The following is a 105,320-nucleotide window of genomic DNA, read 5'->3' as shown; positions in this document are numbered from 1 at the left end:
AGTATATTTTCTGAGAATGATGCTAAACTTTACAGAAGGGGCTGCAGGAAAGATGTAATTGTTTTGGGTGTAGTAAAGGGATATTTTGTATATCTTGGGGAAAGGAGATGTTGCATTCTCTTTTAGATGTGTTGGGGAGAAAACCTTAATTGTATGTGATTCCTTTTTCTATAGATAGAGGAAGGATAAGACACCCAGTTAGCTAAGGTATGCAGTAGCAATAAAGGCAGAAGGCTGGTGGAGATCTCATCAATGCCATCAAGAAATTTCCTTAGTTTCTGAGAATGAGCTTGTGGCTAGAGAATGAGCACCATCTTGTGTGTCTAGGGTGGAGGAACGGGGTAAGGGAGGGGATCTCAAATCTTCTCAGGGGGCATCCTAATGAGATAAATGATGCTTGCATGGGTGGCCAAGGAGGGACAATCTCTCCATGCCAAGAGAGAATCAGCAGAGGCCAAGCTAGATCTAGATGGGCTGCATTTCCCCTTCTGGGATGCAGTATGTTTCTTTCTTTGCATGTATGTCTAATGACTTTTTCCTGGTCTGTATATTATTTCCCTGGTCTGTATAACATACATCTATATATTCAGTTTTTCCTTCTTAATAATCAATGAGGGGGGGGACCCAAAATACTGATGATCTGCAGTGTGGGGAGACAGCTGGGAAAAGGGAAAGAGGGAGAGGATGGTAAACTGAGGCCCTCAGTCCCAATGGCAATGACAGTCAAAAATGAAAGGTAACAAAGCATGGAGGTGTGGCAGATCTCCCCTTTCTGCCCTCCCCTTGTTGTCTTTGCTTCCTCATCTTCCTACTCCACCATCCCTCTTTCATTTGAGGCCTTGAACTTCTCCTCACATTCTTCTCATAATATTCTAGATAATAGCAGTCCAATCATTTTATGCAGTACCTGATGTTTAATTAAAATCCACAGCAAACCCCATTACTGCTGTTAAGAATTGGTCCAGAGCTTCATTATCAGCCTGACCTCCCTTATCAGGAATGATGTATTCCACAAGCCCCTTGGCCTCTACTCCCCTCAGGACCAGAATTTGCAGATTGTGTTTATATATTCCAAAGTTCAGTGTTCTCTGATTTAAGTAGTTTGTGAAGTATCAGTCTTTGATGCAATCCTTGATCCAGAAGTCTAGTAATCATTCCCCATACTGTGTGTGTGATGGACTGTAGTGGCAGATGAGATCCCAAAGTGGTTTTACATCACAAATGTGATTATATTTGTAAACTGAACCTGTGCTCTGGCCCCTTCCAGTGGACCCCAAGATCAGGGCACTTCCCATGATACATGTGCTCTGGGGCCTTGCTAAAGGGCATCCACAACCAGAGTCTCTCAGTTGATCCCTTAGTCCCCATGGTATTAGGGAAGGGGAGGAACATTCTCCCACAAAGGATTGGCCACTGAACCAAAAGGACCTATCCATTTAGAAGGCTTAAAAAGTGAAACCTCCTTTCTCTTCCCCCTCCCCACTTGAACTTGTCTCTTGTGATTGCTCTGGCTCTTTCAGACTTTCGACAGGAAGGGGAGAGGGGATCTCTCCTTTTAACTTCCTTCCCAGCAGCAGCTATAGTGATTATATGCAGGTGGCAGTGGGTATATGTGCTTGCCTGAGACCAAATCTTCAGTCCTTAGTTGCTTTTTTTAAATTTTGTTTTGTGTTTCTTTCCATGAACACAGATGATGGAACAGCAATCATGAGATGGATGGGGACCGCCTCATGAATTCAGGTGGTATAAGCATGTAATGGAATACTGTTGTGCTATAAGAAATGATGAGCAGGCAGACTTCAGAAAAACCTGGAAAGACTTCTATGGACTGATGCTGAGTGAAGTGAGCAGAACCAGGAGAACATTGTACACACTAACAGCAACATTGTGCAATGATCAACTATGACAGACTTTGTGCTTCTCAGCAATACAATGATCTAAGACAATTCCAAAAGACTCATGATGGAAAATGCTATCCAAATCCAGAGAAAGAACTATGGAGTCTAAAAGCAAATTGAAACATACTATTTTTACTTTTTGTTTTTTCTTTCTCATAGTTTTTCCCTTTTGTTCTGATTCTTCTTTTACAGTATGACTAATGTGGAGATATATTTAATATGATTGTACACATATAACCTGTAGCAGATTGCTTGCTGTCTTGGGGTGGAGAGTGGAGAGGGAGAAAGGGAGATAACCTTGAAACTCACAATCTTATAAAATTGAATGTTGAAAACTATCCTTACATGTAATTGGGGAAAAAAAATACTATTAAGTGGGGAACAAAAAGAAAAAAAATCATACCACCTTAGAAGAACCAAAAATTTATACATACCCAGAATTAGTTCTGAGAGCAGCAGCAAGAAAGGCTTGAAGATTGGGATAGTGCCTCCTCCACCCCAGGAGCAGAGCCCTACTTTAACACAGAGTTAAGAGTCAAGAAATAGGGTGGAAAACTGAGCAAACAACACAAAAAATGAACATAAAAAGTTACTATGATGACAGGGAAAATCAAAACACAAACTCAAGAAGACAACAAAGTCAAAGCTGCTACAGCCAAATCATCAAAGAAAAATGTGAATTGGTCTTAGGCCCAAAAAGAATTCCTAGAAGTGATCAAAAAGGATTTTAAGACTCAAATAAGAGAAGCAGAGGAAAAATTGGGAAAATAAATGAGAGCTATGCAAGAAAATAATGAAAAAGGAGTCAATAGCTTGGGAAAAGAGGCACAAAAAATTACTGAAGGAAATAACATCTTAAAAAACAGAATAGGCCAAATGGTAAAAGAGGCACAAAAAATTCACCGAGGAGAACTCCTAAAAAAGCAAAATTGGTCAAACGGTAAAATATTTTTTTTTAATCACTGAAGAAAAGAATTTCTTAAAAAGTGTTGGTTTCCCACCCCCCCAGCCAAAAAAAATTGGCCGAATGGAAAAGGAGGTACAAAAGCTTAAAGAAAAAAAATAATTCCTTAAAAATTAGAATTGGATAATTGGGAGCTGAAGACTCTATGAGACATCAATTCACAATAAAAAAAAATCAGAAAGATGAAAAAATAGAAGATAAGGTGAAATATCTAATCGATTAAAAACCAATAAAACAAGGGACAACTAGGTGGCACAATGGATAGAGCACTGGCCCTGGAGTCAGGAGGACCTGAGTTCAAATCCAGCCTCAGACACATAACACTTACTAGCTGTGTGATTGTAGGCAAGTCACTTAACCCCATTGCCTAGCCAAAAAAAAAAAAAAAAAAAACAATAAAACAGATAAGCCATTATTTAATATGATTTTTTTTTTAGGCAATTGGGGTTCCGTGACTTCACCAGGATCACACAGCTAATAAGTGTCAAGTGTTTGGTCTGAGGCCAGATTTGAACTCAGGTCCTCCTGACTTCAGGGCCAGTGCTCCATCCACTGCGCCACCTAGCTGCCCCTTTAATATGATTTTAAAAAGAGAAGCAAAGCAAATCACTAGTATCAAAAATGAAAAGGGCAAATACACCACTAATGAAGATGAAATTAAAGCAAATATTAGGAGTTATTTTGCCCAATTATGTGCCAATAAGTTTAACAATTTAAGTGAAATGGAAGAATACTTGCAAAAATATAAAGTGCCCAGATTAACAAAAGAAGAAATAGAATATCTAAATAAACCTATTTTAGAAAAAGGAATCGACCAGGACATAAATGAACATCCTAAGAAAAAAGCAACAGAACTTTCAAGGTGGTATGATCTAGGGGAAGGTGTCTACTAAGATTGTGTGCTTCTCAGCAATGCAATGATCTGAGACAATTCCAAAAGAGTCATGATGGAAAATGCTATTCAAATCCAGAGAAAGAACTATGGAGTCTGAAAGCAGATTGAAGCATACCATTTTTACTTTTTGTTTTTTCTTTCTCATGGCTTTTCCCTTTTGTTCTGATTCTTCTTTTACAACATGACTAATGTGGAAATATATTTAATATGGCTGTACATGTATAGCTTGTATCAAATTGCTTGTTGTCTTGGGGAGGGGAGTAGGGAGGCCTGTGTTCTGGTCTGTGAGGACCACAAGCACTCTTTTCTGCCGTGGAACTGTAATGAGGGTCCCTGCTCCACTGTGGCAGCAAGCTCTGGTGTGCTAGTGCTCCTTCTTACCCTGGGACTGCCACCCAGCACTGCAACCCAGCTCTGAATATGGGCAAAGCCACAGAGTCTTGCCTCAGTGCTAGCAAAGAGACTCCTGTAATCTCCTTCTGATCAGTTACTCAATCCCTGTACTGTCTGTGGGCTGAGAGCTCCAGAAGCAGCTGCTCCCACTGCTGATTCAGTGACTCCCAAAGCCTGTTCCTGGTTTGCTGGAGTCCAATCTGTGCTGGCACAACCTGCACTGACTGTGCTCCACTTTCACCCAAGTGTGATAGACCTTTCCTGCTAAAGTTCTAAGTTATCTTTGGCTAGAAAACTATTTCACCCTACCCTTTTGTGGGTTCTGCTGCTCCAGAAATTATTTTATGGCATTATTTAAAAGTGTTTGGAAGGATTTTGGTGAGAGCTCAGGGAAGGAGCTGCCTTTTCTCTGCCATCTTGGCTCTGCACCCTGCCCTCAACCTCTATTTAAGGAGAAAACTTGGCTCAGACATCTCATTTCTCACCTGGCTGCACTACTTTGGAGCTTCTCTGACTGACTTCACCATGCCCTGGAAATTCATTTTTGGGATAACCTCATTGTCCTATAAGATTTTATCAGCCTTCGTACTCCATCTCATCACTACCCTTTGCTTCTCTGATTTAAGAGGTGTGGCCATGAACTCCAAATCTCCATTTAAGGAGAGAGCTCAATTCAGACAGTTCATTTCTCACCTAGCTTCAGTACCTTGGTTCTTCTCTAACTTTTCCATCACATTCTTGTGTCAGGTACCTTCCCTGGATACCCTAACCTGCTTTCTGCTCCCTTCTATATTATATTGGAAGCTTTTTGATGGCAGGGCCTTTTTTGTTATTTGTATCACCAGCACTTAGCACAGTATTTGGCATACAGTAGGCAGTTAATAGATGTTTATTAGTTATCGATTTAATTTTTATTGCATTATGATTGGTAAAATTGCATTTAACATTTCTTCTTTTTAGCACTTGTGAGGTTTTATGCCTTAATAGTCAATTTTGTGAAGGTGTCATTCATAGATGAGTAATAAGTATACTCCTTTCTATTCCCATTCATTATTCTCTAGGCCTATCATATCTAACAGTTCTAAATGTCTCTCAAGTCCTTCATTTCTTTTTTGGTCACTTTTTGGTTAAAATTATAAAAGTCTGAGAAGTCAATTCTAGGTTTTACTATTTCTTCCTGCAACTCGATTAATTTATGCAATAGGAGTAATCCATCCTCACTCAAATGCTAAAGTGATTTTCTTTTCTTTTTTTTTTTTTTGCTTTATTTTGGTGAGGTAATCGGGGTTAAGTGACTTGCCCAGGGTCACACAGCTAGTAAGTGTCAAGTGTCTGAGTCCAGATTTGAACTCAGGTCCTCTGGATTTCAAAGCCAGAGCTCTATCGATTACACCACCTCATTGCTCCTTAAAGTAATTTTCTTAAAGTTCAAGTCTGACCATGTCACCCCGCTGCTCAATAAACTTCAGTGGCTCCCTATTACTTCCTGGATCAAATATAAAATGTTCTAGCATTTTAAACCAATCATAGCCTTGCTATGGATAGCTCTGGACTTGAGGGGGTGGGGGAGTATCAGGAAATTCTGAGTTCAAATCCCACCTAAGACCCAGCTATCTGTGTGACTTGGACCAAGTCACTTAACTCTCTGTGACTATTTCTTCATCTGTAATGTGGGCATAATAATAGCACCTCCTTCCCAGGGTTGTTGTGATGTCTATAAAGCAGTTTGCTGACCTTAAAGCACTATACAAATATGATTATTTTTTACATGTTGTTTCCTCCATTAGTATTTAAGCTCCTTTAAGGCTATATTTTTGCTTTTATTTATAACTAGAGTACTTAGCACAGTGTCTGGTACATAGTAAGCAATTAATAAATGCTTGTTGACTAAGAGTATTCAACTATATGATCTCTATGGTCCTTTCCAATTCTAAATCTTATAAACCTATGATCTTATTAGAACAGATGCCATGTGGAGATGCTGAAAGGTAAATAATTTCCTGAGAAATAAATTAGGTCTCACACAGGTGATAAATATTGGCCCCATCTAACAAATAAAACTTATCATAACAACTGTTCCGTGAATACAATTAAGATAGACCCATCAGAACATTCATCAGGAAATCTTAGGGAGACACTTAAAATTTGAATAAAATAATTACTAAGATTCCTTCTCAGTGGACAGCTAGGTGGCACAGTGGATAGAGTGCCAGGCCTAGAGTTGGAAGGACTCATTTTCCTTAGTTCAAATCTGACCTCACACACTTACAAGCTGTGTGACCCTGGGCAAGTTACTTAACCCTGTTTATCTCAGTTCCTCATATGTAAAATGATCTGGAGAAGGAAATGGCAAACCACTGTAGTATCTTTGCCAAGAAAACTCCAAATGGCATAACAAAGAGTCAGATGTGACTGAAAAATGGCTGGCCAAGATTCTTTCTAGTTCTAACAACCTATGAGCCATGGAGAGTATCTACTACATAGGACCAGAAAAGAAATTGGTAATCTGGGATGGACTAAGATAGGTCTCAAAGTGAAGAAGCTGAGGCTTCTTCTACAAAATATCTGGCAATAAAAACATGGATAAGATACTCATCAGACCAGATAATTTCTGAAGTTCCTTTCAATGCTATAGAATTGTCTTTATTATGTTCTTTTCTCTTTTAGTTTCATAGGGAGAAGGACTGGACCTCCTGTGTAGGATTCCTCTACTAGTGCAGATCTATAACTTCTCTGCAGCAGATAATCTTAGAGTTGCCTAGAGCTCTGAAAGGTTAAATGCCTTATCTGGCGTCACACTAGTATCAGAGGCAGGACTTGAACTCAGATCTCCCTGGCTTCAAGGTTGATTCTCTATCTGCTATGCCACTGTGTCTCTCTAAAAGATGTTTTTTTAATAAAGCACTCTCCTCCCTCCCTCAATTTTCCCATGTTGACTCTGGGAGCAAAAAAAAAGGAATATCACAGTTGGGGGAGGAGGAATCATCTGAATGAGCACTGGTTCGGAAGAGTAATGTTAAAACATCACCAGCCTGGCATGGCAATAGTAAGAATCAAAAAAGCAGGGATCATAGCAGTCAATTGAGTACTGGGCCTGGGATCAGAAAAACCTGAGTTAAAATGTGACCTCAGACACTGTATGACCCTGGGCAAGTCACTTTATTTGCCTCCGTTTTCTCATATGTAAAATGGGGATAATAACAGCATCTACCTCCCAGGGTTGTTGTGAGGATCAAATGAGATAAATGTAAAGTGCTTAGCACAATGCCTGGCATATAGTAAGTGCTATAAATACTAGTTCTTATGCTATTAGTAGTAATAATAATATTTCTATGTCCTAGCCAGGGAATTGTAGCAAAAGAAAGGAAGCCAAAGAGACAAGGCTGAGAACAAGCAAAGTCAGTGGCTAACTTCAATAGCAAGGGCTCCAAATAGCTCTTTTTCTTCTTTAGTGGTGGATATAGCAGGAAACCACTAACTTCAATAAACCCAATGATTAAATTCTTTTCAATCACTTTGATTGGAAGGGTTTCTATATCTACCATTTTAATTAAATTGCTCTCTCAAAAGTAATCATTGATTTCTCTAGTGGCCAAACCCAATGACCTTTTTTCTGTCTTCATCTTCCTTGGGTCTCATCACAGCTTTTGGCACTGGCCACCCCCAATTGTTTCCTCCATTAGTATTTAAGCTCCTTTAAGGCTATGTTTTTGCTTTTATTTATAACTAAAGTACTTAGCACAGTGTCTGGTACATAGTAAGCAATTAATAAATTCTTTCTTCTTTGGTTTTAGAGACAGTACTGTCTTGGTCCTTCTCGTACCTCCCCTATAGCTTCTTCTCTCTTTCCCAGGATGCTTATCTTCCCAACTCCTAAACGTGGATTTGCCTCTAATTTTCCTGACTAGTCCTTTATTCGTCTCTCTGCAATTATGTCAAAATATGTTAAAATCTGATTTGTTCCCAAAGTTTCAGCTACTACCTCCATCTATGCTTATAACTTCTATCTGCATAGCCAGTCCTGCCTCCAGAAGAGACTCTTTCCTCTGAACTCAAGACTCACTTTCCCAAATGCTTTTAGGATATATGGGTGTTGCAGCAGCACGTGAAACTCAGCATGTCCAACAAAGTATATCATCTTTCCCCAAAATCTATTCCTTTTGACTTGGCTACTTCTATCTACAGCTAACCATTCATCTAGTCTCTTATGTTTGCAACTTTGGTGTTCTTGCTTTCTTTTTCTTCACTTTCTATATATAGTTACCAAGCTCTGATTCTATCTCTGTCAAGTGGTGGAATTTCATAGCTAACTCCATCTTGCTATTCTCACTGCCACCACCACCCTTAGAATAGACCCCCAAGACCAACTGCCTGGACTAATGGTTCTCAAGGTATAGTCAGGAGACCCTAGGTAGCCCCCAACACTCTTTCAAGAGATCCATAAGGTCAAAACTATTCTTATAATAATACTAAGACATTTTCATTTTTTAATACAGTGAGTATTGATAGGTCTAATTGACATATACAAAAGTTCTTTGGGGTCCTCAATAATTTTTAAGAGTATAAACAGGTTCTAAGATCAAAAACTTTGAGAACTGCCCCAGTCTGTTGTAATAGCCTCCAGTCTCATTCTTACTCTCTTCCCTGCCTCCAATGCCATCTTTCATATGGCTGCCAGACTGATATTCTTTATACAGTATGTGGATCCATTGGTGTTACTCCTCTGTGCAAAACAATGCGTTGATCCCAAACTACCTAACAAGTACTGCTTAAACTCCTTTGGCTAGCCTTCTAGGCCTTCCATAATCTGGCAACACCCCTGCTTTTTCAGGGTTGGTTCATATTACTTTTGTCTTTGTACCTTACACTCCAGCCAAAGGAATATACTCTAGGTTCCTCAAACACATGCTTCACTTTCTGTTTCTGTGCCTTTGCTAATGATGTTCCCTATGTCTGAAAATCCCTTCCTCCCCAACCTCCTGCTTTTTACCTGTTGAATTCCTATGAATTCATTAAAGCCCTTCCTCCAGTAAGCCTTTCCTATTTCCTCATCAGTCATAACCTTCTTCCTCCAATATTCTATCATGATTTGTTGGCAGGTTACACACAATGATGATCTTACAATTGTGTTGACATAATATTGCCCTACTGGACTCCTTGAAGAGACAGACTGTGCCTTAACTAAGCTTTGTATATCCTCCAGGGCCTAATGCCATAATAATTAACATTTGTTTACTGAGCAAATACGTGGGTAAGGTAGCCAGCACCTTCTTGACCTACGCACATCTCAGAGGGGAGTCTAGTCCCTTTCCCCTTATGTCTCAGCCCTTGTTGCCGAAACCAGGCCTAGACCAGCTTCAGCCTCTTCAGTGAAGAGGAAGGGAACAGAAGGGAAATTCAGTACTTTGTACAAACTAATTAAATGTTTGATGGAGTTAAGGAATAGGCAGCTGGTGAGGAATAGGGATCAGGAATGGGCAAGTCTAATGTTTACCAAAGGCCAGTTGTAGTGATGGTAGGGAAGTCAAATGTAGAGGAAGTAGAAGACATCTCAGGAGCTCTTCATTTGGGTATCCCGTTTGGGTATGGTCCAGAAACCAACATCCTGAACTAATACTGATACTAATGTCTATCTAACATTCTACACATCCTACATCCATTTTTCTTTTCCAAAGCTACTGGAGGAAGAGATGGAGAAGCCACCTATGGTTCCTTATTTCCTGCCATGGTGCTTGAGCTGCATTACAACCTTTTAACAGCATTATTCATTCCTGTTGAAAATCAGTAGAAGTGAGTAGCAATGAATGTATATGATAGGTCTTTGTTATAAAATTGATCCAACATCTCCTGAAAGATACCCTCTTGATCAGCTGTTTCAATTATACATTGGGAAAGATGCCTCTGTATCCCTGTAACAGTCACCAGTTACTATGATGAGTCTCTTCCTTTGCAATGGTGGGGGGGGGTGTGCGCCACTCCTGGAAGAAACAGGATTACTCTCACCTGCTAACACAGGGTGACTCATTCAACAAATACTGAACACTTACCTAAGATGATAGGATTTAGAGCTAGAAGGGGACTTAGAGATAATCTAGTCCAGTGGTTCTTAAATTTTTTGGTCTTGGGACCCTTTAATAGTACTAAAAAATTATTGAGAACCCTTCAAAAATTTTTGTGTGGGTTACATCTATCAATATTTACTATATTATAAATTTAAAATCTTGGTATTAGATCAAAAATAGTTTTGACCTTATGGACCTCCTGAAAGGGTCTCTGGGAAGTTCCCAGATTACATTATGAGACCCAATGATCTAGTCCAGGGGTGGGGAACCTGAGGACTCAAGGTCACATGTAGCCCTCTAGGTCCTCAAGTGTGGCCCTTTGACTGAATCCAAACTTCACAGAACAAATCCCCTTAATAAACAGATTTTTTCTGTTAAGTTAGACTCAGTCAAAAGGCCACACCCAAGGACCTAGAAGCCCACATGTGGCCTAGAGGCTGCAGGTTCCCCACCCCTGATATAGTCTAACCCTCTAACCTGTAAATTAAATTTGACTAAACCACAAGTCTTCTAGGTAAATTGATTGGTTTAATTCATTAGGCAGAGCTGGTATTCAAATTCAAATGTAGTCCTCTCCCATTACACTTCATTGGTTTTGAACAGGGCCCTGAAGGCTGGGTAGGATCTTTATAAGTGGGCACTGGGGGAGCAATTTTTTTAATTCAATAAACATTTATTAAGTGCCTACTACGTACCAGGCACTGCACTAAGGAAGAATGGCATGCACAAAGACATAGGGGTTAAAAGTGTGAGGAATGCTAACAGTTTGGTTACCACAGAATTGATAAGAAAACAGGACAGGGGGAGATTAGGTTATTGATTACATAAATATGTAAACAAGATAAGGGAGTACATCAGGCAATGTCCCTGAAAGTATCTTGTTTGTCCAGGCTTTCCGGCTCTCCCCTCCTTTTATCTTACTTTCCTGCTGAACCAACCACAGCTTGTTTCGCACCTTTTTGCAACCTTGTTGCTGGGGAAAAGTTTCTACACTTAGACTGTGAGCTCTGAAACCCAGCCAATGGGAAGAGGAGTGGTTCCATGTTAGAGTCTACATAAATGGGCTTTGAGCTGCACTCCCTCGCACACCCTGGCTGGAGACATATTGAGCAATGCTGGGTGTGTCCTTTCTCATGAGAAAGCAATAAAACTCCTTTTTGCCTTTCTTAAGAAAAAGTCTCTGATTTGATTATTTTGGGTAGGTCACAAATACCTCACACAGTTATGGGGATTCATCTGGAATTCCCCTTTTTAGGACAGATCTCCCCATATCAATCCCAGGGCAGGCGCCCACCAGTGAATTTCTGGTGGCCTGAGGATTCAGTGTCTGTGAGATTCGCTTCCTGATTAGGACCTGAAAAGAGACGATCTGGAGAGGCAAAAACAAAAAGTAACAGACTCCACCACGCCAGCAAAGGAACCATTGAAGCCACCAAGAAAGTGAAACTGAAGTGGTCACCTAAGTTTGTGCGCACAGAACCGGATAAGCAAGACCCATGAGTCCTTTGTGCACTTAAGCAGTTAGAGTCCATAAGATAGACAAGGCCAAGACCCGTGAGCCCTGGGTGACCAGTTCCCCAGAGCCTAAGCAGTCAGAGTCTGTAAGGCGGCTGTGGGAACAAAGACTTGCTCGGCACCTGAGCGGTTAGAGTAAGGCTGCCAGTGAGCCCCCCCCCCCCCCCCCCAAAGTGGTTCAAGTTTGTAAGGCACAGGGTTGGGCAGAAAGGGAAGCTCTAAGCAGTTAGAGTCCGTAACAGTGGTCCCACATTTTTCAGATGGACTAAGCGGTTCGAGTCTGTAAGGCATGGGGAAAACGAATTCTAAAGCTCAGGGTGGCAGAGATCAGGATCCTTTACCAAATATTCTGGAAGATAGACCCTTAAGAGCTAGGTTTAGCGATTGGGATGAATTACTGAAAATATAGGGAATGGATTGAGTAATTAAGTGCACTATCAAAACATAAAAGGACAAGAAAATATAAACAGGATTTGTTTCATGACTTTGTTTCTGTCTGTCGTGTGTCTGTGCGAGTGAGTGTCTGTGTAATCTGAAACCCTCTAAGATATAAAAATACAGCCAGCAAGAGTAGCTTCTAAGAGCTGCAGCTGGATTTTTTGCTTGAAAACTGTTTTCTCTTTATCTCCCCTCTCCCTCCCTCCTTGATTACAACACCCTTAGAGGAGAGAGTAGATGAGAGAAAGTATTTAGGTTATATGATTGGAAAAAGCCAGTTGAGGAGGGTAAGAGAAGTGTCAGGTCAGACTTAGAAAGAAATAAGATATGTGCAGTTTTAAAGGAACTTTAATCAAAATCCATCAGAAGGCAAGGCAAGAAAGTTTAAGCATGTAGGCATGAGAGAAGTATAGGTAGAAAGAAAAGCATAATAAGTTGAGAAGGTATGGGGAAGTGGTGTTTTAAGTAGAAAGATGGAAAAATGAAAATTTTTTTAGCTTAATTTGAAAAGCAATAAAGTGATAGAGGGTTATGCCCTATTCAAATTGCTGAAACCTGAGATTTTCAAGAGGGTGGCTCCATCTGATAAACCTCTAAGAAGCAGAGGGGACTTTTTCTTAGTTCCCTTAAGGAAAAAGGAAAGAAAAGGAGAATTTAGAGCAGGAATTGTCACCACATGTCTTTTTAAGGGAATATATAAATTTGTGGAAAATATTTCCTTTTAAAGGGCCAAGAGCATTGGATTTAAAACAAAAATGTTTTTAAATGTTTATCATTAGTGATTCTAAATTCAGATCTGATTGGATTTAAGTTTACTGTTCTATAAAAAAATAATAATGGATGAGATGTGGCATTATTAGTTAATGTTAAAAGTTGAAAGTGTAATAAAAGCGATCATTTCTATATGTGATAATATGGAAATTCAATTGATGTTATCTGAAGTTTATTGTTTAAGTTATTACTGTATTTTTAAATTGTATTGTATTTCTAAAACTCTTAGATTGTAAAATTTGAGGGACCATTATGAGGTAGAAATGGTGTTAAGGTAACTCTTGACCTGCAATGGGTCTTTTAGTGATAAAGATGAGATAATTTGAAACTGTTAAATACCTAGTGAGGTATATTTGATTATAAGACTAAGATAGCAGCTTTTTGTTTAAAATCTTGACTACTATAAAAATATATGATGGTTTAAAGTTACAATTTCAACATATTAATGATGAGATGAATGATGCTCTGTGCAAACTGATTTAGGAGTGCATTCAAGTAAACTGATAATAGGTTGTTTCAAAGTTTATCACAACTGTGAAAATAATTCTATAATGTATGCCCTGTGGTACAAACATATTTTATTGTGAAAAACTTATTGATATGTATTGATTTGGAATTAATGAAATAGTCTCTTATAAATCAAGGCCTCAATTAGAAAATTTTTTAAAAAAAATTAACCCAGGCCTTCTTTAGGCTAAAGACTGGGTTTCTTGAGGGTGGGCCATATGGGCTAGGCTCTTAAGGCGGGGAGTGGCAAACCTGGAAAACCTAGGCCCCCACATCCATCAAATTCCTTGATTAGGAATGGCATTGAGGTTGAATAGGGAATCTGGATGTAACCCGAGGCTATCAGACCAGTAAAAGACAATGATGGGCTAGCATAGATAATAGGGAAAAAAAAAAAGCCAGTCTATACGGGTGGGAGTGACCCCTGGAGGCTGTTGGACCTAGTGAAAGGGTTCAAAAAGAAAGAAAGATTTTTATTGGGTCTGTTTTAGGTTTTTAATATGCTGCTTACTTGTTTCTGAATTTTCTTATATGATGTAATCTGGTAAGCAATTGTATTAGTTGCTGGAAAGGCAATTTCTTTTATAATCTAGAATGTTGTTAAATTAATTGTGCCTTCAGAGAAAAGAGAAAAAGGAATGAATTGGGGCTGTTGGGGCATTCTATATGGTCCTGTTTTGTAACATTTCCTTTTAAGTACTGTAATTTAAGAAATGAGAACTTCCAAGTTTTGTCTATGTTTAAAGGGAAGTTTTAGCTGGGATTATCTGGCTTTCACTTATGAAGTTTAAAATTGTTAACTAAGCCATTTGGAGTTATTGTTAAGTCAAGCACTGGTAAAAATATTTTGTGTGTGCATGTGAAAAGAAATCTGGTAATTATGCAAAAAAAAGAGAGATTTTGTAAAATCTCATAATTCTTATAGGCACCTTTTAACTAGAGAATTTAGGTAATTAGGAATTTTATGGTAAGAATTTTATGGTAATTAGGAAATTGTAAGCTGTTTTTAAGAAAGGGAGATACTTTTATGAAGAAAAAAGTTTTGATAAAATCTTTGATATTCTTTTAAAGGGCCTACTAAATTTCTATTTGAAAGAAAATTATGTCCAAACCTACTATGAACTTAGATTTTCATTCCTGGGTTTGTTGTGTCCTTGGACTGGACTTAACTGGGTGCTTTTAGAGAAACAGTCTCAATGGAAGCAGCATCAGAGATCTAGGGCTAGTGATTAATACTAAAGCATATAAGCTGTAAGTAGAAAAAGATCTTACTGTTTTGATCTGAATTCATTCCATGGCCTAGCAAGAATTAAAATTACTGTTTGAACTTATCATATGTATAGGATTCAAGTCCTGAAAGTGTCTCATTCTTTCAGATTAAGAATGGTTGGAAAGGAATAAATAAGCTTGAGAAACAGAGAGGCAAATTTATTTAGAATAGCAACTTATGATCTTCATGGAAACTTTGTTTTACTCAGGACATTATTAGGAATCAGAACATGTGTAGGAAGTTATGCAAACTACTCAGAGCTCACTTTGGAGATGTTCCCAAATTAAACTATATTCCCACCTGAAAATACTGATAAGGGGAATTTGCTATCTAAGACCTTGGGGACTGTTAATGAACTGTTGTTCTGAGTCTAACTCCAGGTATGGTTAACAAGGAACTGATTGAGCTACTGACCCATGATGTCAGCAACCTGCAAAGAGGTTTGTGAGCTGCATCTATGAGCTGCAAGAGGGTGTTCTCATGGGAAGGTTAGGAGAACTACTTTTCTGCATTGCTGAGGTAGGATTCTCCTGACTCAATTTCCCCACTATGACACCTGGCAGACTTTAAGCCTGGCTCAATGCAGTTGGTCATATATATATATATAACTTCTGCCTGGAGTTGAGTTGACTCTAGGGAAGCATTGTTCCCTTACTTTAGTTATGTTCTTTCATGGCAAATTCCTACAATCATAAGTTTGTTAGCATAAATATCGAATCTATTAAAAAATAGATTGATGCGGGAACATCTGAGGCTATAGGAAGATGTAAGTATAAGATTGAGTTATTTGGCCTAGAACTTCAGAAATAAGTATTCAGTCTTGACATCTGTTACTAGTATATTCCTATTACTGTTACTAGTATATATAGTATAAGTTAGGATCCTTTAATTTTTCATAATGGTTATGATAAGGTCTGGAGGTTTGGAGGTGCTGGGATTCTAGGGTCACAGCACAAGGGTTCCTCCTGAAGAAGGTCAGCCCAGGTCTTTCAGCCAGGGGGGAAGTTTGTTGGAGATAAACCATATAGGGCAGGTGATGCCTATAAGGACAAGCAGGCAGGAGAAAGTCTCACCATTTAAATGGGGGCCAGGGTGGATCTTACATACACTAAAGTAACTTTGAGTGACCAGAGGAGGAGCTGGGAAAAGGGTCTAGGAGAGAATTCTGACTGGAATGTCTGAGAGATTGAATAGACAATGGGAATAGATAATGAAGGGTACTGGAAGGAAAAAGTTTGAAAGGCCTCTGAATAAGATCAAAAGGTGGGGCTAGGGCTTTCAAAGGAAGATTAGAAGTTGGAGCCCATGGAAGGACGGGAGCCAGATTCCTTCTGGGCAAGGGGCAAGAGTCTCGGCTTGGACCCATACCCCATCATTAGGGGATAATTAGACCAGGAGATTGTGGAAGTAGGATACTATTCTGTTACTTAGTTAATACTTAGTTAATGTTAAAGTTGTCTCAGTTTATTACAGATTAATGTTAAAAGAGGAATAGCTTGTGACTTATCTTGTAAATGCGTTGAAAGAGGCATCCATTTTAATTAAGGATTATTTATTTGCACATGACCAGAAGTTGGGACTGTTTTAGTATTTGATATGTAATGGTTTTAAATTAACTACTATATATTGGAGTGTTATTAATTCATTAGTGGAATCTCATCCTCCTGATGGGGAATATGAATAGGAACGAATAATGAACTAATGCAAGGTATGGAACTAGAAGAGTGTAAGGCTAGGTTCTAATTTTTCTACTTTGAGTTTCTTAAAATATGACAGTTGGCCAAGGTTCCAATTTTGACCTTGTAATAGTGGAGACATGGGGGTTGAGTTAACTTTCATTATTTGCCCTGGTTATTGGCAAGATAATTTAAAATTGTGTTAAGATCAATCTTGTAGGAGAGAGAGGACATAAGAAGGAGGATCTCTGCAGGAGGAGAGTCTGCTAGACACTGTTTGAATGGCATTTGGACCAGAGGACTTCACTAGATGATGTCCAGAATGTCAGACAGCTGTATGAGAAGAGACTTCTGAAGCTTCAAATGGACAATTTATTGTTACTTTTGGGTCTCTGTATCAGTACTTAATAAGGGGACTGCCCCCTTTTTAATCTGTCAATGCATCGTTCACTTTCTCCCATATTAAGTCCCCAAAATCCCTTAATGAAATGTTGCGCAGTAGCACAGCCCCAGATAGAACCATCACTAAGGCATTGCAAGGTTTAATCACTTTAGCTGAGGAGTTGGCAGAGAACTCTGAGACAGATAATTAATTAAAGGGATGGTTAGAATATTAACTGCTGTAGGATGTTGTATAGTTCCATGCAATAAGGGACTAGTACAATGATTGATAATCTCACTAAAGATTATGCCAGTAGGACCCACAGTGGGAGTTCAGAGGGCAGACTCCGCAATATAAGGATGATGATTGAAAGTACCAATGAGACTTTCCCCAGTGATGGAGAATTCGAAATCATGTTAAGGAGTTTAGAGGCTAAGGAAATTGGGAAGGTGTGGGAACCAAATCCTTATTTAAAAAAAATGGGGGATTTGTCAGGAACGCTAACAGTTTGGTTCCCACAGAATTGATAAGAAAACAGGACAGGGGGAGATTGGGTTATTGATTACACAATATATATAAACAAGATAAGGGAATACATCAGGAAATGTCCCTGAAAGTATCTTATTTGTCCAGGCTTTCTGGCTCTCCCCTCCTTTTATCTTAACTTTCCTGCTGAACCAACAGCTCTTTGTTTTGCACCTTTCTGCAACCTTGTTGCTGGGAAAAACTTTCCGTGCTTAGACTGTGAGCTCTGAAGCCCAGCCAATGGGAAGAGGAGCTACTGGTTGGGTAGGGGGTTCCGAGTTAGGGTCTACATAAACTGGCTTTGAACTGCACTCCCTTGCGAGCCCTGGCTAGAGCCATCTTGAGCTATGCTAGGTGTGTCCTTTCTCACGAGAAAGCAATAAAACTCTTTTTTGCCTTCCTTAAGAAAAAGTCTCTGACTTGATTATTTTTTGGGGGGGGTCACAAACACCCCCCACAAAAGTCTGTGTTCATGCAATGAGGATTAGGTCAGTTTGGTTGGAATGAAGGGTTTCAGTGGGGCGTTAAGATAGGTGCCACCTATTTGCTGAGGGCCCTGGATGCCAGGCTTAAGAAGTTGTTTCTGAAATGTACTAGGATGTCATTGATGGTTTCCAGCCTGGGAACACAGAGGCCATTTTAAGAAGGAAGCTTTGAGCAGGAGGAAGATGAGAAAGACTCCCACGGTCACCTAAGGCGATGGCCCTTGCCAGGCATCCATCACTGCCCCAGCGGACCTCAGCTTAAACAAGCTTCCTGGGGCCCTTCCGTCTCGGCCCATGGACCAAAGGCTTCCGATCCAGTTAACCCAGAAGAACACACAGAAGTGAAGTCTGGAGAGACGAGTAAACAGTTGAGTCGGACCCCAAGGGTGGCCCTCTGCGACCGAGGCCTGGAAGCAGCAACTCGGTGGGGGAGAGACACAGAGACCACCCCTCTCCCCCTCTTCAGTCAAGGCAGCAGCCACACTCAGAGTTCCTAAGGCCCACCCCCACCCATCTGTCAAAGACCAGGAAACTGAGGCGTAAAGGCTGTTCCCCGCCCCGCCGGCCTGGTGCCGCTCCTGGGAGGCAGGTCGATGATGCAACAGGAAGTAGCGCCCATGGAGCCCGCTCCCGCCCGGAGCCGCTTCTAGGCTGCTGGGATGACGCCTGTTTTGGTGGTTCGGCCCCGCGTACCTTCCTTTCTGGAGGGCCTGGCGGCAGCTCGGAGGAATGGCCCTGTGCTTGAGACTCCGTCCTCCCCAACTCTTAGTAGCTGGGTGACCCGGAACAAGCGGCTTCTCCCAGGATTGAGCTTCCTCTTCTGTAAAATGGGGACAGTAATAGTGGTGCAAAAAGACTGAGGGGCTCACCTGCCGCTGCCCGCGGTGCTTGGGAGTGGCCATGCTCCCACCCCCGCCTGGCCTCCCTGTCCCAGCACGTGTCCTACTTGGGAATTTGTTTGACTGCCTATGCCTAGTTGTTATAAAGGCTTTTCCTTTCTGTTAGGAAGAAGCCCTAAGGGGTAGGGCTTTAAAAAAAAAAAATGAGAACAGAAGGAAGGCCCAAAGGAGTCACAAATAAGTAGGACTACTTTGAAAGTTAATTTGGACAATTTGTTACGTACTTAAAAAGAAAAAGCAAGTTCTACATAATATTCAGTTTCATATACAATCCCCTCCCCCTGTTCTACGATGTATATAGAAACACTTATTTGATATTTGATGAGTTCAGAATTTTTAAAAATTTAAATGAGAACATTGCTTTTTAAAATAAGGAGAAGGATGCCACTCATTCTGTGGGATTAGCATGATGTATGTTTGAAACTGCAGAAATACCTGCTCCCCCTTTTTATTAACTTCTATGAAAAAGGTATATTGTCAACACGAAGAAAGTGAGAATAAATTGGCCTTGCATTCTAGGCAATTAGAGGAAAAGGTAAATGAACTTGTGATCTTTAAATCATGTCTCAAAGAAAGAGGACCATTTAAAGGGTTTGTGGATTAACCAAGTGCAAAAGTCAAAGTTAAGGGAGGCCTGGACTACCCGCCTTCAGAGGGAAAGCATGCTCTGGGACCCAAGGATTTCTCTGGAGAATTCCTTAAGCCTAGAAGAAATTAGTACTATAAAACAGGAAAATAGAAATGGGGGTAATCATGAATGAGAAGTAGGGTAGGTAGTAAAAGAACTTCAAGTTTCCCTTGTTACTACTCAACCTCCGCCCTACTACAGTATTTCCAGGACTTCTAGGGAAAGTCAGAGGCTGGACAGGTGTTCAAGGAATTTGGGTGACTACAAGAGAAAATTAAACAGTCAGCTTATGAATTCTCAGAACAGTATTGAATAAGGATGCGGTTTAATGGGGGTGATTTAGAGTATTTATCAGCTTGCAAAATTGTATCTACTAGGAGGGTTTGCAGAACATTCTCTCTTGCAAAATCATTTTAATCTGGAGGCTTTTGTTCCTTTTCAGATATATGAAAGTGGAAGTTCTGTCTGTGGGGCCTATAAAGATACCAGTTCCCTGATAGAAGACAGAAAGGAAGGAGGTGACAATTTTAAATAGAAGGGATTGGTGGATTGGATTTAAACCTATCTCCAATGAACTTTGACCACCAAACCGCTACACTGACTTGGGCAGATCAATTGTGCAATTTGAAATTTGAGGAGACTGGGGACAACTCCACCAGCTCCTCCAGCAAAAAGGTTGTCCACACAAATAAGCATCTGGGGATGGTGAGAGGAGGCATGATGCCTGTCACCTTCTTAGCTGGGCAGAAAGAAGGTGATCACACTTTTTCTGTAAGAAGCTCTGGATAAGGTAATTTTTTTATTCTGGAGCTAATTTCTTAATGTATAAATCTTTATCTCCCATCTATGGATAGAAATCTATACTTTATCTTAAGTGTAGTTGATCCCATTAATTTGTAACTATATATTAAGTCAACTGTACTTTAAAAAGCACATTTTGTGATTTCTGGATAGAAAATTTTAAAAGAGTTTATCATTTCAGCTCTAATATCCAGGCAACACTACAAACAGAACATTGTAGATGAGTTGTAATATTCTCTGTAGTAGCTTGGAACGCTTTTGATGTCCCTTTAAACCTTATTTTTTTTGTTGTTTTTGTTTTTTAAGTAAAAAGCAGTGCTACAGAGTAGATCTGGTACACTTTACATATATTCAGTTACCTAAACAAATGTAGATTTACCTTTTATTTGAACACTCTGTATTGGAGCTAATGGATCACATGCCTTCCTTTTAAAGTGTGTTTTTAGCTATGGGTTTGTACCACCTAACAGCCATTTTGGTATTATTGTTCATAACATTTCAATATATGATGGAATTTTTTTTAAAAAAAGAAGCTTTGGGTATGGCTTTTAAAACATGATGTGGATAAAAAGATAATTGATGGTTAGCCTATGGGAGTGTAATGAAATTTTATTGGGACATCTGAGACCAGGGTAGTAAGGGTCCTTCTGTCCCATCAAAATTTAGAGCATTCCTGAAAGCCTCTGTTCTATCTGGTTGCTTCTCCACCCCATATAGTGTTCTCAAGTCTTTGTACCTAGATTTGAGGAATTGTTAGAATTTCACCTTTTGGGTGAAAGTACTTTTAAAGTGCTACAAAGAGGGAAATTATGATATTTTGGGACCTGAAAGTACCTAGAATCTAGGTCCTAGATCTTCTAAAAACATCCCAGTAAAACTCTAAAAAATGCACCATAGCAGTAAGCTCCTCCAAGTAATAATCCAGGATTGTAGAAGACTGCAGTAAACCTGCGGAAGCTCTGAGTGGAGACAAGCCAGGAAACAAACCACGAATGCAGAGTGCACAAACAGCATAGACTCAGTACAGGAGACAGACAGGGCCATGCCAGCACCTAGGCAGCACTGAGGTAGGCCAGCCAGAGCCACAAGCAAAGTAGTGCTCCAGAAGAGCTATGCCCAGATCCAGGCAGGCCCAAGCAGTGACACAACCAGGCTCAGTCAGCCTAGAAGCCAGGCAACCAGCCCAACGCACTGCCCCCCTCCCCTAGAAGTCTAAGCCAAGCCACCATAGGAGACAGGTTAGTGCAGGGGTAGGGAACCTGCGGCCTTGAAGCCACCCGTGACCTTCTAGATCCTTAAGTGCAGCCTTTTGACTGAATCCAAATTTTACAGAACAAATTCTTTTATAAAGGATCTAGAAGGCAACAGGTTCCCTAACCCTGGGTTAGTGCCTCATTGTAGTACTCAGGGCCAGACAGTGCAGCAAAAAGGCAGCACAGCACCCAGGCAACCCACTCCCAGGCCACAGCAGGAGAAAGAGCCAGGACAGTATCTTGGAAACAAATCAATTATTTAAATATATAAGAAAAAAATCAAACAAGTTCTTAATGAACTCCCGAAGAAAGAAAATCCCACAACCAGATGGATTTTCAAATTAATTCTTTCAAATATTCAAAGAACAATTAATTCCTATATTACATAAACTGCAAAAGTGGAAAAGGGATCCTTTCAAACTCTTTCTATGATACAAAAATGGTCTGGATACCTAAACCAGGGAGAGACAAAGACAACCATAGGCCAATCGTCCCTAATGAATACTGTTGAAAATGTTAAATAAAATGTTAGCAAAGTGACTACAATATGAAACAACATTAAAAAGATTATATATTATACCCAGGTTGAATTTATATTAGGACTGCAGAATTGTTTCAATATAAGGAAAATTATAAATGTAATAACCCATATTAGTAACAAAAATTGTAAAAACCACAATTATGTCAATAGATGCTGAAAAAACTAGAAAAAATTCAACACACCTACCTATTAAAAAACACTTTAAAGAATTGACTTTTCCTTAAGATGGTAAGTATAATCTCTCTAAATCCAAGAGCCAGCATTGTACGTAATGGGAATACACTAGAGGTCTTTCCAGTAAGTTCAGCAGGGCAAGGAAGTCCATTTATTTACTTAGAAATGCTAACTATAGCAGTAGGACAAGAAAAAGAAACTAAAGGAATAAATATAGGCCAAATGGAAATGATTGCTTTGTGTAGATCATATGATGAACCTGAAGGAGTAAACTAAAAATTAATTAAAACAATAACTTCAGCAACTCTAAAGGACATAAAATAAATCCACACAAATCATCAGAATTTCTGAATATTAACTCCACCCTCTGCAAGCAGGAAAAGACAAAGAGCCATTCCATTCAAAATAACTATAGAATATGTAAAAGACATAGGCCATAATCAAGGTAAAGGAATAAGGTGAGATCCCTTTGTCTCTTCAGGATGGCCTGAAGACTACAGAGTGAAGGGCCCTTCATCTGGGAACCAATTTACTAAGGAGAGGTTGCAGTGCTGTATCTGATCTCTGAGGCACATCCACACATTCGTCATCCAAGAAGAGCAAGTAAGGAAGAATGATTCATCTTGATGGGCATACCAACGTAGAAGAAGTGAATATGGACAAGGCTGAAGAAAGAAAGGGGCTCCTTTTCTCCTCTGAATGAAGTGCAGGGAGTGGGCCAGATTGCTGATCTGGCATCTACTCCCATTTCCCAACCCCTTCTTCTAACAGGGATTATGTGACCTCTGAGCCACTTTCAACCTTTAGGACTGTGCCTTATATCTAGTAGGGGCTACCCACATATCCAGATCCACCATGATCACCTGGTGGCCCTAGGAAGTAGGCAGACTCTATCAGTAAGCTCCTGCAGGAAAAGAGCACCTTCATACTCACTGGAGGCTTCAAGGAGAAGTATCAACGGGATATAGTCTATGGAACTCAAAAAGGGGTCCCTCATTGTCCCCCCCCTCCACGGGAGAAGGGGATCAAAGTCTGCTAGAGATGGGAAAATAATGCTTCTAGACCTCAAACTATTATAAGGAAGCAGACATCAAAACTATCTGATGTTAGTTATAAAATTGAGAAGTATATAATGGAACAGAATTATAAGTCTTCCCTAAACTAAATTCTAATTCTCCTAAACAGGAGAGAATTAGAAACAATGAAACTCAATAACCCATTGTCCAATAAACCAGAAACCATTAAAAAGGTGCTTCCAATTTGGAAAAAAAAAAAAAACCTAACAGGAAAACTGGATAGCAGTCTGGCTGAAATTAGGTTTAGAACAGCACCTTACCCCATTCTAAATGGACACAAAATTTTAATATTAAAGATCATACCATTAAAAAAAAATTAGAAGAGAAACAGATTAAACATCTCTCATAGCTATGCATAGGGGGTGCATTCTTAACTAAACAAGGGACAGGGCCATTACAAAAGACAAAGTAGATAACTCCGATTAAATGAAACTGAAAACCTTCTGCAAAAATAATATTAATGCAACTAGGATAAGAAGGGAAGTGGTAAATCAAATAGAAAAAAATCTTTGCATCAAATCTCTGATTAGTATTTGATGTCCAAGATATATAAATAAACAATAAACAGACAGACAGATCAAGTGGTCAAAGGTTATTGAAACAGTTCTCAAAAGTACTGCTAACTGTAAACAACCATGTGAAAGAACACTACAAATCACTAATAGCAAGAGAAGAAAAAAGATGTGTATGGGAAGATAAGAACATTAATGCATTGTTGGTGGAGCTATGAATCTGTAGCACCATTAGAAAGCAATTTGGAATGATGCAAATACAGTGATTAAAATGTATATACCCTTTAACAGAGAGATTCCAATATACCCCTATACCCCTAGGAGGCATTGATAAGGAGAAAGTACCTATATTCACCAAAATATTTGTTACAGTACTATAAGTGATAGCCAAGAATTAGAAACAAAGTAAATTCTCACTGATCAGGGAATGGCTAAATCAATTGTGGTACATGAATATAACAGAATCTTATTGTGAAGTAAGCAAACACAAATGTAATATATACAGAGTACCATGGAAAGATCTGCATGTACTGATGCAAAGTGAAGAGAGCAGAGCAAAGAAAATACATACAATGATTTCAACAATGTAAATAGAATGAGTACACCCCGCCCATCAAAACTGAATGTTGCAAAATAAAAAAAAAATTAAAATTAAAAAAACAAGCATGACCACATGACTCAAAAGAACAGATCTGAGAAGACACTCTTCCCAACCTCCCTTCTGGAGGTCAGAGATCCACAAGTGTTACATAGTGTACATGTTTTTTTCAGACTTTTTAAATGTATTGATCAGTTGCATTATTTACTCTTCTTTTTCTGTCTTTAAAAATATATTATTTGTTAAATGGGATGGCTCTCTGTGAGGAGTAATTGGGAATGATACCATGGAAAACTTTGAATTATATAAAAAATAAAAGACAACAATAAAAACTTATTTAAAATAAATTAAAAACAATGTATGAGTCTATCTACCAAGACATAAACAGAAACTACACAAATATAACATACAAATACAAAACACTGTTTACAGAAATAAAGACCTATCTACATAATTGAAGAAATATTAATTCTCTTAGGCATACTGTGCCAATATAATAAAAATGAAAATAGTACCCAAATTAATTTATTCAGTGTTATACTAATCAAACTACCAAAAGATTACTTTAGAGAGCTAGAAAGAATAACAGTGGAATTCATTTGGTTGATCAGTGAGAAAAATTAGGTACACAACATATAAAACCAAATAAACACAGTAGCATAGTGTTCAGTAAACCCAATGACTCCACAGGGTAAGGCCTCATTATTATTATAATAAAAATTGATGGGGAAACTGGAAAACAGTCTAGCAGAACTTAGGTATAAATGCATATCTCATGTCATATACCAAGATAATATCTGAATGACTTCATGACTTAGATATAAAAGGCACCATCATAAACATATTAAAAGAGTAAGGAAATTACCTTCCACTACCATGAATAGGAGAAGTTCAAGACCAACAAGATATAGAAGATCCAAGAAAATAAAATAGACAATTTTGATTACATAAAGTTTGAAAGATTTTGAACAAACAAAACTAAAATTGTAAGTAAAACAGATGGCTGGGGGAACATCTTTGCAGGAAGCTTCTTTGATAAAAAGTCTCATATCCAAAATATATAAGTAACTGGTTCAAATATATAAGAACAAGAGCCATACCTCCATAGATAAATGGTCAAAGTAAACAAACAGTAAGTTCTCAAGAGGAGATTCTAAGCTATTGACAAAAATGAAAAAAAAATGCTACAAATCATTAATAATTATAGAGAAGTACAAGTTAACGCAATTCTGCGGTTCTACTTCACTCCAACCATGGCAACGATATGGAATACAATATGGAACATTGTATAATGGAAAATAATGTAAAATGACAATTGTTGGAAGGACTATAAGAAAACCAGCATACTAATGCATTGCTGGTGGGGCTGTGAATTGGTCTAGCCATTAGAGAATACAATTTAGAATTATACCTCAAAAGTCACTAAATTGTGCAAACTCTTTGAACCATCAACACCACTACTAGGCTTATTCCCTAAGGAGATCAAAGAAATTAGAAAAGGACCCATATAGGCAAAAATATCTACAACAGGCCTTTTTGTTATAGCAAAGAACTAGAAAGTGAGGGTATGCCCATCAACTGAGTAATGTCTGAACATTATGGTATATGAATACAATAAAATATCAGTATGTTGTAAGATATGATGGAGATGGTTTCAGAGAAACCTGAGAATACTAGTATGAACTGATGTAGAGTGAAGTGAACAGAAACTAACAATGTGAAGAAAAACAACTTTGAAACACTTAAGAATTCTTATCAATGAAATAACCAACTAAAATTCCAGAAGACTGATGATGAAGTATGCCCACCTCCTGAAAATGTTATAGAACTAGACACACATTTGCAGACATAGTCAATGTGGGGATTTGTTTATTGATTATGCATATTTGTTACAAGGGTTCTGTGGTGGGGATGGAGCACTTGGGATAGGAGAAAGGAAGAAAGAAAAGAAGGAAGGAAGGAAGGGAGGCAGAGAGGCAGGGAAGGAGGGAGGGAGGAAAGAAAGGAGGGAAGGAATGAAGAAAAAAGAAAGGGAAAGAAAGAAGCAAAGAGGATCTTTTTACAAACTGTGTCTCTGATAAGGGCCTCATTTCTAAAATATATAGAGAACTAAGTCAAATTTATAAGAGTACAAGTCATTCCCCAATTGATAAATGGTCAAAGGATATGAACAGGCAGTTCTCAGATGAAGTAATCAAAGCCATCTATATCATATGAAAAAATGCTCTAAATCGCTATTGATTAGAGAAATGCAAATCGAAACAACTCTGAGGTACCGCATCCCACCTATGAAATTGGCCCACATGATGAAACATGAAAATGATAAATGTTGGAGAAGATGTGGGAAAATTAGAACTCTAATGCATTGTTGGTGGAGTTGTAAAATGATCCAACCATTTTGTAGAGCAATTTGGAACTATGCCCAAAGGGCTATAATAAACATGTGCATACCCTTTGACCCAGCAATAGCAATTCTAGGGCTGTATCCAAAAGAGATCATAAAAATGGGAAAAGGACCCACATGTAGAAAAATACAACAGCTCTTTCTGTGGTGGCAAAGAATTGGAAATTGAAGGGATACCTATTAATTGGGGAATGGCTGAATAAGTTGTGACATATGAATGTAATGGAATATTGTGCTACAAGAAATGAGCAAGTGGACTTCAGAGAAACATGGAAAGACGTGTATAGACTGATGCCGGGTGAAATGAGCAGAACCAGAAGAACATTGTACACAGTAACAGCCACCTTGTATGATGACTAACTTTGATAGACTTAGCTCTTCTCAGCAATGCAAGGATCTAAGACATCTCTCCAAAAGTCTCCAGAAGTCCAAAAATGGAAAATGCTCTTCACATCCAGAGAAAGAACTATGGAGTTTGAATGCAGATCGAAGCACACTATTTGCTCTTTTTTTTCTTCTGTTTTATTTTTTTCTTTCTTGTGGTTCCTCCTATTGGTTGTAATTCTTCTTTACAATATGACTAATGTGAAAGTATGTTTAATAGGAATGTATATGTAGAGCCTATATCAGATTGCACACCATCTTGGGGAGGGAAGGAAGGAGGGAGGGAGGGAGGGAGGGGGGGAAAATTTAAAACTCAAAAGCTTATGTAAGTGAATGTTGAAAACAAAAATAAATTAATTTTAAAAATTGTTTAAAAAATCCTCTTCACAAAATAAAGATGAAAATACCTTCTTCATTAAAAAAAAAAAAGATCACCACAATTTAAAAAAAAATTTTTTTTTTAAAAGATGGAATGCCAGAATCACAAACAGGAAAGCTGTGAAAGTTACATACTTATTTTTTTTTAAAAAGCTCTACATAATAGAGATTCAAAGTTTCAAATACAATCTTTTTTCTGTTCTACAATGAATCTGGGAATGTTCATTTTATTTGGTGCTGATACAAAAAGTTTTAAAATAAAGTGCTGTAGAACTTCAATTATCATTTCTATGCAGATGACTTCCTGTCCTGAACACTCTTATTAGTCTGAGGTGTTCAGCATAGTTTTACTGAGTGAATCAAAATGAAAAGCACACTCAATTTGGAATAAGAGGATCAATTTGAATTCCAGCTCTACTCTGTATTACTTGTGTGACCTTAAACCTTTCTGGGCTTGTTTCATTATCAGTAAAATTGGAGGGTTGAACTGGATCAGGGGTTCTTAAACTATTATGGACCCCTTTGTCAGTTTAGTGAAGCCTATGGACTCCTCAGAATAATGTCTTTACATGCATAAAATAAAATACATAAGATTACAAAAGAAATAAATTATATTAAAATAGTTATCAAAATATTAAAAGAAAGCAAGTTCACAGACCCCTCAAGTAGGTGATTTCTGAGGTCTATTCCAACTCTAGTTGCTATATTCTCCAATTGCTTCTGCTTGGCCCTTCCAACTTCGCTTCAGGTTCCACTGTTTACTTATCTTTCTGACTTCCTTATTTATGTATGTGATATCTCTATCACTTACCCATTGTCTCATGTTTGAAACCTTAGTGCTGGCTTTTATCACTCACCTCTCATATCTAATCTGGTAAAAATTCATGTCCATTCCATATCTGCAACCTCTTTTGCATCAATCCTGGTAGAGATGGGCCAAATGCTGTTATTTTAGATGAAATATTGGAATGAAATACTCTTAGGTCATTGAACAATTAACTAAAGGGGTTTACATAGATATAGCACAGAAAGGATATCAGCAAGAATACAGTGGCACTTAGCTTCAACTCTGGTGGATACAGCTTCTGAGTCTGATCACTATAGTAGGTGACCAGGAAGCCACATCAATACAGCCAGAGGGTACCAAGAAGCTGTGTCAAAGGAGGCAGGAGCCAATGAGGTCTCAGGGACAACTTTGTCACCTTTTAGGGAAAATTAATCCATATTAGGGGTTCAAGAGAGGCATGGGCCTAACTTATGTATGGGGGTGCAGGGTAGGGGAAGAGGAAGCCTGGTAGATATTAGTCCTATCACACAATCCCTTTTCTCCATTCCCACAGGGGTCCTCATTACCAACTCCCAGGCCCACTTTATTGACCTAATAGTCTTCCAGCTTCTAATACCTCTCCCTGCTTCATACCAATGCCAGAATAATTTTCCTGAGGCACAGGAAAGCATGATACCTTTGCTCAACACCCTTCCAAGGTGTCTGACCTGCACATTTAAATTTCTTTGCCTGGCATTTAAAACCCTGCCCATTCTTGTATTACTTGCACTTTCCAGCCTTATCTCATCCATATACTCTACTTTCCATACTAGACTACTTCCTTCCTCCTTAACAGAATCCATGCTCTCCTGCCCGAGTTCTTTCTCATGGACACTTTTTATTCCCTAGAATCTTTCTCCTCCCCCCATCCCCACCACTAACTGAATTCAACCCTTTACCTTTCCCCATCCCCAGACTTCACATACTAATGCATACTAATTATGCATTTATGTGTAATTATATGTACCACATTAGACTGAAGGATCCTTTGAGACAAGGACCTGGTCATATCTAAATTTTCTGTCTTCCCCAGCTTTACCCAGTGTTCTATGAATAAATACAAATGGGATTTCATAAATGCTTTTTGAATTGAAAACAACTCCCTAGGGCTTTTTAAAGTCACCCAATAGAATTCCCACTAAGTAGAGAATGAAATAGTAGTTACAAGCAGTATTTGTATTTTATAAGAAAAGCTATTTAACATAAATTAGTCTACAGTTATCTAAGGACATTTAAGCTCCAAAAGGTTAAGAAATCTGCTCATAGTCAGTCACACTGCTAGTCAGATCAGGGGTTGAAGCCTAGGTCTCCAGACCCAGTGCTTTCCCCACTGCACTCTCTCTGTTTAGAAGCAGCCATGGTATAGAGGATAGAAAGCTGGCAGGGAGCCAGGACACCCTGGTTCAAGTCCTGCCTCTGACATATAGTGTGTGTCACTACAAGTCACCTCAAATCTCAGTGTTCTAGACAAGATGGGATGGACCTGCATTCCTGCCAGGAGCTCCCACTACCAACCAATGAAATCACAGGTCTAGTCTCTATCATATCTCCCACATGCAGAACTTGGTGTTGGGCCTTGGGGGAATATAATAGATTGTGAGGGATTGTCTGATATTGGCTACGTGCCACGTGTGAGTTGTGGTAAGATGGGGCAGGGACAAGATATCAGGAAGTAACCAGAGCTCACGCTCCCGAGGCAGGGGGCTGTGCCATGTGGAGCTGTGGTGAACTGGGGCAGGAACAGGATATGGGGAAGTAACCGGAGCATGTGCTCCTGAGGCAGGGGGCTGTGCCACGTGGGAGTAGGACGGCAGAGAACGAGCTTCCTTTGTCACGTCCTCTCCCTAGGTGCAGCGCTAACCCCAGACGTCTCCTTCCGGTATCTGGGCCTAGCTTCCTTTGTCACGTCCTCTCCCTTGCTGCAGCGCTAACCCCAGACGTCCCCTTCCGGTATCTGACCCTACAATCGATCACTAGTAGGCGGGCTGAGGAGGAGGGGCTAGGAAGGTATATAAGGGGCGGTAGGGATCGGAGCTCTCTCTCTTGCTCCTGCTCTTGATTTCCTGCTTGGTCTTGCTGTGATGGTCTCTGAATAAAGTCCGAGTGCTTGCACCTCCTGATCGGCTCGTCTCTGTGTTTATCCGGGTAGGCTCCGAGGACTGGTGAGTATGACCCTGGCAGCCTGCTCCTGTTAGGAGGAGAGTGCACGGCGCGACCGGCACAATAGATAATTAAGACAAAGTCCCAGGCCCTGAAGAGCATAAAGCAACTCAAAGTTGCCAAGGAGATCAGTAAATACAAAAAGCTACTGTGGGAAACCCCTAATCACAAATGGGGAGAACTCATGAATTTTAATAAGCCTTTGGGAGGGAAGGATTATTCAGCTGCACTAAGTAGCCCCAGATGGCAACCTCTAGGCCTCAACTCCTGGTGTGCAGCAAATTACAGTGAGTGGGAAGGCATTCCAAAGGCACCTGGGTAAAAACAATAGAACTGAGAGGCACCAGCTTTTATGTCATTTTCAAATGATGAGAGCGTGTGTGGGGCCTCTGGTCACCAGAGCTGCTTCCTCTGAAAGCCACCACTGAAGTTCCTCAGCTTCAATCAGTCATATAATGTGGTGTACACAAATCAGACTCTGCCTGTAAAAAGGTGTAGAAATGTATGGTTAAGTCTATCAGGGGTTTGCACAGTGATTCAGCCTCCATTTTCAGGGAAGGTTCATATTTCAGTTGAGTCAGGTGGTTGATGCAGTCCACCCCACACACTGAAAAAGGACATAAATCAGACAGGTTACTTCTTGTATAGCTATAAGTCATGATAAGTCATGGTAAGCCATGAAGTGACAACTTTTTCACAGGGTTTCTCTCCAATGTGAACTCTCTGATGCTGAATGAGGGATATTCTGTGACAGAAAAATTTCCTACATTCTTTACACTCGTAAGGTTTCTCTCCAGTATGAATTCTCTGATGTGTGAGAAGATGAGAGCTCTGACGGAAGGCCTTCCCACATTCATTGCATTTATAAGGTTTCTCGCCTGTATGAATCCTCTGGTGTCGGATAAAGCAAGAGTGCACACTGAAGGATTTTCCACACTGATTACATACATATGGCTTTTCTCCAGTATGTACCCTCTGATGCCGAATAAATTCTGATCGTCTACGGAAGGCTTTCTCACATTCACTGCACTCATAGGGCTTCTCTCCAGTATGAATTCTCTGGTGCTGAATGAGGGATGCACGAGCACTGAAGTCTTTTCCACATACATTACACTGAAAGGGTTTCTCACCATTGTGAGTTCTCTGATGGAAAAGAAGCTGACAGTCCTGACGGAAAGATTTCCCACATTCATTACATAAATAGGGTTTCTCTCCATTATGTGTTCTCTCATGTTTAATAAGGGTTGATAACTGGCTAAAGGTTTGTCCACATTCATTACATTTAAATGGTTTCTCTCCAGTATGAATTCTATGATGCAGAATAAGAGATGAGCTCTGACTAAAGGCTTTGCCACATTCATTACATTCATAGGGTTTCTCTCCAGTATGGATTCTGTAATGCAGAATAAGGGATGAACAGGTAGTAAAGGCTTTCCCACACTCATTACACTCATAGGGTTTCTCACCAGTGTGAATTCTCTGGTGTCGAATAAAAACTGAATGCTGACGGAAGGCTTTCCCACATTCTGTACACTCATAGGGTTTCTCTCCAGTGTGAATTCTCTGGTGTGTGCTAAGGTTAGAAAGCTGGCTAAAGGTCTGCCCACACTCATTACACTCATAGGGTTTCTCACCAGTATGAATTCTGTGATGAAGATTCAGGGCTGAGCTTTGACGGAAGGTTTTTCCACATTCATTACACTCATAGGGTTTCTCTCCATAGTTAATTTGATGATGTCCAGATTGGGTTGCACTTTGCCTGAAACTCTTCTGATATGCATTACGTTTATAAAATTTCTTTTCCACTTGGCCCTTCATTTGGTCTGAATCCTCTTTGAGGCTTTGGCTCATTTTATCACATGGCTGAGTCTTCCTTCCAGAAGGAATTCTTTGATGTCCAACAGGGTTTGACTCCTTTCTGAAGCTTTTTTGAAATTCATTACATTCTTGATGTCTCTCCCTTGTGGGGAACTTCTGGTGGATCACTGTCACTGGCTTGAAACCCCTTTTCTGTGAAAAAAGTTTTCTCAGTCCTTCTGTTAGGTATTCCTGATTTTCCTTTGATTTGTCTTTATTTTCACAGGCTTCTCCACACTTGAATTTCTGGGGAAGATGCCCTGTAAATCTTTCCAAAGCAGTTGCTTGTAATTCCATCTCCTGAGGAATTTTCTGCTTTTGCGACAACCTCTCATTCTCAGGCCTGGTCTCAAAATCTGTAACAATGAATTTAAAGTATATATGTTACCTGCCCTTCATCCTGGCAGAAAAGAAATTATAGGGGTAGGAATGAGACAAATCTAATCTCCAAGGACACTTGGTGCTGAAAGATTTCAATGCTAGCTACACAGTCTCAGTAGAGGATGGAAGGGAGAAATAAAATGAAGAAAATGATAACAAACACCAGGGTTGGGTGAAGCTGGAGAATAAGAGCTCAAAGAAGAAGGGGAAAACATAACAAAGCGAACCAAAGGGCTAAAAGATAACAAACCATGATTAGCAATATCAGAGAGGTGAACTAAGAATAAGAGAAAAGGAACTCTTGGGAACCATGGGCAGAATGATTGAGAAGGTAATGAGCTAAAGGAAGAGTATTTAGAGAGTTGCATTACTAGTACATTGTTGATGGAGCTATAAATCAGGACAACCATTTTGGAAAGCAATCTGGAATCATACAAATAAAGTGACTAAAATGCCCATAACTTTAGACCTAGAGTTTCCATTGCCAAAATATTTATAGAAGCACATTTCTGTGATAGCAAAGAATTACAAAGTAGATACCCATTGATTGGGGAACAGATAAACAAACTAGTATGTAAACACAATGTGATATTACTGTGCTGTAAGAAATGATGAATGTGATGAATATGGAGAAGCATGGAAAGATCTACATGAACTGATGCATAGTAAAGTGAGTAGAGACATGAAAACAATACACACAATGACTACAGCCATGCAAATGGAAACAACCATCACACACAAAAAAATCAAAAGTGAATGTTGTAAAGATATAAAGAACAAGCAGAGCTTGAAAGAAGAGATATGAGAAGAAACTCCCACAAATGTTGAACATATTTTCAGAATTTTTTGATGTACTGATCAGTTACGCTGATTTTTTTCCTCTTTTTCTTTTTTGTCTTAAAAAATACTACTTGTTTTATAAGATAGCTCTCTGGGATAGAAAATTTTACACTTATCTGGCATGCATGTGACTGTCCTTGAGACAGATTATGAAGGACAAGCCAAGAAACTGATAGAATTAGTGGAAAACTAATAGAATTAATAGAAAACTAATAGAATTAATGGAGAACTCATTAATGGGAAAGATACTGGGAGAAAACTATGGTGATATTAAAAAAACACATCAATTAAAACTTATTTTTTTAAAAGTGAATGATGTCAAATATAAAGAGTTTGTATAGGGGCAGCCAGGTGGTACAGTGGATAGATCACCAGCCCTGGAGTCAGCAGGACCTGAGTTCAAATCTGATCTCAGACCAGACATTTGACACTTACTAGCTGTGTCACCCTGGGCAAGTCACTTAACCCCAATTGCCTTGCCAAAAAAAAAAAAAAAGAGAGAGATGAGAAAATACTGCCATTCCTCCCCTTTGTAGAAGGGGAAGATGCACACATGTTATACATTGCACATATTTTTAGACTTTTTCAACATACTGATCACTTATACTGATTTTTTTTGCTCGTTTTTGTCATACATATGTATATATTTAAATATGTGAAACTATATGTTATATGGGGATGCTGAGGGGAATTATAGTCATAAAAAAACCAAAAGTTTGAGAGCCAGTTGGCTAGAGTAACAGTTAAAACATCATTAGAAGTTTCCAGGAATTGCTAGAGGTAGAAATTCTATACTTAAACAAAACCAAACAGCAAACACACTGTCTCACTAAGTCAGGAAGGATGAGATGAAAATGTAAAGGAAGGCTGGGTCAGCTGCCAAATTCAGACAACTGGGCATAAGAAGGGCCTTTGGTTACCTAAGAATTCTTTTTTGCCCAGACCTGTGACTTTATCAGTTGTTACAACAAATCCCATGGTGTGGAACCTTCCTTCACAGGTGCAGATCAGCTACTCTTCTGTAATGTTTTAGTGACTTGCCCTTACTCACACCCAGGATGTGTCAGAGGCTAAACTTGAACCCAGATTTTCCTGACTCTAAGGCTATATCTATCTATTTACCTACCTATTATGCCACATTTCTTCCTCAGCCTAAGAATAATAGCCCACAATTCTCTAGCACGTTAAGGTTTGCAAAGTATTTTCCTCCCCATAATCCTGTGAGGTAGGCAGTGTAAATATTGTTAGACCCATTTTGCAGATGAGGAAACTGAAGCTCTGACAGATTGAATAATTTGCCTGTGGTCACACAGACAGTAAATGTGGAAGAGAAGATTTAAACCCAAGTCTCCTAACTTGATCAAAACCCTTATGGGAACAAGAGTACAGGAAATACCTGGCCTCCAGTATTTGTTCAGCAACTCCAAAGGTCTTTAGGCAATTGTGAAGAGAGGCTTGAACAACAGTTGAGACAGACAAGACCAGGGCCTAAGTCCCTATTCTACCCCCAATAGTTGTGTGACCCTGGCCAAGGCACTGAATAAATGAATGAACAAACAATGGTTTATGAAGTACCTACTATGTACCAGGCACAGGGCTGGGCCCTGGGGATACCAATGGGAAATCCTCTGAGAGTCAGTTTCTTTCATCAGCAAAATGAAGAAGCTGGACCAGATGGTTGCTAAGATCCTTTCTTATGCTAAAGCTCTGATTCTAAGTCATCCTGAGGGAAACATAAGGTCATAGTAATCAAAAAGTTATTATACAGGGGTGTCATTTTTGACTCAAGTATCAAGTTCTAAAATCAGTGATTAAAGCAAAAATTACCTACAGTCAAAAGTGGCTTGCCTTAAGAACCTTCAATTGCCCATAAAGCACAGGAGGTATGGAAGCCAGTAAATTGGATCTGTAACTTCAGTTAAAGGATTAGTTCTAAAGCCAGGTTGGATGCAGTGGGCATGAAGCAGGCTGAGCATAAGCCACGGTTGAATGAGATGCCACTATCTCCTGCTTGTGGTCTGCCCTTTACTTTCTCCTCTGGTACAGGCTCTACACCACTGTCCCCTCTCCCTGCCCCTCAGGGAAGCAGATTCACATCTCAGGCTCACTCTGGGACATATGATTATTGAGTTATTATTTTTCTTTCTTTCTTTTTTTTTTGCCAAATAGGTCTAGTTTAATTTGAGTAAAATTAATGGTGTACTCCCTTGTGCCAAATCTTCAGTGAGAAACACAAAGTCAAAAGCCAAAGGTGAGGAATGATAGGATAACCCCAGGATCCTAGGCACTAAAGCTGGAAGAGATCTGAAAGTACATCTAGTCCAACCCCTTCATTTTAAAGATTAGGAAACTGAGGCCCAGTGAGGTCAAATTACTTGTCCTACAAACTCACACAGATAGTGTTTTTGTGGTGACAAGAATTCAGAATAAGAAAGCAGTGGGTGAGATAGACCAGAGCTGTAAGTATTTTTGGACATTTAAGAATTTAGCACAATAAGCCTCAACAGAGGTTTTTCAACAGAGATCTTCAGACAAAGTTTTCTGTGAAGATTCTCAGACAAAGCTCTCAAAAGGTCACTGGGGTTGACTGAGGGCAGTGTTGGTTATCTGGGTGGTCATTACTAAAAAGCCACTCACCACTGGGAGGCCAAGATATAATCTGATACCACCACCTTATGAAGGCCTAGTAAGCCTAACAGCTCACACAGACTGAGCACTTTAAGATTTATATAGCCCTTTTCCCACAATTCTATGAGGGGTTGTATTATTATTTATTTATTATTTATAATCCCATTTATTATTTATTTGTGCACATTATTTATTACGTATTTATTATCCCCATTTTGGATTATGGAGAAACTAAGGATCAGGGGGGCTAAGTGACTTAAGGGTCATGTAGCTTGCAAGTATCAGAGTCAAACATAGCAGTCAGTACCTCCAAGACCAATGCAGGCCAAGGATCAGATGCCAGAGCTAAAACAGAGCCACAACATAGCTATCTAACAAAGGAGGTAGGTCTGTTAAAAGTGGGAAGCCCACAGAGGATGGCATGGAGGGTGCAGATAACATAATTCAAGTCAACATTTATTAAGCACCTGCCTTTCAGCACATTAGGCAAGACTGTAAGTTACAGAGAAGGTGTGTATCTGCATTGGTGAAGGCAACTGTTCATTCAGAGGTTCCCTGTATCAATGAAATCATAGGTCCAGGTCTTATTTCTATCCCTATGCACTTCGGTACAAAAAAAAAAAAATTAAACTGTCTCTGGCCCTAATGAGTTTATATTATCCTGGGGGACACAGCAGGTATACAAGTGCCCCTGAACTCTCACCTAATCTCAGTTCCTGTAAAATGAAGGTGTTAGCCAAGATGGCCTCTAAGGTTGCTCCCAACTCTAAATCCTTTAATCCTATGACTCTTTGAATTGATATCATGTCCTCCAAGGAGCCTGCCCTGCATATACTTCCTATGCTCTGAATACTCTGAAGGTTTTACCCCCTCAGCCTCTATGGACATAGGCAGGGCTGGTGTGGCTTCATACGCTGCCTTTACTTGTTCCTGGAAGAGTTCATTTTTCCTATTCTACTTCCCCAAACAGAGTGACCACCTTTAAGGAAGAAACTGCCTCTTCTTATTACAGTAAATCTGACTCAACAATCATGCCTAATGTCCGAGTAAGCACATAAAAGATGCTCAGTAAAGAAAAGCCTGTTCAATGACCGAATGAAGGAAAGATTCTCACACACTCACCTGAACAATTTCCTTTCAAGGAAACTTTCTCCTGTGTGTGCACAACCCATGGCTCTTCCCCTCGCTCGAGTTGGGAGATCACATCAGGTTTAGATACTGGAAATCCTGCTCATAGGGAAGGAAATGGTGTTTGGTAGTTTGTCCTGAATACAAAGAGATGCCCCCAGCTTAGACCCAGACCTTGTATCTCTAAGAGAACAGGTAGGGGAGAGGCTATGAACAGAAGGCAAGGCTGTAGGAATATGCTGCATGTCCTCAAAGGACTATACTTCAATGTGGGAAGCCTCAGAGAACAAAGGAAGGAAGGGAAGGGAAGTCAGGGCACAGAAAACAAAAAGTTCATGTGTTTTCTTCCTACTAAGAGGATGGGAAATTCCTACCTCTAGGTACATTCAATTCAACAGGCATTTATTAAGTTCCTTCTATGTGTTAAGAACTATGCTAGGTGCTGAAGATACAGACAAAAACAAGAAGCCCCTGACCTCAGGGAGCTTATGATCTATGGCAGTGGAGAGCATGTACATAGAAAGATACACATAACATATACACAAGGCAGATATGAAGGCATGAGGATGGGCAGAGGGAGGCCTTAGCAACTGGGGAGGATCAGAATTAGCATCCTGCAAGAAGTGGTACCTAAGCTGAGCCCTGGAGCTAGGGATGGATTCCATAATATTGAGGCCAGAAGAGAATGAATGTATTCTAGCCATGGAGAACAGACTACGCAAAGGTACAGAGATGGAATGTCAGGTACAGGAAACTGACCAACAGACCACTTTGCCTGGAAAGCCAAGTAACCTGCAATAAACCTAGAGGACCAGGCTGAAGCCAGACTGTGAAATGCTTTAAATGCCAAAGACAGGCACTCATATTTTATCCTGGGGTAATAGGGAGCCTCTGGAGCACAGCAGTGACAGGATCACATAGCTGTTTTAAAAACAATTTGGAAGCTGTATGGAGGATGGATTAGAGAGGAGGAGGCTGGAAGGAGACCAATTAGGAAGGCAAGTAATGGAGACCTGAACTAGGAGGCTGTGGTGTGAAAGGAGAAAAGAAGAAAAATGCAAAAGATCAAGTGAAGGCTGAATCTTCAATCCCATCAGCATTTTTTAAGCACCTACTGTACCGGGTACTGTGCTAGGTCTAAGGAGACAAAGATCAAAATTAAAGTCTTTGTCCTCAAGGAGCTTATATAGTACTGTCAGGGTTTTTTGTAGCTTCTAGACACACAACTTCAGAGAGTTATGTGGTGCCAGAAGCAAATGAGAGTGGTCTTTTGTGTCCCATGACAACATCTAAGAGAGGCAGGCTGCAGGAAGGCTAGGAAGAGGGTAAGGAAGAAGAGGAATAATAATAGTATCTGATGTTTATATAATAATATCTGACCTTATCTACTCACACAGGTATTGAGAATGAGAGGCAGGATTTGAACCTAGGTCTTCTAACTACACTATGTCCCACTGCTTCCTAGAGCCTCAAAAGGACTAGGTGAGCAGTACCCAAGCTGTCTTCAGAGCAGGAAATGGGAAGAGGGGTCATGGTGCTGAAAGGCAGATGGGCAAAGGGCTTCCCAGAGACTCAGGGCAGCAAGACTTGGTACTGACTGGATATGAGGGATAAGAAAGTGGGGCAGCTAGGTGGTGCAGTGGATAGATCACCGACCCTGGATTCAAGAGGACCTGAGTTCATATCCAGCCTCACACACATAGCTGTGTGACCCTGGGTAAGCACTTAACCCCATTACCTAGCCAAAAAAAAAAGAGGGATAAGGAAAAGGGAAGAGTCAGGGATGACTCCAAGGTTGTAAACCTAAGTGACTGGATAGATGGCGGTGCCTTCAACATTTCCAGCGGATACCAAGAAGAATTCTGGGACTGAGGTTTCCTCCAGGGAACCTGAAGAAGATGAAATTATAATTCTGGGGATCATTAAAGAATTGCCCATTTTCAGCTCTAAGCAGACTAGGCCTGTGGAATGGGAAAAAAGAACAAAAATATCCTATGTTTGAGTCTCAACAGGACTAGAGATTTCTGATTCCTGAACCTTTCAAACAAACACAAATGGCCCATCAGCCCCCATTGCTATTTACCAAACAGGAGGCGAAGAATCTTAGAAATGAGCCAGAGGATAGAACTTACCCAATGAGACCACGTTCTCATAATTCTCCAGCATCACATCCCTGTACAGGCTCTTCTGAGCAGGCTCCAGACAGTTCCACTCCCCTCGGGTGAGGTAAACAGCCACATCCTCAAATATTATTAATGCCTGAAATAGTATGTTCCTGCTGCAGCCCCAGCACAGTCCTACTTCTCTGGCCAACGGGAAGAGGGTGGGAAGGGAAGTGGCAAAACTGAGTGCGTGAACCCATCGAGGTATATTTAAAAAGGTGGATGGCGTCCACTTTATGCATGTTTCTGCCAAGCTGGAACGAATAGAGTGTGAATCTATTTCTCAGCAGAGAGCGGGGGTTGATGGGGTGAGGATAGTCACACTTTGGGCGGGGACAGGACTTTCAAAAATACTTTCCAAATCCCCAAAGAGGCAAAATCCCTCATCCTAACTACAATGACTTAAAAAAGAGGCCCTCGGACCTCAAACTTCAAACCTCAGACTTCAAACTCCGTAACTGTATGGGTAAAAGGGGTGTGTGTATATACTGGGGACAGCCTAGACATCTGGGATACAGGCCATAGTATTTATCATTCCCAGACCTGGTATAGCCTCCAAGAAAAGCGTATTTGAGCTCAGGTTCCTGAAGGGGAAAGAAACCAACAGAGAAACTCCTGGACAAGGAATGAAATCAAGGCCACGCTGGGTCTGAAACAATTAAAAGACTGCTTACCTGTGGCCTGGCTGACAGGTATTTAGCTTCCATTGTCAGTTTTCCTAGCCTTCCTGTGGTATAACTGTTAGGAACCTAAGAAGATTTAGAGGAAAAAAAGAACTTTAAGGAGACCAGCACAGATCCCAAATTTCCAGCCTCATTCATTCCTCAACATGAAAAGTCTTCTCCTCACTGCCTATACCACTTTATCAGTTCTTTCTAAATCAATTCTTAACACTTGATGCCTCCAGAAAGCTTTCTTCAACCACCCTGCTCCCATCCATGAGCCAGAACATCTTCAGATGCTTCAAAAAATGCTCACAGCCCCACAAAGATAGTCATGGAACCCAGGCAGGCTGGCTGTTCTTAAGGCAGAAAGGGCAATATTAGGCAGTTGGGAAGCCCCATCTCTACCTCATAGGATCCTAAACTTCCTTCAAAATTATCTTGAGTGCCGTGTTCTACAGGAAATCTATTCTGATCCCCAGTTGATAATGTTCTCTCTTGCAAATCACTTTACCTATATATTTGTATTTAATTTTCTGCATACATACTATTCTCCCCAATAAAATGAATTCATTGAAAGCAAGACTGTTTCATTTTTCTCTGCACTCCCTGTGCCTGGAATGGTGACTGGCAGAGAGTAGGTGCTTGATGAATACTTCTTGTGTTGAATCCATTAGCAGGCTCAGGTCTCCCTATCGCAAGCCTGTGAAGGCTTGCTCCTAATGCACTGGTCTTTCAAAACTCACTACAGAAGTGAATGTCAACAGCAAAAGTCCTTTCCCAGAGTGTAACCAGTAACAATTTTCCAGGGCCAGTGGTTGGGAAACAATGGACTACAAAGCTCTAAACTCCCTCTCACCTCAGTAATCTTATGAGTCCACAATTCCAAGGACAGACTCATGGTGCTGGGGGGCCCTAGGTTCTACTGCCAGCTCAAAAACTAACTCACCGTGTGACCATAAAAAAGGCACTGCCCCTCTCTGGACTTCAGTTTCCCATCTGTAAAGTAACCAAATAATCAATCAATAATCAACAAAATAATTTGTAAAGTCCCATACAGCTCTGATACTCTATGACTATCTACAGTTTCGAGGCCTGTATTTGTTAGAAGGCTAGTGTAATAATAACCATAGAATCACAGAACAAGAAGAAAACTTGGCAGGGTGAATCTAGTTCAACTCATACTGGAATAAAAGCTTCCTCTACAATATAGGAGGCACTGTGGTACATATGGGAGTCAGAGCCCAGGATGGGGAGGTGGAGTACCTGGATTGGAATCTCCCTTCTGCTACTCAATAACTGTATGACCTTAGGCAAAGCACTTGACCTCTCTGGGGCTCACTTTCCTCATATGTGGATGACCTCCATGGCATCTAACACACCTTCCTATAATCCCTAAGTGGTCATCAGTCTCCATCTGATCTCACTGCTGTATGAACTTGGTCAAATCATTTAGCCTCCAACTTCTTTGTCTGTAAAATGAGGGGTTCTAGCCCAAGGTCTGTGATCCTATGACATCTACTAATGAACTGCATCCCTCTGAGGGCAGTCTTCTCCATTTGGGAAGAGATGTAATTGTTAGAAAGTTCCTCCTTCTATTAAACTGAAATCTGCCTCTCTGTAAGTCTGATTGTTTCTGTTTCAGTACTCTGGGATTAAGCAGAATAAGTCTAATTTCCTACATTACAGTAATTAAAACAATAAGTGACAAACTCACATTTATATAATTCTGTACATAGACAAGAATCATAGAGGATGAGAAATATGGGTGGGGTGTGATATGTGTCAGTAAAGGGTAAATCTATGATAGATGAGATCCATTAAAATATCACAGTATATAGCACTTTAAGACTTATAATAGTCTGAGCAAGTGATAATGAGGACCTGTATCAGAGGATAGAGAAAGGAATGGATAATAGATGTTGTGAAGATGGCTGATAGAATTTGACAATTAAATGGATGTGAGGGAAAAATACTAAAGATAACCTTAATGTTTTGAACATAGGAGATTGGGTAAATAAATGGTAGTATCCCAGACAGAAATAATCAGAAGAACAAGTTTAAGGATAAAAAAATAGGTTTGAGTTTGATAGAGCATGGTAAAGGGTGCCTGTGGCAAGACAGTGACCCTAGGAGAGCCAGTAGCTCTCAGCAGCTAACATCCAGAAAGGAGATAAAACGGGAAAGACATGGATCTGTCATTACACAATTCACTGGAGATCTTAACAAGGACCTTAGCACCAGAGGTGCTGCCCTTCCAGATATATGCCATTGCCCATCCCTTACTTACATGTCTATTTTTCCCACCGATAGTGTATTTGAAAGAATTTGCCTTCAGATTTACAGGGGAAGTGTTTCATCAATACTTTTCTAATTATGTTGTTTCAATAAATGCCTTTGCCTTGAACTAATTATGTTCCCTCCATGATTAAACATATCAATACGGGCTCATAAGCTATGACTTTTGAGCGGATATGGCCCCAAAGAACCAGAAACTGATGACAGTTAGCCTTGTCAGAAGGGATCTCTTTAGGAATTGGGGGTGCCTCCTGCCTGCTACGACACCACGGAACTTTGGGCTTTCACAACCCATTCTACGTCATTTATCATGTAAAGTTTCGCATTACAATTACCTGTGAGTGTCTCTTATCCCCCAACTAAGAGAGCCTGGAAAGTGAGATCTAAGCTTTGTATCTGCAGCACTCTGCTGCTGTCCTTTAGAGTTGGCATTCTCTCTCCACTTCGTCATCTTGGAACCCCCAAATTCCTTTCAAAGTTCAGCTCAAGAGCCATGGCTAATAAGCCTCTCTTGGTTCCCGAGCTGTTAGTGACCCCAAACACAGAGGTTTTGTGTTTTGTGACTGCCCTTTGCCTTTCTTTGTATTCCTAGCGCTTAGCACAGCGCCTGGCACATAGTAGGCGCTTAATACATTTTAATTCACTGTGTCTGTAAGCACTGACATGTATATTATTACTAAAAACAAGCTTGCCTTATTGCTCGAGGGTCGATGTTTGGCAGGATCTCCGGCCCCTGCCGGCTCTCAAGTGGGGACTCGGCTAGAGCTCGGCTGGGGCTCAGCACGCGATGGAGGCTGGGGAAGGATCGGCTGGGGCTCCGCGAGGAATCCGCGGGCACCCTCTCCCAGCCGGCGGCGCGGTCCGATCGCAGCATCACCGTGAGGGGCGGGACGGGGCGGGGCGGGGCGGGGCGCGCGTGCCCGAGAGTCGGCGCGCGCGCGGGAGGGCGGATGCCGCGCCAGGCCCAGCCCGCCCCAGCTCCTCTAGAGTTAGAGCCGCTCTCTGCTGGGGCCGCCCCGGCGCCCAAAGCCCCACCTCGGGGCCCGCCCCCCTGCCGGCACGCCGGGCCAAATCTGGCCGCCAGGGACCAACCCGCCCTTCCTTCCCGAGGGTAGGGCGGAGGAATCCCAGGCGCGTGCGCAGAGGTCCCCCGGGGCGCTCACTCTCGCTCACCTCACCAGGCCTGGGCCACCGCCGACTCACCCGGCACTGCAGAAACGCCCCCCGCGAGACAGAAACCTCTGACCGGAAGCGAGGGTCTCGGTGCCTTCTCAGGCCGGGAGGGTGCGCGCGACCGCTCTAGGCGGAGGGGAGGATTCGACATCTCGGTGGCCCGCCTCTGCCCCACCTCCAGTTTCAACGTCCAATGTGAGACTTTCCGAAGCTTTTTGTTTTCATCTTCCTGTTATGTACCCGTGTTTCCGTATTCTCTGCTGGGCTGTTTAAGAAATTGAGGTTGGTTGATTTTTTTTAGGTAGTTCCCCCTGTTCCTGCTTATGAAAACCGATTCTCTGTATATATGTCTCCTCCAAGGAGCTTGTCCCCTCAAATGATTTTCTGTCACAACCCACCTCAGCCTCTCTTTCTCTCTTTATCCATTGGCTCCTTTCCTGGTGCCTTCAAACATGCCCATCTCTCTTCCATCCTTAAAAAAAACCAAAACCTTCATTTGCTCCTGCCATCCCCTTCAAGCTCTCCCCACCCCCATCCCCCTTTCATAGCCAAACTTAATTAAAGGGTTGTCTCATTACAACCCGAGGAGTCACCGAATCCACTGTCTTCATTACCTTGCAATCTGATTTCAGACCTCATTACTCTGGCTTAAACGGGTCTGGCGAAAGCTATCAGTGATCTTTTCAATGCTAAATCATAAGATTATAGATTTAGATCTGAGATCAGATCAGAGATCATCTAGTCTAACCCTGTTATTTTACAGAGAAGGAAATCCCACCCAGGGTGATACAGCTAATTAGTGTCTGAGAAAAGTCCTGAAACCAGTCAGGTCTTTCTAATTCCAAGTCCTACACAAGACTCTGCTATTACTGCCTTTTTATCTTCCAATCAGTTCCCATCTTTCTTGACCTCTCTGCACCTTTTCATACAGTCAACCAGACCTCTTCCAGGATACTCTCTCCTTTGGTCTTTCCTTGTTCCCCTCCTACCTGTTGACTGCTTCTTTTTAGGCTTTTTTGTTTGCCATAAATAATATCCCCTGCCCACTAAATGTGGGTGTTTTCCTAGGAGGAGGATGATGGGGTCTCTCTCCATTTCTCTGTCGTTTCTCCTTGGTGGTGTCATCAGTTCATTTACCATCTCTATGCAGATGACTGTTCAATTTATATATCCAGCAGTATTCTCCTGAACTCTAAGTGTCATATCAATAATTTCATGCTGGACAATTCCACCTAGCTGTCCCATCAGTACCTCAAACTTGACATGTCCAAAATGAAATTCATCTTTCACCCTAAATCCACCCTTCTTCCACACATCTCCATTTATGTAAAAAATCCTACCATCCTCCTAGAGAAGGACTAGCAATTTTTAACTCTAAAGCAGATTAAGGCTTCTGACTGAGACCCTCTTATCTTTAGTGACTAGGAAGTTGAGATTTAAAATGAGAGAGGAAAAAAAAACAAAACTTAGAGCCTCAGAGCCAGTCAAAAGAATTTTAAATGTACTAGACTGGTCTCTATCCTGTGGCTGACCAGAGCCAAACAAAGCAGGTCAGAGACAGGAGAGTCAGGAATCAAACAGCAGTTTAATTAATTCTGAAGTGAGGAAAACAGGTTTGCAAACCAAAGTCTCCCCCTAAATAGGAGGACTTGACTTGCTGGTGTAAGGGTAGGACTCATAAGCCTGAAAACCACAAAAAGGCAGAACCCAACACTGTCATCCTTAGGTCTTGAGTAAACAGTTCCCACAGCAGGCACACAAGTACAGGCATTTTGGGGACAATACAGGTGTTCTTGAGTCTCGTAGCAACAGTTCTTAAATCATTACAGTCATTGCATAAGGGTCTTTGAGCTTTGTGATTGTTCAGTGGGGTACATAACCAGACCTAGCATGGCAGGAACAGGAGTGCAGCATTCGGTTCACTTAGCAGTTAGTTACACAAGCAAAGATATCAGGAGGTGTGATTGATCACTTTCTCCTACAGCATGTAGGCTGCTTCTGGCTCTCAGGTCCTTGGGAAAAGGGGAGAACATCTGGTGCTGGTCAAAGGAATACATTTTGCCAGAGGATGAGATCATCCAAGGGGTGAGCACAATAGATTGTTGTTAACTGAAGCTCAGGGCACAGCCTGGGCCTTAGCTCTGGAAAAACAGGGTGTCTCCTAATATTTAGACAAGCCTTAATGCACCAGTAATCTGGGTCTGTTCTGAGTCTGGAAGAATTAGCTACCTGGCGTGAGGACCCCTTTGAAAGAAGGTAGAACCCTTTGACCTGGCAATAGCACTTCTAGGACTGTTCTCCAAAGAGATCATAAAAATGGGAACAGGACCCACATGTACAAAAATATTTATAGTAGCCTTTTTTTTGTGCTGGCAAAGAATTGGAAATTGAGGGGATGCCCATCCATTGGGGAATGGCTGAACAAGTTGTGGTATATGAATGTAATGGAATACTAGTGTGTTATAAGAAATGATAAACAGGCAGACTTCAGAAAAACCTGGAAAGACTTGTATGGACTGACGCTGAGTGAAGTGAGCAGAACCAGGCGAATGTTGTACACAGTAACAGGCACGCTGTGTAATGACTAATGTTGATAAACTTAGCCCTTCTCAGCAATGCAAGGATCTAAGGCATCTCCAAAGGTCTCATCATGGAAAATGCTATCCACATCCAAAAAAAGAACTATGGAGTTTGAAGGCAGACTGAAGCATACTATTTGCTATTTTTTTCTTCTGTTTTGTTTCCTCCTTCTGGTGGTTTCTCCTATTGGTTCTAATTCTTCCTTACAACATCACTAATGTGAAAATATGTTTAATAGGAATGTATATGTATAGCCTATATCAGATTGCTTGCCGTCTTGGGAAGGGAGGGGGAGGAGGGGGAGAAAAATTTAAAACTCAAAAGCTTATGGAAGTGATTGTTGATAAATCAAAATAAATTAATAAAAAAAAAAAGAAAGAAAGAAGGTAGAGCCATTATAACCAAGACTGAGAACTGAGGGACACTTGCTGTGGGAGGAAAAGAAACAACTGTAGAGGTATTTTTCTCCTAGTGTAAGGTCCCCTGCCTTTCTAAGAGAGCTAGAGTAAAAAGTCCCTGGACTTTAAACTGCAATTGAGAATGTGGAGTCCATTCTTCATTTTATAGCAAGGAGATAGCACCTCCATCAAGGAGTCCATCTGAAAATTGAATTAAGGCAAAGTTGTCCATTACTTTATGACCAGTAGAGATGCAGCTGTTAGTGACCAGCAGAGAACAGGGAGGAGCAACCAGTTGAGAACAGCATGGAGCAAGGCTCACAAGAAATCACCTGCCATACCCACATGTCTGCAGGGACTACAAAACTGGCAGAAAAACTGCATGCCCCTCAAGACAATCAGGGACTGGGATCCACTACAGCAGATAGCTTGGCCTCCCCACAGTGGAGGTGTTAACTACCCCTGCATACATGTGTTAAGAGCTGTATGTATGGGGGCAGCTAGGTGGTACAGTGGATAGAGCCTTGGAGTCAGGAGGACCTGAGTTCAAATCCAGCCTCAGACACTTGACACTTACTAGCTGTGTGACCCTGGGCAAGTCACTTAACCCCAGTTACCTCACCAAAAAGCAAAAAAAAAAAAAGAACTGTATGTATGTGTACATGTATATAATATATACACACACTGCACATAATTTATTATAGTTTTATGTGTATACGTATATGTATATATAAAATTGCATGTGTACATGTATATACACATGTATGTGCAGTCCAGGTTTCTAGGGGAAGTGCTTTATTAGTTCTCTGACTGCTATTTTATTATGGGTTTGAATGAATTATGTCATCTAACTGACTCGATAGAGTAAACACATGGATAAAAGCTCATAAGTTATGGTGTTTTGTTGTTTTTTATCAGATGTGTACCCATGGAGTACCCTGAACTTAGGATAACCCTTTGTGTAGGATATACCGTGTGAATTGGTGACACATCAACATTCCATCTCCCCCCTTCTTGTATTTACTTGTTAAATACTGCATCAGTGATATAGGATTTTGCAGCTCACAGATATTCATGATAAAGATTGGAATGTGGGCTATGTGGGTGTCAAACACTGACCTTGTGTCCTTAGCCAACCTTTTATGCTTGCTCAAATTAATTTCCATGCAGTCAGAGAGGATCTTGGAACTAATTGACCATTAGATAATGATCTGTAAATGAGGACTTTGATTATCTCTTCCAAGGGGCCAAAAAGGGAAAGCCTATTATTAGCCTGGAGACACTGCCTGGTTTTTGTTTTTCTGTTTGTTTTTGTTTTGTTAGTGAGGCATTACGACTTAGAATCAGCACCAGGTGCTTTGCCACACAAAGGAGCTTCATGGTATTCAAAACCTCTTCTTCAGTTGGAACTTCCACTAGAGAGGGATTGACTTCAACCTGAGGTAAATAGTCAATGGCTTCAGCACTGATTGATGATGGTCTGTTGAGAACACTATGGAAGTATTCAGCCCATTTTTCTAGGACCATGTCCTTATGACTAATCAATGTGGCTCCATCAGCACTGAGTAGTTGAGATGCACCATAGGTATTTGGCCCGTAAAAACCTTCAGGGCATCATAAAAATGCTTTGGATTGTTACTATCAGCATAAAACTGAATTTCATCTGCCTTCTCACTGATCTAAGAATCCTGCATCTCTCTAAGCTTCACTTGCACTTCACTTTTGATAGAGTTAAATGCTGCCTTCTTAGAAATGGATGAACCATGCTGCTGGTAAATCCAGTAGAGTTCTCATTTTTCATTTAGCAGCTTCTGAATTTCCCCATCATTTTCCTCAAACCAGTCTTGATGTTTACAAGTGTTCTGACCCAGATGAGCAAATGCAGTGCTGTACACCAAATCTCTGTAAGCTGCTCTCTCCTTTTCTGCTCCACTGTTGCCAACTGTGTGTTGGCTCAACTTTCCCTCCAAGTTAGTAACAAACTGTTCCCTCTCAGAGAAGAGCTCTAATCTGTTGACATTAATTCTTCTGGTAGTCATTTTGCCTTGGGGCCCTCCACTTTTGTTCAATGCAAATTTTTAGCTTGGAGAGCATAAGTCTAAGATCAGTCCAGCACTCTGCACCAAGGGTCATTCTCATGTCCTGTGTTTCTCTTCTCCTTACAATCACATAGTCTTTTAAATGCCAATGTTTGCTGTGAGGGTGCATCCATGAAGTTTGAAATTCTTCAAAAATTCTTTGACATTTAAAGTTGAAGTTTTTCAACTTGAGAAGGCTACAAGCCAAGACCAAAGTGGAGGGAGTGCTGGTGCACAATTTTCTGTTTGCAGATGATTGGGAGCTCAGTGCAGCCTCTGAAGATGAGATACAACAAAGTATGATTGATTCTCTGCTACTTGTGCTAATTTTGGCCTAACAAATAACACCAAGGTGTTATAATGGAGCACCAAGGTGCTCCATCAGCCAGCACCATACAATTCATACATGGAATTATTGGTTACTGCAAATGGAGAAGTTTTGACTGCTGTGGATAAGTTCACTTACCTTGGCAGTGCACTTTCCAGGGATGTATACACTGATAATGAAGTTGATGTACACATTACCAAAAGAAGCTCAGTGTTTGGGAGGCTCGGAAGGAAAGTGTGGGAGACAAGAGGTATAGATTGACTACCAAACTGACAGCCTACAGAGCCGTTGTGCTGGCCTCACTGTTGTATGCTTGTGAAATCTGGACAATATACCAGCACCACGCCAGGAAACTGATTCGTTTTCATTTGAATTGTCTTAGAAAGATTCTGAAGATCATCTGGCTGGATAAGATACCAGACACTGAGGTCCTTTCTTGAACTAAACTGCCAACCATTCAAACTGTACTTTAGAGAGTGCAACTCCATTGGGCTGGCCACAGAAGAATGCCAAATACGCTTGCCAAAAAGACTATTTTATGGAAAACACACAGGGCAGGTGCTCACATGGTAATCAGAAGAAGTGATACAAGCACACTCTTATGGTCTCTCTTAAGAACTTTGGAATTGATTGTTTGACATGGGAAACACTGGCACAGGACCGCCCAGCATGGTGTGCCTTCATCAGAGAAGGTGCTGTACTCTATGAGCAAAGCAGAATTGAAGCAGCTCAAAAGAAAAGTGAGATGCACAAATTTGGAGAAGCCATGTCAAATGTTCACATGGACTATTTATGCCTAGCCTGTGGTAGAACATTCTGAGCTTGTATTGGTCTGATCAGCCACAGTCGGATACACTGTAACTTGATTCTAACATAGTGATATCCTTTTTGTCCTCTTCAAGAACAAAGGACAATAACCAAGTGTGTGTGCAAGAAGCCTCTTTGCTGCATCTATAATACTACCAAATTGGGACAGTTTTGCTCTCTCTTTCCAGCTGTGTCTGACAGCTAAAGGTCCTGTTCACAGTCTACACAGTGTGGGCACCATAAACTGAGTGGGGTGTCTGTCAGGCAGTAAGGGCCAGAGTAATCACTGTCAGAATAGTCTCAGGGAGCTACAGAGCAAAGATTATATGTCCAGTACCTACATGAGTAACATTCAGCTGAGATCTTCAGGACCCACAGAGGAATGTGCCCAAGATGCCACAAACCAGCAGGTAACATCAGCTGCACAGGAATCACCGTGAGATCAGTAGGGACCAGGGGAGCCCATCAGAGCTATTAGCTCAACAGAGACCCACACCATCAGATACAGGGTCTAGTGAGAGCAGCACAATGACATCACCAGAAGACATCGGTGGTATTGCAGCATCAGAGGATGTTGCCCTTACACATGTATTCTTTGTGTGTAGGTCCCTTGGGTGTGTTACTCTTGTGTATATTTGCAAGAGAGTATACTCTAGATTTGTGAGGGGAGTGTCCTATTACAAATCTTACTATTTTATTTCATTAGATGCCTTTGCTTTGAAATAACTGCATCCTCAAGCCAACTAGGCAAAAAGTGAACGCTTCAGTGGAGACTAATGAGCCTTCATTTTAAATGGGTGTAGAACTACAGAGTTCGCTAAAACCATGTTTTAGACTGTTCTTGGGGTCCCACATGTGAGAGGAGGGTGTCTCAGGTACAACATACACCTGTCATGCTCCATGTCTGGAATGCATTCCTTCCTCAACTTAGTCTCTTGGAATTCTTATCTTCCTTCAGTATTCAGCTCAGGTCCTACCTCCTCTGTGAAATGTTCCCTGGTCCCTCCATTATTAGTACTCTCTCCCACCTCCAATTGCTCTTTACTTACAAATGAATTTAAAAAAGTATTTATTAGGCACTTACTATGGCAAGGGAGAAAGGCTAAAGACACAAATAGAAAAAAAAAATGGGTCTGTCTCTGTTCCTTCAGAGTACACTCTAAATGGGGAAGACAACACGAGGGGAACAACAGTGGGGAATTCTGCCTCTGTGTGGATGGAAAGGCCCTCTGTACCTAAAGATATAAAAGAAGGGTGGGTAACAATGCTCAGGCGTCATTAGAATATACCATCAAGTCAGACTGACAGTGTCCATGTATCTGAATGGTAATGTCAGGAAAGATAATAAAGCCTGGAGGACTTGAGGATGCCTTGGCAAATCAGTTCAACTCTACACTCTAATTCTTTGGCCCTTTGTCCTATTACCAATCATGCCTTGCCAAGCTCCAACCTTGGACTACTCCTACATCTGTCACTTTCAATCTTGTTCACATGCTGCTGAATGGGACTGATGAAAGTCATGGTGATAACTGACAGCACTACAAATGTGTTATATTCTAACATACTGAAACTCTAAATTTTAAAAAATTAATATTAAATAAAAAATTTTAAAAATCTAAAAGTTAAAAATAGAAAAGGCTCTTCTAGGTAGAGTAGCTTGTAATCAAGTTCAAGAAAGAACTCATTAAGATCCTTCAAATTAAATCAATATATACTTTTAATACCCAATGACTTCAATACAAAGGCAGAAACATGGGAGAACATCAAAAATACATCAGAAAATGTGGCTCTAAATTGTGAAATGAAAGAGGTTTGCAGAGTACACACAAGTTTCACATCTATATATCATGAATACTTTCTTTGAGAAGTGTCCAAGAGGTGCTGGACCTGGCAAGCACCAAATATCATAAAAAATTAAACTAACCATATCTTAAATATGTATATTACTACCGGGAAAAAAAAAGACAAATAAATATCAGCAACTGCTGACCAATGTGCCTCCTTTAAAATCTTTGTGAGAATAATTTACAAATATATCAAAGGCATTTTGATAAAAGGTAAGAAGGCAATAGACAGGCAAATGGTACTCTAAAGCAGACCACATCTTTGTAGTCACATAACCATAAAGTGTAGAGAATGCAAAATCCCACTGTTTATTTTGTGTTGACTATACATCATTCTACTTCATAAGGCAAAATGCCATCATCTCAAAGGGCCCCCTTCTACAAGGTGCCTCCCATGCATATGTCAACAAGTCAAGTCACTTCTCTGTTACTGTGCAGGGCACCCAAGCTCACAACAATGGTGTCACCCTCAATTCTTCACTCGCTCTACATGTCCAATCTATTGCCAGTCTTGTCATTTCTGCTTTCACATCTCTCATATAGTTATCCCTTCCACATCATGACTTTCCCCATCATGGTTTTGGCATAAGAAATTAAGTGGGAATTTTTTGAGAGTTTTGCAGAAGCTGCAGATAATATACAAAGGCCAACAGAAGATACAGAGCCTATGATCAAATACTTAACCCAAATTTTATAATGAGGTACTGTAAACACCCTATAAAAGAAAAAATTCAGACTTCTTCTCTGGTATGGAGGGGCAAAAAATTTTAAGCAGATTTTCCAGATCGTGGGGCCAGTGTGCTCTTAACCCCCAGGCTGTGAAAGGGATAACTGTATGTACCTTTCTCTTTTCTGACATAACCACCACTTGGGTACAGGTTCTCATCAACTCTCTTGGACAATTGCAATAGCCATCTGGCTGGTCTCCCTGGCCCACATCTCTTTCCACATGAGTCCCTCTTCCACTCAGCTGCCAAAGTGATCTTCCTAAATAGGTCCGACCATGCCACTGCCCTGTGAAATAAACTCCAGCTGCTCTCTCATACCTTCAGGATCAAATATAAAATCCTATTTGGCTTTTAAAGCCCTTTACAGTATGACTTATGATCCAGTTAACATTGGCCTTCCCGTTCCTCACATCGGCCACTGCCACTCCATCTCCCAACTTTTGTGCCTTTTCACTGGTTGTTTCCTATGCCTGGAATGTTCTCCCTCCTCATCTCCACCTCCCAGCTTCTTTCAAGTCTCACCTCAAATCCTAACATTGCAAGAAGCCTTTTCCAGTCCCCCTCAATGCTAGTGGCTTTCCTCTGAGACTGTCTCCAGTTTACTCTGTCGATAGCTTGTATGTACATAGTTGTTTGCATGTTGTCTCCCCCATCAGAACACGAGCAGAGGGACTATTTCTGCCTTTCTTTGTATCCCAGGCACTTAGCACAGTGCCTGGCACAAAATAAATGCCTGTTGACTTGACTTGGAAGAGGGTTTATCAATAGATAGTAATATTCTCTAGATGCTCCTCCTTGTCCATGACACCATGTGGATCATTTAAAAACCTAGAATACTTGGGCAGCTAGGTGGTGGTGCAGTGGATAGAGCACCGGCCCTGAAGTCAGGAGGACCCGAGTTCAACCTCAGACCAAACACGTGACACTTACTAGCTGTGTTACCCTGGGCAAGTCACTTAACCCCAATTGCCTAAAAAAAAAAAACCCAGAATACTGAAGAGCCTCCTTAATGAGGTCCATGATAATTCAAGAGTTTGACTAAACTATCCACACAAGAAAGACCGAATGGGAGAAGAATCTAGACTATGATATGTAGCTAGATAGCTAATGTATAGAGATGCTCCATTAACTTGGATAGAAAATGTTCATGGACAATGAACTGCACCAATAACTTAACAGGGGAAAGAGAGCAGCCTCCACTGCATTTGATAAACTGAGCAATGTGTTTTAACAACCACAAATTCGTGAAACAAAGGCCCATCTTTTTAACACCAATATTCTTCTGGTGATGCTAAATTGCTGTGAAACAGCAACATCAGTCTCCAAAAATTTTAAAAGTTGCAGATCACCCAAAAGGCAATGGAGAAACATATGGTGAACATGAGTAGTATGTAGTACATTACCAAATAAGAAATGCATGCCATTGTTGGTGTAAAAGACATCAATAAAACAATACAGTCTTGCTGAATTGATATAGGAAACATACCCTTCTTCCTTTTGATAGAGGGAGGGGTTATAGATATGGTATGAAGTATGTGATTGTTATGTGAACTGGCTTTCCTTGAATTTTTTTTTTTAATTACCAAGAAGGGTTTAATGGGAATGGTCTGGAGAAAGAATGGAATTTAAATCAAAATGAATGCTTTGAAAACAAAAGCACCATTAAAGAGGAGGTAGGCTGGTGATACCAAGAGCAAGAGAAAACAGATAGAGTATCCACATCCATGTGTTTCGTTGGCACCTATATATATGGTCAAGAGATCTAGAGGAAGGCCCCCAGAACACTGAGTGGATGATGTACAGTATTTATGATAGATTTATGGGAAGGTATAGACCAGGGTAGCACAGCAGGAGAAGGTATAGATGCAATCTGTATTACTGGAATTCCCATACTGATGAAATTACAGATCTGATAAGTCAAAGAACAAGAAAACATTTTTATCTGAGAGGTTTTCATTTGTGCCCTTCATTATTCTACACCATTACCAGTTTGTTTTTTTGTTACCCTGAGAGGATTATCTCCCCACTCCCCTTTTCATTAATCCAATACAGTTTGTCAGATGTTACTCATTTTCTGAAAGGCATCTTAGAGATTATCCAATCCAGCAGCTTTTAAGGTGTGTCCCAGGGATCCCCAAGACCCATTTATTTGATCCATGAGGTCAAAACTTCCAGCTTAGCACAGTGCCTAGCACAGAGCAGGCAATTAATAAGCGTTTACTGACTGAATGAAAATTACTTTCATAGTAATACTAATGTTTTACTTTATAATATGATATCAATAGATAAAAGTCACATAAATAGAAGTGCTTTGGGAGGAGTCCCCAATGATTATCGAGTGCAGAGGAGACTGACCTTAGGTCAAAAAGTTCTCAAACTGCTGAATCCAACCTCCTGAGGTTTAACAGAAGATGACACTGAAATTTAGAAAGATTACGTGATTTGCTCAATGTCACACAAAATAGTAATTAACAGAGCTGAGATTTGAACCCATCCTCTAATTACAAATGAGGTGCTCTTTTTAATGCAACATGATGCACTATCTCATATAACAAAGAAAATTGCGTTTTGTTTTCATTTTCATAAGACAAGGACTGTTATTTACAAAAAAGAAAAACAACTTGGAGACAGCTTCTCATAAAGCACTAGAGGAAGGGGATGATGGGGCAAACTTAGTTCTGTTCATCTTGTTCCCATTTTGGCAATATACGTGATTCTGTCTCCTGTGGTTTCAGTAACCTAAGTAACAATTTTTCCATCATGATGATTTTTCTAACAACTAGTTGGCACTCAAAAAAAAATTACTTGGTGATTTGATCTTGTTGACATTTTGATTCTAAGAATTATTCCACCCCTAAATGTTGAAGATGAGACCTAACAGCAGGTGTAGGCAACAGCTGCTTGTCAACTCCGGGTCTGAATTCTGCAACTCCAGTCATGTGACCATCCAGACCCCAGCAGTGGCTCTAGCAAATAGCTCTAGGAGCCAGTAACAGTGGTTAAGAGACAACACCCAAACCCTTGGACAATTTTCAGGAAACAAAGGGAAAAAAGAGCATTAGAAAAATTCAGATTTTGAAATAGATGAAGTATGGGGTTGGATGATAAAACAGAATTATATGCTGTGGAGAGTGGGTTTAGGGCAGGGATGGAGAACCTGCAGCCTTGAGGCCATAGGTGGCCCTCTAGATCCTCAAGTGTGGCCCTTTGACTGAATCCAAACTTCAGGCCACATGTGGCCTTGAGGTCGAAGGTTCCCCACCCCTGGTTTAGGCAGTTGTCTCCTATTATCAGGGAACCAATAAAGGTCCAACAAAGGTTTCTGGTGATTCCCACTGCCTCTCCTCACCTTTTCCCTGGTTTTGTGGTTTTTTCCCCCATAAAAGGAAAAAAGGCTACAGGGCTACACAGCTGTCTCTGATTTCCTGAGTTGATTTAAGGGCATTAAGACAATGATTAGAGGCGCATAATCAGATTTGGTCTTATAACCACTTGTCAAAATCATTTCATGGCTGTTTGGGGAAGAGCCAGGCCCACAAGGGAACTTAGAGCACCAGGAAAGAGCATGACCATGAGTGACCAGATTGTCCAGATCACAATGGAGACAGCTCCCTCTGCCTATTACTCTGGAGGAAATGAGGATGGTGGTGCAGAACATTGGGGCAGGGCGGTGCCAAATACTTAGCACTGAACTCTTAGAGCAATAAAATGACCCAACCCAGGTCACTAGAATGCTTTAGCACACATGCTGCAAAAGCCAGTGATCATATGCCCATATTTTCTAGGGAAAATAGGAGACCATGTCATTTCAGGGACAGTCTCATTAATCATCTAAATGCCTAACATTTTTGCAACTGAGCCTCTGACATTGTTGCATTTTTAGTGTACAGCCACTATCATTACTACCCAGCATCAGACAAGGATGAAGCTAATCCCAGAATGAGTTTTGGCATTTGAGGACAGTCTGGAGTTGGGGGAAGGAGGAGTCTTAATGTACACTGGGAAGCAGGGACTGAATGATATACTCCAAAATAACTTTGGGGGATACTGTCCCTGATAATCAGACAGGTCTGATGGACATCCTCATCCAGCTGGACAAGGTTGCAATAGTAGAGAACAGGGCAAGAATGCAGCAGACTTGGGCAGAGGAGAAATTAATGGGTCCAAGAACTGGCAACCTAAATCCTGAGCCCATATAACTGGAAGTCACCTGAAATTGGGAAGCATCTTAAGTGTTGGCAGTATGGGCAAGTCATGGCATGTACTTTCAGTACATTCTGGAGGCCCAGGATAAGAGAGAAATTTGTGTAGATGCATTAGTGGACGTAACTACTATGGAAAGTAGTGGACAGTAACCACTGTCTGACTATGTATCAGTATCCAAGGAACATAGAATGTGCTATATTGGGCCCAACCTGGAGCTCATGTTTTCCACCTGGGAGCCCTAACACTCAACTTCTAGGTGCAAGCAGGCCTTCCTTGATGGGAGAGCTAAGTAATTACCCTCCATCAGCCTGGATTCAGAGGCTAAAATCCACTGGCAGCTGCAGTCCAGCATTATCAGTGGAGAGAAGCCCTGAGTGCTCAACATACGGCACAGAGCATGGAAAGGAAAGAACACTGTCCTTTCCTCCTCAAAAGGAGTATGAGGGGAGAGGAGGGAAGGCTTTATATCCAAGCTTAAAGTACTATGAACAAGGCTTTTGACTCCAAATCACTTTGGAGAATAGACCTCACAAAGAAGTGTAGTCTTGTAGGCTACAGAAAGGTTTGGCTGCTACTTAGCAACATTTAAGTTTTTAGAAGAACAGTATCCATCAAGTATATCATTAAGCACTTTCTATGTGCTAGGCACACAGCAGATAACTAATAGATGCTAGTTGACCGGCTGGGGATACCAACACAAAATAAAAAAAACTTTCCCTGCTCTCCAGGGGCTCCCATTCTATCAGTATGAGAAACAAAAAGCAGAAGTTAAATAAAGTCTTAGGCCAATAAATGCTTCAGGTTTTCCACACCCTTCCCTATGCAACACTGGAGTCTGCTGACAGTTCTCTTGGCTAAGCCACAGACAGAATTGTGTGGAAGATCTGAAAAAAGAACAGCTGTGTTACCAAGCCTGTGGGGAATACAGTCACCTTCATTTCTGCAATCTTATTTTATTTAAGGGGATCTGGCTCAAAGATGTGATTGGCCATTTTGGAGCTAGAAAAGTAGCCTGGGTATGGTAAAGAAAAGTGTTTGGACAGAAAACTAGCCTGTTGCTGAACAAGTTTAATGAGAGAATGTAATGACAGAGTGCTTGGGACATTTGGTAGAGCTAGAGGATTCAGGAGTAACGTTACTTGAAGACAGAAATTAAATTAGCAGCAAGGGGAGATGGTTTGGAGGAGAGGATTCCATGACTGGTACGATGCAAGTACAGAATGAAGGCATGCTTGGGTATGTGAGGTCTGACTAGAGAGGGGCTGTGTACAAGAGCCTGAGTCCTAATGGCTAGAACTGGAAAGCACCTAGGAAATTCAACTCCATTAACAAACATTAATTAACCACTATATACTATAAAAAATAATTTAAAGAGAAAGACAACTAAAAACTGGCAGGATGAGAAGTTTGATGCAAAAAATGGCACCTCAGTTGTGCTCTGAATCTGGTGATTCTAAGGACATGCAAACCAGCCACCTTGTGTAGAAAATACCTAAGCAAGGGTCAGAAGTGGGAGACGGAATGGTGTTTACAGGGAACAGGTAGTAGGTCAGCTTGTCCTGAATAAAATACATGAAAAGAACAATATGAAACAATACTGGATGTCAGGGTCAGAAGTTTGTATCTTATCTTGGTAGTAATGGGTAAGCAGGGGAGTGAGATGGCTGGATTTGTGTCTTAGCATTATCAGCTGGACAGCTGTGAGGAGGATGGAGTGGAATGAGAGAAATTGGAGATTCTAACTGGGAGGCTATTTTAATAGTCTAGTGGAAAAGTAATGAGGGCTTGAAATAGGGTACAGGCTGCCTAAGTGGAGAGGGGTTGGATTAAGGAAGAGGCAGAATTGACAAGTTTTAACAACTGGTTGAGTCTGGGAGATGAGAGAGGGAAGACACATGGAGGATCCTGTGGTTGTGAAATGTGGAAGGGTTTGGGGGGAAATACAAGTTCTCTTGAACATGGCTGAGTTTGAAACGGCTACAGGACACTGGAAGGAGATAAACAGCAGGGGAAGCTCATTTAAGACAGATTAAGGCTGAATAGATTTTGGTGTCATCTGCATAGAGCCAATGGCTACAACCATAGAAGCTGATATCACCAAACAAATGTTAAAGACAAGCGCCCACCCAGGACAAAGCTTTTGAGGTTGCCCACATTTAGTGGGTGGGAGGATGATGACCCAGTAAAGCAGACTAAAGAGTAATCAGGCAGGTAGGAGAACCAAAAGAGAGAATAACATCACAGGACTCAAGGAAGGATGGTGTCCAGGAGTGAGTGCTCCTAAGTGTCAAAAGCTGCAGAAGGGCCAAATAGAATGAGGACTGTGAAAAAGTCAGTGGCGCGTAAGGAGACTGTTAGTAACCTTGGAGAGGGCAGTTTTAGTTAGGTAGTGGGATAGGAAGCCAGAAAGTATGGGGTCGACACATGGATGAGAGGTGAAAAAATGGAGGCAGCAGGTATAGATAACCCCTTTGGGAGTTTGGCTATAAAAGGGAGAATACAGGCTAAGAACATGAGGGGATGGTAGGGAAAAGTGAATTTTTCTTTCTTTTGTCAAAATTATTTTAATGCAATAAAGTTACTGAATTGACATTATTTAAATCACTTCCCACCCCACAAAAATCACTTCCCCTTCCTACAATGACCAGTCAGAAAACTTAATGACTTCCAAAGTAAAGTTATGTTAAGTATGTTTGTAACAGTAAGTTATCTCATCCAATGAAAACATAAATGTGCCCACATCTCTTAGGTCAATAACAATGTCTCTAATGAGCTATATAGGTTAACTGTGGTATCAAATTTACCCTCAAAAGAACAAAAACACAAATCCCCAATATTGTTATTTGGCATTATAACAATTTAACATTCCCCTAAGACATTGGCAGGTGCACAGAAAGCTTCTGTCTAGGCAAAAAAAATCCCCTCTGATGAATGCAATCATGCTAGACAGATTTTTCAGGCAAAGCCTGGGCTATATGTTCTCTTAAGTTGAATATGTCCACAAATCAAGTGAAGGATTTTTAAGGAAGGGAGAAATTCAGGCATGTTTTCAAGGCAGTGGCAAAGAGAAAATGAATCAGGAGAGATTAAAGAAGGTTATAATGGAGGGAGTAACTCCCAGAAGAAATGAGCCTGGATAGAGAGCAAAAATTAAAGGGATCCAATCTAGTATCTCATTTTACAGAGGAAGATACTGAAGCCCAGAAAAGGTGAAGGGACTTAACCTCAGGTAAGTAAATCAACATCACAGCCTAGACTAGCTTGAAATAGGTCTTCTTACTAGCAGCCCAAAAAAGCTAGAAAAGGGCATGGGGGGGAGGGAGGAGTGGAACCAAGAAACAATGTTAGAAAACTCACCTAGGTTCAACTTTGCTTTCTTGTGTTAATTAGTGAATTATTACCTACTGAACGGAGCTCCATAGTTATATCATCCCCCATTCTAATGAGTTGCAAGAGGATTCAATAAAGGTTCCTGTAGATATATGCAAACTGTAGAGAGGACTTTTGTGCCTATCAGATCCCTATCCATTCTGAGATTCGGTGGGCAATCGAACATTTTTAAAAGCAGTTACTATGTGCACGATACTGACAATAGAGACAACCCTGCCCTCAACATTAAACTATTCAAAGGTCAAAACAAGGTAATTTGAGGGGACACCACTAATCACTGACAGGATCAGAGAAGGCGCCATGAAGTTGGAACCTAAGCTGAGCCTTAAATTAATCCTAGGTAGGGTCTAGAAAGCTATACAAATGCACAGAGGTAGGAGATTGCACGTCAAATTTAGTAAATAGCTGGTATGCCAGTTTGGCTGAAACTAGGGTGAGGAGAGTAATATGGCATAACTATCAATTAATTATTATTTATTAAATATAAATCTATCTATATGTAGACATTATGGAGAGTCTTAAAGATCAGGCTGAGAAATCTTTATTTTTTCTTTAGGTGATAGAGCTACTTAAAATGTCCAAATAGGGGAGGGACATGGTCAGACCTGTTTTAGTAATAGTTGTGGTAGCTGTATACCAGATGAATTGGAAACAGGAAAAACAATTAGGAGGCTATTGGAATGGTTCAGGTTACAGGCGATAAGGTCCTGAACCAGGGTGGTGGCAATTTGGGTGAAGTGAAGTAAAAGGGATTGCTATGAGGGGCATTCCAGAGGAGAAATAAAATAGATTTGATTAACTGGGGGGGTGAAGAGAAGAGAGTCAAGAGAGGTGATAAACTTGGGTGATTAGGAAGATGGATAGATCTCTGAGGAAATGTGAATTCTGCTTTCAATTTGAGTTCTACATGACTACAGGGTATCCAGGTGGGAAAATCTAGTAGGCAACTGGTGAGTTTCAGTGGCTCCCCATTGCCTCTAGGATAAAATACTTCTTGGCATTTAATGCCCTTTACAATTTAGCCCCAACCTATCTTTATGAACTGATCTCACATCATTCCTCCTCACACTCTGTGTTTGAGCCCAAATTGTCATACTAATCCTCCAGCATGATACTCCATCTCTTTGTGAAGGCTGTCTCCCTCTTGCCTGGAAGTCCTCATCCCTCACCTCTGCCTTGTAAAATCCCCTCTGCAAGCTCAGTTCAAGGGCTGCCTCCTACAGGAAGCCTTTCCTGATTGATCAGAGTTGTCAGTGCTCTTCCTCCTTTTCCAAAATCATTTTGTATTTATTCTACAGATGCTTATCTGAATACCTGTTGTCTCCTCCAGGTAGACTATAAACTCCTTCAGGGCAGAAACCATCTTGTTTGTGCTTATATCTTTGGCACCTTTCAGTGCCTCTTCCAGTAGGCCCTCAACAAATGCATGCTGAATTTGACTGAATGCAGGACTGGAGTTCAGGAGAGTGATTATGAATGGATATATAAACCTGGGAGCCAATGATACTTGAATTTTCTGTGTAGTCACAAAGACAGGAGAGGTGAGCCAAAGTGATCTTGCGTTTCCTATATCCCTACTGCATCGCCTTTGCTTTGGCTATCCTCCAAGCCTGAAATAAAGTTCTATTGACCTCTGCCTTTTAGAATCCCTAGTTTCTTTCAAGGCTCAGCAAGCACCACCTTCAAGTTGAAGCCTTTCTATTCCTCCCCAGCTACTAGTACTTTCCCTCAAATCATTTATATCTATTTCATAAATGTCTATATATGCATGTAGTCTAGCCCAGCTGGACTGGAAGCTTCTCAAGAGCAGGGATTGTTTTACTTCTGTCTTCGTATCCCTAACACTTAACTGAGTACCTGGCATGAAGTACGTGCTTGGGGATTGATTGATTGAAGGACTACGGCAAGGATTTATGGGACATCCACACTTGTGGCAAGAGATGGATGATTCAGCAAAGGAGACCAGGAAATTAGAGACAGAAGAACCTTGAGAGAACAACAAACTGGGCCAATTTCTCTCATGGTCGCTGCAAACAGAGAAAGTGTGAGGGATGAGAGAAGGCCACCACATTTAGCAATTAAGGAGATTTGTCAGCCTTAGAAAGAGTAGTCTAAGTTTTTGAGTGAGATCCAAAGTCACCTTTGCGTGGAATTAGGGAGTGGGAGTGAGACAACTAATGCACGTGGCTGCTCACCCCACCCCTCCTCCCCAAACGTGACCCAAACACTCATGGTTTCTGTCAACTTCCCCTGCAGGAGTGGGCCAATTCTGACCAGGGCATGCTGACCCATTCTCACATCTTCCTCTGCAGTTTGGAAAAGCAAGTCCTTTGCCTGTCTTCCAGCTTAGAACAATGCTCAGGACTTGCATACACTTTCACATTCCAATCTCCTTGTTTTACAGGAGTAAACTGGGGCCCACAGAAGATGTGAGAACTGCTCAAGTTCACACAGATCGTAAGCAGTAGAGCTAGGATTTTAACCCATATCTTCTGACTCCAAATCCACTGTTCTTGATATTACATACACAAATTGTCTTACATGGAGTCCCCATTAACAGCATTCTGGAAGTTGGAAAAGTGAGAGACAGACTAGTGGACAGAAGATAATAGGATCAAGAATTATAACTGGAAAGGACTTTATAGGTGATCTTCCCATTTCTACAGCTGAAGAGAGGGACAGAGAATGAAGAGGCCCTAGGACTTCCCACAGATCTGAGATCAGATTCATGAGAAAGCTAGGGACATACTTGGGCAACCTGAATCCTGAAGAAGCATTCAAGTGGCAAGCACAGCACAGAGCAGGAATGAGGAGTGGTAGTGCACTGCCCCCCACCAACCACCTCTGTTTTTTTCTGGGTAGCCCTCCCAGCAGGGTTTAGGGTCTCCTGCTGGGATAAACCCTCAGAGGCACTTCTTGGTTTTTAGATTGGCTTCCCAATAACCCCTTTCTTCTTTCCCACCAGCTTCCTTCCTAGGTGCCACTACTGTATCTAGGCCCCTCCAAAAACACAGAACCCAGTCTCCCAGTATCTCCCTACCCCCTGTCCCTGAGGCAGGAATATGTAGGTACCAGGGGTGTTTCTGAAGGTTTTTGTTGCTCTAACTACAGGAAGACGGGTTGGGAGCTTAAGAGGAGAAGGTCAATAAAAAGAACAAATGAAGGGAAAGTTACAAGCATCATAAAAACAAGTTTTCTCTGGTGTTCAGTGGAATGTCATAGGAATTTGATCTCTCAGCTCCCGTGACTCAGCTACCACAGTATCTTTTTGTTTCAAGGGCCACACCTGAGCCCTTTTTCCTTTTTGTACTCAGGAACAGGTGCTTTTGCATCCCCCCTCCATTCAGTAAGGAAGTCTCTTTCCAGGGCACCCCTGATCCCCAACTTCTCCTTTTTACTAGGTCTTGTAAGGTAAGACACTGGTACATAGAGAGACTTAACATAGGTCATTGCTGGGCAAAAATGATGCAACTGAGATTAATTTATGTTTCAGAGTCATCCCAGATGAAGAGTCTGATCCAATGTTGCCTCCTTCACAAGGGAAGGCTGCTACTCTTGGTGGCTGCTCACTGCCTAGAATGACTTCTCTGGTGTTCAACAAGCCCAGAGTTCCGCAGAAAGGCTTTCCCACATTCCTCACATTCAAAGGGCTTCTCTCCAGTGTGAATTCTCTGATGTTGAATGAGGGTTGAGATCAGCCTGAAACCTTTCCCACATTCACTACATTCATAGGGTTTCTCCCCAGTATGAATTCTCTGATGCTTCCTAAGGCCGGAACTCTGGCTGAAATTTTTCCCACATTCACTACATTCATAGGGTTTCTCTCCAGTGTGAATTTTCTGGTGCCTGATAAGGACTGAGTTCCGACTGAAGGCTTTCCAACACTCAGTACATACGTAGGGTTTCTCTCCTGTGTGAATCTTCTGATGTCTAACAAGGTGTGAACTTTGATTGAAGGCTTTCCCACATTCATTACATTCATAGGGTTTCTCTCCAGTGTGAATTCTCTGATGCTGAATAAGGTGTGAGCTTCGACCAAAAGCCTTTCCACAATCATCGCATTTATAAGGTTTCTCTCCAATATGAATTTTCTCATGTTCAATAAGCTCTGAAGTTTCTTGAAAAATTTCACCACAGGTATCACAATGAGCATCCTCTTCGATAGGAAATCTCTGATCTGTAACATGGTTTGAACTAAGATTGAAGCTTCTCTCAAATTCATTAAATTCTTGGCTTTGCTCCTCTATGGAAGTTGTCTGGTGGATTGCTGTCACTGGTCTGAAACCCCTTTCCAAGGAAAGGGATCTGTTCAGGCTCTCCTCCCCAGATTTTCCCGGCTGTCTCTCTAACCTGACCTCCTGTTCAAGGGCTTCTCCAAACACAGGTCCCTGGGAAACTTCCTCTCTGGGTCTTTCTGAAACCATCCACTGGGATTCCACCTCTTCAGAAATTTCCTGCTTTAGAATTAACTCCTCATTCATAGTCCTGGTTTCTTGATCTATAATAAAGAAAAATGCAAATGTCACTCAATACTTAATCTGAGACAAAGGACCTCAAGGCAGAAACAGTACAATCTCAATGAAACAAAGGTCGTTTTTTCCCTTCAACTTTAGTTTATCCTTTCCCCAAATTTATTTTCCCTGTAGCCCAGGGCAAAACAACAACAACAACAACAAAAAGGGATGACCCATCTTAATAGTGATTTCATTATGGAGAAGCAATGAGAATGAAAAGAATGAAAGGGACACACTGGACTAAAATAGGGAAAAAATGAAGGTAGAAGGGTGGCCAGGGCAATAGAAAAAGCAAAGAGATGGAGCTCAATAGGAACATCAAGGATGAATAGGGGACTGTTTCTTTCACACTCCTCAGTCTTTCTCAACACTTCCTCCTTTTTCACACTCAATTGCTGACCTTTACCAACTTGAGCAGAGTAAGGCCATTTTGGGAGGAGCTCCTCTTGTGTTCTACTCCTCTCTTCCACTCAAAATACTTATTCACTCTTTCCTTCTTCCCTCCCATCCCACAGTAGACCTCCTCCTTGATAAGGATAACTCAACCCCTGGATCCTTAATTCTATTCAAATTCAGCAAATGTATGTTTCAACATTAATTAATTCAATTAACAGATGTTTTAATAAACATTTATTAAGTACATACTAAGAGTAAGATAATGGGGGAAAAAAGGTAACAAATGAGAGTTGCTGGCCTCAAGGAGCTTAGATTCCACTATGGGGTGGGATAACAAGATAGTGTTTGAAGGGAGCAAAAAAAGAAATCCCAACAAGATGGTCCAGTAAAATTTAAGGAGGCACAGAACACTTTTCATTGTAGGAACTGGTAAAAGCTTCAAAGAGAAGATGGCAATTGAGTTCAGCCTTAGTTGAGGAAAGAGTATCCTGCAGAAATGGAAGCCAAACTTCTCAGACACACAGTTGGAGAATAAATACCAGTTGTATTGAAACAAAGAGTACATGAAAGTCATTCTGGATTCCTCACTACCTCTCAACCCTCATATCCAATCTGTTGCCAAGGCCTTTTGATTTCACCTTTACATCATCTCTGGAATAGATACCCTTCTCTCCTCTGCCACTGCTACCACTCTAGTGCAGGCCCTCAATACTGGATCTGCCTGCCTTAAGTCTCCTTCCTCCATTCAGCCACTAAAGTGATTTTCCAGAAGCAAGAGTCTAAGTCACTCCCCAGCCCTGCCCAACCCCACCTCTCCTCCCAATAAACAAACTTCCCATTGCCTCCAGAAGCAATACAAAACACTCTATCTGGCATTCAAAGCCTATCATAACCTGGTACCCTTCTACCTTTACAGGTTTTTTACACCTTACTTTTCAACATGAACTCTTCAATCTAGTGATAGTGGCCTCAGTTTTTCCCATGAACAAGACACTTCATCTCTTGGGTCCCAATATTCTCTATGACTGTCCCCTATGCCTGGAATGTTCTCCCTCCTCCACTTCAACTACTGATCTGCCTGGCTTCCTTTAAGTCCCAACTAAAATCCCATCTTCTACAGGAAGTCTTTCCAAACCTTTAATTTAATCTTAATTCCAATGCCTTCCTTCTGTTAATTATTTCTTATGTATCCTGTATATAGCACGTTTTGTATATATTTGTTTGCATGTGGTCTCCCCCATTAGATTGTAGACTCCTTGAGGGCAGGGACTGTCTATTGTCTCTTTTTGTATCCCTAGTGCTTAACCCAGTGCCTGGTACAAAATTAACGTTTACTGATTGATGAAAGGGAAATATGTGAAACCATGCTACAAAGGTAGGTTAAAATTAGACCTTAAGGAGGGTCTTAAATTCTATTCACTAAAGAGTTTACATTCCATCCTATAGATCTTTCATGCAATCTCCCTGATGCTTCCTAGCCCTTAACTTATAATATATTCTGGTTTACTTTATCCTATAAAAACTTTCCATTGATCATGCCACCTTTCAAATTGTCATCCCCACCTTTATATCTCTACTGCCAAACTTTCTGGGTCTATGTCTTCACAATTCACTGAATCCTCAGCCTCCTTCAGTCTGATTTCTGCCCCACTTCTCTTCTGAAACACTGATTGTCAAGGTCAACCTGTTAATAAATGCAATGACTTCTTTTCTGTCCTCATCCTTTTTAGTCTCTGTGGCATATGACATTGTGTACCACCCCTGGCTTGCTGATATTTCTCTTTCTTTGGCTTTAGTAATTACAATTACTATTGTAATTCTTCTCCCATTGTCTACTTCCTCTCTGTCTTTTCATAGCTGCTCTTATAACCACCTCCTAAATATGGGTGGTTCTCTAGACTCTCATGTACTATCATCGTTTCAATTATTGTCTCCATACAGATGATGCCACATGCAACATCTCCTCAAAACTCCAGTGTTGTACTTCCAGCTGCCTGCTGAACAAATTGATATGTTCTGCCAGCATCTCAAATTCAATATGCTCCTATCCAAACTCATTTAAGCCTCCAAACCTGATCCTCCCCCCAACTCCTTTATTTCTTTTAATGGGACCACTATTCCTCTAGTATTACTAAATCCCACTTTTAAAATCTGGTTTAAGCTACCTCCATACAAACACTCATTTTTTTTTTTTTTTGCAAGGCAGTTGGGGTTAAGTGATTTGCCCAGAGTCACACAGCTAATGAGTGTTATGTTTCTGAGGCCGTATTTGAACTCAGGTCCTCCTGACTCCAGGGCCAGTACTCTATCCACTGCACCACCTAGCTGCCCCACAAAATACTCAAATTAAGCCTCTTCCCTCTACTCATTGCAACCACCCTAATTTAGGCCCTCATCACTTCTCATCATCAAATCCTATCATTTCTACCTTTGTTAATAACCCTCCAGTCTGGCCCCTTCCATTTCCCCCAATCCCAACAATTCAAGATTCTGCTTCTTACCAGGGAGATGGTAATAGCATTTTAATTGGTGCCATTTCTTTCAAGCTCACCTTCTGACACTAACCTCCATAAGAGCAAGTCATTTCTCTACCAAAAAATCCTCAAGGGCTCTGAATAGCCTCACAAAGGATAAGCTCCAAACTCTGACATTCTAAGCCCATCAAAAAGTGGCTTCAATCAACCAGTCCAATTTTATCTTCCACTAATCCCTTTCAAGTAATTTACATTCCAGATAAACTAGCCTAATCTCAGGCTGGTCTAAGCTTGCCCTCTCTTTCATCTCCTTGACTTTGCTCACACTAATATCCAACCTTGGAAAAAAAACTCCCCAACTCTCATTTGTTGAAGTTATTCTATTTCTTCAATGCTCAACTCAAGTCATCTACTCCATGAAGCTGTCCATGACAGTACCTCTCTCTCCCCACTGCAAGACCCACCATAGGTGAAAGTGATCTCTTTCCTTTTATTTCTCATAACACAGTTTTGTATCACGCCTTTTAATTTATCCCCCTCTTCTTTGTATCCCAGTTACTGTATATGTATACTTGTCTATGGAGGGTCCTTGTCAATAGGGTTTGTGCCTTATCTATCCTTTTCATCCCTAGGGCCTGGCAAGGTTTGTCAAAAAAGAGGAAGATGAGCTGGGGAATGCAGATGGAATAGACGGGAAGGAATATAGAAGGCAGCCATGAGGAAGGGCAAGGATAGTTCTATTTCTCCTCTGGACTACTTATAATTTATACCATATATCTTGGCGCTTCCTCTCAGATGGAATGGTATAATGGAAAGACCAATGGACCAAGAGAAAAAGACTTAGTTTTGATGTGATCTTAGGCTGGTCACTTTTATGTCTCTAGGTCTTAGTTTAATTTTCTGTTAAATGGAGTTATCATTACTTGCACTATCTGTCTCACATGGTTGTGGTGAGACTCAGGCTAAGTTATGTCTATAAAAGCTCTTTGGAAATGAAGGGCTTTATAAATATATGCAACATCACTGTGACATGGTATATCTAACCTCCATCAAAGTACTACTGTCATTGTGGCATAGAGGTGATTAGGTTTGCAAACTCTCTAGCAGCAGAATACCAGCAATTTTACCAAACTGGGAAGGCTTCATGCATGAGCCCACGATGGAATGTCTATCTTCAGTCGGAGGAGTTGCATTGCCAAGTTGAGCAAAACTAATTATTGGGTACGCTAAAAAACAATTATTCGGCTACAGCAATTCATGGAGCATAGAGAGGCTGTGATCTGTGTGTTCAGTGGATGGAATGCTTGCACCAGTAAAATCATAGATTTTTGAAGTCTTTAAGTCCCATTAATGGGAAGAAGAGAATACCTTGTTGGGAATCCTGGAGGGAGACCAAGGTTCCATGGTGAAGAGATTCAGACTTTGTTCTTGAAGAGTCACTGACGGGAAGCAAAGCAGATGATTCTGGCACTCCTCCCAGGATTGTCATCTCTGTTGCCTTCTCCTCTGATAGCACTTCTGGTTGCTGGGCAAAGCCTGGTACCTGGGGGACCATTAGGAACATGGCAGGTGAGAACAGGGCTGTGAGGAAAGGGAAGTCTACCCTTAGCATGGTGACAGGAACCATACCCTGGGCTCTAGGGAACGTTCCAATTTCCTGGAAATCTGGAGCCAGAGGTACACCTAGAGATCTTGTCTCCAGATCTGCTCCCTGGGGAAAAGGCAGGAGAGTACCAAAGATAACAAACATTAGTGAGGCATGGAGGCATCCAGGAAGGCCAAGCATGATTCATGAAGATAAATAGCACTCCAGAGTGTAGGACTGCAGGCAATAGAAAGGATTTGAGAGAAACCTTGGATGCTATTAACAGATAAGGTGCATAGGGTATATATAGATCATAGATTTAGAATTAGAAGGGACCCCAGATGTTGAATCTAATCCCGATTTTATAGACAAGGAAACTAAGGCCCAAGTTAAGTGACTTGCCTGGAGAATTACAGCTAGTGTTTGATGCAGGCTTTGAATTCATATCTTCCTGACTCAAAGTCCACTGCTTTAACCCACTGCCCCATGGAAATGGCACAGAATAGGTTCACTGTACTCCAGAGATACAACTAAGAGGAGTTCCAGCCACAGGAGATTTAGGTAGAGAACTCTGGCATCAACATAAATGGCATTTTTTACTTTCTTACAATTTACTTTACCCACATTTTGAGAAAAACTGTATTCCTATGTAATCTGGTTGGCCCTGATTGAAATCCACTCCCTTCCTTGTATCATTCCTGTTTTAAAAGCGCTCTTATTGCCAGGGACGGCTCTGAAACTTGGCTATACTGCATCTATCTTATGAGACAGGCAACTGGATCCATGAGAGCTACCCAGTAGGAATCTGTCCCAGTCCTTTTATGAACATTCATGCTTTTACTTTTCAGGGCAAGGAGTCTCTCAGCTTGTAAGAAAGGACAGCTTCTGATTTGTTGGAAAAAAACCTAAACATCAACAATCAGTCATGGAGTCTCAGAGTTGGAAGACTGGAGATAATCTTGTTTGACCTCTTCACTTATGAAGAAGCAGAACGGAAAGGAGAGGAAAAGTTGGTTTGCCCAAGGTCACAGAATAAGCAGGCGGCACAGACAGGATTCAAACTCAAACTTATTAAAATCCAATTTTCTTTCTAAAGCAATAGGCAGAAACTATATATTGTAGAGGAAAGAGAGAGCTTTAGGGAGTCATAAGTCTGCCATTCCAGGCTCTGTTCTGTGCTGAGGACAAATCTATGAATGGAAATATTTTGCACTGTGGGGCCCTCCCCCTAATTTTGTGTTCTCTTGCCCCTGTGCCTTTTTCTTCCTGTTCCTTATGCCTAAAATATCCTCCTTCCCACTTCCTTATCTTTGCCTTCCTGAGGTATATGCCAGTAATGTAGTGGAAAGTGCTAGATTTGGAGTTCAACAATGTGGGTTCAAATCCTGGCTTAGCCCCTTCCTGAGAACTAGATCTGTAGAGTTGGGCAATCCTCTGGGCAGATGACATAGGAGGACCAAAATCCATAAGCCTTTAAAACTTGACTCAAATACCACTCCTTCCACAGAGATTTTTTTTTTAATCCATCAGTAACAACCATGCAGTAACTTCAAGCTGTGTTTTATAATGTTAGAATTCATCACAAATTTTTGTATATTAGAGTTATCACTGTTTATAGCTTATCTCTCTGCTGGACTAAGAGCCTGTCTAAACTTTCTATCCCACCCCTTCCTGCTCCTGAGCACTTCCTAAGTCTTTAGCTCTGCACAAGGTTCCAGAGGACTCTGAAGTCAGTCTCTGCCCTTAAGAAGCTTACAAGATCACAGAGGAAGACAAGAGGAATAAACTTCAAACAATAAATTCTACATTGCTCTCTCTACTACCACAGAAGAGCTGTAGTCTTCATTAGTGGCTTTACTCACCCTGATGTTACTGAACAATCAATCAATCCACAAGGATTTATTGGGCTCTAGTATATGCTAGGCACTAGGCTGGCAGCAGAAACACAAAGACAAAAATGAAAAGTCTTTGTCCTTGAGGATTAACCAGGTACAGACAAAATACAAGGTGATGGGGGTAGGGTGGGGAGGATTAAGAAAGACTTCTTGTACGAGGTGGCACTTGAGCTGAGCTCTAAAAGAAGCTATTCTGAGAAGGACTTTGAGAAATGAAGGTGAGGAAGGAGTGCATTCCAGGCATGAGGGACAGCTAAAACAAGCCTATTTGGCTCCTGATCTCCAAGAAGTGAACTAAGGAGCCAGATTTAATATGCTGACATTGACCAAGGTAACCTTCCCGGGCTGTGGAACTAACCGTACTGAGCAAAGGCTAGAAGGGATCCAACAAGAAAGCATTTATTTAATGGTCTCCAAGCATTACTGTTTGCATTTCTGTAATGTATACCTGTATTATCACACATACAATCTATAAAATAATATATTTCTTTTTAAATAAGACATCTAAACATGTGTAGTACGTGAGAGATAGCTGGCACCTTGAAATATTTCATATAGGACTATACCCTTGACATTTTTTAAAAAAAATTTAAAGATCAACGTGAGTACAGGAGTCCTAACTTGAGTTCCAAAGCTAACAAAAGGCTGTCAAACTTCAGTTTTAGAAAATTAATCCTCTAGTTTGCTGTTGTTCAGTCATGTCTGATTCCTTGTGACCCCATGTGGGGTTTTCTTGGCAAAGATAGTGGAGTGGTTTGCCCTTTCCTTCTCCAGTTCATTTTACAGATGAGGAAACTAAGGTAAACAGGATTAAGTGATTTGCTCAGGGTCACCCAGCTAGTAAGTGTCTGAGGCCAGATTTGAACCTAGAGGAATTTTCTGGACTCTAGGCCTGGCACTCTATCCAATGTGCCACCCAGCTGCCCCTTATCTTATCATCAGTTCTACTGGCATTTGAAATTTCTTCTGTTATCAGAGCCAAGATGTCCAGGATATAATCAGGCAATTACTCCAATGTCTGTGTGTATACACACATAACATATACATATATGTATACATAGGTAACATATACATATATGTAAATATGCCTTCAAGCCCTGTCCTTGGGCCAAGGTGCTCTTGCACATGCACCCTCTATCAACACATACTCATAACAATAGGCAATTGCTACATTTCCTTTGAAAAACCCAGTTCAGAAATAGTTGAATGAATTGCTTTACTATCTATTCTGTACAGTTTTCACCCAGCCTTTTTCTTATTTTTTTTTTTTGGCATAGATTACAAAAGAGCTCTGGCTCCAGGGATTTAGCAGACCTTGGGATGACATTAAAAAATCTTCTTGTCTTGCTGGTGTTATGGACCTTGTTTCACATCTGTGTACAGATGACCTCCAAAGAATTTTAAAGTCTCTGAGTATCTCTAGCAGAGAATTCAAAGGGAAAACACTAACTTTGATATACCCAAATACAAGAAGATTTGTGTGAATAAGTACAATAGCTTCAAGGGGAGCAGCCAAACTTTAGGCTCCAATATTTTCATTTGGCCCTGAGAATCCTGGTGAAATGGACCCTTAAGAATTTTTCAAATATCTGCTTGTATATTTGTACAGCAATATCAATTCCTACAGTAAGATACTGGAAAAGTAAGTATAAAGCATCTAATTAAACTATGTAATGATAACCATTAAAAAGAGGGGTCAAAAACTGAATTTTCCGTTCTGAAGTGCAGTCTCTCAAGAATTACTGCTAACATCTGTCCAGTAGAAGGTCTGGATGGATTACTCTGGATCCATATGGTGATGGTCCCTTCCAAATCCCTAGCAGTTTCTACTTTTACTTCAGCAGCAAACAGACTCAGGTCACAGAGTCTAGCTTAAATCCTCTGGTCCTGCCATGTTTGATGGCAGTGTCAAAAATTTCTAGTATCTTCTCTGTTGTCAAGTAACTATCCCAAAAGTATATACATGGTATTTCCAAAGGTAAAAGTTGTTCCAATTCTCAAGTTCCTCAAAGAGATAATTGCATTGCTTTTTGGATTTTTTTTTCCTTAGGAATTCAATTTCTTGTTTTAGTTTGCAGATCATGGGTCCTGAAGTACTAAATAAAGTACTTCTAGGCAAAATCCACAACAGATTTTTAAGCTGTGTACATGATGGGCTTTAAGAAGAGCAAGTGCAAAATAGGCAAACATGAAAGCATCAAAGGGATCATCAGTTTTAGGAAGAAAAACTTCAAAAGGAAGCAGGCTCCCCTCACTCTAGGTCTTTCCGTAGGGCAGGATAAGTACTTGTTGGAGATGTTACAGAAGGGATTTCTGAACTGGGTGACTTCTAAGATCCTTTCCAACTACGAGATTCTATGGAAAGCTGAGCTTGGAGAAGACTGAGGGGGAAATTTAAGGAGGAGAGCTGTAGGAGATGTTGGAGATCATGCAGAAAGAATTCTTGAGTTAGATGAGACGGTCTTAGGTTCTGTAAACATGTATAAGGGTATTCCTAGTGCCAACTGACAAGACTGGCCTCTGCTGAGAAGCCTAAAGTACAGAACCTTCTCAAATCCTTGGAAATTCCATAACTGAGTCTAGAATCTCTTGAGGGAGGCTCAGTTCTGGAAACATGTCACTATTTTCAAAAGGATAATGTGAAAATCTGTGTAAAGAAAACATTCACAAGAAGGCCCTGGAAAATATCTCACTTTTCTGAGTACAGGCTGACCAGCACACTGGAATGAAACATTCAGAAACAAGTTTGCCTTGGAAAGAACCTTAGTTTCTAGAGTGAAGCCTTCTTCAAGGGAAGGCGACAACTGTCTTCCTGTGACAATTCCATGAAAAGCAGTTCTAACAGTGTGAAACCATGCTTCTAGTTATAGCCAGAAAGCTCAGGAAGAGCTATACACAAACAGTCTGAACAGCAAACTAGAAAACCAAATCCAAATAGGAAAATCAAAGTCTGCAGTTCAATTGCACAAGGTGTGTTAGGTGTGATAAAAAGAAAATAGGAATGTGTGTCGCTGGAGAGACAGAGATCTAGTTTGCTTGGGGGGGAAAAAAAAGGAGAAAGAGCCAGTTGTGAGGATTGCTTCAGTTGTAGAAATACAAAAGTGTGCATCAGCATTGTGCCTAGAACTCAAGAGTCAAGGTTGTTTTAAGGCCTGCATCCTGAAGGCAGTGGTTTAAACACTACAGCTAAGGGGAAAAGGGCAGCCAGCTTACCTGCCCCCACCTAGGAAAACCCCAGCTCAAACTAAAGGCCTGTACACCTGTCTACCTCACAAAGAGATCTGTCCCAGGAATGGGACACTTGATGAACTAAATGCAGGGCTCCAATTTCTGTGGGAATTTGTTCTGATTGAGGAAGCACCTGTTCTCCTATGAGGACAAACAAGTAGACCCACATGATGAGGACCTACTGCTGAAACAAATGCACACTCAGAGACCCACATACAGTGCTCTTCAAAACCCTTTGGCATTTAAAGACCTCTATAACATGGCCTATACCAGGGTGGGGAACTTTCAGCCTTAAGGCCTTCTAGGTCCTTAAGCTCGGCCTTCAGAATGAATAATAATAAATAAATAGTCCCCCCCCCCTTTTTTTGAGGCAATCAGGGTTAAGTGACTTGCTCACAGTCACACAGCTAGTGAGTGTTACATGTCTGAGGCTGGATTTGAGCTCTGGTCCTCCAGACTCCAGCGCCAGTGCTCTATCCACCGAGCCACCTAGCTGCCCCGATAGTCCTTTTAATAAAAGGATTTGTTCTGTAAAATTTGGATTCAGTCAAATGCTTAAGGACCTAGAACAACACATGTGGCCTTAAAGCCCCAGGTTCTCCACCCCTGGCCTGTACCAACCTTTCTTAGCCTCACAGAGTTAGTCACAGTCAGAGATCATTAAAGCTAGAAGAGACCTAAGAGATCATCTAGTTGAAGTGACTCACTCAAAATCATGCAATTAGTAACATAGCCAGCCAGCATTCAAATCCAGAAACCTTGACAGGCTCTCTCCATCATCGCCCACTGTTCCATGAACCCTCCACTCCTGCCAAAAAGACTACTCTCTAGCCTCCAAGACATATTTGCTCTTCTCTTGCCAAGGCCAAACCCCTCTCCTTGTCTTCTTGATTCTATTCCCTTCCAATTCCTCCACAGATAATAGAAAACCATACCCCGCTTCTTCCCCCTCTAGTCTTCAATCTCCTGGCTCACTCCTGATCCCCATAAACATGGTCATGCCTCCACCAACCTTCTATCTCTCCTCCCTTTCACAGTCAAACTCCTGAGCAGGGGCTGTACAACTTTTGTTTCTGTATTCCCAGCACAGTTCCTGGCACATGGTAGGCCCTTAATAAATGCTTTATAATTGATTCTCCTCTCCGTATTTTTTCTCAGGCAGGCCCACCCTGCCCTTCCTTCCAATGCTCCCTCCCTTCCAAATCCAACTCGACCTTCAAGTTTCTTAAAGAAGCCTTCCGGGATCCTCCCTAGTTAGGAATGAGCTTTCTTGGTTTATACTTATCTAAAGTACTTATAATATTGTATTGTTTGTTTTCCTAAAAGGACCAGTGATTTCCTGGAAGTGGGGAGTGCCACCAAAGCAGATTGACACCTTCCCTAAAATTTGTTGTCTTAGCAGTTCCCCAGGAGGCATCAAGGTTAACTGACTTGCCCAAGGCCACATACAGCCTCCATAGGACAGAGGCTGTACCTGACAAGGCCAGTTCTCTATCCATTGACACTGAGAATTACCTAGGGTGACAGCTAGGTGGCCAGGGGAATGAGGAAGACCTGAGAAGCCACTTACTAGCTGGGTAATCCCTGGCAAGTCCTTTCACCTCTGCCTGCCTCAACTTCCACGCTTGTAAAATGCACATGTACAAGGCACTGGACATATTTTATCTCCTTTTAACCTGGCAATAATTCTGAGAGGTAGGAGCTATTATTATTCCCTTTTCTTTCTTGTTTTAAAAAAGGTGGAGAAAATGAAGCAGATTAAGTTAAGTGACTTGCCCAGGGTCTCCCAGCTAGTAAATGTCTGAGGCTGGATTTGAACAACAGGTCCAGTGCTCTACCTACTTACTACCCCCAGGATGCAATATACAATATGATATGATATAATGTTAAAACATGATGTACTATAAGATAGCTGACATACTATTTCATATGACATATTTGACAAGATATAAGATGTTACATGTATCATATGATATAATGTGATGATACATGAGTATAACGGCATAAAACAATCTAACACAATATAAGTGCTGGAGGGGCCTGCCCAGGAGGCCGCGTGTACCGGAGGGAGGCCGCCGGCAGTGCATCCCCCAGCCCCCCGTCGCCCCTGCCCCTCCCCCTTCCCGGGCCCGTCCCGTCGGGGCGCTGACCTGCGGCTCGGCCCCCTGCTCCTGCTGCAGCCTCAGCCGCAGCAGCAGCTCCACGCCGGCGGCCGCCTCGTCCCCGGAGCGCGGGCTGCGGCCTCGCACCCAGGCCTGCACGTCGGCCGGCAGGATGGTCAGGAACTGCTCGAGCACCAGCAGCTCCAGGATCTGCTCCTTGCTGTGGCGCTCGGGCCGCAGCCACTGGCGGCACAGCTCGCGGAGCCTCCGCAGCGCCTGCCGCGGCCCGGCCGCCTCCTGGTAGCGGTACCAGCGGAAGCGCGGGCCCGACGCCGCCCACGGCTGCGGCTGCGGCGGCTGCAGAGGCTGAGGAGGCGGCGGCGGCTCCACCCGGGCCCCGAAGGCCGCCATGGCCCCGCGCGCGCTCGATGCCGAGGTCGCTGCTCCGCTCGCTGGGCTCGGGACGTTCCTGATGCACGGAGCCCGAAGCTCAGGCTCGGGGACCCGACGCGCACACCGCCAGGGGCCCGCGGGGTGACGTGAGACTAGCGCCGGAGCCTCGCCCGGACTCAGTATTCCCCATGTGTAAAATGGGCGGGCCGGACTCCCGGACGTCGGGGCCACGCCCGTTCGGCCACCCTAGTACTCCGCCTCTGGGCTCCGGGGGGGGCGGGGCCCCGGGCCCGCCCCGCAGAGAGCGGAAGTTCCGTTCTCGAACACTGGGGCCACTCTGGGCTGCAAGGAGGACTCGAGAGCTCGGTAGTCCATCCAACAGCCCAGACCCTCCTTGTGGAACGAGTCCAAGAAGAGGGAGCTGCCTTTGGCCCTCACCCCTACTCCCAACGTCGCCTCCGTCTGGACCGGACCCTGCAACCCTCTCCCCTGTGCCGGATACTCTTCCTGATTCTCCCGTCCAGGGATGTCCTTGTAAATTTAACAGTTGTCTCGCCGGAATTTTTGTTTTTTTTTTTAACGAATTCACAAGAAACACATTTAAGTTTGGTTTGTACTACCAACATTTCCATCTCTTTCTTAGGTCTAGACAATGAACAAAACCATCAACCGGGCCCTGATTTGTAGTGTTTGCCAATTTCTGCGGCGTAAATGCTCCCACGGAAAGTTTAACAACCAGCTCTTGTGAACCAGGATGAGCTGACTGTAGCACACTCCTGCTCCTGTCCCTAAGCTTGGGTGCCCCCAAGGGCTCTGCACTGGGCCCTTTTGTCTCTACACCCTGTCCCCTGAGTGATTGAACCACTCCGTTGCTTTCAGCTAGCTGGTATACCAATGACTGAGACCTGTTAAAGACCTTAGCTTAAGAAGGCCAAGGTCTCCCACTTTGTCCGGGCCATCTCCAGTCCTCCTGACTTCTATCTTGCCACTGGACCCAGAGGGCTCAGTAGGAGCAGGTGAGGCTGGTGACTTTGCACAGTCCTCCCTCACTGAAGTCAAATTCACTTACATGTCATGGCATCACCTTCCTAATGTCATGGTCCTCTTTCAGAAGGAAGGACATACAACAATACCAATGACTCTCAGATCTCTCCTGCACTCCACTGAGCTCCAGCACCACATCTCCAGCCACCTTCAGGAAGGGTGAGTGACCTTTAGGACCCTTGGATATCCCAATGAGTAATTCAGGTGGGTCACTAGGTAGACGGGTAGTGTGATGGAAAGAGCCTTGGACTTAGAGTCAAGGAGACCATAAATCAAATCTAGCCTCAGACAGTTCTTCAATTTGGCTTAACCTCCCTCAATCTCAGTTTCCTCATCTGTAAAATAGGGATAACAATAGCACCTACCTCCAATGGTTATGGTGAGGAAAAAAATGAGGCATTTGTATAAAAGTGCTACATAAGTGCTAACTATTATTACTCAAACTAAGGCACAAAGCATAGATTTAAATGGGACTGAAGCTTAGAGATCATCTAATACAACCCCTTCATATTATTTTTAAATTTTACTTTGAAATGTTTTAATATTGACGTTTTAAAGCCTCTGTGTCTTTTTTCACAAAAGCCCCAAGTTTCCTACTGTAGGTCTAACAAAGTCTTTAGGTTCTTTCTAAATTGAAGGCTTTATTATGAAACTGTTTCATTGTTAAAGTTCCACATTATTTGGAAATATATGAGGCAGCAGCTTATTAAAATAAATTCTTTTGATCTCTGAAACATTGTTTCATTATGAATTGTTGGCTTCCCCTTTGGGGTGTAGTTATTATTTTTCCCACAAATGTGGAATTTGAGGGAGATCATTTGAGGCACTTAAAGTCACTGGTGGAAATAGCATTAGAAAACTAGAAGTTGGGCTGCCATTCTTCTGTCCAATCCCCTTGTTTACAGATGAGGAAACTGACGCCCAGAGAAGTGATATGTGTAGTAAGTGGCAGAGCTAGAGTTTGAACACTGGTCCTAATCTGGTCCACTTTCCATTGTACCATGTTGTCTCCTCAATAGGTTTAAAACCAAACATATTTTCCTTTTAAACTTACCTATTTCCACCGCCCCCCCCCAAATTCCTTATCTATATTGAGGAAATCACCATCTTTCAAGCCATGCATCTTCAGGATCTCAGCATCATCTCTGACTTTTCCCTATTCTTCACCAAACTCCTCCCCCATCAATATCCAATCAGTTGCTACATGCTATTTTATTGATTCCATCTCCACAATATCTCTTGTATTGTGTTATATATTTTGTATTGTAATATCTTCTCTCTATTCACACTGCCACTAACCCAGTTCTCATCACCTCTATGTTGGTGATATTAATATGCCCACTTAAAAGATGAAGAGACTGAGGTCCAGAACAATGAAGATGTCTGGCTAGGATCACCCAGAGCTGACATTCAAACACAGGTCCTGATGCTAGGGTCAGCATTCTAGCCACTTTGCAGTGGCTGTCTGGGCAGGCAGCAAGATGCAGAGGAAAGAGTACATGGAACCTAGGTTTTAACTTCTGGGTTTGATGATCCAAATCCTGGTGACTCTGGGAAAGCTTTCTTTGTAAAATGAAGGAGTTAGACAAGTCTCTCTGCTCTCCAATGGCACTTTTCATAGAGAGGAAATATCTTCCTAAGGTACAGATCTGACCTTATCCCTGCTTTACTCAAAATCTTAGGGGCTTCCTATTGCCTTTTGTATAAAGGACCAAATCCTAATCCTGTCATTTAAAGACCTTCACCTTCACCTTCAGTATTGTTTCAACCTACTTTGCCAGATTTGTGACATTAGTGCCTTTCAAAAATGATATAATTTAGTCAAACTGGATTAAGAACTGTCCCTCATATTTGACATTCCATTTTCCATCTCAATGTCTTTGTACTAGCCTCCTCACCTTTGCCATTTAGAAACCCTGGCTTCCTTCTTGGCCCAGCTCAAGTACCATTCCTTCATGACCGTTCTCACATTGTCTTGTATTTACTCAAATGTGTGCATGTTGGGGAGCATGGAGTGTTTAGGGAAAACTAGTACCTTTAGTGTGAGGGCCACTGAGCATTTTTCTGGGCTGCTATCTAACTTTGGTGTCTACCTGCCACCCAACTCTCACTTGTGCCTCCAAGAAGCTGTATCATGTGCAGTGACCACACCTTAGCAAAATTGTTTCAGCAGATGGTTTTTAGCAGACAAATTCAGCAAGAATTTGTCTTGCCACTGGAATTTGATGACTCTGAAGGAGAGGGGGGCTGATGGCTTCATGCAACTCTGCCTCACTTAAATACAATTTATGTGTGAGTAAAAAGACATCACTCTTACCATTTTACCTTTTTTGCCTACCTCTAAGTACTGTGGTGATGTGAAAGTGACAAAGCAGCAGGTGCGGATACAATGGGAGCTGTAGTCACAACCCTGCACACAGGCAGCCCAGGCCACCATAGAGTCCTCTTCTAACTGGGCCTAAGCAGCAGTGGGATTTGGCAGTCCCCTGGGTGTATAAGCAACCTTTTTCTTTTTTTTTTTTAAACCTCACTGCATGAGGATGGGACTATAAAAGGTTCCCTAAAATTGTCTGCTTCACCTAACCCAACTCTGGCTTGCTTACTGTGGCGAATGGGGATCCTACCCTGTGGTCAAAACACACACAAAAAAAATGTTCAAAAACTTTTTTTTATTAATAAATTTATTAGTTTTTAGTTTTCAACATTTACTTCCACAAGATTTTGAGTTCCAAATTTTCACTCCATCTTGCTCCTACCCCCACCCCAAGATGGCATGCATTCTGAATACCCCTTCCTCTTATCTGCCTTCCCTTCTATCTCTCCCCCCCTTCTCTTATCCCCTTCCCCTTCTACTTTCCTGTAGGGCAGGATAGATTTCTGTACCCCATTTCCTGTATTTCTTATTTCCCAGTTGCATGTGAAAACATTTTTTTTAAACATGTGTTTTTAAAACTTTGGGTTCCAAATTTTCTCCCTTCCTCCCTCCCCACCCACCCTCATTGAAAAGGCAAGCAACTCAATATAGGTTATACATGTGCAGTTATGCAAAACGCTTCCATAGTAGACATGCTGTGAAAAACTAACTCTATTTCCCTTAATCCTATCCGGCCTCCCTATTTATTCCATTCTTTCACTTGACCCTGTCCCTCCTCTGAAGTATTTGCTTCTAATTACCCCCTTTCCCAATCTGCCCTCCTCTCTATCATCCCCCCACTCTCTTGTCCCCTTCCCCCCTATTTTCCTGTAGGGTAAGACAGATTTCCATACCCAATTGAGTGTGTATGTTATTTCTTAAGTCAAATCCTATGAGAATAAGATTCACTCATTCCCTCTCACCTTCCCCTGTTTCCCCTCCATTGTAAGAGTCTTTTCTGGTTTTTTTTGTGAGATAATTTACCCCATTCTACCTCTCCCTTTCTCCTTCTCCTAGTGTAATCCTCTCTCACCCCTTAATTTTATTCTCCAGATATCACCCCTTCATCTTCAACTCACTCTGTGCCCTCTATCTATCTATCTATCTATCTATCTATCTATCTATCTATCTATCTATCTATCTATCTATCTCTCTATATACATACATATAATTTTTTTCTCTCCAACTACCCTAATACTGATAAAGGTCTCATGAGTTACAAATATCATCTTTCCAGACAGGAATGTAAACAGTTCAACCTTAATAAGTCTCTTATGATTTCTCTTTCATGTTTACCTCTTCATGTTCCACTTGAGTCTTGTATTTGAAAGTCAAATTTTCTATTCAGTTCTGGTCTTTTCAACAAGAATGCTTGAAAGTCCTCTATTTCACTGAATGACCATTTTTTCCCCTGAAGGATTATACTCAGCTTTGCTGGGTAGGTGATTCTTGGTTGTAATCCTATTTCCTTTGCCCTCTGGAATACTATATTCCATGCCCTGTGGTCCCTTAATGTAGAAGCAGCTAAATCTTGTGTTATCCTGATTGTGTTTCCACAATATTTGAATTGTTTCTTTCTGGCTGCTTGTAATATTTTCTCCTTGACCTGGGAACTCCAGAATTTGGCTACAATATTCCTAGGAGTTTTCCTTTGGGGATTTCTATCAGGAGGAGATTGGTGGATTCTTTCAATTTCTATTTTGCCCTCTGGTTCTAAAATATCAGGGCAGTTTTCCTTGATAGTGTCTTGAAAGATGATATCTAGGCTCTTTTTCTTATCATGGCTTTCAGATAGTCCAATAATTTTTAAATTCTCTCTCCTGGATCTATTTTCCAAGTCTGTTGCTTTTCCAATGAGATATTTCACATTGTTTTCTAATTTTTCATTCTTTTGGATTTGTTTTACAGTGTCTTGATTTCTCATCAAGTCACTAGCTTCCAATTGCTCTGTTCTAATTTTTAAGGAAGTATTTTCTTCAGTAATCTTTTGGACTTCCGTTTCCATTTGGTCAATTTTGCTCTTTAGGGCATTCTTCTCCTCATTGGTTTTATGGACCTCTTTTGCCATTTGGGTTAGACTATTTTTTAAGGTGTTATTTTCTTCAGTATTTTTTTGGGTCTCCTTTAGCAAGCTGTTGACTTGTTTTTCATGATTTTCTTGCATCACTCTCATTTCCCTTCCCAGTTTTTCCTCTCCTTCTCTTACTTGCTTCTCAAAATCCCTTTTGAGTTCTTCCAAGGCCTGGGATGATTGATTCATATTTTTCTTGGAGGTTTTGTATGTAGGAGCTTTGACTTTGTTGTCTTCTTCTGGTTGTATGTTTTGATTGTCTTTGTCACCAAAGTAAGGTAATACAATCTATTTCTTTTTGCGCTGCTTACTCATGATCCCAGCCAATTACTTGAGTTTTAAACTCTTCGTTAAGGTAAGAGTCTGCTTCCAATGTGGAGAATGTACCATCCCAAGCTTCGGGGGTTTGTGCAGCTGTTTTCAGAGATGGTTCTAGGGACCTGTAAATTTTCAGTTCTTCCAAGGTGGTATGATAAGGGGCAAGGTGTTTCCTCTCTACCACCACAACAAGCTCCACCACACCAGCACTCCTCCTTGCCCCAGGACCGCCCTTCAGAACTGTGACTGAGATCCAAGCTTGGGCAAAGCAAGAGATTCCTGCTTCAGCCCTGGCAAAGAGATCCCTGCAATCCCCGTCTGATCAGCCACTCCATTCTCCCTCAGTCTGTGGGGCAGAAGCTCAGGAGGCAGCCGCTGTCCCACGGGCACGCTTGACACTTGTGGCTGAGACCTAGCCCCTCTCTCTCACTGCAGAAACAGACTTTTCTCACTGACCTTCTAAGTTGTCTTTGGCATTCATGGGTTGAGAAGTCTGGAAACTGCCACAGCTGCCTGCGATTCAGTTCTCTGAGGCCTGCTCCGGGTTCGCTGTGGCCTGCGCACCCATGCCAAACTGTGCTTCTCTCCCCGCTCGGCACAATGTACCTTTCTGATTAACCATCCAGGTTGTCTTGGACTGTAAATTTGTTTCATTCTGTCTTTTTGTGGGTTCTGCTGCTTTATAATTTGTTTAGAGCCATTTTTTACAGGTATTTGGAGGGGTTCCAAAAACTTTCATGAAGAAGATTCCACTCACCATTGATAGAGAGAATGTACATATGCTTATGGACAACATGAAATCCAATAGGACTGAAAGTTGAACAGCTCTTTTTGCAAGAAAACTCAGCAACTATTGCATTCAAATGGCAGCCTTGATAGAAACAAGGCTGGCAAATGAGGGCCAACTAACCAAAGTCGGAGCTGGATACATGTTTTGCTGGAGTGGCTGAAGTGATGGGGAGTGCTGAAAAGCTGGCATAGGTTTCACAATCAAAACTAATCTAGCCAGCAAGCTTGCATGCCTCCCAAAAGGAGTGGACAATGGGCTCATGACAATGTGATTGTCCCTTGCAAGAAAGTGCCATGCCACCACCATCATCAGTGAGTATGTTCCCACCATGATGAACCTTGATGAGGTCAAAGAAAATTTTCATGAAGACCTGGCAATCCTCCTCATCAATGTGCTAAAGGTGGGCAAGCTTGTAATTCTGGGTGATTCTAATGCCAGAGTAGGCATAGACATGGCAGGGAGTCTTTGGGAGGAATGGAGTCAGAAATAGCAACAGCAACAGTAACAGTCACTTACTACTGAGGACTTGTGCATCTTATGACCTTCTCATCACTGACACTGTCTTCAATGTATCTAAACACAATGGAACTTCATGGATACACCCTTGCAGAAAACATTGGCATTTAATAGACTATGTCATTGTAAGGAGAAGAGACAGACGGGATTGAATAACAAAGACAATGTGTAGTGCAAAGTGCTGGGCTGATCATAGACTTATCCTCTCCAAGCTATACATTCACATTCAACAAAAGTGGTGGCCCCAAGGCAAGACAACTACCAGAAGACTCAATGACAATAGATTAGAGTCCTTCTTCATGTGTGAACAGTTTGTTGCTAACTTGGAGAGAAAGCTAAGCCAACACACAGTTGGCAACAGTGGAACAGAAAAGGAGTAGGCAGCTTTTAGAGATTTGGTATACAACATTCCATTTACACATCTGGGCCAGAACACTCACAAACATCAGGATTGGTTTGATGAAAATGGTGGGGAAATTCAGAAGTTAGTACATGAAAAATGGGAAACCATTTTATGCTGATAGTGACAATCCAAAGCACTTTTATGATGCCCTGAAGGCTATTTATAGCCCAAAGACCTACAGTGCATCTCAACTACTCAGCACTGATAGAGCCACATTGATTAGTGATAAATACATGATGCTGGAGATAGACCATCATCAACCAATGCTGAAGCCACTGACCATATACCTCAAGTTGATGTCAATCCCTCTCTAGCTGAACAAGAAGAGGTTTTGAATGCCATTAGGCCCCTCTTGTGTGGCAAAGCACCTGATGTTGATTCTATTCCAGCTGAGATTTACGAGGCAGGAGATCCACTGCTCATACAAAAGCTGACTAAAATCTTCCTGGTTATATGCAAGAGGAGGTTATCCCTCAGGAGTTCAAGGAAGCCTCCATCATCTCTCTCTATAAAGGAAAAGGAAATAGGTTATCCTGTGACAATCACAGGGGGGTCTCTCTCTTAGTCATTGCTGACAAGATTCTTGCCAGAGTACTTTTTAAAGGCCTGATCCTTCACCTGGAAAATGGTCATCTATCTGAGGGCCAGAGTGGTTTCAGAAATAACTGAGGAATGGTCAATATGGTGTTTGCTGCCCTACAACTCCAGGAGTACTGCCTGGAGCAGAACAGAGGTCTGTATACAATGTTTGTTGATCTGACCAAGGCCTTTGGTATTGTCATTGTAAGTGCTTGTGGAAGATCATGGCAAAATTTAGTTGCCTGGAGAAGTTCATCAGTATTGTACACCAATTCCGTGATGTCATATTTATCCATGATGGGTTCTGGCAAATGGATGATGCTCTTGCACTTTCCTAGTCATCAGTGGAGTGGAGCAGAGCTATGTGATTGCTCCCATGCTTTTTAGCATGATGTTTTCAGCAATGTTGTTAGATGCCCTCAACAAGGATGAAAGGTCAGCTACCACACTGAAAGGTTATCAAGGTCAGCTGCTTTACTGATGGCAAATTATTTAACTTGAAAAGGCTACAAGCCAAGACTAAAGTGAAGGGAGAGTTGGTGTGCAACTTTTTGTTCTCAAATGATTATGCACTCAATGTAGAATCTGAGACTTAAAAGTAACAAAGTGTGGATCAATCCTCTGCTGCTTGTGCTAATTTTGGCCTGACAATTAACACCAAAAAAAAAGGTTCTCTACCAGCCAGAATGACACCATCCATATGTGGTACCTTTGGTTACAGTAAATGGGTGCTGTGAATAAGTTCACTAACCTTGGTAGCATACTTTTCTATGGATGTACACATAGATGAGATGTTGATGCATGTATCGCCAAAGCTAGCTCAGTATTTGGGAGACTCTGAAGGACAGTGTGGGAGAGAAGAGGTATTAGACTGCCTACCGAACTGAAGGTCTACAGAGCCATTGTGCTGACCTCATTGTTGTATACTTGTGAAACCTGGGCAGTCTACCAACGCCTGCCAGGAAACTGCATCACTTTCATTTGAATTAGGAAGATTGTGAAGAACACCTGGCAAGATAAAGTACCAGACATTCAGGTCCTTTCTTGAGCTAATCTGCCAAGCATTCAAACTGTACTTCAGAGAGTGCAACTCTGATGGGCTGGCCATGTTCTTCAACTACCAAATGCATGCTTGCCCAAAATACTGACTTACAGAGAATTCCCATAAGGGAAGTGTTCACTTGGAGATTTGAAGAAGTGATACAAGGACACTCTCAAGGTCTCTCTGAAGAACTTGGGAATCTTTTGTGAGGCAAGGGAGACATTAACATAGAACTGCTCAGCATGATGTGCTCGCATCAAAGAAGGCACACTAGCTCAAACGAAAGATGGGATGTTCAAATTTAGAGATATTTCCATTTCATATATTCATAAGGACTATTTGTTCTAGACCTATGGTACAGCCTTCCGAACTTGTATTTGTACAATCAGCCACAGTTGAACACATTGTATATTAACCCCAACATAGTGATGTCACTTTGGTCCTCTTTGAGTATGAGGGACAACTATCACCTTAGATGTTACCATAAGCTCCTTTAAATTCTCTCATTTTGGATTTGCATCATTATTAAGGGCAAGGCCTTGAGCAAAGATTTTCTTTTAACAATTTTTGCCACACCAGCCAGAAGAAATCACTTTACACGGGGGGCACTCACTGAAGAATCTTCTTTCAACTCCCTGCCAGCACCAGGGTTTTTTATCCTATCATGGGCAGGAGTGCACTTCCTCAGTGGTCAGCCAGATGTGATGAAGTGAGAGAATTAAACTTCCCAAGCTCAAGAAGGTAAAGAAGAAATAAGTCCCCAAGTCAAAATTTTGGTGTTTTTTTTTTAAACTTCCTTTTCATTTGTGCATGAAGAACAAGAGTGCACATGGAAAGACAACTTGTAGGGTGGGCAAGGGAGTGTCCCTTATTTGCAAGGCAATATCCATATTCAAATTCATATAGAGACTGGGAGGGGCCAGCCTCCCCCTGACTCCCTAGATAGACAAGCAGAAAAAAATAACTTGAGAAAGGGAAAAAGGTACCCTACTGGATTTTGTCTACTGAGCTTCATTACTTTGTAGGGACTGAGAAAGTTGTGGGGGAAAAATAAGGGGGAAAAAATTGGCCAGATAAAGGATTGGAATTATAGTCAGTCAAATGCACTTTCTAAACAAGACTTAAAGATGAGTAGTCTAGGCAAAATGGGATTTTGGTGGGATTGAGAGAGGCTTTGGAAATTGAAACTGCTGTAATTATCAATACAACTAAAACCAGAATATGCTTGAGGGAAGAGTCTGAGGAGAAAGGATTAAGGGGGAAAAAAAGAGATAGCCCAGGAGGGGAACTTAGAAAGGTGGAGTTTTAAAACATCTCTCTCTGTTATCAGGGACAGATGTACTCACAGACTTTTTTTTTTCTTTCAGATTTCATTAATTTATTTATGTTTAGTTTTCAACATTCACTTCTACAAGATTTTGAATTCCAAATTTTCTCCCCATCTCATCCCTCCCCCCACCCCAAGATGGCATGCATTCTGAATAATTTCTCCTCCCCTTCTCTTAGCCTCTTCCCCTTCTATTTTCCTATAGGGCAGGATAGATTTCTATACCCCATTGCCTGCATATCTTATTTCCCAGTTGCATGTAAAAACAATTTTTAACATTTGTTTTTAAACCTTTGGGTTCCAAATTTTCTCCCTCCCTCCCTACCCACCCTTATTGAGAAGGTTAGCAACTTGATACAGATTATACACGTGTAGTCATGCAAAACACTTCCACAGTAGTCATGTTGTGAAAAACTAATTATATTTCCCTTCATCCTATCCCACCCTCCCCTGCCCCATTTATTCTATTCTCTCTTTTGACCCTGTCCCTCCTTAGAAGTATTTGCTTCTGATTACCCCCTCCCCCAATCTGCCCTCCCCTTTATCATCTCCCTGCTCTCTTGTCTCCTTCCACTCTATTTTCCTGTAGGGTAAGATAGATTTCCATACCCAATTGAGTGTGTATGTTATTGCCTCCTTAAGCCAAATTTGATGAGAATAAGATTCACTCATTCCCTCTCACCTTCCCTCATTTCCCCTCCACTGTAAAAGCCTTTTCTTGTCTGTTTTATGTGACATAATTTACCCCATTCTACCCCTCCCTTTCTCTTTCTCCCAGGACATTCCTCTCTCATCCCTTAATTTTATTCTCCAGATATCACCTCTTCATCTTCAACTCACCCTGTGCCCTCTGTCTATCTGTCGGCTAGAAGCTCTGGAAGCAGCTGTAACCCCAGGACTGCGCCGGGACTGGGACTGGGACTGAGCTTCTCTCTTACCACAGTCACAGACTTTTCCTACTGACATTCTAAGTTCTGTTTGGCATTTGTGGTTTCAGAGGTCTGGAAACTGCCACAGCTTCCCTTGATTCAGTCCCCTGAGGCCTGCTCCAGGTTTGCTGAGGCCCGTTTTGCCTGCACACCCATGCTGAACTGCATTTCTCTCCCAGCCCAACGTGATAGACCTTTCCAATCTACCATTCAGGTTGTCTTGGGCTGGAAATTTGTTTCACTCTTTTGTGATTTCTGCTGCTCTAGAATTTGTTTAGAGCCATTTTTTACAGGTATTTGGAGGGGTTTGGGGAGAGCTCAAGCAAGTCACTGCTTTTACTCCACCATCTTGGCTCTGCCCCCCTACTCACAGACTTTTTGATTAAACTTACTGTGGGAGTTAAGAAGAACTTCACCAGCAAGTGCTTCTATGTATCTTTCTTGTCTTATTGTCAATGTTTTGTGTCTTGGTAAATTAAACTAACCTTTCCTTCTGATCTAATCAGCCAATGGAAAAAAGGGGGCAAAATTTTTTCTACAGGACTTTCAAAGCCTTCAAAAAGGAAAGTATCTCTCCTCCCTCTCCCTCTCCCTCTCCCTTTCTGTCTCTCTTTCCCTCTCCTTCTCCATCTCCTTTCCTTTCTTCTTCCTTCCTTCCTTCTATTCCTCCCTGCCCTCTCCTCTTCTAAGTTGGAGTGGCAGAGGAGAGAACACAGATAAGAGGGAATGTAATCTTTTCCCCTAGTCTAACTGGATTTATGGCATTGTAAACTAATTAGAAACTAAATTTGTGACTGAAATATAATTTCTCTACTATGAATTTCCAAATTGCTATTTGAATCTTATATAAATGCTGAAATATTTTAGTGAGTTTTGGGGTACCACTTCATAGAATTTGTTTTAAGGAAAAATAAGAATACAACTCTGTGAAAGGTGTGTGGAAACAGCACTTGGACAGTGTTTCCCTGGAGAGTGAGATTTACTCTTTTAGTGCAAGAGAGGAAGTAGATTTTGCTGATTAGAGAAAAAGAAAAAAAGAGAAACAGAAACTAGTTTGAAAGTCATATCAGTGAAGTTTCAAAGTGAAGAAAAAAGTGGGTTTGCAGTTTTCAGTTTAAATTTATCTGGTACTTAAGAACTGCCTATTATTAACTCTATTCTTGACCATGAAAAGAGAGAAGCTTGTTTAAATTGGGAAGCAACTTAAAAGTAAGTAAAATTTTATTTGGAAGAATGTTTTGTGTTATTACTCTCTTTTCTTCTGTGAATGATATAACAGAACTTAATTGTTTAGGTAAACTAGAAGCAAAGTCACCAAAAGGTATTGAATATTTAGTTGGATGTATTTAGTTTTAAAAATGGATAATACTGATAACTTACTCTTGGGAAAAAAGGTATCAGGGATTTCTTTAAGTTATCCTCATCTGTGAGGTCCCTTGGGACTTTCTACTTGGACAAAGTCATAAAATCTTATCAGCCTTGCTGATAGTGTTATGAAATTCTGAAGTACTAAAGTTTGAAAAACTAGAACCACTCCCAGTCAAAGTGGAGAAACTTGCAAGTTTGCTTATAATAAAGAATAGACTTTATTTAAGATTATTTAGCTATCACTTGTGAACATTACAAAATTGCATCTGTTAATAAATAGTATGTACTGAAGTTACATCTTTGAAACAATTTAGTAATAACATGCCTCATATTCAAAGATTTCATTTTGCGTCTGTGTCTGGGAAAAGTTAAGGGGATGACCTTATGTAAGCAAGATTGGGATCCTCTTGACTCAGTTTCCCATTGTACTATTTCCTTTCTGAACAGGAAAATTTCCCAACTGGTCATTACTGAGCCTGACTATGATACCCTGTGAATAATGTGAAATTTTGCTGCATAGTTGACTGTTAAATATTACTCATAGCTGGCATCAAACAGAACTAAGGGAGTTTTCCCTCTGTTACGGCTCATGTCAGATCAGTCTGTGCCATTTAAGGGACAGTTTAATATTTTCATAACCATGTACTTTTCTTTCTTTCTTTTTTTTTTTTTTTTGGCTAGGCAATGGGGTTAAGTGACTTGCCCGGCATCACACAGCTAGTAAGTGTCAAGTGTCTGAGGCTGGATTTGAACTCAGGTCCTCCTGACTCCAGGGTCAATGCTCTATTCACTGTGCCACCTTGCTGTCCCCATCCTTTTCCTTTCATAGCAAATTTCTATAATCAGGCAGGTGAATAGTGGAAGTTTGTCATTGCACTACTAAATCAATAGATTGGTACTAAAACATATGAGTTTAATAGGACACAAGTATGAAAGATCTTACTTTAGTTAATCTGTATTTGTGGTCAACTGCATATCCCATGTGATTAGGTAAATGAGTTCTTGGGCTTGCTGTCCCCTTCCTAATAGTTATATATTCGTGTATAAGATTAGGTCCTTACAATATCTCATTCCTTCAAGATGCTATGAAGATTTTATCTATATATGTATGTGTGTGTGTGTGTGTATGTGTATACACACACCTATATACTCAAAAAGAGAGGATAAGACATAGATGTGAAAGTTTTTTTTTAATTTAATAGAGTAGCAAACATTGAGAAAGCAATAAGATTAGATTGTTTTCTCAGGAAATATATGTATGTATATGTAAATATATATATCTCCATATCAGCTATGTGGCACAATAGAGTGCCAGGCCTAAGTCAAGAAGACTCATCTTCATGAGTTCAAATCTGGTCTCAGGCAATTACTGGCTATGTGGCCCCCAAGCAAATCACTTAACCCTGTTTGCCTTAGTTTCTTCATCTATAAAACAAGCTGGAGAAAAAAAAATGGCAAACCACTCCAGTATCTTTGCCAAGAACATGCCCCAAATGGAGTCACAAAGAGTAGGATACAACTGAAAAACAACTGAACAACAGCAAGAAATATGCATATATGTCATATATATGTATATATTTGTTTACACACACACAGTACTTTTTGGTAATATGGTTTCAAAATTAGATTAATTTTTTATATATAAAATTTTATATAAGAACATTATATAATATATCATAATTATATACATTAATATTATTTATAATATAATTATATATAAATATATAAGAATTCTAAAGAATTTTAAATCATGTTTTTCCTACCCTATTTTGAAGTATCTGTGTAAGAATATTAAAGGATGGGAGAGCTTAATTTCCAAGTCAGACCCTCACAGACCCTTTTAAGATTCCTCCTTAGGCTGTGGATGGCATCGTCCGTATCAGATACAAGGTTTGGGTGAAGGTGGAAGGTGCAAGTGCTATGTGAAAACTGAAACTCTGAACTTTCAGGTGAATTATGGGTTCCTAATTTGGTGTTCTTCTTATAGCTGTATTGTTATTAGGACTAGTTCCATAAGATCTGAATGGATTTTTGCTACATGAACTAATTACTGGAAAGCCAATCTGATTCAATTGTCATGATTTACTAAATTATGCAAAGTCTTATCACTAGAAGGTTTTAGCAGCCTTACCTAGAGGATCTCCACAAGTGACCTAGGACCTGAAGGACTCTGCCTCGCTTAAATCCAATTTACATCTGAGTCAAGACATCACCCCATGATGTCATTGGTCCTCTTAAAAAACTAAGGGCAAACCACCACAACAGGACCTGAATATGGTTGAGGAATTGTCTCTACTGGCCTAACCTGATCCATACACAGCTATCTGAGAGATGCACAGGAAGTGCTTGCCAGATCCCTGAAGATCATGAACACTGCCAAAGGACTTCACACCCCTCAAGCTATTGCTGTGTTGAGTTTTTTTATTCACCTAATGTAACTTTCCCTGTTATGTTAGTCCTGCCATGTTAGGGACCTGTGATCCATTCTGTAAGCTGCCATTTCTTCTTAGACTGACACCAGTGTAGGAACCTAGGCCCTTGTACTGTGTGTTTGCCTGTCATGGTCTATCCACGCTGTTTATGCAGAGGCCCATCGTGTGATCTCTAGCTGCCTTTCTTGTCAAAAGTCTAACTCCTTGTGGAAGAAAACCAGGATAAAAGAGGAGTGGAAATGGGCATCCTACCATTTGAATACCCACAAAGTGACTATGTTGACCTGCCAAAATCCATGAGCTACAGAAATATTTTGGGGTACAGAACTTTTCTCTGACTTGTGTTTCCTCGTAAGGATTGCATGCTGTTTATGTTTACAGTGCCTTCCTTGGTGCAAAGAACTGATCCTCAAGGCAACTTCCACATTTATAGGCAACAGAGGTTTGGATGTTGCAGCTGATGATAGAGAACTGACATGGGTCTAATTGTGGTGCTGCACCATGAGTATAGTTAGCATCACAGGGGTGACTTAATGAAATTGATGCTAACTCAGTCCTGGTGACCTCATTGTTTCCAATCTGGCTTGGCTTCTGGGTAGTGTTAATCAGTCTTTTGGGAGGGGCTCAGCATTTTGACCCCATCCCCTACCTGTCAGTCAACATGCTTTTACCCTGTCACCCTTACCTCTAATCTAGGGGTGGAAAACCTGTGGCCTTGAGGCAACACGTGGTTGAATTTAGTCAAAGGACTGAACTTGAGGATCTATTAGGCCACAGGTTCCCCACCCTTGCTTTAATCTTACTTCCCTATGATTCAGCAATGGGGGAGGAGCTGAGATGCAATGGCCCATCACCTTTTGGAAATGTGTACCTATGAGGACTGTCTTGCTCTTATTACAAAAAGTTGTCTATAAAAGAAGCTGGGGGTTTGAATTCCATTGCCTGGCCACATTCAACATATTTTTGCTTGAATGTTACAATAAACTCCTTTAAATTTTCTCATCCTGGATTTGTTTTATCATTCAGGGCAAGGCCTGAACAAGGCCTTAGAATTGTCCTTTCTGCTTCTTCTCTCCTCTCTCCAATGATCCTCCATATTGCTACCAAAAAAGTATTCCTAAAGCACATTCTCCTCCTCCAAAGACTTTAGTAACTTTCTATTTCTCCCCTTCCCTTCCTCCCTGCCCCAATCCAGGCCTATGACTTCAATAGTATAGGGAGATCTTGGCATGGAAACTCCTGCCATTGTTGCCAATTAGTGATGGCTCTGTAATTGATAATCTTAGCTGCCTGGAGCTCTGAAAGTTTAAATGATTTGGAGGTTAAATGATTTCTTAGTGGTCACATACCTAGTTTGTGTCAGATGCAGAACTCCAGGTCTCCTAACATTAAAGTTGTCTTCTCTCTCCACTATGCGAAGTTGCCCCTCAAAGGCACGTGATAAATATTTATGGAATTGACTCTTCCTCCTCCCTGCCCTAGCTTCGCATCCACATTTGCTTACGTTATTCTTTCCCCTTGAAACCACCCTCTTTTTCTTTCCTATTTCCGTTTAATGAAATCCTGACCATCTTTCAAGTCTGAGCTACAATACCCTTAACCAGAAATGTTCCCTCCCTGTTCCAAATCTCTATGCTCTGTGTTCACCTGGGACTTCTGCAGTGTAACCACGTGTATACCTTAATAACCTGTGAGGTCCCAGAGGGAGGAGCATTTACTGAGCAATGATAGTATGAGAGGACCCCATCTGGGTGCTGATGGGAACCTGTCTGTGTCCTGTCTGCTAAGGATTGGTCCAGTGAATATGAAATACTCATTGTGTAATGATCCAACACAGTTGGGAATGAGAGAAAGGGTCAGCCTGATACAATGGGATGAACAATCCAGATATGTGAGTTCTAATGCCAGCAATAACATTTATTAGCCGGGTGACCTTGGGCAACTTTCTTTCCTTCTCTTGGTCAGTTTCCCCATCTGTAAAAGGAGGGGTTGAGCCTGCCTTTCAGTTTCCTTTCAGCTCTAAAGTATTACAGGTCTATGAAGGGAATGGGAGAAAAACGAATAAATTTTGAACATGTTGGTGTCCTCTCTGGGCTTAGTGCTTCCAGCCTCAGAAGCCCCCTCTGCTATCTCTGGTGACTCATTTCTTACATGCTTTCGTAAGGTATGTCTAAGCTAGTTTAACATGTCTAAGCTAGTTTATGGGACTTGAACTGGCCTCTGGAGATGGTGCTTTCTCTGGGCTGGGTTTGATTTGGTATCTATGCGAAAGTCTCATAGGTTTTAGAGATGAAAAAGAGTTTAGAGATCGTTTATTCCAACTACTTAATTTTATAGACGGGGAAACTGAGATTCAAGGTCATAGAGGAGGCAGACTGAAGATTCAAACCTAAGATATCTGACCTTCAAAGTTAACACTTTTTCCACTATTTAACATTAGTTATTCCTTCTTGGTGTTTTCCCCCTTTCTCAAGGAAAATACTTTCTTATCTCTTCTGTTCTTGAACATTTTATCTTGAAATTAGAGGACTTTTGTGATAACCTAGTATTCACTTCTTGACAGAGTATCCACATGCAGAATATGACTTAATTATCATTTATGATTGCGGGAATGATAAAATTCCAATGTAGGAATATACATATCCCAACCAAGAGGGTGTGTGTTTGACATTAACCTTTGGCATTAACCTAGCATGCCTTACTCTCTTATCTTATTAGAGGCAGTTAAGTGGCATAGTGGGCAGAGTCCTGGACTTTGAGTCAGGTAGACCTAAGTTCAAATCCAGTGGATGCTTACTAACTGTGTAAGTTTGGGCAAATCTCTTACCCTCAGTTTCTTCACCTGTAACATGGGGATAATAATGGCACCTATTTTGCAGGGTTATTGTAAGGATCAAATGAGTTGACACATGTAAAGGGCTTTATAAATGCTAGCTGAATGATTCTTTTCCACTGGACGTGGTAGATATGTAACTAGCGAGGTGGATTCTGATGAAACTGGTGCTCAACATTTCATTAGGGTCCCCAGCCATGTTCACTTAATTCCTGGACTTCTCCATCTCCTTACTAGCGACCTTTCCCTTTCTAGGGCCCCCTCTCCTCCCCCTCTACTTCCAGCCCTCCTTTATGTATTTTCTTCCCTTATTAGAATGTAAGCTCCTTGAGAATATGGGCTGCTTTGTTTGCTTGTATTTGTATTCCTAAAACTTAGCACAGCGCCCCAGACATTGTAAGTGCTTAATAAATGCTCTATCTCTTCTTCATACATGGAGGGGAAGGAGGAAAGGGGCATAATATTCCATTTAATTCCCAGAGATTAATTTTGCACCCAACTAGGGCTGTTGCTGAAGCCTGGGCAATGAGAGAAAGTCAAGGAATCTGCAAGCTAAATTTTCTTTGGGAATCAGTGGCAATAGTCCAGTCACAGAGACACTGGCAAGAACACTGGGCTAGCAATGGCTTAGTCAGTCAATAAGCATTTAAGAAGTATCTACTATATTCCATGTACTTTGCTAAATACTGGAAATATAAAGAAATGTGAAAACCCAAAACAAACCAAAATTTAAAAAAAAAGAAAACAATCCCTCCCCCCCACCCCCGCCACCGAACCAAACCAAACTAAAACAGAAAACCAGTTCCTGCTTTCCAGAAGCTCATATTTGAACGGGGTAGACAACATGCAAACAGCTAAGTACAAACACAATATATACAGGATAAATCAGAGTTAATCTCAGAGGGAAGGAGCTAATATTAAAGAGGATTGTAAAAGACTTCTTGAAGAAAGTGTAATTTTAACTGAGACTTGAGAATGCCCGGAATCTAGGCAGAGACAAAGAGGGAGAGCATTCCAGGCAGGGGGGGACAACCTGTAAAGTGCCCAGAGTTGGGAAATAGAGGATTTTATGTGAGGAACTGCAAAAAGGCTAGTGTCACTGGATTGCAGAGTACAGGATGGGGTAATGGGATTCAGGTATAGACTGGAAAGGGAAGAAGAAGCTGGGTTATGGAGGGCTTTAAAAAGTCAAACGTAATTATTTTATATCTATCTATCTATCTATTTTGGCTAGGCAATTGGGGTTAAGTGACTTGCCCAGGGTCACACAGCTGTTAACTATCAAGTGTCTGAGGCTAGATTTGAACTCAGGTCCTCTTGACTCTGAACAGAATTTTATATTTGATGCTGGAGGTAATAGGAAGCCACTAGAATTTATTGAATGAGTGTGGGAGGTGACATGATCAGACAAGTGCTTTAAGGATATCAATTTGACAGGAGGTGGTGGATAGACTGGAGCGGGGAGAGATTTAAGGCAGGGAGACCAACAGAAGACTGTTGCAATAGTCTGGGGTGAGGTGATGAGGACCTGAACCAGGGTAGTGGCAGTGTCAGAGGAGAAAAGGAAGCATATACTAGTGATGTTACAAAGGTTAAAAAACAAAACAAAACAAAAAAAAAAGAACTTAACAACAAATTGGACTGGGTTGGGCTGGGCGGGGTAGGGGGGCAGACCAGGAGAGGGTATGGTGAGAGAAATTGAGGAATTCAGGATGACAGCTAGATTAGGAGCCTAAGGAAGATTACAGTAACTTTGAGAGTAATAGGGAAGTTAGGAGGAAGGGAGAGTAGGGGACAGGGGAATAAAATTAGTTCACTTTTGGACATGTTGAGTTTCAAACACCTAACAGGGGTGAGGAATCTGTGGCCTTGAGGCCTCATGTGGCCCTCTAAGTCCTCAAGTGCGGCCCTTTGACTGAATCCAAACTTAACACAACAAATCCCCTTAATAGGGGCAGCTAAATGGCATAGAGGATAAAGTACTGGCCCTGGAGGCAGGAGGACCTAAGTTCAAATTTGTCCTCGGATACATAACACTCACTAGCTGTGTGACTCTGGGCAACTCACTTAACCCCAATTGCCTCACTGAAAAAAAAAATCCCCTTAATAAAAGGATTTGTTTTATAAAACTTGGACTCAATCAAAAGGTTACATCCAAGGACCTAGAAGGCCACTGGTTCCCCACCCCTGGAGGAGTTATCCAGATGTAGATGCCCAATAGGCTGTTGGGAATGTGAAACTGGAGGTCAGAAGAGAGGTTAAAGCACCACCACCTGGTGGGATATCTCAGATACTGCACTCCTTTGCTAGAGAACAGATACAGTGACATGCTATTTTTCTACAGGCTTAAGGAAGACAGCACTTGAGCCACATCACCTGGATTATAGGTGTCACAGACACATGAAGGTGGAATATGTTTACCTGTTAGCTAAACAAAGGAGGAGCCTTTGTTTTCTGAGGATTCTAGGCCAGAGATAGCTAATGAAGGCTGGTTTAAAAAAATCATATATATATGTGTATACTGTATATATAGGTGTTATGTGTGTATATGTATATTGTGTGTGTGTGTGTGTGTGTAAATATATATGTATATGTGGGTGGAATAACACTATGTGGAAAAATAGCCTTGGTATATCCACAAGAATGAAAGGTAAAGGCTGCCAGCTCTGTCGCACCCACTCCGGTGTTCCAAAATATCTCTTTGAGGCTTGTCAAAGCACTAAGTCAATTTGTGCTAGTTTACAGGGACTGGACTGGAGCTGAAACAAATTCCTTGATCCAAATCTAAATATCAAGAAAGCCTAGTAGAATTCTAGATAAGGGAACAAGGGAATTGGGGGGACTTTTGGGGAGGTTTCTTCTGTGCTCATTTTGTGTGGCTATGAACCTACAGAAAGAACTTAAAGTGTGTAGATTAGCTCTAGGCAGGAGACAATCTCGCAAGAGAGCAAAAGCCCTAGGAACTAAGGACAGCTCCATCAGCTCACTGGAGAACTGCTGAATAGCAGATGCCAACAGAAACTTAGTGGGAATGCCCAGAAGCAAACGAGAGCAGTGGCTCATTAGAAACGTAGCAAGTAAAAATTTCAGAGGCAAAGAGGAAGACCAACTGTGGTGTTAAAGTGGAGCAGCAGTGAGGTGGAGCCAGTTGCTGGGAACCAGTTGTGAGAAGTATTCCAGCCAGGCAGGATCAAGATTTGCCCAGAGAACACTGCTCATGTAGAAACCAAGGAGATGGTACCCCTGTGTGTAGAGGGAGGAGTAGATATTTTCTCTTATTTACTTTTCTATTCTGTCCTAGTTAAAAAGCATTCCTTTAAAATGTTATCCTTCTTTGTGGGTTGGTAGAGAATACACTGGACTAGAGAGTGAGCTACATTTCAATAACTGTAATTACCTAAACCCTGACACTGAACCTGGAGGTGGCAATATGTTTGAGAAATTAAGTCTTTATCAGAGAAACTCACTGTAAAAAACTTCTTTTCACAGTAATGATTACCAAGTATGTATTTTCCTCCATTGTATTTTTCTCCAGTTTCTCTCTCTCTCTCTCTCTCTCTCTCTCTCTCTCTCTACTCTGTCTGTTCTCAAAAGTGTTTTGCTTCTAACTTTTACTTCCCCTAAATTGCCTTTCCTTCTATCAGTTCTACCCTCTTCTTTTATCCCCTTCCCTTCCTACTTTCCTGTATGGTAAGATAGATTTCTACACCCAACTAAGTGTGTGTGTTATTCTCTCTTTGAGTCAATTCCAATGAGAGTAAGGTTCACTTGCTCCCCTCCCCACTTCCTTTATTTCCCCCTCAATTGTAAAATATCTTTCAGGCCTCTTTTATGTCAGATAATTTATCCCATTCTACCTCTCTCTTTCCCCTTCTCCCAGTGCTTTCTTCTTTCACATCTCTTAATTTTATTTTTTTAGATAATCACACCTTTACATTCAACTCACACCTCTGCTTTCTGTCTATATATACTCCTTCTAACTGCCCTAATAATGAGAAAGTTTTTAGGATTTATAAATATCATTTTCCCATGTAAGTATATAGACAATTTAACCTTATAAAATCCCTTATGATTTCTCTTTCCTGTCTACCTTTTTATGCTTCTTTTGCATCTTGTATTTGAAAGTCAAATTTTCTATTCAGCTCTGATCTTTTCATCAGGAATGCTTGAAAGTCCTCTATTTCATTGAGTGTCTATTTTCCCCTGGAAGGATTATACTCAGTTTTGCTGGGTAGGTGATTCTTGGTTGTAATACTAACTCTTTTGCCTTCTGGAATATCATATTTCAAGACCTCTGATCCTTTAATGTAGAAACTGCTAAATTTTGTGTAATTCTGACTGTGGTTCTATGATATTTGCATTGTTTCTTTTTGGCTGTTTGCAGCACTTTCTCCTAAGGTTTGGAATTTGGCTGTAATATTCCTGGAAATTTTCATTTTGGGATCTTTTTCAGGAGTTGACTGGTAGATTCTTTCCTTTTCAATTTTCCCCACTGGTTCTAGAATGTCAGGGCAGTTTTCCTTGATAATTTCTTGAAAGATGATGTCTAGGCTTCTTTTTTGATCCTTTTTTGATGACTACTTTCAGGTAGTCCAATAATTCTTCAATTATCTCTCCTGGATCTATTTTCCAGGTCAGTTGTTTTTCCAATGAGATATTTAATATTTCCTTGTATTTTTTCATTCTTTTGATTTTGTTTGATTGCTTCTTGATGTCTCATAGAGTCATTAGCTTCCACTTGCTTAATTTAAATTTTAAGGAATTATTTTCTTCAGTGAGCTTTTCTACCTCCTTTTCCATTTGGCTGATTCTACTTTTTAAGGAATTATTCTCTTCATTGGATTTTTGTGCATCTTTTATCATTTGACCTATTCTGTTTTTTAAGGCATTATTTTCTCCAGCATTTTTGATGCCTCCTTTACCAAGTTGTTCACTCTTTTTTCATGATTTTCTTGCATCACTGTCATTTCTCTTCCCAATTTTTCCTTTACCTCTCTTACTTGATTTTTAAAATCCTTTTTGAGCTCTTTCATGGCATGGATCCAATCCATTTTTTCTCTGAGGCTTTTGATATAATAGTTTTGACTTTGTTGTCTTCTCTGGAGTTTGTATTTTGATCTTCCCTGTCACCATAGTAACTTTCTTTGTCAGGATCTCTTTCCACTGCTTGATCCTTTTTCTAGCCTATTTCTTGATTTTCACTCTATGCTAAAGTGGGGCTCTGCTTCTGAAGTGGAAGGGGCACCATTCCAAGCTTCAGGTATTTTGTGCAGCTGTTTTCAGAGGTAATTCTGGGGACCTGTAAATTTTGAGTTCTTCCAAGGTGGTATGATCTCAGGAGAGGTGTGTTTACTACTCTCCTGTACTGTGTACCGTTTTGTGAGTGAACATAAGCACTCTTTTCAACCCTTGAACTGGGACCAGGGTCCCTATTCTCCTGTGGCCACAAGCTGTGCTATGCTAGTGCTCCTCCTCACACTGGGACTAAACCTAGGACTGTGACCCAGATCCAAGTATAGGCAATGCAACAGAGTCCTGCCCCTGGTGCCAGCAAAGGGACCCCTGTAAATGTCCTTCTGATCTGTTGTCCAATCCCCTTACCATCTGCGGGCTGAGAGATCTGGAAACCACCACAGCTGCCACTGATTCAGTTGCCCCAAGTATTTGTACTGCTTGTGGGCACGCCCCCAGGTGTACTGGGGCCCAATCTGCACTGGTGTTCCCTATGCTGGACTGTGCTCCTCTCTCACCCTGGTGCAACAGACCTTTCTTGCTGGCCTTCCAAGTTGTCTCAGGTTGGAAATTTGTTTCACTCCGTCTTTTTGTGGGTTCTGCCACTCTAGAATTTGTTTAGAGTCATTATTTAAAGGTATTTAGAAGGGTTTGGGGGAGAGCTCAGGTGAGTCCCTACCTTTATTCAGCCATCTTGGATCTGCCTCCAGTATCTTCCCTTTCATTTAATTAATTTATTTATTTATTCATTTTGCTTTTTGGTGAGGTAATTGGGGTTAAATGACTTGCCTAGGGTCACACAGCTAGTAAGTTTCAAGTGTCTGAAGCCAGATTTGAACTCAGGATCTCCTGACTCCAAGGCCAGAGCTCTATCCACTGTGCCACCAATATCTTCTCTTTTAATCTGCTTCCTGTTAGATTATGAATGGAGCAGGTAAAGTATGTGATCACAATGTTTACAACTGTTAAGTATTTAGTTGGGTATATTTTGCTTTAAAATGGAGATCAATAATAAGTTATTGTTTGGGGCGGGGGTGGGGGGAAGAAGGTACCACAGACCTCTTAAGTTGTCCTTATCTGTGAGTTTCCTTGGGACTTTTTATTTGGGCAGGATCATAAGATCTTATCAATGCTGGGAGAAGCTACTGACAGAAGCTGTTTGCAAGTTTGCTTATAGTAGAGTTAGTTTTATCTGATGGATTGTTTTGCCATTGCTTGTGAATGCTGTAAAACTGAACCTGTTACATCTTTGAGCCAATTTAGTGACAAGCAACTTTAGATTTAAAGATTTTATTTTGCCTTAGGGGTTAATAGGTGACATGAGTATCTGTTAGTCTGGAAGCTTACAGCAGCTCTCATTTTTCTGGAGTCTTTTAATCAACTATCATGTATTCATTGTATGTGTGAAACTCCAGGATGTGGTTACTCTTAATTTCTAAATGATTGATTTATGTTCCAGGATGGATTTAACTAGAAAGGATAACTAAGATAAGGCCTTGTAAATACCTATATATACTTACTGTTAGTGGTTATTGAAACAGGAGAAAAACAATAATAACCTAGCCCTAAGATGTGATTAGTGAAATTTTACTATTAGCAAAATTTTGCTATTTGAGGCAAAATCTCTTGGGACCATAATTTCATATTATTCTAAGTTTTGATTTCAGGTATGATTGTCTGAATTGTCATTAAGTCAAAAGTCTATCATTTAAGAGAAATGTCACGTGCTGCACAAAGGGAGTGTGGTCTAAGATCTGCTACAAGAGAATGTCTGTTCGCAGGAAAATTGAGGAGATGACCTTACACAGGTGAAAGTAAGATCCTCTTGATTCAGTTTCCCTATTCTGCTCTTTCCATTCTAAACAGAAAAATTTCCTACCTTGTTAATTTTGAGCTTAGTTATGATATCCTGTGAATAATGTGGGCTTTTCCTGCATGATTGGTTACTAACTACGATTTTTACCTGGAATCAAACAGAGCTATAGGAGTTTGTTTTTCTCCCCTGTTGAGCTTATGTTGGTCAGTTTATATCCTTGATGGGACAGTCTTGACATTGTTACAACCACATTCCTCTTTTTCTCTTTCATAGAAAATGTCTATAATTAGGACAGGTCACCAGTAAAAATTTTTGTCATTGCAATACTAAATCTATCAATTATCAAATACTGAAACATGTTGCTAAAATAGTATACAAGTATGAAAGATTTTACTGTTTTTCATTTGAATTTGTGGTCTACTCCATATCCTAAATGACTAGGTGAATGAGTTCTTAGGCTTGCCATTCCTTTGCTAGTAGTTATATATTTATGTGTAAGATTAGGTCCTTAAAGCATCTCATTCTATCATGATGATATAATGATAAAATATATCCTCAAAAGAGGGGGGAGTGATAAAGATGTAAAAATAAAAGTTTAAAATTTTATTGAAGTAGTAAACTTAGAGAAAGCAACAAAATTAGTCTTTTTTCCTAAGAATTAGGATACATATATGATTGGCTTCCAAATGTTTCTAATGGGGTACACAGACTTTGAGTATGTTTTAGTAGTAAATTCTCAAAATTAGATTGAGGATTTTACATATAAACTTGCATTAATAAGTGTTTAGAAAATTTGAAATCATGTTCTTTTCCTGTTTTGAAGTCTCTCTCTAATGATATTAAGAGACAAAAGGAACCATTTTTCCATTTTTCCTCACAGATTCTTTTAAAATTCTTCTTTCAGCCTGTTGATGGCATTATCCATAATAGGTATAGGGTTCAAGTAAAAATAGTAAGGTTTGAACTAGTTTTTACCACATGAACTAGTTACTGAAAAAACCAAATTTACGATATTGTACTAAATTGAGTCTTGCTATTGGCAGATTCTAGTAGTATTAAATAGGGAGTCTCTACAAGTGACCTGGAACCAGAAAAGTGGATCTATTAGGAGGAGCCCCTTCCAAAGTTGCTCTGAGAATGAAGCCTATTCCAGAATTTCCAAGTGAAGATGTTTTCAGGGACTAGAAAACTACATGGGACAACTGGGACTAAAAATGTAGTTTCTTATTATGGACATTGGGAGTGGGTTACCAGGAACAAGGAGATTTGATGTTATTTAACATTGATGATCATTATCATATTACTTTGCTTTAATATTTCATCGTGTTTATGTTTGCCCACAAGACAAGTATGCCCAAATTCCTTTTATTTATTGTTCAGAAAATAGGGTCATTCTTCCTGCAATTTGTGGTCAACTAATAGTCTGTCTTCTGTTTTTATTAACCTCAGCTGACCAAAATTGGACGTATGAAAATAATAATGTTAACGTTGACATTCTTCAAGTAGAAGCTAAAAGGAAGTTTGAGTTTACTAAAGTGATTTAGTTATTTGTCAGCTACTTTAGCTAACTGTTGTTATATAAATCTCTCCTCTCAATCAATCCATTGTGAACCCTCTAAATTAGTAGTTTAATTTGTAATTTGACTTAGTTTACTTATAGAGCCTGTTTAATGAGGTTTGTCTGCTTAAAGAATGCATGAGATTATGACTGCTTAAGTTTGTTCAGCTTTTATGGCATTGAAAGAAGCATGGGATTATTATTTGTTTTGTTTTGTGATACTCATGGCCACAGTGTACTTGTTTCCTAGTATAAGTTTAAGTCCTTTGACTTACAGTTCCCTAAGACTAAAAAGGCTCTTTGTGCCCTCCTTGGGATGGCTTACTTTCACCGTCTTTGGATCCCTGAGTATTCTGTGATTGTCACGTCTTGGAAATTCTTACCTCCAAGGGCACTTCTAGACATTCCTTATACCTTTTCAGACCAGTCCCTTGCCCCTGACTTTTGCGAGGCCATTATTCTTCCTCTTTCTCTAACCATCCAGCTCATTTGTAAGACTTTGACCCATGAGTTGTGAACTAATACAACCATTCTGGAAAGCAATTTAACTATGCCCAAAGGGCAATCAAACTGTACATACCCTTTGATCCTGCAATATCACTACTAGGTCTGAATCCCAAAGAGATCATAAAAAAGGGGAAAGGACCTACATGTACAAAAATATTTATAGCAGCTCTTTTTTTGGTGGGTTTCTCTTTAGTGTGAATTCTCTGACAACCAATAATGGACAAGGTCTCCCTGAAGGCCTTCCCACATTCAATGAGTTCATATGGAGTTTCTCCAATGTGAATCTTCTGATGTTCAACAGATTTTGAGTTCTGGCTAAAAGTTTTTCAGCATTCATTATATTCATGCAGTATCTGTCCAGTGTGAATTCTCTGATGTTGAATAAGGATTGATTTCTGAATGAATGACTTCCCACATTCACTGCATGTATAGGGTTTCTCTCCAGTGTGAATTCTCTGATGTCAAATAAGATTTTACCTCCTACTGAAAGTTTTTCCTCATTCATTACATTTATAGGGTTGATCTCCAGTGTGGATGACATGATGCTGAAGAAGAGCTGCACTGTGGTTAAAGGCTTTCCCACATTTGTTACATTCATAGGGTTTCTCTCCAGTATGAATTTGCTGATGTTTGACAAGATTTGAGATTTCCCTGAAAGCTTTTCCACATTTGTTATATTCATAAGGCTTTTCTCCACTGTGGATTCTTTGATGTTTAACAAGATTTGAACTTTGGCTAAAAGCTTTCCCACATTCATTACTTTCATAGGGTCTCTCTCCGGAACAAACTCTCTGATGTCAAATAAGATGTGAATTTCCTCTGAAGGCTTTTCCACACTCTACATTCATATGGTTTCTCTCCAGTATGAATTCTCTGGTGTTGAATAAGGGTTGAATTCCGACTGAAAGTTTTACCATATTGCTTACATTCATAAGGGTTTTCTCCAATGTGAATTCTCTGATATTCAACAAGGATTTTGCCACATTTATCACATTCAAAGGGTTTATCCCAATCAATAAGGTGTGATTTTCAACCAGAGACTTTTCCGCATTCATTACATTTGTTGGGTTTCTCATCAATATGAATGTTCTCATGCTCAGTCAAGTTTAAGCTCTCTTTGAAATTTTGGTCACAGGTATCACACTGATCCACTCTCTTCCCTGTAAGAACCTTCAAGAGGCTAACAGGGCTTGGACTAAGATTAAATTTCCCAAATTCATTTCATTCTTGGCCTTGTTCTTTTGTGATTTTTCTGATAAATCATCATCTCTGGTCTGAAACTTGTTTTTGGGAAAGGGGTTTGTTCAATTTTTTTCACCTTGGGGTTTATCCAAAGCTTATTCTCAAACTTGTTCTCATGTTCACTGGTTTCTTCAAACAAGGTGCCTGGGGAATATCCACTATAAGACTTTTCACTATTTGTTCCTGGGATTCCATTTCTTCGGAAATTCCCTGCTTTAGAGTCACCTCTTTGTTCTCAATGGTGGTCTCACATAATCTGAAATAATGAATAAAAATGCTATTTCATATGAAAGCAACCACTGGGGTAAGAATAGGACAAACCAAAATAAGCTGTATTCTAATACTTCTGAGTATTAGGCAAATTCTCCCTCTCTTGAGAAAAAGCTACCTTCCCTCAATTCCCCTTTCCA

General features: G+C 40.9%; 1 protein-coding gene and 1 pseudogene across 1 annotated transcript; both read right to left on the bottom strand.

Annotated features, from left to right (window-relative positions):
• Positions 1-31,109: 31,109 nt before the first annotated feature.
• Positions 31,110-43,821, bottom strand: LOC114039751 (annotated as a pseudogene).
• A 15,353-nt stretch (positions 43,822-59,174) lies between these two features.
• LOC114039833 (zinc finger protein 397-like) lies at positions 59,175-76,508 on the bottom strand. Its single transcript, XM_027857712.1, has 3 exons — positions 76,146-76,508; positions 68,656-68,830; positions 59,175-64,401 (listed from the first exon to the last, which is right to left on the bottom strand). The coding sequence occupies exons 1-3, from the start codon at positions 76,506-76,508 to the stop codon at positions 63,470-63,472; spliced, it is 1,470 nt and encodes a 489-aa protein (XP_027713513.1). The 3' UTR covers positions 59,175-63,469.
• Between the last annotated feature and the right edge of the window lie 28,812 nt (positions 76,509-105,320).

The sequence above is a fragment of the Vombatus ursinus genome, unplaced genomic scaffold (assembly GCF_900497805.2).
Source record: "Vombatus ursinus unplaced genomic scaffold, bare-nosed wombat genome assembly UNPS02012319.1, whole genome shotgun sequence".
NCBI lineage: Eukaryota > Metazoa > Chordata > Mammalia > Diprotodontia > Vombatidae > Vombatus > Vombatus ursinus.
The sequence above is the reverse complement of the archived record's forward strand: the minus strand, read 5'-3'. Positions and strand labels throughout refer to the sequence as shown.

What these genes read in the sequence shown, in the direction of transcription:
- LOC114039833 (XM_027857712.1), bottom strand. Translation starts at nt 76,508, where the DNA reads ATGGCGGCCTTCGGGGCCCGGGTGGAGCCGCCGCCGCCTCCTCAGCCT. An exon ending in AGCAGGGGGCCGAGCCGCAG is followed by an intron (nt 68,831 to 76,145) that starts GTCAGCGCCCCG and finishes ATGGTCCCCCAG; the next exon opens with GTACCAGGCTTTGCCCAGCA. An exon ending in CCTCCAGGATTCCCAACAAG is followed by an intron (nt 64,402 to 68,655) that starts GTATTCTCTTCT and finishes TCTTTATTATAG; the next exon opens with ATCAAGAAACCAGGACTATG.